Here is a 144,179-nt window from a genome sequence, read left to right on the forward strand (position 1 = left end):
CCTGCAGGCTTCAATCAGCACCTTTCTCTTGGTATTCCGCATTCCTACCTCCTTTTACAATAGAGTAGAAAGCTCCAACCAGGGTCAAAAGGTGCTTCCCCTCAGACTGGCAAAGACATCTCTGATCTCTCAGAGAAGAACACTGCTTTTCCCCCAGCCTTTCCTACTACCTGCAACAATATTTTTAATCAAGTTTTGTAGTGCCAGGCCCAGGCTTGGAGCTGTATAAATAATCTCTGACAATAAACAGTATTCTCTCCATAGCCCTGCCACTAGCCATAATGCAGGTCATTCTGATCTTTGGGTAGTAATTAATCCATGCTACAAACAGATGCTGTACTAGGATTACTAAATACCCATAGAAGCCCAAAGTATATAATTGCTGTTTCATAGGCCATACCAGCCTAGGGATAAACAAAGAAAGAAAAAAAAAAAGAAAAGTCCTAATGGTAGTATATTATTTCTCCATTTTGGCTTCCTTTCATGACTGTGGAATTTCCAGGCTTCCTTCCCCTAGGTGCTTATAAACAGACACCTCAGCTCTTCATGTTGCATCTGTCAGTCCCTCCTTTCCTGCCCTGGCCCTGATATCCACAGGGGCCCAGATGACTCATGTCTGTAAGACCCCCTCTGGGCCCGTCCCCTCTGGTAGGGAAGGCAGTGCCATTTCACACTGATACCTGCTGGTGTCCAAGGTGCTTTAGGTGCTCTGATAGGCCAGAAAGGGCCTCTCTTCCTTATGGCACCATCACACCATGGGAGTGTGAGGCAGTGTGCTCCTTTGTGGTCAGAATATCACCTCTCAGAAGTTTTGCTAAAACTTTTCTAGAAGTGCTTTGGTTTTGTTTTTCTCAAGGCATCCTTAGCAATTTTGGTTTTTTCAGATCAAGCATTTCATTTAAGTGAAGTACCAAACCGTGTTCACTCCTTTTCTGACACTAGGGCTTGGCTAATGGAACAACTGTCCTTAGGAAGAGTTCATTTCCAGAAGGCTATTAAGTTTCCATGCAAGTATATTCTCACCGCAAACCCCTTTTCAGTATCATAGGTATACCCTAGATTTTTTAAACTCTTAGGGTAAACAGAGCTTTGCCTTAGGCTCAAATGCCCCACCCCTTTCCCAACTAAGCCTTTAGTGACTTCTGTGAAGTACTCAAAATCCAACAGTTCAAAGTGCAGACTTGAGTAGTTTACTGTTTGTTTTTTTAATAAGAATGTAAGGTGCTCAAGGCTGACATATTAGTTATCTATTGCTGTGTAATAAATTACCCCCAAAACTAGTGCCTGAAAACAACAACATGTATTATCTCAGGGTTTCTGTGAATCAGGAATCTGGGAGTGGTTAGGCTGTGAGTCCTGAGGCTGCAATGAAGGTGTTGCCAGGGCTGCATTTATCTCAGGGGCCAGCTGGGGGAGGATCCGCTTCCAAGCTCACTCACAAGGCTGTTGGCGGGCCTTGCTAACTCTTAACTGAAGGAATTAATTCCTCACCAAGTGGGTCTCTCCACGACGTTTCTCACAGTATTGTAGCTCGCCTTCCTCAGAGTGAAGTCTCCAGGAAACAGAGAGACAGATAAAGAAAGAGAAAGAGAGAGAGCAGTGCTCAGAATTCCTATTCCTGGTTACATGGGTTTTGTGTGTATGTAACTTCTCCATTGTAAATTGACAGTATTTCAGGATGGAGTCATTTTACAGTGTTTATTAGGAAATTCTAATGAGTGCCAGACTAAAGTAGAAGTCTTAAGAAATGGCACATGACAACTGTGTGAATATTGAATTAATTTATTGCCATAGCACTGAATAGCAAAATACCAAATATATCCAAAGTAATTGGCTATTTAAAGTCACATTTGTAAAACAGTCTGTGATTAAACTGTAAACTGTTTATTGGTTTAGCAATAGCAAAATAGGATAGTTTTATACTGGAAAATTTTACAAAATATTTCTACCAAAAAAAGGAGTTTTCCTGAAATGATTTGTGAAAGACTTTGAATAAAGCCCTACCACAAACAAGGGCATCAACTTCATGCTTCAGCATTTATGCTTTCTTGTGGTAGACCAAATAATGCCCACCACCAGAGATGTCACTTCCTAATCCCCAAAACCTGTGGTTGTTATTTTACATGGCAAAAGGGACTTTGCACATATGACCAAATTAAGGATCTTAAAGTGGGATTATTCTAGATTATCTGAATGGGCCCAGTGTAATTATAAGGGTTCTCATAGGAGGGAACCTGGGAGTTGTCAGAGTAAGACAGATAGTTATGTCATGACAAAAACAAGAAATAGAAAGAGATTTGAAGATGCTACAATCGCTGGCTTTGAAGATAGAGAAAAGTGGCCACAAGCCAAAGAATACAGTCAGTTTCTAGAAGCTTGAGAAGTCAAGTAAATGGATCCTCCCATGGAACGTCTAGAAGGAAGCAATCCAGCCAATACCTTGATTTTAATCTAGTGAAATTGATTTTGAACTTCTGGCCGGCAAAATTGTAAGATAATAAATTTGTATTGTTTGTCTTCAAGTGATTTATAGTAATTCATGACAGCTGTGATAGGAAACAAATACACTTCAAAAAGAAATAGTGAGAGGTCTCTCAGGATTTTTATAAGTGTTTCATGATGGATTGAACATCTTGAAGGTTTTTAAATAAACATGTATCCCAGTTCTCCAAATATAGAGAAAGACGACGCTTCTAAATGGTTAAAGATTTAGACCAGAAGAAGCTTCATCCTAAGGCAACTTGTCCCTCTTTCAGGTGGAGGTGGACCCTGTGGAGAGCCCAAACATCAGCCATGGCATAGATCCTTCATCAAGGGTCAAAATGTGAAAAACCCATGCAGCAACCCATTCTGAGATCCCCAGTGGGGAAGAGCCTGGGGAGCATAGTCACTACTGTATATGTAGCAACCCAGGGATTTTGGCAGATTATACAGGGGCTCTATCCCTAAAGATAATTAGGGTTATTCACCCATGCCCATCTCTACAGATAGGTATAAACTATGGAGTACAAAACATATCCATGTCTTCAATGGCCCAAGTTATTCACTCCAATGCCTCCCTAAGCTATTCATTATATACTGAATTGACCATGAAATGAAATTTCTTTATATATATATATATATATATATATATATATATATATATATGTGTGTGTATATATATATATATATATTTTATTTATTTATTTGAGACAGAGAGAATAAGAGACAGAGAGCATGAGAGGGAGGAGGGTCAGAGGGAGAAGCAGACTCCCTGCTGAGCAGGGAGCCTGATGCAGGACTCGATCCCGGGACTCCAGGATCATGACCTGAGCCGAAGGCAGTCGCTTAACCAACTGAACCACCCAGGCGCCCCATGAAATGAAATTTCAAACAAGGTTCTTGGAACTGATGTTAAAGAGAGTAACTTGAAATATGAAAGTATTTATTTTATGAAATATTTATACCTTCCCCAAAAGCACTTCATACAATCTCAGAGAATTAAAACTAATTTATGAGATGAAATTTAAACATATCCCTAGCCACTGTGGGCTGAATTATTTTATTTAGGGACAAAGACATTTTAGTATTTCATCTAGAGTTCCACTTGCTCATGGAAAGATGAATGGTGGATAGATACCTTTCTTGCAAAAAAAAAAAAAAAAAGAGAGAGGGAGAGAGAGGTCTCCAAGGGCACCTCATAAAATCCCTAGAATAAAAGTATGTGGCAGCCCTGGGGAGGGGGTCAGTGAAGCTATTAGGGAATGAGGTTAGCAGTCAGAGGGCATTTTCAGTTCATAACTGGGTTTTTTGTTTGTTTTTATTATTATGTTCAGTTAGCCACCATATAGTATATCATTAATTTTTGATGTAGTGTTCAACAATTCATTAGCTGCGTATAACACCCAGTGCTCATCACAACACATGCCCTCCTTAGTACCCATCACCTGGCTACCCAACCCCTCTAACCCCCTCCCATCTGAAACCCTCAGTTTGGTTCCCAGAGTCCAGAGTCTCTCATGGTTTGTCTCCCTCTCTGATTTCTTCCCCTTCAGTTTTCCCTCCCTTCCCCTGTGGTCCTCCACTCTATTCCCTATGTTCCACATATGACTGAAATCATATGATAATTGACTTTCTCTGCTTAACTTATTTCACTTAGCATAATCCCCTCCAGTTCCATCCATGTCGATGTGAATGGTGGGTATTCATCCTTTCTGATGGCTGAATAATATTCCATGGTATATATGAACCACATCGTCTTTATCCATTCATCTGTTGAAGGACATCTCAGCTCCTTCCACAGTTTGGCTATTGTGGACATTGCTGCTATGAATACTGGGGTGCAGGTGCCCCCTATTTTCACTACATCTGTATCTTTGGGGTAAATACCTAGTAGTGCAGTTGCTGGGTCGTAGGGCAGTTCTATTTTTAACTTTTTGAGGAACATCCCTACTGTTTACCAGAGTGGCTGTACCAGCTTGCAGTGGCTTGGTTATGGTAGTCCTAACTTAGGAAAAGACTGAGCGTTCATTGCATGAAAGAGTCTAGAAGCCCAACATGGAGATTCGTGCACTATCTCCTTTGTCACTCAGATTCTCTAAAAAGGAAAGAGATTTATTAGATATTTACCCCTAAACAAAACATTCTAGCATTTGGCATCCCTGTCTACTTCATCTTATTTGTAGTCTACTCTAATCCAACCCAGGACATCAACAATAAAACTAATTGCCCCAACATCAGAGTGGAAGCCATCCTACCTTCACTCTGGTAGAAGTACACCCTGGGCCTGCATCTTCAGTATCTTGGTCCAAGTCATGGACATCTGCCTCATGAGGAAGTAGAGGACTTTTTGGTCATTAGAGACATGACCAGAAGGTCAGATGATATTATATGATACACAGTCTTATCACTGCTGCCTTTACTGTTGAGGCAAAGGCAGACACGCTGAGTCTTTGCTGGGTAAGATGGGAATATTTTTTAAATGCTTCAGCTCTTAAATAATTTATGGGTCAGGCTGCATAACCACCTACCAAAGGATTAGTTTTGCAAGAGGCAGAACAAACAGTCATAGAGATTGCCCTACATTCCCCATCTTCTCAATATAATATTCACTAAATACTGTGGCTGCCTGCCAACCTGGTCAAGGACTGATGTGAAGGCAAAAGGGCCAATAAAACTTCTTGTTGTTACCACTTGTTCCAGGACATTACCATAACCAACTTTGGCAGGGATTTCCCCCTCCTCCATGACTTGCTGTCATCTGGGTGGTGGTGGACCACTTACCAACATGCTGCCTTCATCCTGCACCTTATATTCTGTTCTAGTCACCACTACACTGCTTCCCAAGGAAATTTCCTTCTTCCATGTGCCATACAGACTCCTGAGCTATCACGATGGCTTAGTTTAAGACTTATTCTGAAAAACATTGTTCAGATTCTTTGGCTTTTATAGTCTCCTGTCTGCCAACCTTTAGATACAAACCTATAGACAGATGGTGTATATTAACCCAACCATGTGATAGAAAGAGCACCCATTCAAACTGACCCCACAGTCAGGGAAAAAAAATGTGAAACATGTGACCAGAAAAGCAACTGTGAGCAGGACTAGCTATATTATTTGCAAGGTCCAATGCAAATTAAAAATGTGGGGCCACTTGTGAATAAAATATTAGGAATTTCAGGACAGGGACAGCACAACAAAATACGGGACCCTTCTAAGCATGGGATCCTGTGCATCTGTGCAGGTTGCACACACATGAAGCCAGCTCTGACTATCATTTTCCACTTCCCAAATTACCACTTTTCACTAAGGATTCACCAGAATATGCAGGGCTTTCTACTGAGCAATCTGTGAGAAGCCTTTGCTTAACTCAACTGGAAAAGAGACCCTAGAGATTATGGGGCAGGAATCTGAGCCTGACCCAGCAGTGCTACACCTGGGCTGTTAGATATATATATCTATATAAAAGATCCTGATCTGCAAGGAAGTTCCAGACACCTCCCATCTATTCTCAACTTGCTTATGCTTGTTCTAGTCTTTGTAGTTCCTGCCTTTCTGGCTCCATGACCCAGCTTTGATATCTGATTCTGGCATCCTCTCTTTGGTGACCATCCAGATGCACCCTTCCGACTTCTTAGACTCTAGTTTCTGGCACTGGATTCAGCTCTGCTGGCTCCTCAGGTTTTAATATCCCACATTTCACATGAGAAATTGTCTGTTCCCTCCCCTAGTTCTATGTAATCTCACTGGCCAGACCAGCCCTTTTTCCTCTACTAGCTAGGAGGAAAAAAACATAAGCAGAAGGTGTCATATGTAGCCTTGACCTCGTAGTTAATTTCATTCAAGAGTTGATAAGAAACCATTAACATATTCTTTCTTTACTTGTCTGTTTTCCTCCTTGAAAAATTTTTTTTTACCTTCTCTGACATTATGCTCTCCTTGTCTTCCTCCTATCTCTCTGAAATGTCTTCTTTTCTTTTCAGTTAGTCCTTCTCCTACTACTCTGCCTCTGCCATCTCTAGCAGCACAACTACCATCTTCTTACCTTACTTTGCCATAAATGTTAGGATGGTCCAGCGTTCACCCCTGAGCTCTTTTCTATGACCTTTCATCACATACCTTTATCAGTTAATGACCTCCAAATATTTATCTCCATCTCTGACTTCATCCCAAATTCCAGATTTGTATATTTCACTGCCTTTTTCATGTATCCATATGTTTTACCTATCACTAGGCACATACGGGTGTATTCCCTGACTCTAAAAAAGACTGTTCGGGGTACCTGGGGTGACCATTTGGTTGAACATCCCACTCTTGGTTTCGACTTAGGTCATGATCTCACGGATCTTGGGCTGGAGCCCCAAGTCGGGTTCCACGCTCAGCAAGGGGTCTGCTTGAAGTTTCTCTCCCTCAGCCCCTCCCCTCTCTCAAATAAATAAATAAATCTTAAGAAAAGAGAAAAAAAACTTATTCCTTCAGTCTCCCTAGTCTCAATAAAGGGCACCTTCAAATTTCTCAAACCAGAAATTTGTTGTCCTTTATTCTTCTCTCCTTTATCCAGTCTATCTGCAAGGCCTACTGGCTGCACTTCCCCATATATCTTTTATCAATGCACTTTTTTACCAAAACCTCTGCCACTATCTGCCTTACCTGGACCCCATTAATTCTTTCCTGAATTATAGCAAAAGCCTTCTAAATACTACCGTCCGATACTTTTTCCCACTAAAATCTTCTCTCCAAATAGGACCAAGGTAATCTTTTTAAAAATAAATTAGACAATGTAATTGCTCCACTTAGAACTCTCTAGTGTCCTCTGACTGCATTTAGAATGAAATCCAAATGCTTTACAATTCTTATACTTTCCTCTCCTACCTCAAGTCTTAACACTCTCCCCTTTAATCAATTTGTTCAATAATACTACATTGCTCTCTTTTCTCAGTCACACCACAGGGACTTTGAACTTGCTTTGCCTCATTACTGAAGTATTTTCCCTTGATCTTCACATAGTTGAAACCTCATTATTACCTCTGCAAAGTATTTTCTGGCAACCCTAGCCAATGTTGCCTGTCCTACCATCTGATTTCTCTTTATCATTTTCCCCACCTCTTATTTTCTTTTTTTCTTCCTTCCTTATTCTTTCCTTCCTTCTCTTCTTCTTTCTTTTTTTCTTTGTTTCTTTGTGTGTGTATGTCTATGTTTTGTTTATTTGTTTATTAAGGCAGAGGTCTTTATTTGCTTTGTCCAGCAATGTGAGCATTTAGAAGAGTTAGTGTGTAATATGTACTCAATAAATGTTTTCTGAACAAACAAGTCTACAAAGTTATGAGGATGATCCAATAATATGTGGGTCAGTTTACACAAACTCATAGGCCAAATCTGGCCACTGCCTATTTTGATAGGTAAAATGTTATTGAAACAACCATATTCATTGTTTACAAATTGTCTATGGTGACTTTTGAACTACAGCTGCAGAGCTGAGCACACGCAATGAAGACCAAAAGAGCTTGCAAAGCTGAAAATATTTACAATCTGGCTCTTTAATGAAAGTTTGCTGGTCTTTGCAGGGTATTAAATCACACATCCTGAGAAAGTACCACCAAGCAAATGAATTTTTGCTTGCTCTATCTTGTATTCTGGCCCCCTTAATCGAACAACCATAAAGCCTAATCCCAGGGATTCTTTGCATGTCCTGTAGAGCTCCGTGACTCTGTCAAATATACAAGTTAATTCTTGTCTCCTTCTTGGTATACACTCTCTATCCTCCCTCATGAAGCCCTGCATTCCCTAGCTAGGAGAGGAGATGGGATAGCTCTTGATGGGTAAGTATTACATTGCTGGGGAGGCCTTTGCTGTGTCTTTCTGCAGAATTCTTCAGGGAGAGCTAAGCCACCTCTGAGAATTCTAGGAATTTAGAAAAGTCTGCACAACCCATCCAGTTATCTACAACATGTTTCATGTTCCCACATGTGATACTGTGATTTATACTAAGAAATAAATATTTGGTCTTCATCTTGTTTCTGCACAGAGCTCCTAAAAACCAAAAGGTGTCTTTTGTTATGTTGATGGGATGACTTTCTGAAAGCACCTAAGTTTAGGAGCTGGTTGCTAGGAGAACCAACCATGTAATTAGATGGTTGAAACTTTCAGTCCAACCCCAGACACACAGACATGGACTCTCCTGTGAGGGGAGAGGGGCTGGAGGTTGAGTTCAATCACCAATGGTCCATGAGTTAATCAATCAGTCCTATGTAATGAAGCCTCTATGAAAACCCAAAAGGATGTGGTTCAGAGACACTCTGGGTTGGTGAACATGTGGAGATTTGGGGAGGGTGGCATACCTGGAGAGGGCATAGAAACTCCATGACTTTTCTCTTTATATCTCTTCCTTCTGGCTATTCCTGAGTTATATCCTTTTTATAATTAACCGGTAAGCTAGTAAGAAAAATGTTTCTGTAAGTTCTTTGAGGCACTGTACCAAATTAATTGAACCCAAGGAACGGGGTGGGTGGTCATTGAAACATCCAATCTGTAGCTGATTGATTGGAAGCAAAGGTGACAGCCTAGGCTTCTGAGGGGTGGATAAGGGAGGCAGTCTTGGGGAATTGAGCCCTTAACCTATGAATCTAATGCTATCTTTGGGTACAGAGTGTCAGAATTGAAGTGAATTATATAACACCCAGCTGGTATTAGACAATTGCTTAGATGTGTGGGGCAAACCCTCTGTGTACTGAAATTGGTGACCAGAGTCCTTACCAAATTTTTCTAAACAAGGTCTTGACCTTGTCATAACAGACCTGCTTTGACTAAGCATTGAGCATCTCTGGAGTTTTCTGACTCTATCAAATCCCATGTCAGCTTTTCACCAATTATGGACTGAATTGTGTCCTCCCAAAATTCACATGAAGTCCTGTTTCTCAGTGTGACAGTATTTGGCAATAAGGCCTTGAAGGAGGTAATTAAGGTTAAATGAGGTCATAGGGGTGGGGTCCAAATCAGAAAAGACTGGTCCTTAAAAGTCATTATAGGAAGAAGAAGAGATACCAAAGATCTCTCTCACGCTGTGCACTCAGCACAAGCACTGAGGAGAGGACACGTAAGGATGCGGTAAGAAGGGGGCTGTCTGCAAGCCAGCAAAAATGTTCTTACCGACACCAACCCTGCTGATATTTTGATTTTGGACTTCTAATCTTCAGAACTATGAGAAAACAAATTTTTATTGTTTAAGCCGCTCTGTCTTTCAAATCCTGTGATTGTAGCCTGAATACATCACCCCTGTCTGCTCTTCCTCTGAAGGAGAAAAGGGGCTTTTTGTAAGATTCCAAAGTATTTAACCATCTGTTAACCACCCTCAGTTTCCTGTTTTCTCTTTGTAAGGTGTCAATACAACCTAGTAGTAACCAGACAACTCCACTGTCCTTGAAGGAGTTGCTTTCCACGTATCCATCAAATGCCAGAATCATTGCACCAGCAGGGTGTTTTTCTATACCAGGACATTTTTTCAGAGCACCGCTGCTAAAATCTTTAGCATTTAGGCTGCCGTCTTGTGCCAAGGAGGATCTATGCTCTACATTCCACTTAGGACAAAGTCCTCTTTGTCAGCCAGTTAAGGAATGAGCCATTCTCAAAACTCGTCTTGCACCTAAATTCTTGGAAAAGTACTATTTGCAACAGTTCCAGTCCTTCCATAAGCAAGCATCAAGACAGGATTAGACATTCAAGAGGTTCACTATGGTATCTCTGAAGGATAAAAGTGAAAGTAGAAGTAGACATGAAGAGGCTTCATACCGCTATATAGGTTTGACACTTGTGAAAAGAGAAAAAGAAGAGAAGATTGGTTAGGACCAGCCTCTGAATGCAGTGTAGTTCTAAGAAAGTCCTGGCCAGGCCAATGCGCAGACTTTAAGCACAAAGTTGTTCCTGAAAGAAACTAACATTGAGTGTAAATAGTCTGGTTCTTCTGTCCCCACCAAGCTCAGTCATTGATTCAAAGCAGTTTTGGGAAAGTATTATATATAATTGTTGACTCAAAGATATAACAGCTGGGATTGTCAATCAATTATGCTCCCTTCATCAGATCCTTTTGGAGATCAGGGTAGCCTACTTCCACAACTGCCATAGGGTGCATATTAATCCTTTGACTTAAGAGTGAGGATAGATACTGATATTTTCCTGTCAAACCCCTTTCCTTTACCCCCTTCTCCCTGGCACTACATTATCCTGCCTCATTCAAGTTTTTGGGCTACGTGACTCAGTTCTGGTGATAAAATGTGTACTTTTTCTATGCCTGAGCCCTTACATTTCTAAGCAGTTCTCCACTCTCTTTCAAATTCTGAGGCAAACTTGAAGATTTTGTGTTGAAGAAGCACCACAAGAAGGAGGGAGCAGCTAGGCTTCTGAATAACCACTTTGAGGAAAGAGGCCAAATTGCAATAGACTATATGATGTGGGCAAGCAGCAAATCTCAACTAAATTAAGATTTGGACACTTGAGAGTTTCCTATTTCAGTAATTAGCCTGCCTTTTTTGTTCCAGCAGTCAATTTACTTTCTTGATAGAAATATTTTAAAATAAGCAATTTTTTAAAGTTCTGTTTTAGATTACTTAGCTAGAATCATCATGCGGAAGCGTGTGTTGAAATGATTGCATGAAGAGGCGATGGAACACAGAAACTAAATGACTCCTTATTCCTACCCTCTTTTAAGTAATATTCTTCTAAATAATATTCTGTAAAGCATAGCTGAACTCTACTAAGTAAACAAGTAGAGTTCTCAATAACTAATATAATACACACTTCTAAATTTCTTAAGCAAATTCTTTGAGATTAACTTGCCAAAATATTGCTTACTAGTATTCTCTAGAAAGGTTTTCCCAAACGATGACTACAATTTCTAAATGACATCCAAGTCATTCTTGTTCAAATTATCTCTGAACCAAAATAGCATTTTTTTCTCCAAAATAGCATTTCTTGTTTTCTCCAATGATGTATTAGTGAAATAAATCTTTACTTGATTCCTCCACAATGACTGGTGAAAATTGTGTGCAATGTTGCCAGACTGTGAGAATAGTTCTAGGAAACCTTTCTAAGCTCAGTGAAACAGATGCAATCAACTTTATTGCCATACTGTTCTAGTTTTTAATATGCAGTGGTTGAATTATTTTATATGATTTTGTATCTAAGAAGCAAGTGCCAAATCACATGTGAGGACATGAAATGACTTGCAATCAACCAAAATCTATTGTACTTTACCTACTCATGAAACTAGGATCTTAACACTTTGCAGGTTGTCAGAATGGTATGTATTCAGCTTATTGTAAAAGGCACAAAATCTGTTATTGTATTCCATGTTTTAAAAAGCCGAGGTCCCTCTTACCTATCATCCTAAAGACACAAAATGTCTATTAATGCTAGTAATGTTTCATTGGTTCTACTTTTAGCAATTTTCTCCAGTAATTACAGCTAGATTGACTAACCAATTACTCTGTTTTAAGTTCTCCTTATTTCTTTAATGTATTGTTTATATTTATTAGGTGCTTAATAAATACCAAGTGCTTTGCAAACACTGAAGAATCCTAAAGTAAAAAAGATTGGCAGAAGTTTGTATTTTAGTGACTAATAACACCAATCATTAAAAAAAAGGAAGGAAGGAAAGAGGAAACAAACACAAAAATATCAGATAACTGCTTTGCAAAGAATTAAGACTGGGAGGTGAAATGGATAGTGACCGTGGGCAGTAAGGTAATTTTATTCTATTTTTTTTTCATTTTTCATTTTTTAATTTTTTAAATTTTTTTAAAGATTTCATTTATTTGAGAGAAAGAGAGTTAGTACACAAGCAGGGGGAGGGGCTAAGGGAGAGGGAGAAGCAGATGCCCTGCTGAGCATGGAGCCCAATGCAGGACTCCATCCCAGGATGCCGAGATCATGACCTGAGTCAAAGTCAGATGCCCAACTGAGCGCCCACTGAGCCACCAGGTGCCCTGGGAGAGAGAGAAGCTTAAGCAGGCTCCATGCTCAACGTGGAGCCCAAGGTAGGCTTGATCTCACAACCCTGAGATCATGACCTGAGTCAAAATCAAGAGTCAGACACCCAACCAACTGAGCTACCCAGGTGCCCCCAGTGGGGCAACTTAAAATATGTGGTCCAGGATAGACTCTCTGAAGGAGGCATTTAAATTATAGACTGAGGCAGCCACATGAAATCAAGGAGGGCTGCATGCCTTGGAGTATATGGAGAGAGCAGCTGGTGCAAGGGCTCTAGAACAGAAACAAACTTGGACAATTTGAGGACAAGAGGGAATGCTAGCATGATGGAGCATATATACAAAAAAAAAATTTAAAAAAAGGCTGTTGAGGTAGAAAAAGGACTTTTACATAGAATTTATATTTTTAGATAGGTTTGGGCTTTTATATAGAGTTTGGATTTTATTCTAGGTAACCCAAGAAGCCACTGAAGAGTTTTTAAGCAGAAGAATGGTATAAAACAATGTAAAGGAATATTTTTGTGGGGATTCTTAAACATGGGATGATTTGTGGATACTCACTGGCACTACAAAAAACAATACTAACAAAATCTTTAGAAGATAAAGGATAACTTCTGACCTGACACTGTACTTATTCATTCATACATGACTAGTATAAGTTATGATAGTCTATAAATTTTGACAAATAGCTAAACTATAGTTAAGGTATACTGAGCTCCCATTTTCCACGTAAGAGATTTAGACTACTTTGGATAAAAGAACTTCCTCAAGATCGCAGAGGAGTAAAACCCATGTGTTTTTCACCCCTCTTCTCAGTCTAACCACAATTGTGAACTCCACTGTGCTTCATAAAAATTAAGGATGTCAATTGTTAAAAGATGGAGGAGGAGGAAAAGAAAAGAAAATTTTCATTAATTGACTCAAGATGGAAGTTAAAACTACATTAGTCTTTGTCTTAATTCAAACCACTTTAAACCATTACCAAAGATTTATCTAGCTGTCTTCATTTCTTTATGTTCCATTGTGTCTCCATTTATCTTTTTCCAAATTTGATATGAGATATATTTTAAATATCATTTTTTATTTATTTACTTGAGAGAGAGCACAGAGGAAGAGGGAGAAGCAGACTCCCTGCCGAGCAGAGAGCCCAATACAGGGCTCCATCCCAGGACCCTGAGATCATGATCTGGGCCGAAGGCAGAGGTTTAACTGACGGAGCTACCCAGGTACCCCTGATATGAGATATTTTTAACAGAAACATTATATAATATTACAGGAGAAAATAAATAAGAAGGAAAAAAGGGGAATGTGCAAATAAGGATAGAAATATAAACCAAAGATAAGAAAATGGAGCAAACTGTAAAAAGTTAGTGGCCTGGTTTTATCTTATTTGCTGGCTAATTATTTTGAGGAATATTTGGGATTATGCAAACAAAACATGTACAGATGAATGGAAGATGTTCCTCTAACCATCTTAGAAATAGAACCAAGAGGTTGATGTAATTACCATAGTGTAAAGCATCACAATGCCAGTGACATAAGGATACATCAAGTTTGACATGGCAGATTGACTACAGACATTTATCTTCACCACCCTCCTGCCAACAACTTTAAAGTAACAGTAAATAATTTTTTTTTAAGTGGATAAAACAATATAAAACATATTGGACAAGAAATTGCAACAGATTTGTGGAGGCCAGGGGAAGGTCAGGAAACTGACAGAAAATTGAGAAAGCTACAGAAATACCATTGAGAATAAGCTAGTTTTACCAAGGAATGCTCAGGACTTGGAAGTATCAAATACACTGAGAATGGATAAGAGTTAGGTCTGAAAACAGTTATTAAAAACCTGAATAAAAAAATGTTTGGACTTCTATTTTTTTTCCTCCACTCCTAGAGGACTATTTATGCTCAGCACCATCTTCCTCCCCAAAGTGTAGAGTTCCAGCAAAGGGTGGGAGGGAGGAATGAGATTTAAAGCAGAAGAGGAGGGAACGATTAAGTAAGGTGTAACTGAGCAGTGGGACCCTCACCTTCTTACCTGTGCGCCCCAGAACCAGAGCCCTCAGAGCTAGACACTACCCTGATGCAAGAGCCCAGGGGCATTACTCACTAGAAAAACTGAGCAGGTCCAGATTAAAAACAAAAATGAAAACCATAGATATATTTATTTGGGGGATATCTCAGTAAATAAAAGCTGATTTTAATTACAGAGATGCCTACTTTTGATAAGTACCATCCACACATTCAAAGCTTACTATATGTTTCCTCACATTTAAGTATGAATAGGGAGATTTGAAATTACCAGAGATGTGACCAGAACCTCCACATATAAGACAGAATAAGAAAAGACACAAAAAGAAAACCAAGAAGAGACCAAGAGAATATAAGAAACAAAAGAAAATTTCAGAACTTTATAATTAATACCCTGAGATAATATGAGATATTAAAAAAGAACACATTATTAAAAATAAGAAAAATTCAGAGAACAAGAAAGAACTTTTGAAAATTTTTATAGTGTACCAAAAATTTAAAAATTGATTTCTAAAAATCAAGAATATTTTCAAGAAAGCCAGGCAAGAACTCCAATAGATGGAAATATGGAAAGAAAGGGTAAGCAAATAAGCAGATCATTTTAGGATGTTCAATATCGAACCAATGGGAGTTCCTGAAAAAGAAAACAAACGAACAAAAAAAATGGAGGGGAGGATTTTTTTTCCTAAAATAATATAAACACACATAAGAAAATTTTCTATAACATAAAGACGTTAGACTCCCAATTGAAAGGGCTCACTAAGTGTTACCACCATGAATTAAGAAAGCCCCTAATTAAAAGATATTACTGTGAAATTTTGAGACCAAAATTGGGAAAAGAATTTAAGAGCATACACACCCACGGCAGTCTCATACAAAGGATTTAGGAAATCAGAATGGCACTAAATTTGAACTACAAAGCTTGAGGTTAAAAGATAATGGAGTAATGTATTTGAAAATTAGAAGGAAAATTATTTTCAGGTTAGAATTTAACCAAAAGATCAATCAAATGAGAGTATAGAATGAGGATATTTTCTGACATGTAAAATATTCATGCTTTTAACGATTAAAAATCCTTTCTTAGGAAGTACACAGTAAAAAGGATAGAAACCAAAACAAAAGAGATGCAATTCCAAAAAATAATATGCAACACACGAACAGGAGGAAAAGAAGTTCCTTCCTTCCTGGGGAGGAAGATGGTGGTGCTGAGCATAATATTACTGGGTAATAGCAGTGCAAAAATGTTGAAAGCAACAGCTTTGGATTTAAACAGAAGGAGAGAGAGCTCTGTAAGAGGGGGCTTTAGGCTAGGAGGCAATGATTAATCCTGAACAAAAAAATCATTGTTCAAAAAGGAAAATGTAGGGGGAAATGCCATAAAAGATAGTATAGGATCACTTGACAAAATTGGAATATGAACTGTATTTACCTTAAAGAAATAGAAAATTTATGTTCACACCAAAAAACCTGTATAAAAATATTCATAGATGTTTTATTTGTAATAGCCCCAAATGGAAAATAACCAAAATGTACTTTATAAGTACATTTAAATAGATAAACTGTAGTATATCCATACAATAGAATGTTATTCAGCAATAAAAAGAACAAAGTATTGATAGACACAGCAACTGGGATGGATCTCAAGGGCATTATGCTGAGGGAAAAAGCCAATCCCAAAAGATTTTACTATGTATGATTCCATTTATAAAACACTTTTTTGCACTTCTCAAATTAACCTTGATGGAGGTTACATTCATAAAGTATTGGAAGAAGGGGTGCTTGGGTGCCTCAGTTGTTAAGCATTTGCCTTCTGCTTGGGTCATGATCTCAGCTTCCTGGGATCGAGCCCTATGGTGGGCTCTCTGCTCAGCGAGGAGTCTTCTTCTCCCTCTCCCTCTGCCCCTCCCTGCCCCCATTCCTGTTCTTTCTCTATCTCTCAAATAAATAAATAAAATCTTTAAAAATAAAATATTGGAAGAAGAACTAGTAATCCATGTTGTTTTATATGTTTTTAAAAGTTTTTAATTCCAGTTAACACAGTGTTGTATTAGTTTCAGGTATACAAAATAGTGATACAGTTCTATACATCACCCAGTGCTCATCACAACAAGTGCCCTTCTTAATCCCCATCACCTGTTTAAACCATCATCCCATATTCCTGCCCTCTGGTAACCATCAGTGTGTTCTCTATAATTTAGTCTGTTTCTTGATTTCTCTCTCTCTCATTTTTTCCCCTTTGCGTGTTTGTTTTGTTTGTTACAGTCCACATATGAGTGAAATCATATGGAATTTGTCTTTATCTGACTAACGTATTTTGCTTAGCGTTATACTCTCTAGCTCCACCCACGTTGTTGTAAATGTCAAGATTTCATTCTTTTGTATGGCTAAGTAATATTCCAGTGTGTGTGTGTGTGTGTGTGTGTGTGTGTGTTGTGTGTCTAAGCTTTTTATTATGGTATAGTCCCAGGAGTTTATTTTTGGTTTTGTTTCCCTTGCCTGAGGAGATATATCTAGAAAAATGCTGCTATGACCAATGTCAGAGAAACTGTTGCCTGGGCTCTCTTCTCAGAGTCTTATGGTTTCAGGTCTCACATTTAGGTCTTTAATCCATTTTAAATTTATTTTTGTGTATGGTATAAGAAAGTGGTCCAATTTCATCCTTTTGCATGTGGCTGTCCAGTTTTCCTAACACCATTTGTTGAAGAGACTGTCTTTTTGGATATTCTTTCCTGCTTTGTCAAAGATTAAGTGACCATATAATTGTGGGTTTATTTCTGGATTTTCTATTCTGTTCCATTGATCTATGTCTATTTTTCTGACAGTACCATACTGTTTTGATTACTACAGCTTTGTAATATAACTTGAAGTCTAGAATTGTGATGGGTCTAGCTTTGCTTTTCTTTTTCAAGATTGCTTGGCTATTTGGGGTCTTTTGTGGTTCAATACAACATTTAGGATTATTCCAGTTCTGTGAAAAATACTGTTGGTATTTTGATAGGGAATGCATTAAATGTGTAGATTGCTTTGGTTATTATAGACATTTTAACAATATTTGTTCTTCCATTCCATGAGCATGGAATCTTTCCATTTCTTTGTGCTGTCTTCAATTTGTTCATCAGTGTTTTATAGTTTTCAGAGCACATAGGTCTTTCACCTCTTCGGTTAGATTTATTTCTAGGTATCTTATTATTTTGGGTGCAATTATAAATGGGATTATTTTCTCAATTTCTCCTTCTACTTCATTACCGGTGTATAAAAATACAACAGATTTCTGTACATTGATTTTGTGTCCTGTGACTTTGCTGAATTATAATATTTTCCTGAAATGACAAAACTATAAAAATAGAGAACAGATTAGTGGTCACCAAGGATTAGGACTGGGGCTAGAGTGTGAGTATAAGGGCTAACATGAGAGAGTTTTGGAGGGTTGATGGAACAGTTCTGTGTTTTGATGTGGTGGTACTTAAACAAATCTATAAAAGGTGATAACATTTCATGAAATAATACACAAGCAATGCATGTCAAAGCTGCTGAAATCCCACTTAAGGTCTATAGTTAATAGTTTTATACCATTGTTAATTTCCTGGTTTTAATTATTATTTAGATGTTAGAGGTAAGATGTTATCATTGCGTGAAGCTGAAGACTAGAACACAGATACTCTCTATACAATTTTTGGAATTCGTATGTGAGTCTAAAGCGATTTCAAAACAAAATATTTCCCTAAAAATATTCCTCTCAAAGACTATTCCCAGAGATTCTGATCCAGTAGGACTGAAGAGAGGAACAGGAATTTGTATTTTAACAAGCTCACCAACTGGTTTTCATGAGCTGTCACATTTGAAATCCCCTCATAAAATGCATGATGCCTCAAAAGGTCCCTTGGCAATGAAGACAACAGCAATTTCTACACAACAGTTCCTATAATGCTTATTGCAAACTGAAGTTATCATGCCAAAGGACAAATAACAAATCCATGAGGGGCTAAAACAGTGTATATCACATCCCTGTGGCATGGCTTGATTCCCACATAGCAACTAGATGAAGATTAGACAGCTTCAGATCTTTCAAGCAGTACTCGATAAGCATTATTTCTTACCTTTAAATGTCTCATAAGATGTTTCATGATGACAGTTAAGGGCAGATGAACCTGCTTTGATATTACACCAAACGGAGAGGAAGGGTGACATTCTTTTAAGGGTATTACAGAAGATCCCTACTTGAAGAGTAGTCCTCCCACCTTCAAACATGTAAAAAGGACCAAGATTTTAATAAAATCTACATAGAATTAAATGAGTAATTGAGGCCTGAGGCATTATCTTTTAATTATGAGTCTAAAATGTGATTTATGTTAATGAATATCAGCTGAATTCAACAGGAAAGGTCTATAATGTGGTAAAGGCTCAACACTTCTCTACTGCTTGGTTAACATCAACTTTTATCATTTTACAAACATGAAAATTTTATTCTCATGAAGAGGATGACTAAGTCTAAATATTTTCTCAGTTATTTTGTTAATATAAAATTAGATGGCTAATATTAGTAATAACCTCTTAGAACTTTCTCTAAGCATATATATTGTAAGGAAAGAAGACTATTCATTCAAAAGACCAATTTTTTAGCATCTCCACTATATATCAGTTACTATATTAGATACTGAGATTCAAAAATGAATAGTATATTGTTTCTTTCCTTAAGAAGCTGGCATCTATTGGAGTGAAAAAATATTAAACCAACAACTACAGTATATTAATTGATTGTAGTATAGGTAGTTTTTGATCTGAATCTTGAAAGCTGAGTAGAATCTAGCTACATGAAGAAAAGATAGAACATTACAGGGAGAAAGAAGAGTTTATGCAAATGCATAGAAGAATTTGTGATGATGATGTGTTCAGGTTAACAGTGACTGTCTGAGGTAAATGATGCATTTGGGTGTAGGTTTGTGAGCAGATCATGGTGAGGATCTTTTTCATGACAATCTGGCATGCAAGGCCCTTGAAAGCACTCAAGCATTTTGAAAAGAGCTCCCAAGTTGTAGTGTTGACGTTGGAGTATAGTATGATGAAATAAAAGGCAAGGAGAAAAATGAAATTATTGAACCCAGAAAATGGTTTGGGGTGCAGAAGAATTATCCATTGTGATTATTTCCATTGTCATCACAACTTATACTGGTTTTCGCACAATGGAAAACCACTTTTTTTTTTTTTAAGATTTTTATTTATTTGACAGAGAGAGACACAAAGAGCGAGTGAACACAAGCAGGGGGAGAGGGAGAGGGAGAAGCAGGCTTCCCGCCCAGGAGGGAGCCTGATGCAGGGCTCGATCCCAGGACCCTGGGACCATGACCTGAGCCAAAGGCAGACGCTTAACGACTGAGCCACCCAGGCGCCCCAGAAAACCACTCATTTTTAAAGTGGCTGAAATTAATTAGTCAAAAATCCCAAAAATTGATCACATTTCACCTATACTCAAACCATCTGTATACAATAATTTGAAGAAAATTTTTACAATTTCATGTGTAGCCAAGTCTCTGTTAAAAGAAAAACAAGTGTCCTTTGGATTGGAAACACCATCTGGATCACTTCAAACCTACCAGGCACTAAATGCAGCACTAAAAAACCTAAAGTCTGAAATATATAAACAACAACAGCAACAACAAAACCTTAAAAGAAATTTAAGATCTTTAAAAAATTTCCTCCAGTAAGGCAGGTTGTCATTTTCTACATTGTACCTGTGTACATTAAAATGTCATGTGACTTTCTAGAAGGGATATCATGAAGGTTAACAAGATTGTGTTTTAAAGATTTTTGAGTTCCTCAAAGATTGAAGCTCTGTGAGTTCAGGTGTAACATTCATTTTTCACTGCAGAGTCATTTGAATCCCAGTGATATCAGAGTGAAGTAGACCCAACTTCCTTTCAAAGATATTACTACCTACATGAAATAGATAAATAAAATTCAGTAAGGAATTAGAACTATTAATGTTTGGATTATTGAACAAGAACTGTGCTAAATAATTGCATCCACATTACTTATAAGTGTCTTGAAAGGCCTTTAATCGTACAGAAAAAGATTTTTACCCACGTCAGGATAATGGAGGGATTTCCTCGTTGATTATTTAGGTTGAGGGAAGGAAGCAGTAGTATTGCAGGTAAGAAGAAATGTAGATTAAAAAATTAACTTTTTAAAGTATGAGCAAATCAAATTTATTTATTTTAATCAATTCAAGCAGTCAGTAATATGTATCCAATAGTCCTTGATGCTGAGTATTCTGAGAAATTATAAAAAAAGCAGTCAGTTCAACAAAATAATCAGAGTCATTTGGTTTTTTGAAGAGTCTTAAATTTTACTGGTGAAGATATTCTAAAGACATAGGTACATTCATAAATAATGGAAATATTACCTGGTGTTTGATAATAATACTGTCCATAAGGTCTGTGCCAAAGGCTGCTAAAAGTGAAGATCTGACCTTTTTCCACTTCCGTTAATTCATTCAAACAACATTTATTGATTATTACCTGACATAAATCCTTTTGTAAATGGGCTAATATGGCCTGCAATGTAATTCCTTTGTTCATTCAAATATATATTAATATCCAGACACAAGGGCAAATACAAAATAAAGTAAGCTGTGATCAATGTCCTTAAGGTCCTTTTGCAGTAGTGGTAGAGTCAGATATATAAATATAAATTCATCTTATATATAAGGTAGAATAGTAATTAAGGTGTATAAATAATATAATGAAGGCTAAATGCTAAGTCAAGAGTTCTCAAACCTAGGGATATTTTAGAATCACTATTTTTTTTTCTTTATTTTTTTTAAAGGTTTTATTTATTTATTTGACAGAGAGAGAGAGCGAGAGCAGGAATACAAGCAGGGGGAGTGGGAGAGGGAGAAACAGGTTTCCCGCCGAGCAGGGAGCCCGATGTGGGACTCGATCCCAGGACCCTGGGATCATGACCTGAGCCAAAGGCAGATGCTTAACAACTGAGCCACCTAGGCGCCCCCTTTTTTTTTTCTTTAAATACAATGCACAGCCCCTCCTTCTGCCAATTCTAGTTTAATTGGGCTAAAATTGAAAACTAGAGGGTTTTTTTTTCCCAAAGTTCTGCTGATTCTAATGTGTATCCAGAGTTGAGGCAAACCTAATTGTTTGCTTAAAAGATTAACAAGAGTAAAGTAAAAGACAGTGTCGAAATTGATGTAGCTCCTGAGAAATCCTATGGGAGACAAGGGAAATACCTAAGGATAACTATCACCTAAAATGAATGAAATATGGTAAATCTATTCTAATGATTCAGAGGAAGATAGAAGATCCATTAATAATAGCCATATAATATCCTCTCAGTCCATGATCCCAAAGCCAGGGCCAGGTAAAACCAAAACCTATGTGAGTATATGCTCTTGGGGTCTCAATCTCTAAATTCTTCTAATTATTCAAGCTCATAACTAATCAAAGCCTCTAAGGAAAAGTTCTGCCATATGTTATATTTGAAATAAGAGTGACCATGTGAAATGTTACATTCAAGGGGCTGCGTTTAAAAGCAAACTGAAATTCCAGGCATCACCAAGAACAGTGGAGATTCTCATGCACCATCAGACCTTCCTAGCCATTGATATACCAGAAGGCAATAGTCTACACTGACAGCATATTCCATCAGGAACTCTAGTTATACAATTTGGAGTTCTCACTCAGTTTTCCTTAGTAATAAACAGAAACAAATAAAATAAAAACACAAGGGTGTCTCGATTTCAGCGTTTTTCAAGAAGTTCAACTTCCAGGTATTTGTGAGTGTTAGAATTACCATGTCGACAGCAATGATGAGCATACAAATCAGGTAAAGGGTGATCTTTTATTGAGCCAAGCAAAGAGAGGCTTAACGTAAATAAATAAAACCTCAGGACCAAAATGTACTATACTGAAATTCTCAATCATGAATTATCCACAAAAGTCTGAGACCAAAGTTTTACAGCCTTATAAAAATATTTTCTCAGTATCTCAATATATTACACCTCCATGTAATATTTTAAAGTATGCCTAGTAGGTTGGATTCACCACAGTTGGAAAAAAAGAATCGTATAAATGAATAGGTGAGTTTCTTCATCATTGGATTTTAAATATACCTAGTTATTCACCCCCTTCACTACTCTTTTTGAAGCTTCTTGCCTTGGATTCAAACATGACTCTGTTTAAGACTCTAAATGATAAACATAAATACATCTTTAGAATATACAAAAAAATGTATACCCTAGAATTGTCATCAAACACCCATAATGTCATTTTTCAAATTCAAATTGGCTGTGTACTGATAGCTTATTAACAAGGTATTTTCTTGCTGTTTAGGCTGTTAGAGCAAAATATGGGATTATGTAAACATGTGTAGATAGAATTTAAGGACTATTCTTTATAGCTAACATACATGAGTAGTCAAAACAAAGTCTTTTAATTATAAGTTTTATTCATAGAAGAGCTAATAAAGATGTGCACTTTTTTTCCTTTTCAAGGTAGATCATTGTATAAGTATGTTTGTTTTGGGGTCATATCATTGTTTGTCGTTGGCCCCCATGAGGTGTTTAGTTTTTATTACTCATCTATTGCTATAAACCTCTCTTTTTTTTTTTTTTTTTTTTTTGCATTGGTCATACAACCCATTCTTAATAGTACAGCAGCATCATTACCACAGGAGATATTGGGAGGCTGGAAGTCCATTCCCCAAGCAGTTATGATCACAGAAATCTCCAGGTAACTCAAAGCTGCTGTATAAAGAGTCCCATTCAGTGACCTGAAGCAGTCTCTTGTATTTAACAGAAGTGTCAATTCCTTGAAAACACTCAGGAATAAGAGTAATAAGACACAGTGCAATTAGGTATGTGAGGGATCTTTTTTACTAGGCTAGATATCAGCTATAGACAGTATGTGGCAGCAACAACAACATCAAAAAAAGACAAAATGTGGCAAGGACACTTGGTCCCACTTTAGAGCTTTTAATGTCATTATTATCCAAAGATAGAGATTGCCATCAAGGGTGGCATCTTCTGAAACAAAGGACAGAAATCGATATCTTCCTGAGCAGGAGGCAATGTCAATATGATATCTCAACCCCCCTTCTGAAGATGGCAAAAGTATTTTCTCAAGCAGCTGCTGAAATCCATTTTGCCTCATTTTCACAAACAAAAAATGATAGTTTCCCTTCCCTGACTACGCTCTTACATGTGGCTGGCTTTCTTCCCTCGTCCTCTGATCTGTGCCCAAGCAACAGTCCAACCTCTCTAATTCATCTTTGCATCCAATGGGCAATCCCACAAGGCAGGTGGACACAGGTGTTCTTTAGGTCATTATTGTCATACATTATATTAAAGATTGCAAAGCTAAGAAAGCTGTGTGTCTTAGTCTATTTGGGTGGCTATAACAAAATACCACAGACTGGGTGGCTTATAAACAACATACATTTATTTCTCACAGTTTTGGAGGCCAGAGGGTGGAGGGTGCTGGAATGGTAGTATGAGGACCCTTTTTCAGGTCCCAGACTTTTCATTGTATCTTCTCATGGTGGAAGAAGTGAAAGATCTCTCTCTGGTCTTTTCTATAAGAGAGAGTCCATACATGAGGGCCCCACCCTCATGACTTCCCAAGGGTCCCACCCACCCTCCTTGCGGGTTAGGGTTTCAACATATGAATTTTGGAGGAACACAAACCTTTAGACTGTAGCACTACGGCTTCTTAAAAATTTGGGCTTTCCTGGGCTTTAGTAATAGAAAATGTGTGTCTGATGAAATAGCAGATACAAGATATTTTATATATCCAGGTGTTTTTTTTTTTTTTAAGTGTTTCATTTTGTTTTGTTTTTGCAATGTTGGTGAACAACATTGCCTTGGGTAAGTATGTAGCATATGTATATAAAATAGAAATGGATTGGAAATCAAGTGCGTCCACTTCATGACAGAAGTCGTCTTTGGGAAGGGAGGGAAACTAATGGAATGACAGGGAGTTGTTACAGGAGACTGGCTACATTTGTAATGTCTTGTTTCTTTAAAAAATGGTGGGGCAAGGGGCGCCTGGGTGGCTCAGTCATTAAGTGTCTGCCTTTGGCTCAGGTCATGATCCCAGGACCCTGGGATCAAGCCCCGCATTGGGCTCCCTGCTCCATGGAAGCTTGGTCCTCCCTCTCCCACTCCCCCTGCTTGTGTTCCCTGTCTTGCTGTGTCTCTCTCTGTCAAATAAATAAATAAAATCTTTAAAAAAAAAATGGGGCAAATATAACTATGGTATGTTTCAATGTTGTTTGTTATGATGGGTGTTTTTTATGTTGTTCTTTCATTTTTTCTGTATCTTAAGACCTCAAAAAAATTAAGAAAACAAGACTATTAGCTAATCACATGTCCATTGTGCTGTCTCTTTTTGAAGGAGATGTTTGCAATTAAAATACCCATCCTTGCATCCAATTAGCAGTTGCATCAGAGAAATTTTCATTGGGCATTAATCAATTCAAGATCACAATTTTAACGTCACTAGTCATCCTGCTTTTAAATAAATACATTAATATTCAAATTCGTGTGTAAGTGCCCCATATAGCTGATTAACTGGAAGTTAGACAAGACTTAATATATGCAGAACACCATTCATGTGCTCTAAAAAGCAAATGAAGGGGCTGGAATAAATATATAATGAGTTATATGTGTCTGTCTCTTATGGAAATGAAGAAAAATTCCCTCAGGAAGAACCCAGATATTTGGCTGTTTTCATATTTTACAGGGTATAGTGCTAAGCACTGTACCTGGCAAAGCATCAGTAAGGATAAGAATGAGTACATTCATTTATGGGCGCCTGGGTGGCTCAGTTGGTTAAGCGACTGCTTTCGGCTCAGGTCATGATCCTGGAGTCCCTGGATCGAGTCCTGCATGGGGCTCCCTGCTTGGCAGGGAGCCTGCTTCTCCCTCTGACCCTCCCCCCTCTCATGTGTTCTCTCTCTTTCATTCTCTCTGTCTCATAAATAAATAAAATTTAAAAAAAAAAAAGAATGAGTACATTCATTTATAATAGTAAGTTATGAACAACATTTATATTATATATATGCATCACACATAGCAACTACATGTGTATAGAATTATCTTTGAGTACTGTGTTGTTCATAAGAACTTTCCAAATAGGATCCCAAAATTATTGATGACTGTTTACTTTCGGCCCATGAATCATTTCCTGAAGATATTTTACAATTGTGATTCATTCAGCTGGGCTTTTAGCGGACTTATTTATTTTTGTTTGTTTGTTTCCTTTTTTAAAAATCACCACTTCTGTTTTCAGATTATTCACAGGTTTGGCCCATCTCACCAGACACATCTGTTGATTTCTCCCCAAATGACGATAGCAACAAGAGTGCACTTACAAAATAAAGGCCAGAGAGAGAGAGAGAGAGAGAGAGACTTTTCAAAGCACAACAGGGAAAATCACCCAAAATGAGAGAAATGAGATAACCAGCAGATGCTCTAGAATATGGAAGTCATCTGTAAGCATTTAGCGGGATGGAGAATGCTCAAACAGTTCTCCATTTGCCAGACACCCAAAATAGAGACAGATGAGCTATTTCTCTGAACTTCGATAACAGCGCCAGCTGAAAAAGCAGACCCTTTCTGCCAAGGGTCACTTGTTGAAACTGTTGACTGTAAATCAGAGTTCTCTTTTTGGCCTTATGGTACCCAGAAAATACAGCCAAAATGTCCATAAGTGCATCTTACCTGGGGCAGAAAGATGATCATCCTTGGTCGCTGAAGGTCTGCGGGGGTGGGGACAAATTGTTTACGTGTTTTGAACAAAGATACCTTTTAGGAAACCCCCATGTCGTACGCACTGTTTCTTACCTTTCCTTGACGAGTAAGAAGTGTTCCCAAACGAAATAACCCACATTTCAACTGCATTGGTAAATAGCAGTAAGGATATTTAGGTCTGGAAATAGTCATGAAAAGGCCCTTTATGTATTTTTTTTTTCCTCCCTAAAATAATTGCTGCTGCATTACACTGTGTCTCTTAACCTGTTTTAGAAGAAAAGAATGTCTTTGTGTGAAGTGTATTCTCTGGAATCCTTCTCCTCATATTGTTCAGATCATGAGTCTGTTTTTTCGCACTTGCTCCCAGGGTGTCTGAAACATTTAAAAAGAACAGTGGGTAGTCAGAACGGCTCGTGCTGGCAGGCTGGCAGCCGTGCCTTATGGTTTGCCATCATATAAATGTCAATTTGGTTTTCATTTATGGAGCTAAGCAGAGATAAATCCCTTCTGGGGGTTTACTGGGCACTGAAAGAGGTCTCTAGATTTCATAGTTTGCTTCATTTCTGTGTGTGGCCTGACCAGTCAACCCCAAGCCTCTCTGTTCCTCTCCATCCTGTCTAAACTCCATTACTCTTTTCCTTTAATTTTTCCAGCTCTCTCAAGAAGCTAGGGGGATCTCTTGTGGGGATAGAATATATTCTAGGCCAGTGATTCTTATGCTGTGGTCCCAAGACTAGCATGGGAACAGGCTTGGGAACTGTTAGAAATAGAGATTCTTTATATCTCACCTATTGAAACAGAAACTCTGGAGTTGAGGTCCAGTGATATGTGTTGTAATTTTGGTGTTCTGACGCACACCAAAAAAATTTTGAGAAACACTGGTCTACACCACAATGCCGAATTTCCCCTAGGAACTCTGTAAACCATCACCTTTGGAACACTCCACCAGTTTTCCCCACGGAATTCCCCGTGTGAGAGCCTGAACATTTTCAGATGCCCTTTTTGTATCTAAACTATGGTGATCTCAAGGTATAAAAGGAATCCCATTTCAACTAAACCTGGTGTCACTTTTTGCAGTAGACAGTGGTAGATTAACTTGCATTAAGAATTTATGCCAGATCAGCAAAATAGATCAGTTAAGCTATAGCCCCAATGCCTTCTAAAAATGACACTTCTTTGATTTTCCTCTCCAGTAATGTATACCAAAAGGGAGATTTTAAGACCTTGCAGAATAGCAGGGCCAGCTGTGCAGAAGACAGGCACTCCAGTTGGTTGATGAAGGGATTATACCTGCCAGCAAAGTGTCCTTATTGGTGGATTAAAACAACTGATTCATTATCTTCCTTAATGAGCTTTGATTGTACTACTCAACTGAATGAGTTTTTGCAGGATTTTTTAGGTTATATTCCAAAAGAATGGGTAGTCAGAGTATGCAACTGAGGAATTGCAAAGTCAGGGTTTTATGACATTTAATCTAAAAAATGATAACATTACAAGCACAAAGAAAGTATCAAAAGTGATTTTGTGAAGTGGCAAAGTTTATGAATCACCTCAGAATAAAAGTACTGAATTTACCTTAAGAAAACAGATGACTGTCTACTTTGTTGTTGTACCTCTGAAAGGTATTATTGTTATGATCTATTGAGAATATTTCCTCAATGTCACACATAAGCTTCACAAAACCCACTGTAGATTCCCATGTAGAAATTACATTCTTTTTTTTTCTCCTCCACTCAGCCTGTAGCCCAGGTAAGTGCCCTCCCCACACCACATCTGTAACCTCTGGAACCCAGGTCAGAAAGAGGGGAAAGACTAGAGTGAAGACTGGCCTAAGGAAATGCTTACAGGTGGAGAAGGACTCAGTCGTCAAAATCAATCAGCAGTCCCTTTGCTTTCAAAATGGGAACAAGATTTACTATTTTTTTAAAAAGATTTTATTTATTTATTTAAGAGAGAGAACGAGTTGGGGGGCGGGGGGGTTGCAGAGGAAGAAAGAGAAACAGACTCCCTGCTGAGAAGGGAGCCTGACATGGGACTTGATCCCAGGACCCTGGGATCATGACCTGAGCCGAAGGCAGACACTTTACAGACTGAGCCACCCAGATGCCCAACAAGATTTACTTTTTATTCAAGAAACTTAACCATCAAGTATTGTGGCAATGTCTTTCAAAACGAAAATACCATTTCATTCTGTATTTCTCATTTTTTAAGGCTTGAGAAGACCAGATTTTTACTTGGCACTTCCCAAACACTAGCTGAGTTCTGGAGTTGGTGGTCCAAAGGTAAGTTCACCCCCGTCTCATGGCTCAGACCCGTAGGCTTAAGCTGTTTCCCCCAGAACCACATGCAGGTCACAGGCTCAAGAATCCCTGAAGGTTTCTTAGCAGGAGGCAGTCACCCAGCCAAAAGAATTTTTAGGCTTCCATGATGATTGGAATATAATATATGGTGTTTCAGCACTGAAACAATAGCCTTAATTATTGAGAATATACTTGAATGCCTGCTATTTGCAGAGATAACCTCAATGTACTGAAACAGTAAGAAATACATAAAATACATAAAAACATTCCTGTCCATTTCAGGAATAATTTGCCCCTCAACTGGGAAGAACAAACCAATAGGAATGAAATGGCATCAGGACGCTACAAAGGAATGCAGTCACTTCAAGTCAGGGTATTAAGCACCACTGCTTTGCACCCAATCCACTTTCTACACCCTTCAACTGTCTGAAAGAAGAGAGTATGCTATGGAGACTCTGTTATCTGTAGGTCTTGGAGACATTAATGAAACATGAACAAATACACAGGCATTAAAAAAGAATAGGGACTGCATTATGCTTCAGTTACTTCTGACAAAATAGTCTGTGCCACACTCTAAGCTCAGAAATGCAGTCCTTGTTACAAATACAGAGATATTCCTTCCTAATGATTAATCTGAATAGTCAAAGAAAGGGGAAAATTCACAGGGAATAATTTATATCCCTCTCTTCTGTGCTAAAGGTAAATCAAGTATCACAGAAATTCTGCCTCTAAATAAAAAGTGAAAGTATTCAGTATTCTAGTTTTTGGTGGTTTTTAAAAATGGTATTTTTTCTCTTCACCTCTTTAGTCAATCCAAAATTCAGAGCATTTATACACACACACACTATGTATATAGTATGTGTGTATGTTTATAGTACACACACATAGTATTTGTTTGCTTATTAGCAACTAAAATCCCTTTTGTGAAATGAACGTTTCTCAGTATGACGCTACATGCCCTAACAATACACCACGGTGTTTCCAGAACATAACATTATGTTCTGAACTTAGAGCTATGTGAACAAATTCACACCCAAAGGAAAACCAGCAAAGTGCATGGCTCGCTTCCAGTTTCACTTTCCTCACTGTTCTGCAGGAATGAGAGCAATTTTGTGCTTGAAAATGAAAATGTCTTTTCCCAACTGTGATCAGCTCTTCTGACCTGGCAGAAATGACTTCAAGCCTGTGTCTTTCAGGCTTTGAAGTCCTCTGCCCCAAAACAATTTCTGCTCAAGAGGACATTCTCTGGAAGTTTTAATGCATCTCAAGTCCTGGTCTACATTTTCTGCTTGATCTTACCTTGCTTTCTTGCATATGCAACTTCTTACTAGAGTATCATAAGTTCTCTTTTATCCCAAGGCTTCCCAAGAGGAAACGTACTATCTGAGGATGTGAGTTTGGGCCATTTCAGGATGCACAGGTAAGAGTTAAGATTAATCAGGTCTTTAAGTAAAAATACCTATGGGGCTAGACTCAGCACAATGTGGTCCTCATATAGCATATAATTTAGACAGTTCAATTCAGATCAAAATAAAAAATCCTAATTGGTGCCAAAGCTGTGCTTTTGTCTCTTTTACATGTTTTATTTTATTGTCACAGAATAGAGGACTATATAGGGGAAAGCCACTCTTGGATTACAGTACAATTTTTTAACAAATTATGTAATCACTTTGATTTCACATTAAATATTTACAAAGCAAGGTAGTTACGTAAACACAAATGGAACTAAACTTTAGAGAATTAGCTACTAGAATCTTATTGGTGATTAACTGAACTGATTGACATTGGTATCATGTAAGCAACCTCAAAAAGAAAAAAATTAACCATAGATAAAAGTTACTGGATGGAAGTTTTTTTTTTTTTTTAACATGTAGAAATGGAAGAGTGAATTAGTTAAGAGTTCCATGAAAAATGATATAAATATGAATTTAAATTAGTGATAATTACTTAATCTATGGTGTTCTAAAATGTTAACATTATTTCAGTTTTAGCAATTACAGATGGAGTTAAGTATATATTTTAAATTCAATTCCATTTAACAGAATTCAGATTTGAAAGTTTCCCAGATCTCTAATGTTTGAAATCATTCAAAATGTGATACTATATTTTGAAAACTAGACAAAATCAATCAAAATCTATAGATTATTAAGATTTTGGAATGAAAAAGCTAACAACAAATTTGTCCCTCCCACCATCTCTCTTTTCTTTATATGCCTCTCTCTGCTGGTTCACCCCTTTCGGTGCTTAAATGTTTTTATCAAAGTACAAGATTCATAGTGGGTTTTCATTTCTATTTTCATAGGCTTCTTTGGTATCTTAAAAATCCCTTAAAAGGGATATCTGACCATTTTCTGAGGCCAAACACTTTATATTGCCTCCCCAGTCCCCAAAATTAATTAATATCATTCAGTACCTTGAAAAATGAAGAGGTAAATAAATGGTGTTATTATAAATCCAAACAAATTATAAAAATTCATTTGATTCTCCTTCTATTAAAAAGGATACAACTACTAGTTAAATAACTTAAGGAACTGAGATTGAGTTGTTTTAAAATATACTGAAAATTGTAATAGAATCTATTGGCTTTTTGAAAGAAGGAAGAGCTTGCTTGGGCCTCTTGACTCTCACCTCTATTAGCATATATATCACTGCTGGGCAATGTATGCAACCTACAGAACTTAGCAAGATTTTCCCCTGTAGAATAAAGTAGAAGCTGAAAAGAGAAGTAATACCTATGAATTTTCTTGCTTTTTATATTATGGAAAGCTCAGCCATAATAGGAACCTCTGCAGTAGGAACAGCCACAAGCATAAGATGGAAAGAAACATTGTATGTCAATCATCTCTCTCCTTGCCTTTCCTAAAATGTCAGAAAATTCTAGAAATGTGAAGCCAGAAGGGATCTTCAAGATCACCTAATTAGACTGCATTGTTTAAAAAATTATGGGAATGAGATCTACATAAATTAATTGACTTATCCAAGGTCATACAACTATGCTGTGAGAAGCAGAAACCTAGCTTCTCAACTGCTTCACCTTATAGAAGCAGATTAAGACACTTCCCAGCAAAGAGCCAAAGACAGAGATAGTCTAGATGTACTATTTCAATGGGAAATGGTGCTGTCAGATGCTTCATGTCTCCTTCATGACTACCTGGCTCTTCTAGTTGGCAGAAATAGCAAGACAAGAAGGAACACAAATCTATTTCTTTGGTCAAAGTTTTTAAAAATGATGGTTTTCCCCCTAGCTTAAAAGTTAAAATTTAACAATTTTGTTGTTAATGTAAAAGTAATGGAAAATATTACTTTGCTTCTTACAATATCTAAACTCCATACACAAGACTTCAAGCCTCAGGGATAAATTACCAGTGGCTCGATATGTTAATAGTCCATAAAGCCAAATAGCTTCACATCAGGATATTGGGTAGGCAAAACCCAAAGAATGTAGCTTTCTTCATTTATTGCATACCATGCATCACCTCACCAACAAAGATATTCACCCTGAAGTCAAAGGATAAAATAATAATAATAATAGTAGTAATAATAATAAAAATAACTACTACATGCTCAATTTCTATGTTGGGCAGATGATGGGATGAGTAGGGAACAGACCTTCCCCTCAGAGAGTTTACTTTTGAGCGGGTGAGACATGCTGGCATGCACACAAATGACCACAGTTCAAAATACGTCACTTCCGTTAACAAGACTCTAAAGGGACTTGAAAGATAGAGCTTCCCAGGGAACATGAAAAGCATTATGAAATAAGTGGCCTATGAGATAAAACTTGGAAGCTCCCATAGGCCTGGGACTGGCAGGGAAGACTGAAATGGTCTAGGGCTGATGTGGCCTAAAAGCTGCCTCAGACCCTCTCCAGTGTTCTTTGTCATTTCCCACCTCTGTGCCTTGGCTCAGGATGTTTCTTCTTCAGAGTTACCTGCCCCCCACCTCTCCACCCCCTCACCTCCTCCATTGTTTGTGGTGCAGATGGGTGGATGGGTATTGAGGCTGAACAGCTTTAGAAATGCAAATAACTACTTGCCAAAGGTTCTACCCCCTCTCAGCCTTTAGTGCGCCCCCCACCAACAAGGCCTAGCCAAGTGCTGCACACAGAGCAGCTGAACAATATTCAGTTACTCGTTCATTCATATATGTTTACTGAGCACCTATTAAGCATGACACATTATGTTCGAGGTAAAGGATATCGAAAAAATTAATGCGGTCCTCACTTCCGTGGAGCTTATAGATATTTAAATAAGCAGCTGCAACAATATGGTAGATGTGGTAACAGTAGACGCACAGGACAGTACGGTGCACAAGACAAGGACACCTCCCCAGATTAGGAGGGTCAAGAGAGTTTCTCAGAGAGAGTCATCAAGGATGATTAGGAGTTGTTGGTGCCCTTGTGCAGGAGAGACAGGGAATTGCCACGACTCAGGAAGCAGGAAGCGAGTGTTTTTGCAGTGAGGCACCTATGGGGGCAATGCCGAGTGGGAACGTCAGGCAGCCTACCACTTGCAAGAAATCTCACAAATACAGTGGGATTGAGAGTTTACTGACCAAAGAAAGGTTCAAGGAAGGGGAGAGGGAGCTGAAGCTTTCCTAGGGTCTTTGAAAGGAAGGACTGCCAAGGAGATTGGGGGCGGGGCATTTATTAACTAAAGGGATAGTTAGAGATAAAGGATGGGGGATTGCAGCCTTTTGAAGCTCTCTCCTTGCTAATTATGACCTGAGGTCAATCCATCAGAAATCAGAACAGATAAAGCTTCAAATGGACAGGACTTGTTTTCATGCAAATGTCTCTTGAAATGCAAACTAAAGGGGCAAAAAAGAGTGAGAAAACACAGCTTGAAAGGCAGCAGAGTTCAGCAGCAATTTCTTTATGCTCAAAAAAAAAAAAAAAAAAAAAAAGCAACCCTGCAAAAGTGGTGGGAAAAACAACTCTTTCCAGCAGATTGCAAAGTCTGTTCCCTGTAGGTTATGTTCATCTACATGTTCTTTAAATTCCATCTTTTGAAACATTACTTTAAATTCTGTCTTTTAAAACATCCCAAATAGAATAGACCTTATGAACATCTTCACTTTATAATTTTAACAGAACAGGGACTTAGAGCCCGCCAATGCAAAGGAAATATTCTTTAAATAACGGGATGACGGCTGTGTGAAAAAACGGTATGAGGCGTCCCGGTTAGGGGCTTAGAAAAGAAAAAAAAAAAAGTAGATTTGAAGATAGGGTACTTGACTCCAAAAATGGTGCTGTGAGACTGAATATTGTGGGCCGAGGAAATGTGTTTTGCTCTGTTCTGTTTAATTCTGAGGTTAAAAGCAGTAGTCAAACCATGACAGCGAGGAGCTTTCTGCTTTGTTATATTACAGCTCACTTATTTCCCTCCAAATATTAAACAATGCCAAAAAAACTTTTAGTTATTTGGGATGCGATCCATTTTCATTTCACTCTTGTCCTTTTTTGGTTGTGAGATGACAGTTTAATATTCCAGGCTCCAAACTAGAGCTTGGCAAATGGATTTAAAAAAAAAAAAAAAAAAAGCTAAATGCTGTAGGGAAGAAAAAAGGTATGCAATTAATTTTCCACAAGAAATTGTGAAACTGGTGCTGAAGATGACTATGTTTATTATCTATTTACCTCATACAACTCTTGAAATCTTTCAGAACACCAGAGCATGTAAGCAATTTTACTAAGGTTAGTTAACTCTTGGTTTTATAGTATAAAAATTCCCATTTATTATCTTCCACTTCAGCATCTTTTTAAAAGTTGATATGTAATTATCTGACATTAAGTGCAGTGTAGTGCAGTGATTAAAAACCCAAGTTCGAGGGCCACCTGGGTGGCTCAGTCGGTTAAGTGGCTGCCTTCGGCTCAGGTCATGTCCTAGGGTCCTGGGATCGAGTCCTGCACCAGGCTCCTTGCTCAGCAGAGACCCTGCTTCTCCCCCACCCTCTCCCTCTGCTGGTCCCCTTGCTTGTGCTCTCTCTCTCTCTCTCTCTGTCAAATAAATAAAAATAAATAAAATCTTAAAAAAAAACCAAGTTCGAGAACAGAGTTGAGTTTCAATCTCACTCGTGACTCATAAGTTGTGTCACTTTGGGAATATTAATTAACCTCTCTCAGCTTTAGTTGTATCATCTTTAAAACTGATGATACTAATAATTCTAAATTCATTGTGCTTCTCTGAGGATTAAGTAATATAAAACAGAGTTGATGCATATGAAAGAGTGGCTACATAATGAGCTTTCAGTAAATAGGAGCTCTTGTTATTATTGTTGTTAGATGAATGTTCTTGTCCAGAAGATTTGGAAGTTTCCTTGGCCAAGCTCACCTTTTGGTTCACACCAATAGTTTTCCAGGTATTTCTGTATTTTATTCCATTGCAAATCAATGTGAATCCAAATATGTGGACATCATAACTAGCTCCAAGAATGAAACACAACATTTGACTCAAATGATGGCTTTTTGAATATACCTAACCTGTTAAAGAGCTGGAAGTTGGTCCTCAGTCCACATTCAAAAATTGCCCCCTCACAATCCTGTCTGCACATTTCCAAAAATCAAACAGAAAAAAACTCATTTGCCAGTTGCCTTGCTTAACACCTAACATGGTAGGGACCGATTGCCCCCACTTCATTTTTCCCTTCCTGCTATCTTCTTCTTCTTCTTCTTTTTTTTTTTTTTTTTTTTAACATATAATGTATTATTTGTTTCAGAGGTACAGGTCTGCGATTCAACAGTATCACACAATTCACAGCGCTCACCATAGCACATACCCTTCCCAGTGTCTGTCACCCAGAAATTGCAGTCTTTTTAAGCAAATGTGGCTTTAGGCTGACTTCCCTGTAGCACCTTCACTCTCCTACCAGTTGTCATTTTAAATCCTTTCTGTGTAATCAAACACAACCATGCTGTTGAGACTCTACTGTGAAATAAGAAAAATAATTATTATAACCCAGAGCCTCAGTCCCCAAAAACTTTTGGTTATAATTTTACTTGCAGAGATTAGTTAAATCCCAAACATGAACTCAAATCCTCAGCACCAGGGGAAATGGAGAACTCTTGACTAGCTAAATACTCACCATCTCTAACAATAGAGTTTTGAAGAAAATGTGTCCAATCATATTCAATATTAACTTAGTGCTAGCTCTTTGGAAGTTGTGACACCCTTTGTTTGATCCAAGTTAGTTTCTTAGCTTCTGGTTATCTATAACTATCTAAGTCCATCCTTGACAATTAATTTTTAAAAAGTGCTTATGAGGGACGCCTGGGTGGCTCAGTCAGTTGAGCATCTGCCTTTGGTTCAGGGTCCTGGAATCAAGCCCCACGGGCTCCTTGCTCAGTGGGGATCCTGTTTCTCTCTCTCCCTGCTGCTTCCCCTGCTTGTGCTCTCTCTCTCTTATTCTCTCTCTCTCTGACAAATAAATAAATAAATAAATCTTTAAAAAAAAAATAAAGGGGGTGGAGGTGCCTGGCTGGCTCAGTCAGTAGAGATGCAACTCTTGATCTTGGGGTCATGAGTTCGAACCCCATTTGTGGCATAGAGTTTACTTAAAAAACAAAAAAGAAGAAGATAGAGGAAAATAAATCTTAATTATGCTGCCGATCTTTTCCCTGAAGTACTCTATAAATATGTCAAGAAGCTATTCACACAAGAGGAGACTTACTAATGATATTCTTATGATTCTTTCATTAAAACTAAAGAACAGTTCAACCCCTTGGCCCCTTCGTTCCTGTTAACTTTCTGATCCCAGTCAGAAGGGATCTTGGCTTATTGACTAGTTGCCCTTTATCTGTTATAACAGGAAGAGAAATTATGCACATTTATGTAATTTGGTATCTTTGACAGATATTTTTATCTCAATTTAGGACATCTAGCCAATGACAAGGGTTGAAATAAAGGTGCAATGATTATGAAATTGTTGCATATCTAAATATATGTATATTCCCAGATTATAATCTCCTTAAACAACCTTAAATCTTCTCTGGAACAAGGTAATAGTAAAGTTACAAGAAAAATTTACACAGATGATCACACACACGTGCACACACACACACACAAGCACACACACACATCCTTGGTGAAGGGCCTAAACTGAGTATAAGAAAAGTAGAAAAAATTAAGGAAGCAGTTACTCTTTATCAAGCCTCAGTTAAGAAGCCCTCTTAAAGTCCATTATGTGAGGGACAAAATAGGCAGTGCAATGATTTAAAAATTAACAGGAGTAAGTCTTGAAAATACTCATTAGTGGAATAGGGCAGTGGAAGCCAAAAGAACTTAATTTTATTTTCAGAAAGGTCTATTTAAAAATGAAAGCTTGAAAAACCCTATCTAGGGCCATACCACCCTGAACAGGCCTGATCCCTAAAAATGAAAGCTTATTTGACATCAACATATTTTTCCACTTTTGTGCAATATTTAGAAGAGGAAAATAAACTATTTCATTTAATAGAGTTACAAAAGTACCCTTAAAATACCCACATGGTTTAAAGGCAGTGTTTGTTTAGATCAAGTCGGAATAAGAGAGTATAAGTGGGACATGTTGGGACACAGGTGAGTCCAAATGATTTGAAAACCACTGCATTAGAGCAATACCAGAGGCAACACAATGCCAGAGATGCTTATGTATTGTTCCAACCTCAAGACACCCTTGGGTTACAAGGTTACACACAAATGAGATTAATCCAATGTGCCATTTAAATTTCAGCCATACTCTAAAAAGCACAAGTCCTCAAGAATTTACCTAGTTTTACCAAAAGGAGTATCAATTAAGGACTTAGGATAAAATATTGGTTGCTCCTGTGTTGGGTTGAAAAAAGAGAGAATTGAGTACCCCGGATGAGATTTAAATTATTTTTTCATCAACAAATGCTCATTTCCTATTAATTTCTCAACATTTTACTTGATGCTAGGGCTACAGCTATGATGCTGTGATGCTGTGATGCCCAAATATGTTTCTGCCTTCATGGAACCAAAATTCTCATTTAAGTCTTTAGTAGCACTATACACACTATATATACATACACTACACACACATACACACACATACATATGTGTGTATATTCTTTCCTCCTGGATGTGTGTGTGTGTGAACCTTAATCAATGCCTTGACTATGCAACTATATCTTTTTGGGTGAGTTGGGGTTAGAAAATTGGCACTCATTTTTTTTTTTTTTTAATTAGAAAGTCAGTTCAACTTTCTGAAGCCAAATACAATGTACGTGACACTGTGCTAAATTGTAAAGGAATGTTCACCCAAATTCAATAAACAAACAAAAAGATTGTTTGATTGGTTACTCATTAATATAAATAGGAACCTCATTTGCTTGCACAAAAAGTAGCTTTTAAAATATTGAACATTGATATATATCAGGAAGAAGATGGCTCCTGGCATAGAGGGAGTCAAAATCCAGTGAGAGAGACCAGTAGCAGAATATGGAAGGAGGGATAAATTTTGCCCAGATGTTCAGGGAAATCCTTCCAAAGATGCAAAATTTTGGCTGAGATTTAAAAGATGAATTCAGAACCCCATGCATAAAAAATAAAACAGAGTTCTAGACAGGGCATGGAGGACAAACATAACAAAGAGATCTGAAAACATTTGTGTGGCATGACTGGGAAAAGACTGATTAAAGAGAGAGAAAATAAATGTTTTAGAAATGGTTTCAAGGTTAGATTTAAAATAGCTAGAATGATAAGCTGAAGAATATGGGTTAGACTCTATGAAAAAGGAGGAATTATTTAAAGTTTTTGAACATAACTATTCCATGATCATAGCTGTGTTTTAGGTAAGATGAATGATAAGTTGGAGTGGGAAGAGAAGAAAAGGAGAATCAACTAGGATGAGAGAGTTTTCCAGGTTAGGGACAATGAGTGCCTCACGTTGGGTCTGAGACTTGTGCAAATAACTTGTCATGAGTGAAAAAAAAATAATGTAATTAAGTGACAGTGGAGATAGATTTAAGAGTCATTACCTAAATAAAACTTACGTGATTTGGGAAGCATATGACGCAGGAGGTGAACGAGCAATAGGAAAAAGCAATGATTCCAGGGTTCCAAGATGAGCTAAGAGGGTAGGTTGTGTTGCCATTAACTGACTGTTGAACTAGGATGAGAAGGTGGTTATAGTGATGGTGAGAGGGTGAGACACTGACAACGTCTGACAGCATATTGAGTTTGGGCTGATACCTTTATAAAGATGTCCTGCACTAGGTATGAGATCAGTATCTGAAGGTTAGAAAAGAACTCATAGCAAGAGAAAGAGTTGGATATCATCTGAGGTTAGTCGAGGTACAGAGAGCTTGAGATTATATCAGAAAGCAGCATAGCATGAGAAAAAGAAGATGACTGTCACAGGTTGGGTGCCCAAGGAAGCAAGCTCTGAGAGGGACATTAGCCAGAATGATGTTTATTAGGGAGAATGGTTGGAGTCAACACTTGGGGGTCAAGGTGGAATACAGTTTCAACAGAAACTTCAGCTAATCCTCCAGGGTTTTCTGAAGGTGGTATGACCCTTTTCAGTTGCCCCAAGATGGAGCAGAGGCGGGGCCTTATACCTCTATACCAATCAGTCAATGGAAATGACTGCCCTGGAAATGAGGCACGATCCTTGGCTAGGTGACTCTCTTCAACTGAGGTAACTCCTAAGAGGTGCTAATAGTGGAGGTCTGTCTTCTGTTAGTGCACCTAGAAGCAAGAGTTAAAATTACTTCTTATCCGAAAGATGTTCTTGGTGGCACATCACATATCTGCCAGGATGGGTAAGCACAAAATACTGTAGGAAAGCCTATATTGAAAGAAGTAGATAGTGAAGGATGAAATAGAGCAAGGGTTTTGGAGGTGTAAGAACACTGGGATACAGGTGCACTTTGGAAGCCAAAATTCAAGAAGGAAGAGAAACACAACAGATGTAATATCTGCAGAAAGTTTAAAGAACAAGAAAAGGACATTGGAATTTGGCACAAAAATGCTTATTTGTTTTTTAAATGTTACTATGTACAAGGGGAGAAAATAGAAGAAAATCGAGAACTGTGTTTGGCCCAAAGTGATCATTGTTGAAATCAGAGAAACAAAGGGGAAGTCAACATGCTAAGGAAGAAAATAACAGGCAGCAAAAGAATGTGTTCTCTTTCTATTCAGAAATTCACCTGCCATTACTAATCTCCTACTCTGACCTGATTTCATCCAACACAAGAAGTAAAAATGCTAAAACCTAGAAAAGCAGATTAATTAAATTGGCTCAGCAATAGGTTCATTTCATATGAGAAAACCTATCTAATGAAAAGAGTTTTCTTTATTCCTGTGAATTTGCTGGTAACGGTCCCGTTGAAAGGTTCCAAGTTATGTTTCACTCAGGATGTTCAAGAAATGCTTTCCTAGATATCCATTTAGAGTCCTAAAATTCTCTAAGCAACTTTATGGTCTGATAAACCTCAAGCTATTTTCCAGGTTAAGCCTTGGATAGAGTGAATGCCTTTGTCTGTTAGAAGCCCGGTTCTATGGAAATGCATAAATAAATACCCTTATTTAAAGTCACATAGAGCTTGACAGCATTCTTGACAGCATATTGCTAAAAACAGCCCAAATATCTTCAAGAAAGATAAAAGACAAAGAAACATTTATTGACCAACTATTAAAGTCAAGACACTTTTTCAGATGTTTGCATACACTATGCCATTTGTCTTCACTCCAATTCTGTGAGCTATTCCCTGTCTTATAAATAACTTTTCTGTGTTTCAGTTTTCCAAATAACATGCCCAGTGTTACATAGTCTATAAGGAATAGAACTAGGATTTATTAAATGTCTGAAAGACTGATTATTTCATTCATTCAACAAGTATTATTGAACATCTGTTTTTTGCATTATCAGAACTCAAATCTGTTTGATAGCAAAGCTCATATCCTAAATTTTTATCTGCATGATTATTTTCATTTTTTTATGTACTTATTTTTATACATCATAATGTTTTAGAAACACATTTAAAAAAATCCAGCATAGCTGTCTGCAGCAGTAACTCAAGTCACATGAATGAAATGACTCAGGTGGTCAGCATCACTCCGCAAGGATGCAGTTGCTCCATAATGCACATTGGGGGACACCAAGAATAGTGCCTGAAAGTGGTGAAGACTAATACATATTGTTTTTCAAGTGACTTATATAGCATAAAATAGTCACTCTTTACTGAGCAAGATTGGTAAGGTTTTGTTTCTCTTTTTTTAAAAACTTTTTTTTTCAATTAAAACAATTAGAAAGAGTGAATAAATCATAGTATGTTAGAAAAAGATAAACCAGCAAAGAGTAAACAGAGATATCTCTCTCATTTTCCTATCTATTGGCCATAGAACTTCTGTGACAAAGAAAAAGGTGTTTTGGGACCAAGTATATACAGTCAACTCATTTAAATTATTGGAGCATTCACATAGGGTCTGTTAAATTAATTAAGTAAGGTGGCCAGTAGACTAAGAATGGTTATAATATATGCTAGTAGCCTATGTAAACAAACCAAAGCCTAAGCCTATAAGTGCCTCAAGTTTAAAAAAATCAAAACCTAAGGACAACCAATCACAAACAGCTAACTAAGCTTTTTCAAATAATGTCACCTCTTAAGCCATATCAAATAAGCCAATCAAATAATGTCCTTATTTTGCTTCCACCTCTTTGGTAGACAAGTCTTACCCCTAGGTCCTGGAGATGGAGGGCTCCTGACCACTTACAGTTTGGTGATGTCTCATTCCAGTCAATTTTTGCTCAAATAAGCTCTTAAAAATTTTATATGCCTCAATTTATCTTTTATCAGCTGAATGGTCTCTAATTCCATTCTCTTTTATATTTACATGTTGAGTAACAGAAATCTGTTCCTATTTTAACATCTATGTAGTAAAATTATATAACTATTCACATCATGATGCTTTTTAAATCATATTATTTAGAACTAAATCTGAAGAATGAATTGCTGAGGGAAAATATGTTGTATTTTCAAAGTAGGATTTTGGTATCAGTTGTTGCAGGTGGAAATGAGTTAGCAAAGTCTATTCTTAATAAGCTTTATGCAGAAATGTTTGACCTCTGGGTATTTCTATAGTACAAATAAATTGATAAGTTAATACAATATCTATTTTTGGACAATATGTGGTACATTGTACCCTATTGTTCACCAGTGATCTTTTCAGTACACCTGAACACACAGAAGTTAATTCCAATAATTGAAAATATTCTAGGGCGCCTGGGTGGCTCAGTTGGTTAAACGACTGCCTTCGGCTCAGGTCACGAGCCCGGAGTCCTGGGATCGAGTCCCGCATCAGGCTCCCTGCTCAGCGAGGAGCCTGCTTCTCCCTCTGACCCTCCCCCCTCTCATGTACTCTCTCTCTCTCTCTCATTCTCACTCTCTCAAATAAATAAATCTTTAAAAAAAAAAAAAGAAAATATTCTAAAAAAGAAAAAAGAATATATTCTTATGTAAAGAAAGTTAAATGTATAATTCTACATAATCCTGAATTCTCACAAACATTTATATGTATGTCTACTTTGGATAATATATAAGAATTGGCTAGTGTTGTTCAGTGATTTAACAAATTATGTTAACACATTAATCCTGATTATCTGTTCTCTTCACAAATGCTTAAAGTAGTTTTTAAAAATGTTTTAGTGCTTCATAAAGGTAAACCAGGAGTCCTTGAGTGGGAAATAGATTAAGGGTCCATCCTATAGATGAACAGCTGTATTTATGATCAAATCTATAACTCAGTATTTTTCTCCAGGGAATGAAACATATTTGTAGAAGTTAGGAAAAAAAAATTCTTGGATCTGTCCAATTTGACATAGACAATCTGTCACCAGTACTTAGTCTAGGAAAATAAGCATATCTGATTGGTGAAGCTCTTTCATTGTTTTATATGTAGGCTGACAAGTAGAGGAGGTTACATCATACAGCTAAAATTAAAAAAAGGGATATTCTTTTACGAGGACTGGTGGTGAGTAGTCAATGCATAATTACTTATAGAACTAATGCTAAATGGGGGTTCAAAAGGAGACATTCTAATATATAATACTATAATACTCTATGTTTTACAATGTAGGTATAGGACAATTTTATATTTTATATATATGTATATACTTTATACACACACACATATTTGTTTCTTTTTGAGAGAGAGAGAGCACAAGTGGGGGTGGGCAGAGAGAGAGAGGGAGGGAGAGAATCCTAAGCAGTCTCTAAGCCCACCACAGAGCCCAACACAGGGCTTGATATCAGGACCCTGAGATCATGACCTGAGCCCATATCAAGAGTTGCTTAACCAACTCAGCCACCTAGGTGTCCCATAGGAAAATTATATTTTAAAAGGATAAACAGAATAGGGAGAACAAATGAAAAAAACAATGATTGCTTTTATAAATAATGTTGGTGGTAACAGTATTATCATCTGAAGGCAATGTGTATGTGATATGGAATAAAAGAAATGAGAAATTATGGGATACTCTAATTCTAAGATTCCCTGTGTCCTTGAGAACTAGTGTTTCTAAGGACAATGTGAAAGGAGAAACGGATGGAATGTAAAACAGAGTAAGTAAAAACTGTATTCTAAAATTTGTATAGCAAATGTTAGTATGAGCTCATGAGATATTTTATCTTTAATATGCATTTACATAATATATAAATTATATACATATACATACATGTATATAATATATATATAATGTATTAGCTCTGTCCACTAAAAAGATTACATTAACTCTGCCCACTGAAACGCTCTAGAAACAATGATCTATCCAATTGCAATGAGCAAACTAAATATCGCCTGCCTCCCAATGAAAAAATAGAATACCTGTTTGTAGTCTTGCCAAAGGATCAAACGGGTAGATTTGGGATAAACGTTATGAGTTCAGCTTTGACATGCTGTGTGGAAGAGCATGGTAACCATCTGAAAATATACTGAAGGCTTTATAAAACTGGAATAAATATTTGAGGGTTGTTTTTATGGTGTGGTAGTTGGAACAATAAAAATCAGTGAGTTGTATATTAAGAGAAATAGCAGAGGTCTAAGGTGTGAACTATTAGAAATCATCAAGAATCAAAACATAGAGATGGTTGGGGGAGATATGTGAAATAGATAAAGGGGATTAAGAACACAGTTATTGTAATGAGCACTGAGTAATATATACAAATGTGGAATCATTATATTGTACACCTGAAACTAATAAAACACTATGTTAATTATACTTCAATAAAAATAAATAAAGAAGCAAATCAAAAACTAATGATGTAATGTATGGTGATTAACATAACATAATAATAAAAAATAAAAATAAAAAGAATGTTAAAAAGAAGAATCAAAACATAGATAAATAATAATAAGGAAGATCCACTGCACATTTCAAAGAAAGAGTAAGAGAAGTAATAAAATCATAGGGGTCATATAAGGAGAAAGTTTAAAGAAGCAAACTTTGTGAGGTATCAGTTTTCAGCCAAAGACCTAAACATTCAAGATGTAGTCATCAGTTCCATGGCCTTATTGCAGTGAAATGTTAATAATAATTGTATCTTAAAATTGCTGAAACCAAACAAAAAAATGTCAGAAACTTCATCTGCACTTTAAGTAACTATAAAAATAAAACCTTTGCAAATGTACATTGTGCAGCTATTAACATTCTCATTTTCCAAAGGAGAAAGCTGACACACAGAGATATCAAGTGACTTTGGCAATCTAAGTTAACTGAGAATGAACCCAGTTTTTTGTTGTTTTTTTTTTTAATTATTAGCATGAGGGTCTTTTTAGACCACCCTATCTGTATGATTTCACGTTTGGATTAAAATGTTAAAGAGTCCTCCTACGTGTATTTATCAGTTATCAGTGTCCACTTAAGAAGAGATTGCAAATTCATAACCTGATTCTCTGCTTTGAGGAAACATAGATGAAGCATCATAGCAAGATGGACAACAGAGGGTGCCCTCCACTTTGTGCATAAGATACATTGACTAATCATTTCCTGAATCATTACTAAGTGATGCTTCATAAAATTCTTGGCCACTGCATGTTTTAAACTGCAACAGATGTGAGATGGTGAGTAATATACTTCCGTATTTTTCTCCTTAAAGGCAGTTGAAATTCAAATCATCAAAGTCAAAGCAAAGGCAAACTGACTATATTTAATTAAATATTGATGCCAGTGGAAAGCCTTATACAATATCTGGAGATGTTAACAAAGAAAACCGTGCAAAATGAAATCAGCAGTTACTTGGTGTTAACTGATTTCCAAGTCAAGAGAGAGGGGCATAAGTAGTAGGCAAACTTCCACGCTGATAGTTAACGACTGACTTCCAGGGAAATGTCATTCTTAAACAGTGCCTTTGCTAATTGCTTATTTTAGATTTTTCTGCTGAACAGAATTACAGATTCCTCCCACAATTTCCTAGGAAAACATTTACTTAAACCTTCCTCGACTTTTCAGTGCAATAACAATAAAAGGCATCACCTTCTGGTACTTAAATTGAACAAAATGCTTTCGGCAAAGTCATCCTATATTTGCAACAAACTAATTTCTCACAAAGGATCAAAGTCCTCACGTATGGAAAAAATAACCAGCCATTTTGAATATGCTTTGTAACAGAGGCTTTCACAAGCAAAATGAAGCATAGAATCCACAGGTTTCCAATGAAGAACTTAACTGAAAATAATGTGAACAGCTGCCAAACTTTCTGATTTCCCCAAGAGGCACATGCTGAGAAGGCCATCGCAGTGTTTCTCCCTCCCTCCAAACCTTCCTACCACCGCCACTGAGTCCTAACACACGCATGCCAACCAAGCACTGGAATCTAAAAATCACTGGATTCTGTCACCAAGACCCGATGTTCTGGGAGCTTACTCAGAACTCCTGTTAACAGTTTTCCTGTCTAAGTATGTAAATTTTATATTATTGATTATTTCCAAAGCAAGACCATTCATACCTCCAGTCCTTTTACTTTACATTCAGAAGCAAACCATGAATTTCTATTTTGTTATTTTCAGATTCTCCCAGACATATAGCTCTATCCACCAGTGATATAAGGAACTCTCCAGAGGTTCTCAACCTTTTCATGCATAGAAGTTTCTTTTTAATATCAAAAATATCATCTGCTTATGATAATAGTTGTATTTTTATTATCAGGTGATTAAGGACTTACAATGATGGCAAAACATTACAAGGATCCAGTATCATTTTTTTAATTATTTATATTTTATTTCTAATATCAACATCTCTATGCACTTGAAAAAATAACACATTTATTTCATAATAATGAGATTTTTACCCATATATTTGCAAGTATTATAAAATATAACTCTACCCTCTAATTTTACTTTTCCCATTCTATTCTCAAGAGCACCAATATGATTTTCCAGAGGATGCATTTTTGTCTTAAGATCTTTCGTGTCTCAGAAGAAGATTCAATAGAGACATAAGCATTATGGTCAGAAGTAAGGCCGTTTTCTTGCTCAAGTTCAGTGGCTCCACCCCACATATTACAGACCTAGGCTGAAAAGGCCAGATGATCCTTTAAGATTCTTCAAACATGCTACTTCTCCTATCTCACCAATTGCAAGTAATGATATGCATCATTCATATCCTGGATGCATCCAAGGTCACTCGACTCGCTCAATCCATCCCCAAGTTACACCTACTACTACTTTCCAGTTGAGCCCCTATTTTCTCTGCTGAACAATTATGGAGTTGTCTTCCTCTTCCTCAGCAGAGGCAGCATGCAGTCACAGATCTCAGTTCATATGAGTAAGTCCGTCCCCCTTACCTTTCTTACCTCCTGCAGCAAATCTTAGCTACCTTGTTGATCACTGAAGACTCAGAGCAAATGTAACTTCCACTGTGAGGTTGCCTCAGTATCTCTAAAAGTATTTGCACTCATGGAATCTACACTTCAAGTCACCTATACAAATTATTTCAAAACAATGTAATCTCTCTGATTGCAGTTTGCAAGCAACACAGGCAGGAACTGTGTAGTAATTACTACAGTCTATTCAATGAACATCCTTCAGTGGTGGCCAGCAAATGTCTCCTAGCTTTTAATAGTTCTCACAGATTGTATGAAATCAAGTTCAAGGAACGTAGGTTTATCAAAACCTTTAATAAGTGGCTCCAATCTATTTTTCATTCACATCTCTCTACTATTGGCCTTATACCTGCCTACACTTTGCCAGGAATTACCAGACATTTTAGCCACATGACTTTATTTTCTGTCTTTCAAATGTTTCTTTCTTTTTTTTGTTTTTTGATTTTTGCTTTCACAGAATGTTATTATTTGGCTGATATATTTCCTCTTATGATATCCTTACTGATCCTTATTCAACTTCATCCCCTGATCTTTCTATGGAAGTATTCCTCATCTTTTATACACAATTAAAATATTACTTCTTCTGTGGAAACATCTTTAATTTGCCAGTCAGAATTGTTGGGGTTTTTTTCTCCCGTGTCTCAGAATACTTCACATATACTTCATTTAAAGCAGAAAATACAGGGTAGTCTGTGCCTTGCTGGTAACAAATAAAGTCTGACATCTCAGCAGTTAGCCCACAAAGTTGAATTCTTGCTTTAGAAAACCTAATGTAAGTCTAGTAACTTCCCAGGGTTAGCTGTTCTCCATCAAATGACTTCATTGGTCACCAGGCTGCTTCCAAATTGTGTGTCTGCTGTGGCAACATGAGGCTTCCTCAATCGTTTCAAGAGGGAAGAAGAAACTAGAAGGCTGTGCAGGAACTTTTGATGCCTCAACCCAAAAGTGACATGCTTGGAATCCAGGGGAAAAATTAGGTACACGATCCAACTTAATGCAAATAGGCCTGCGAGAGAGAGGATGACTGGATATTAGTGAGCATTTATATTAAGTACCAGAGAGACTTTCTTGCTTTATAGGTATTGATGTATTTACTTGTCTTCCTTTGCTAGACTGTGAGTTTCTTGAGGGAAAAGTCATTATCTTCTTCATTTCTATACCCCAAAACTTCATGCTTTGAGAATGACATCAGAGTTATTGTTAGAGCTGAATTAAATCACAAGGGAAAGAAGGTTGTGTTTATCTCTGAGGAGAAGAAACAAATTCTGTTCTTCCTCAAATACATGATAGATTCTCCCTCTCATATTCAGAGGGGGGTCAACAATTAACATTCCCTTCAATTCCATTGTGAGCATTAAACATTATTTTTTTAAAGCATAGCAGAAGTTGCCACATGAAATATGATAATGGTTTTGTTACTTTCTGAATATTTAGATTCTGCAGGTATTTATAGTGCATGAGAGGTCCAAGACATGAACTGTTTAACTCCTATAGAGAGAAGGCTTCAGAGAAGTCACCCAAAATCTACGACATGGCCAGCTTACCCTTATTTTTTAAAATAGTAATTATATAAACTTGTCACAAATATAATGTGTCTACATAAGGAGTCCAACTTACCCAAATTCAATGCAGAGGTGTTTTAACGTCTATCCATTGAATCTACCTCTGTATCACATATTAAAATATAAAAATGATGATGATTAAGAAGTGATAAAATAGTGTTTCAAGTTTGCTAAAAAGATAATGACAATATAGTATAGGAGAAAGTGCCCCGAACTCAAAATTAGGTGACTTGATTGTTTAATTAAAATCCATCACAGTAGCTTGTTTATAAAATAGGTAAATAGGTGGTGTTTAAGGTCACTTCTTAACCACCAATCTGTAACAACAGTATTTATTTATTGAACCTTTATTATACTACTACTACTACTAACATTTAATTTTTAATATAGGAATTTGTATAGGTACCAGGCAGTTTCATAGTGCTTTCCAGATTTCATTTGTTTCTTACACAAACCCTTTGAGGTCAGTACTACTATTATCTCTATTTTATAAATGAGGAAACTGAGGCACAGTGTTTCAACAGTTTGTTGTGCAAGGTTACATGGCTACCACTAGATTAAAGCACCACCTGACTATGAAGTCTATACTCCTGACCACTATGCTCCACTTTCTTGCTAAGTGCCTCACCCATATTACCTCACTTAATATAAAACGTGGTGGTGGTTTCAACCTCAAGTACTAACTAGAGTAACCAACTAAAACTGACTTAAACAAACTGCATATGTATTATCTCACATAAAAGAACTTCTCCAGGGAGGTAATGTTATCAAAGCTTCACACTGTCCATCCTTCTGCTCTGCTATCCTCAGTGGGTCAGTGATCCCTCCCCTCATGGTCAGACAAACGGAAGTGATTGCAGACATCACACTTGGGAATGATCATACCAAGCAAAGAAGACCAGCATGTTTGTCCATGAATATATTTTGGAGGGGAGATGACCTTTCCCAGAAGATATTCTGGTATTTCCCTCAGTCCTGTGACCAGGACTAGTTTGACTAAAGGAGGGCTGAGAATATGAGGATCAGATATTTGGAGACTGTAGAGGGAGAGACAGACTCTGATAGAAAATGCATGTTTGTAAAAGAGAAAGGGAGCACGGGCACGGTGGAGGGAGGGAAGCCAGAGAGGATGGTGAGATGGCTATGGGTAAGTGATCAGCAGCAAGTAGTTCGTAAGTAAATATTACTACCCTTATTTTATAGCTGAGAAAGCAGACTTCAAGAAGTAAAAAACTTGGGCGCCTGGGTGGCTCAGTTGGTTGAGCGACTGCCTTCTGCTCAGGTCATGATCCTGGAGTCCCGGGATCGAGTCCCGCATCGGGCTCCCTGCTCGGCGGGGAGTCTGCTTCTCCCTCTGACCCTCCTCCCTCTCATGCTCTCTCGGTCTCTCATTCTCTCTCTCTCGCAAATAAATAAAATCTTAAAAAAAAAAAAAAAGAAGTAAAAAACTTGCACAAAGTTACTGAATTGTTAAAAGACATAGTTAGATTTAAATCCATAGTATGGCAAGACAGTGTGAACTCCAACCACTACCCTACACTGATGCCTTATTAACCTGCAGTCTTTGCCACGATGTCTGCATTTATCTAATTCACTGGTGATTGATGCTTTGGTTTGTAACTTGGTGTCTTCATGTTATATTCAGCTTCCTCTTCTCATAAAAGCCATCTTAGCTCTGATTGTTACATGCAACTTAGACTACATTTTGTCAATATATCATTCAATGTTATGGCTCTTGGTATTTTTTAGTTCCTAAAAATCATATCCTGCAGTAACTTAGAGAATTGAGCATTTCCTTTGTAACCATGACTGATTCATCCTTTTAATTTTAAAAAGAACACTGCATGAACATGAAACAGCATAGATAGTTAAAATAAGGTTTTTTATTTGTTTTTCTAAAATGTAATCACATTAAAAAGTCATGTCATAAGCTTATCATCCTAACTTAGAATTTAAGGGCTTTTCCTTCCAATCATTTTTTTCAAAAATATCATTACATAATTAGAGTCATAGTTTATATTAACATTTGGTATCCTTATTTTTTACTTAACGTTACAAGAAAAATACTGTTATGCTTGCCATATGCACTTCAAAATCATCATCTAAATATGCAATATTTCATCAATTAGATGCATTGTACTTAATTACTCCCTAGTGTTGGACATTCGGTGTTTTCGATTGTTTTTGCTATTATAAGCAATGTGTGACATGCATCTCTGGGCATATTTTGAATTATTTTCTTAGATCAGATTCCCAGAAGTAGAATGACTAAGACCGAGGACATCAAGGTTAGTTTTTTGGTTTTTGTGTTTGTTTGTTTTTGTTTTGGGGTCTTCATGGATTCTGCCAAGTTACTTTTGGAAAGGATGGGTCATTTTATAATGTGATTAGTAATGTATGGGAGCACTAATGTTCCTGTGCTCTCATCCTCAGTGGAAAATATATTTCTAAGTCGATACATTAAAATGAGTCTTCATTTTGTGATGCGAGAAAGAAACATACCACTCTACTAGAAGCTCATAGTTTAGAGGAGACAAAATAAACACAAATATCAATAAAGCACTTGTGGATAGAGGCACAATGTAATGAAGGAAACATGTCCTGATTATTGTGGAAGCTCAGAAAGGGAAACAACACTTGAAATACCTCTTTAAAGAGTGAGGAGAAGAAAGATGGGTGAAGAAGGCATGGAAATTCTGGGCATGATCAAGAGCACAGAGGGTTGAAATGGTGAGATGTGTAGCTTGAGGTAACAGTAGAAGCAAGTGGGAGTCAGAGAATGGGAGAGAGAATCCTGGTGAAGTAGAAAGCATAAGATTTTGGACAACAAAGTTTGGGAACCACTGCCTTAAACTGACATTCTGGCAGCTGGGTAGGAGGTAGCTTTGATGGGGTAAAGTTGAATGCAGGAAGGCCAATCAGGAGGCTGCCATGAAGGTCAAGTGGAAAAATGATGTGTCCTGAACTTGATCTTTGAGAGTGAAACTAATCAGGTTTAAATGAGTGTATGTAAGAAAAAGTAGACAGATTGAGAAGTTTGGGCTGAGGACAGAGCCCTCAGATATACAAATTCTAAAGGGGCAGGCTGAAGAAAAAGCATTAAGTAAAAGAAAAGATATAGTCAGGGAGGTACAAAAAGGAAGAGGAGGGTAAGAGCCATGAAACCAAAGAAGTAGAGAGCTTCAGGAGAGTCAGATGGAGAATAGTAGCCCCAAAATGTAAAGACTCAAAAGCATGTACTGGGTTTTGCAATTAAGGCACCATTTTTATCCATAGAGAAAGCAGGATAGTATAGTCCTAAAGATGGAATCAGACTGAAGGAAGAGAAAGAAGAAATGAGATTTGAAAGAATTCAAGAAATTGTGGTAGGGTACTATGTTGGAGAATGCTGAATGTAAAAAAAAAATAATAATAGGGCGCCTGGGTGGCTCAGTTGGTTAAGTGACTGCCTTCGGCTCAGGTCATGATTCTGGAGTCCCTGGATCGAGTCCTGCATCGGGCTCCCTGCTCAGCAGGGAGTCTGCTTCTCCCTCTCCCGGGAGCTCTCTCTCTCTGACTCTCTCTCTCAAATAAATAAATAAAATCTTAAAAATAATAATAATAATAATAATAATAAATAGGAGTTAGATCCTGAGGTTGGTAAACATTTTCTGAAAAGACCAAATAGTAATATTTTCGGCCCCTGGGCACATGATCTCTATGGCAAAGATGCAATGGTACCATTGTAGGGCAAAAAGCATCTATAGACAATACATAAATGAATGTGCATGGCTCTTCCCAACAAAACTTTATAAAAACAGGGAGTCTGTTGGTGAAGCATAATTTGCCAATTCCTGCTGTGGTTCCCTGCAGGGTGTGCCACAGGGCAGAGAGAGTGATAACATCTGTCATAAAAAGGCAAAGGTTAGACGATTGCTGTCAGAATGAAGGAAAGTTTTATTTTTCTTTTATTTGTTTGCTTGTGTTGTTTTTAAGATGGGACCATAATGCACATAATTACAGGCTAGAAGGAAAGAGTATGTAGAAATGAAGATACTGGAGGATACACTTTTTTATTTAACAATATTAACTGAACTCCTACTATGTTCCAAGCATTATTCTAGACACTGAGAATAAACAAGAGACAAGGTCATTGTTCTCAAGGAAGTAAAAAAAGGAGTGAACCAATAGCACATAAATAAGGCATACTAGATGATAATAATTGCCATGAAAAACAACAAAACAGGTGATGTGATGGAGAGAGCCAGCTGGATTATTCTAAGTTTACAATAGGAAAGTCTTCTCTGAGGCAACTGTATTTAAGCCTTCACATGAATAACTAGAAAATGGAGTAGAGAGAGGTAGTAACTAGCAAGACAAATACCCAACAAGGCAGAAGAAGAGGGGCCAAAGAGATAAATTGAGTTTGAATGGAGAAGACCTACTCATCCTTTCAGACAAAGAGTAGGTGGAAAGGCTGAGCATTTAAGGTCAGAGATGAGGACGGTGAGAGGTTGAAAATTCATCCTGGAGTCAAATAAAGGGTTTGATTTCACTAGTGAATAATTAGGTGGTAAGAAAAGGAAATTCACCAGAGTCAAATAAAGAATGGGTTGTGGCAGTGAAGGTCCATCCATATTGGATACATCTATGCAAAATGTCTGCCTGTAGGAATGCTGCCAACACTTTCAAGAAGAGAGATTTGTGGCATGTTCTGTAGAGCCCTACCCAAAGAACTACATCCATGTTATATTGAAAGATTCAATAGTATAAGGTGCAGATTTCCCAGGGATATATAGGCTCACTCAAGAGAGTATGTTTCAAGAAACGCAATCAAACACTAGGAATTATGGAAGTAATTTACATCACCTAGCTTGGTTATTCATAATTATTAAAAGACAGTGCAATTGAGGCCCTATATAATATTTAAAAAAATACTGGAAGCTGCTGTGATTCACTGCAGCACATGCCACAGGGCAAAGAGAGTGATAACATCTGTTGTAAAAGGGACATAGTAGAAAACTCACAAAATCTAAGAAAGGGGAAAATCAGAATAAGTCCGGAGTCTGGCAAATAGGATAAAGCGGAAAAGCAGGCCTTAGCCAATGGGAATGAATGCAGAATTTCATACTCTAAACTCCAGGGGCTATTTGGATAGAAAAAAGACATAGAAACCCTGATACCTGGAACTGAATTTTTTACTAAATGGACCTTGAGAGTTGACCCTGAGTTGTAGCATCCTAAAGTTCCAAGAAAATTGGGAATGAGATTCTATTTTTCCAAGTGTTAGCTTGGAAAGAGTTGAAAAGAAAATCCTAGAGATGAATTCTGAGGAAATGTTGAAACAAAACTTTGGGCATACCAGCAAAATAAGCGAATAACCTCATCAGTTAAAGGAGATGAAAATTCAAAAACTGAGCCAAAGAGAAATAAGACACAAAGAAAAAGATTTTGAGGGGAAGGTGGTAGAATATAAAAGGTACTTTCTGTTCCAGTGAGAGTAGAGCAACTGTGGATTTTTCTAACCAGGAAAACAGCCCTGACTGTGCATGAGTGAAGAATCCGGGATTCATCCCAGCCTCTCAAACATGCTGGAGTCACTGCTCAAGGAATATTTCCATTCCTAGTCATAGAGAAGCCAGAATTTATTTTTAAACCCAGCTGGCACATTGAACAAGAGCTACCTCTCCACTGTTTTCATGGTTCCTCCAGTGTCTAGATTAGGGCTGATGGTCCTGCTACAAAAAATGGAAATGAGACCAGGACAAGGCAGTGAATGGCAATCAATCACAATGATTGCATATTAAGGCAGAATTAATGATTTTAGGTAAAATTTCTATTTCTCCTAGGATTTTCTATTACTCTATTGAGATTTCCTGCCTAATCTAGACTATAAATGATATATCGAATTTCATTTATGTGTCAAAAGGACACAATTAAAAACCTCACATAGTGCTATTGATGTGCTAGATTACTGTATCTAAAATGTGTTCAGTGGAGTATTGGAACCATGAGATGTTACTGGATATAATGAACAAAAAGGATTCTGTGATCAAAATCCATGGGAACCACTAGGTTCAATAAAATTGAACACTGCCTGTATTGCAGGATTTTTCAGAGCCATTGATATGCTAATTTTACCATGGCTTTCCAAAGGAGGTACATAGAAAAGAGTACTTATCACTATTATTTGACCATGGGACACATTTTGAAAGTGTAGTTCATGAAACTAGTTTTCCATAGAACATACTTGATAAAATCTTTTACATTGAAGGGGGAAAAAAGATACTTAAAATGTGTTCTAATATCACCTTCTTTTGTATAGCATCAGTGTATTGCTCATTCAAGATGAAAAATCCTAGAGAAAACTTGGTACATCAACAGAAAGCTGTCTGTAAAAGCCTTATTCATAACTACCCTACCTAAAAGTCCATCAACAGAAGAATGGACAAATATGTTCTGATATATTCACACACAGAAAAACTATACAACAATGAATAACACTTCACACAGCAACACAGGTGAATCTTAGAAACACAACATTTAGTCAGAAAAGTCATGTTTCAGAAAACTACGTACAGTATAAAACCATTTTTATATCAGCAAAATTAAATATTCTAGGTTAGGTTACCTAATTACATGATAAAACTATTTTTAAGAAACAACGGGATGGTAGGGTCGCCTGGGTGGCTCAGTTGGTTAAGCGACTGCCTTCGGCTCAGGTCATGATCCTGGAGTCCCGGGATCGAGTTCCGCATCGGGCTCCCTGTTCGGCAGGGAGTCTGCTTCTCCCTCTTCTACTCCCCGTTTGTGTTCCCTCTCTCGCTGTGTCTTTCTCTGTCAAATAAATAAATAAAATCTTAAAAAAAAAAAAAAGAAGGGGATGGTAAACACAAAATTTAGAGTGGCTAGGGGAGGCAAGGACATTGAATAAAAAAGGAACACACAGATACAACAATAATGATAAGTCCTAGTTATTATTGGGGAATTGTTCATGGGTATTTATTTGATTTTTATGTTTCATAATATACATATGTGTTGTGGTTTTCTTTTGCATTATCAAATATATACCACAACTGTAATTTTAAAAAGTGCATATTTAGCACTCAATAAATATTTATCTAATGAACAAAGTTATTAAGCCAACTGGGATACCAAAGCAACAGAGCAGCCTACTAGACATTTAGGTGGTTATGAATGACCCAATGTCCAGAGCGATGTTAAGATCACAGAAGCCCTTGCATGGCATAGAGGATAGCAGAACCAAAAAATGACAGACTAAATTTTCTGCCATCCCCTCTCCCCCAAAATGGAGGACTCAGACAGAGACCTGGAATATTTACATAAAATTAAGAAAAGTGATATTTCACACACACCTGGATTCATTGGCCAATATTCATACTTGATACATGTTTTGCTTTTTAAAATAGTCAACTACTATAGAGCAAATCCAATACCCAGTGATATAAGCTATTGAATTTGACAATAGAATCCCAACCTTGGAGTGCTTTCTGGATGTCAACTTTTGCATCATCGTGGTACATTATGATAAGATAAATCACTGAACCTCTTCTCCTTTTTGTAAGATGGAGATATGTTCAGCCACAAAAAGCTGGATGATGCTGGGACTCTAGCTATTTACTCAAAGAACCAGAAATCACAACAGAACTAAATCATAAACAAAGTAAGGAAGACTTTTTTGCCATTACAAGCACCAAAACTTCAAAAAATGTCTTTTTTAAAATTAAGATATAATTGACATATAAAATTATATTAGCTTCAGGTATAGAACATAGTATTTCAATATACATGTATATGTGCAATAATCACCACAGTAAGTCTAGTTAATATCCCTCACCACACATATTTACAAAATTTTTTCCTTGTGAAAAGAACATTTAAGATCTACTCTCTTAGCAAATTTCAACATGACTAGATCTTGAGGGCATTATGCTAAGTGAAATAAGTCAGTCAGAAAAAGATAAATATCATGATGATCTTACTTATTGTGGAATCTTTTTTAAAAAGTGTTTGTTATTCATTAAGTAGAGATCCTCAGTTTCCAGGCTCCCTACCATAGTGGTTCTTTTATTTTTTCTTTTCTTTTATTTATTTATTTGAGACAGAGAGAGAGTGTGTGTGCATGAGTGGTGGGGAGGGGCAGGGGGAGAGGGACAAGCAGACTACCTGTGGAACAGGGCACCCAGAAAGAAGGACATGGGGCTCAATCCCAGGACCCTGGGATCATGACCTGAGCCGAAGGCAGTCACTTAACCCCTTAACCAACTGAGTCACCCAGATGGCCCATGCAATTGTTCTTAAAATGTGCTTTCCTAGGTCAGTAACATCAGTGTCACCTAGGAAATTGTTAGAAATGTAAATTCTTAGGCTTCACTCCAGACCTACTGAATCAGAAAATTTGAAGGTGGAGCCAATTTTTCTATTACCCTAGAATAATTGAGAAATCCTCACATAAAGAATAACACTTTATTGGTTAGATTATTATTTTAAGTAGGGCACCTCAGTGGTTCATATGTTTTTATCCTTCTTAAGAGTTTGTCCAGAATGGCTTGCATCCCAACAATGACTCAAAGTTTTATCTATCCCTTACCTATTTTGCTAATCAAACATAATGGTGTGACATGTGAACTTCCCAGGAACCACTGAGGAGTATTCTGCAGACAAGGGTAAAGTAGAATTTTGAAACAAATGTAATAATAAATCAAGTGCTTGCATGAATTTTTCCAAAAGCTCAGATCTGGGTGGAAGGGAAAAGATCTCATTGTTGCGTTTCCTCCAAAAGACTAATGTGAGTGTAGGATTTTCTTTTAATTGTTAATATTCAGGGTAGGCTATCCACAAGAGGACTGGAGTAGTCTGGGAATGAAGACAAGACCCAGCACAACGTGGGGCATCCTCCTCTCAAAAACATTAAAGATTGTCCAAAGCAAATACAGACATTTGGGTTTTTTCCATGTGTAAAAGAGATCTCCCTTTTCCTCAGGAGCCCTGGCTTTGCAGAATAATTTATATAGAAAATTAGGAATTCCATGGGGAAAGGATACAAATAATTTACAATAGAGGGAGAATATAGATAACAATTCTTGCCAAGAAAAGTTGACTTCTATAAACTAGGGCTCTTAGAGCACTTGAAAAACTATTTTAAGTTTTAAGAAGTTCTCAGAATTTCCAAAGAACTCAGAAGTTCTAAAGCAAAGATATGAGAAAGCAGCATGGGATTTGTAAGTATCTGTGAGATAGCAAGAAGAAAATATAGAATAGTGGGCGATCTGACAATTAATTATGTATTACTTTAAGACATCTTCCTACTTTAAATCTGTTGTTCTTGACTATATTATCATTCAGCATCAGTGTGAGCTTGTGCTTTGTGTTCCCACTAAACTAATAGGCAAAGACCACATTGCCATGGATATGGTCTTTGCTTGCCATCACAAGACACTCAGAGAAAAGCTGTAGTCAAGGGAATCTTTGCAAATCAAATTATAGTGTTCCATAGCTCCCATGCTATAACTGAGCAATAAGTTCCTGTACAGTCTCAACATCAGATGCATCATAGGCTTTAAGGCCAAAGATATGATTATCAGTCTCACTGATTATTATCAGAACTGCCGTTTTCTGCAACTTGAGGATGTCATTCTTATTGCAGTCTGTTTGAATAAATCCCCTGGAGCTAAACAACCCTCGGCTCCCAGATTATTTAGAATGCCATAAAATTGTAGGACATTAGAACTAGAAGCTTAAAATCCATCTTATGTCATGCATCCATTGTGTTGATGAAGAAACTGAGACTGCCGAAGTCACACGGTTACCTGACAAAGCTAGAATCGAAGAACAGATTTTGTGACTCACGTCCAGTAAAAACAAAGCCTCTCCCTCTCTCCTCCACCATGGCTTTTACTACTCTCCCCTTTTCTTACTATGTTCTGGCCACAGTATAATGGCTAGATGCCAAGGGCAGGTGTCCCTTAAGAGCCAGCAGAAGCTCATTAGCCCTTCATGACCTAACTTCTGAAGTCACAAAGCACCATTTCCACCATAATCATCAAAATTCAAGAGAAGAGAAAACAGAACCAACCTCCTGAAAGAAATGTCATAGTCACATTGAAAGAAGAGCATAAGGGATTAGAAATATTGTTGTGATCATCTTTGGAAAACAGAATCTGCTGCAGATTGAACACAAACATCTAATTTTGTTCCCTCTGGAAATTTCACTCAAACAATAATAAATTGAGTCCCCATCCGAGGCATAAACCCACCGGCACAGGGAAAATGAAAAAAAAGAAGCAAAAACAACAAAATTTTAGCTAGAAAGCAGATGTTCAACTGGCAAAAGACTTCAGAGAACCCATAAAATGGAGTCTTAAACTAGCAACAGGAAAAGTTTCGAAGATTTCTAACACAGAATTCCCCAAGGGCTAAAGATATGGTAGCATCAGATACCATTATAAGTGAGTTGAAGGGAAGCACTAGAATAAAGAGGATTTTAAGTAGCAGTCAAACCTCTAGATTCCCCTCTCCGGATCTGGGCAGCCAAATGCCTGCACCTCCTAAATGCTTGCCCAACAGCAAAGGCATGTTCTCTTAAAGGAATGAAACAGGGACGGCTTAAGACACCTTTCAGGGTTGAAGACAGAGGTAACATGATTTAAAAAGGGGGGTCAAGTATACACACTGATGACTGTGACCTCCTTCCTAGTTGGTTTCCTGATAACTAGCAGCTAGGCCCTTACCCTCTAGATAGAGGACTAGAAACACTTTCTCTGGGAATCTGATCCCTTCAGGATAAGATGTCTAAAGGTCATGAAACTAAAAACTCAGCTGCATCATCCTACTGTGATGTTCACAGATGACAAGATCCATTCATGTCTCAGAACTTCCAATGAAGTTTTTTGGTCCCCTAGAATTACCAGTTATCTGAAGGAAGCAGGCCACGTGAAATGTAGGAAAAAATAGAAAAAGCAGCTTGGAAGAAACAGACGGTATAAAAAGAGAGCTTTAAAGTAAATGTATTATTAATATCCAGTGAGATGTAAGAGGAGATATTGTAACTGTAGAAAAAAAGAACAGGATGTTATAAGAAATATCCTGAGAACCAGAAGAGCTCTAGCATATTAAAAATATGATAGAAGATAGGTTTAAACAATCTTTAAGGCCAAAAAAAAAAAAAAAAAAAAACCAGAACAAAGTGGATGGTAGATGGTAATCCAGGTCATTTGACTTGAAAGGAGTTAATGCATTTGAGCTGGTAACCTGAAAAACATAGAGATAATAAAATTGTATCAGATCAAAACCTAACAATTAATTGTCTCTAGACACCAATTATCAAAGGCAAAAATATAAAGAGAACATTGACTTCATTTGGCATAACAGAAACAAGAGTAGAAAGAAATAATTTTAAACAGAGAAAACAAAAATAACAAGAAAATGGGAAGATCAATCCAGAAGGTATAATAAACAAACAAACAAATAAAAAATGTGTTCCAGAAATGAAAAGCTGGAAAAAAAGAAGAAGAAAGGTAAAAGAATAAAAAAAAAAAAAATTCTAAGGCTTCAGGTCAAAAGACCCATTACATGCCTAATGTAATGGATCAAAGAGACCTGTATTAGAGAGTATCATTGCCATACTTCATAATACTGAGGACAAAAAGAAAATGCAACAAGCTTCTAGAGAGGTGGGGGAGGGTAGGAAGAGGGTATAGAGAGAGACTGGAGTTCATCTAAAGAGGATTAGGAATTAAAATGGCTTCAGATTTTGGGGGGGCACCTGGGTGACTCAATCGGTTGAGCCTCCGGCTCTTGATTTTGGCTCAGCTCATGATCTCAGGGTTGTGAGATCCAGCCCTGCATGGGGTGCCACACTGAGCATGGAGTCTGCTTAAGATTCTCTCTTTCCCTCTCCCCCTCCCTCTCCCCGCATCCCATCCCCACTCATGCACTCTATCTAGCAATAATGATAATAATAATAATAATAATGGATTCAGATTTTTGTCAGCAGCAAATTTGGAAAATGGGAGCAGTGAAAGTCAAAAGAGAAGTACCTTCAGATTTCTGATGGAAAATTGGTAGAGAATTCTATAACAAGATGAACTATCAATAAGACAGAATAAAAGTAAAGGCACTTCCACACAGCACAAAGCCTCAGAAGGTTCCCCTCCATGCATCCTTTCTTGGAGTTCCTAGGTGGCTATGCTCTACCAAAAATAAAAGACAGAAGGAAAGGAGGGAGGGTGGAAGGGAAAGAGGGAGGGAAAGATAGGCATAACAAACAGGACAGAGCATAGGGAAGAAAAGGTGAGTCTCTCAGATGGTGGTGACATAAGATCCCACAGCAGCTGGGTCACCGGGCATAGCAGGGAAAGCAGCCCAGATTGCAGCAGGTCAGAAGGCTCAAGGAAATATTTCTGGCATACTAAATTAATGGAATACTTGATGCACAAGAGTTTGTGGTTAAAAAGATGATAAAGAAAACCAAGCAAAACTAGACAAGTTTTCATTTCATAGAAAAATTTAAACTTGTGTCCCAAAGGAAAAGTAATATAGTTTACTAGATGGAGCAGCTGTGGTAAGTATTTACACAGACATAATAATATAAGCAATGAGTATAGATTTGTTCAAAATTACCATATACCTTTAACAGGCTGATGGAAAGATAGGAAGGGTAACCCTATTTTCTAGAGGTGTAGGGAGCAGTGAGGTGAACAACGACATTTTAGTAGTGGGAAGTCGATAGGTTATAACCTGACACTGAAAAATCAAGACATAGCATTCCAAGTATATTACTAGCAACAGGGCAAGAAGTGCCAAAAAGTCAGCTACAAGTGGTTTTGTCTGGGGAGGGTGGTGAGGCCATTTTTCTTAACAGCCCTTAAAATCTTTTTGACTCTTCAGTCTATGTACATGCGTAACTTTGATAAAAATAAAGAAGAATATGGGCCTAACATGAGAGAGCAGCATTCGGCCGGGAATGAACACATCAGCTGATCCCAAAATGTAAGAGTTGAAGCTTATTTCCAAAGTGGTTTAACCATGCCGGCAAAGAACCACGAACTATCAGAACTTAGCTTCCTGAGTTCTCTATTATCTGGATCTGTGTTATTCTGGCAAGAATCTTCTCTTTAAAAATCAAAGGCACTATTTATGTTTTCAGCTGTTTCCAAGTCCGTTTCATCATGGTATCTTATTAATTCTTTCTCATATTATATCAAATAATCATTCATTGGCAAGCTGCATCCAAGGCAACCATGAACTTAAAAGCAGCCATATCCAATTGATTATGCAAGTATAAGTCTTACAACAAGGATGGATTTTCTTATCTAATCATGTAGTTTTTCATAAAGTTTCTAAATTATCCGATAAGGATAATAGTAACGCACTTGAAGAGAACACTTCTCGGCCATTTCTTTGAGGAATTACATGTTTCCTTGAGTCTCTCCCTCCCTTTAAGACTATTGCATATGCGGGCGCCTGGGTGGCTCAGTTGGTTAAGTGACTGCCTTCGGCTCAGGTCATGATCCTGGAGTCCTGGGATCGAGACCACATCGGGCTCCCTGCTCAGCGGGGAGTCTGCTTCTCCTTCTGACCCTCCCCACTCTCATGCTCTCTCTATCTCATTCTCTCTCTCAAATAAATAAATAAAATCTTAAAAAAAAAAAAAAGACTATTGCATATGCAATTCTCTGAAAGGTCCCTAAAATTCTGCTTCAACATACTTGGAATAATCTAGTTTTTGAACATGCTAAGGCAAGCAGTATATTCAATGCCCATCAAATTTTAGAAATACTTATTTTCCCAAATAACAATAAGCTAAATGTTAAATTGTGGAGTTGCGTATTTTGCGTTTATGTTTGACCCAGAGTAAGAGTCCTCTTACTGAACTTTCTATGTCATTTCCATCTTAGCATTCTGGTTAGGTTCAGCCCACTATTTTCCATTTCTCTTGAAAACCCTGTCCGTAACTGTTCATTTCATGCCTATGAGCATAACCTTCTGACTGCCTACAGCCTGGTTGATTCATTCATTTTGACCATCTTATCAAAGGTGCAGAAATGATAATAAATGCAACCCAAATGAAAAAGCTGTTTTTCCCCATCTGATTTACCTGCAGAGATTAAGCACCCTCTGTGGCAAATGAATGTCATCCTCATTTTCCAAAAGCAATTTTAATATGTTTACCATCGTGGATATTCTGTATTTCTGAACAACAGAGAATCTGGAAACCTGCTTTAGGTTGATATATCATAAAAATGGGCATCATTTCATTCCCTCCTAAATCCAATCCACTATTGTTGCTGAGATTTTCAACTTTCTTTGCTTTTCACATGACAGATTTAAGTGAAAGATAATGCAAAGCCACATAAAATATTTCACCACATTAAACTTAACTCCCTAAGCATACCAGGAACTCTTGCATTTCCTAGAACTAGAAACCATTACATTACACTTCTTGTGATTTATTTTGAGATTATATTTTGTGCACTCCTCAAAGAAAGCATTCAGCTGCTTCTGAAGGCCAATTGGGGTTTGAGAGATTAATGAATACTGAATCTTCAGTCTTAAAAAAGGAACAGTCAGACAGATGTTAAAAACATTTTGGGCATGAAAACTATGCCAAAAGTCTCAGTGATATCATATAAATGGATGCTAAATCGTGAAACACTATGTCCCAGCATCCCCTCTTCTGAAGGATTTGATTATAATCCAGCATGTATCCTTCAACCTGTAAATTATTAACTATAGCTAAAAGGAGACTTAGGGAATTTCATAGTGACTCATAGTCACTCCTGATATTTGATATTTGCATAAATAAACCCTTGGAGATTTAAATGTCATCTTGCCCATATGAAACAAGAGGTTGAATTTTGATCTAAATCACCCTATTCCAAGATGTCAAGCAAAATCTGTACTGGGCCAAAATCTGGTTAATGAGAGGGAAGTGAGAGAAAACAGTAACTGCATGAGTAAACATGCTTAGAAGGAGACTTTGGCAAGTTAGATCTAAAGATGGATGAGAGAGAAATAGGAACAGGAAATGAGAGCAAAATAGAAAGAACATTGCAAGTTATGGTATAACTCAGAAGATCTAGAAATACTCATCTCCTATCTCTGTCCACTTCTTTCTCAGTGACATGTCTCTGTTTAAAGATAGCTGATGTTGTGTTGACTGTTGTATATAGATTACACTATAAAGTAAAAAAAAAGTATGTTTGAAAAACATTCCAAATCATTGTTAATTGGTCATGTAAATCAATAATGTGTGTGTGTGTGTATGAGTGTGAGAGCACTAGCGTATGCATATATGCATGTACACGTGTGTACAGATCCACTGTCCCAAACAAAGTACGAAATGGCTCGTGTACTAGGACATTTGCAACCCCCAAATACAAATTGCTAGCCCCACAGTGAGATTCTCAGCCGTGAACAGATGCTAGCGAGAAGTTACCATGCTCAGAAGACTCCAATATCTATAGTCACAAGCTGCCTGTCGTAAATCCATAAACCAAAAGAAAAGAAAATCTTTAGAAATAGTTTAACTGTGAAAAAAAAAAAGAAATAGTTTAACTATGTGAATGACAGTTTCCAGCTTTATACTGCAGGCATGCAAAAGAAGTAAAACACTATCTTTTGTTTTCTTTTTTATTTTCTTTTTCATGATCTTTTGAAGCTTTCTCTTTTCAATTTCTGGCAAGATCTAGTTTAGGTTTACTCTGACAGTGAAATATTTAGAAATAATTATAATTTAAATGTTTTCATTTTATATTGAAGCCTAATTATTTAATAAATATGTTTCATTTTTATTATAGTATCAGGAATGAATCCTAATCATATTTCAGAACAAAACATATATGAGAAAGGCCTATGATTTTTCAGATTTCTGAAACTTCCCCTCAAGTTAAATTTTGTAAAAAAGATTTCTTCTCGCTAATTTTATTCAGTTTTTTAAATCAGGCGTGGCCTTAACATTGCAATTTCATAAATATTTTTGAAAGTGTATTGACAGATTTGTGTTAAAGTTTAGAGATAACAGTGTTACACTTAAAAAATACCGAGATTGGTATTATATATGTGCACACAGATAAGAACTCAAGATTTCAGTTTGTTCATCAGTGCATTAGTTCCTTATGCCCCAAAATTTAACTCTTTAAATGAAATAACTTCCAAGTCACTAGAAAACATTATCATCCAGAATATTCTATTGCCTACCAATGCTAGTCTTTCCACTCATTTAAATAATAGCAATGAGAATAGCTAATAACCTGTGGTAGACAGAATTTTGGTTCCTATAATCTTTACCACCTCATGTTGTGCCTGTAAATATATTGTGTTTCATGGCAAAGGAGACTTCACAGATGTAAGTAAAGTTACCAATCACCTTGATTAGAGACCTTGAAATAGAGATTATCCAGGAGCCTCTGGGTATGCACATGTATTCACATGAGCCCTTAAAGGCAGAGCAGAAGGCAAACTAGAGAACTCTGGTAGAAGAAGATTCAAAAGCACAAGAGACTCAAAGGATGATACAGAATCAATGTGCCATCACAGGCTTGAAGTGGAGTGACCCGAATGTCAACGAAATAGTGACCACTGTCCTGCAATAATAAAGAACTGATTTTGCCGCTCATCTGAAAAAAACCAGGAAGCAGATTCTCTTTCAGAGTCTCAGATAAGAGCCTAGGCCAGCCAATACCTTTATTTCAGCCTTGTAGTCCCCCAGCAGAGAACCCAGTAGAATTTACCCAGACTCTGATCTACAGAACTGAGAGATAATAAATGGCTGTTTGTTTAGATCACCAAGTATGTGGTGATTTGTTACAGCCACGAGAGGAAACTGATACCCAACCACAGAGAACTTGCCATGTGCCAGACTCTAAGCACTTATGTATATAAGCTTATTAAGTCTTTACAAAAAAAGCCTTATAAGATGAACACCATTTTTTAAGTAGAGAGTAAGATGCAGAAATTGTAAGTAAACAGGGACACAAGTAGTAAATGGCAAGGCCTGATTTGAACCCCAACAGTCTGACTCCAAAAACTGTAGTATTAAAAGTTCCGTCGTGCTGTGTGGAAGTGAGGTTGGGTTCAAGCAGGTGTGTGAGATTAGCTTAAAAATCGAGGGAAAGAGAATGAGAAGGATTACATGGGGAGAAGAGAGGAAAGGAAGACGACTATGAAAGGCAAAACAGGTGGCTGTCAGAAAACTGGAAGAAAAAATCAGAATTCCAACTACTTTTGTCTAGCTTCTTGCCACCAAAACTAAATGATTCAGTAACATCGTACTTATGATATTTTGGATGACTCCCCATGAGTTTGACTATTTTTATTATGGCTTCTGAGTTAACACATATATTTCCCTGAAATAAATGTATCACAGCACTGGATTCCATGGTCACGTCCTATCCGTTCATGTGTATGGATCCCCCAGTGGACTCAAAGCTCCTTGAGGGAAGCGACTGACTTTCATGTTCCTATCCTTAACGTTCTCCATACTTCAATAATGAGTTTGTAGGATAAATGGAAAAAAATGGAACAAATGTTAGAACTGTAAAGCATTAGTTGTTGTTGTTTTTTTTAAAGTGAGGCTTATTATCCTGTTCTTCCAACGTCATTATTCCAAATTACTTTAACTCATAAAGCTAGGAAGCCAATTACCAAACATATTTCCTCCAAAGATTTCTGACACGTGCAGCTGATCCAATTAGAAAGAGCTCTCAATACGTATTTTTGATGCCTGTGTGAAACTTCCTCCATAGCTCATGCTAATTTAGTCCTGAGCTCTATAAATAAAAAATTCAGCCCACTAGTATATCGGCATCATCAAGGCAAAGGGTAGGACAGCCCTGAATCTTTCCGTGAGTTTCTTAGGTGGCTCTTCACATTTATATGAGACCTGAATAGCCATCATAACTTTCCCTACAACAGGCAGCTAAAAAAGTTAACTAAAAAAATTTTTTTATTTTAGTTATGAGACTTGAGTTCTACCTAGATACCACTGACATACAGGAGATAAAAATGGACATATCTGTGGTACCTAATTTCTATATTTAAGATGATTTATTGGTTTGTGATTGCCATTTCTTACTGGCTTACACACTGCCCCCTTCTGGGTTTGTTCCTGCTTAGACATCCTTTTTTTTTTTTTTTAAGTTCTCAAAAAATATATTTTTTTTTTTCCATAGGGGAAGGGAGGTAAAAATAAAATAAGACAAAATCAGAGAGAGAGACAAACCATTAAGAGACTCTTAACTCTAGGAAACAAACTGAGGGTTCCTGGAGGGGAAGGGAGTAGGGCGATGGGTAACTGGGTGGTGGACATTAAGGAGGGCACATGATATAATGAGGTGTTATATACAAGTGATGAATCACTGACCTCTACCTCTGAAACTAGACATCCTTTCTTGACACCATTCCTCCATCTTCTCCAAAATTCTTCCCTCATCCTCAGGCTGATATAATACTCCACCAGTCCATCTCCTATTAAATGAGTCTTTTGGATTTACAACTTGACCTAATTTTTCTGCTTACCTAAATCCTTTTTTTATTGTTTTTGGAACCTCAGTCGCACTGTTTTGGTCTGTTGGTCTATAATATATTCTTACACATATTTATTATAAAAAGTGATGTTTCTATACAAAGAGAGTCCAATCCTATTTCATTGTTTTTATATAAAAGTTTCATTTTTTTTTACCTTCCCATAAAACATTACAAATTCTGTGCACATATACTCAGAGATGTTCCTAAGCTCAAGGTAAATGCAGTGATATTTCCTCCAACTATACTTAGGATCTTTCCTTGCCTAAAATGTCTTGCACTCATTAGGGTATTGGCAGTAACTATGACAAATAAACTCTGAAATTTCAGTTATCTAATACAATAGAACTTAATTTCTCCCTAGGTCTAGCCCAGTTACTCCTGATGAACAAACAGCTTTTCTTTATGTGGAAGTTAGAGACCTGTGTTCCATCCTTGTTGGGAACATGCATCTCTGAGGGCTTGATCATGATTTCTATGCAGCCAGCAGAAAGGAGGGTGGCATATATCATTTCTGCTCTGTTCCATTATCAAGAATCAAACACAAAGCCTCATCTAGATGCTGGGGTAGCTGGGAAGTACAATCTCTCACTAAGAAGCTGCTTTCAGTGATAATTCTACCCTGGAATAAATGCAGGGATTGGTGGGCATCTGAACGGTTGAATGAATTAGAAAACCTGAAACTAATGTGGCCTAGGGATCAAAAAGCAGGCACCAGAACCAGTTTCCTCCCTAAGAAGAAAAGGAGGGCTAGGGAGGAGGACTTTTCAAAAATACATAAATACAGTCCAGAGAGAGAACAGGACAGGCATAATTTGTGGCTTAGATACAAACAGAAATTACACAGCCAAGTAAAACTTATCAAATTTCTTAGCATTGAAGAGAGACTTACATAAATTACCTACATATAGATTGTATTGCTAGCACATACACAATCTGGAATAAGTTGAGAAACTGCCTCATGAGGCTGGTAGCAGTGTTACACACAAAAGATTACATAGAAAGAGCACAGTTGTGGGGCACTTGGGTGGCTCAGATGGTTGAGCGTCCGACTCTTGGCTTTGGTTCAGGTCGTGATCTCAGGGTCATGAGATCAAGCCCTGTTATCGGGCTCCACATTCAGCATGGAGTCTACTTAAGATTCTCTCTCCCCCTCTCTCTGTCCCTGATCACCCCTGTTCTCCTCCCTCCTCTAAAATAAAAAAGTAAATCTTTAAAAAAAATTATAAAAAAAAAAAGAGTGAGATGTTTAACCTTGTAGTAATAGCCTGGACTTAAGTGACTACCTTTTTCCATGTTCATCTAGAATATCAGCAGAGTCACCAAAGGCAGTTGATCTACCCCACAGATAACCTGGCACTGTCACCTTTTTATCTGTGGTACAGTTAGGTGAGTCTGAGGTAGCAAGACAGCATTCACTTGCAAAATTTGCTTCTTAAGCGATGACCCTGCATACAGGAAATTCCACCCTTAAAAGATGCCGTGTGCTTGATAGGCTCTTCAGACCTTGTGGGTCCTCATTTAGTCTCTTCAGGACAAGGATGCAAGGCTGATACAGAGAATGAGTCCCCTGTTGCTCTGTAAAGAGATTCTGCTCAGAGATTTCAAAAGCATCTAAAGTGAATCAATAGATAAATCCCTAGAGATACTTAGGCATGAAACTGAAGAAATGTTTGTCAAAACTTGCATATATCCATTATAAATGGGAAGTCCCCGTTACAGTAACTCTACTGGTAAGGACACTATGAAAAGATGATTTAAGTCAGAACAGTGGGTAGAGGGCGCCTGGGTGGCTCAGTCGTTAAGCGTCTGCCTTCGGCTCAGGTCATGATCCCAGGGTCCTGGGATTGAGTCCCACACTGGGCTCCCTGCTCGGCAGGAGGCCTGCTTCTCCCTCTCCCATTCCCCCTGCTTGTGTTCCTGCTCTCGCTATTTCTCTCTCTGTCAAATAAATAATAAAATCTTTAAAAAAAAAAAAAAAAAAGAACAGTGGGTAGAAAAGTGGCTAGATAAATTTTAATATGAGAAAAAGCAAGGTAATGCATTTAGCCATAAATAATGCAAACTCTAAGCACAAAACAAAGAGTTCTGAGCTAATAGTTATGATCAAGAAAAAAGAATGTGCGGAAATTGTTTGCATTAGGTTGCCATGGTTTTGAAAATAAACCAAACGTGAGGTGTCGTTGGGCGATTTTAGTTGATAAGGGGAAAAAAAAATCAAGTAATTATTATTTTCCCCCTATGAATTCTGGAGTGTCCACCTGAAATTGCACCGTGGCAGCCTTGGAGCGTGCTGCCAAAACTCCTTTCAAAAGAGAGTCTGCTGTGAGGGGTGTGTTCTTTGGACGGCCTGTGGTGTTGTACCATATAATCCACCACAGCATCCTTGCTGAGGCCATGCTATTCCTAGACTGCTTATGGCCAGGGACAGAGCACAGAGGTGGTCGTAGAACTGCGCCATTCTTGCCCCAAGTGGGACTCTTCTAACAGGCCATCTTTTCTCCGGGGCAACCTTTCAGCCGGCCCAATGCCTTCTCAGAGCTGCGTCACATTGTGAGGCTCTTTCCATCCCATCCTGCTCTTTCCTTATATCCATTCAGGGGTGTCAGACATGCAACACACTCCTGCATAATCCTGCTCATGGTTCTCCAGCCTGGTCTGGTCCCTCTCCCCTTTATCTCCTGTGGACCATTCTCCAAATAAAACCCCCGCACACATAATTCCATCCTGGCATCCTCTTCCCAAGCTGACACAGTTGAAACCAGAAATGATCCGATACAACATAGTGAGCTAAGGTCTGTGGATTAGGTCCCTTACTGCCCAGCTAGAAGGAGGCACACACAGGCTCTGGGACAAAGGGAGAACCCAACTGCTGGCAATGTCACCGGTGGTCATCTGGGAAAACAGCCCAGTAGAAGGGAACACTTTTTTGCCGGTGCAGTGATTCGGGCATTTGAAATGTATGGTGAAAAAAAAAATGCAAGTAAAGACAGTGAAATTGGTTGGTTATACTAAGTTGTATTAATACCCTGCAGAAGGACAAGGAGAAACTTAAGTCAGTTAACAAATAATCAAATGCTGATTATGGGAGCCAGAGGGCATCTCGGGTCACTTTTGAAGTGGCCTTCCTCTTGTGTGTGTGTGTGGACCGTGCGAAGGCAGACACAGCTGCCAGCTGGCGCGGAACCTAAGAGTTAGGGTTGTCGAGCCCCAGAATCATTTAAAAGACAAGCCATAGCAGGTCTGTATGCTAAGGTCAGGGCCAGGTTCAGAAGACTGAGGGCACTGAGATAAAAGATGGGAAGAGCCGGGGAGATGCCCCTAAAGATGGGGGCTCAGCAGACTCTGCTGAAACTATGGAGTCGCCGAGGTGACACCCCTCCCAATAAGAAATGGCACTCCTCCCACGCAGGAGATGCTGCAGAAGCCTCTCGCCTCCACGGCAACAAGCGCCCCCCAGAAGCTGCTCTCCCTGCCTCTCCTTGCACAGATGTCAGACCCACATGGGGTCTGAGGCGCTCTGACTACTTCTGCTCCTTCTCCCCTTTTATCTTTCACAGGCATTTCCCCTGATCAGTCTCTTGCAAAGCTACTTTTTTTTTTTTTACTTTTGATATGGCAAAGCCTTCTTTTTTTTAAATTTAACTTTATTTCATTTACATTCAATAAATTAACATATAGTGTATTATTAGCTTCAGAGGTAGAGTTCAGTGATTCATCAGTCTTGTTTAATCCCCAGTGCTCATTACATCCCGTGCCCTCCTTAATGTCCATCACCCTGTTACCCCATCCCTCCACTCCCCTCCCCACCAGCAACCCTCAGTTTGTTTCCTATGATTAAGAGTCTCTTATGGTTTGTCTCCCTGATTTTGTCTTGTTTTATTTTTCCCTCCCTTCCTCCATGTTCCTTTGTTTTGTTTCTTAAATTTCACATATAAGTGAAATCATATGATAATTGTCTTTCTCTGATTGACTTTTATCATTTAGCATAATACTCTCTAGTTCCATCCACATCGTTGCAAATGGCAAGACTTCATTTTTTGATGGCTGCATAATATTCCATTGTATATATATACCACATCTTCTTTATCCATTCATCTGTCAATGGACATCTGGACTCTTTCCATAGTTAAGGCTATTGTGGACATTGCTGCTACGAACACTGGGGTGCAGGTGCCCCTTCGGATCACTACATTTGTATGTCTGGAGTAAATCCCTAGTAGGGCAATTGCTGGGTTGTAGGGCAAATCTACTTTTATCTGAGCTTCAGCTTTCCAGGGGACCTCAACTACACTCTAGCATTCCATGTCAATAATTGTACAGAGAGATAACTTGAGAAGATATACATTTGAGAAGGACAACTAGAAAGAGCAAGAGTCAGGGAGACTACTAAATTAGTGAAGTGTGAAGAAATACTAAGACCATGAAGCCTGAGCATTGATGTGATAAATTCTCTAATATAAGCTGCCTTGGCTATAAGCTTATCGGAATCTCAGCAGTGAGTCAGAAAGACAGAATGAAGGGGCGCCTGGGTGGCTCAGTCCGTTAAGTGTCTGCCTTCTGCTCAGGTCATGATCCCAAAGTCCTGGGATCGAGCCCTGTGTCGGGCTCCCTGCTCAGTGGGGAATCTGCCTCACCCTTTAGCCTCACCCCACTCTTATGCTCTCTCTCTCAAATAAGTAAGTAAAATCTTAAAAAAAAAAAAAAAAGAATGAAGAACAGGACAGAAGGGTGGTGGTAGGAGTAACACTAGAACAGATCTCATAGACCAGTCCCTCACGGCAAGGCATCACCCCCATCTTGATATCCTGTAAGTCAAAAAAGGTGGTAGGAATGGAAGGTGTTACGCTTTTGTAAATTAAACAATTGCAGTTAATAATGTCAAAGTATAATAATCCCAAAAGGTTTTGGCAAGTTAATGAATGGCAATAAACGATTAGTAAAGCCTTGCTAATTCTCCCATTGCATGATCTTTGAAGTGTTGTTAGGTAGTATGGTCCAAAGCAGACTGTGCATCTGGCTCGGTTTAGCAATTTTCATTTGCTATATGCTCAACACAAACTCTGTAATCCTTTGTCAGTCTCTATTTTAAAGTCAATTCATAATAAGAAAATATTTTTTGTTTCCTATTAAAAAGATGCACATACATAAGAAGATCATACTCTCCCTCAATTTGTAAATTTTTTGAGGCCTCAGTTTAAAGCATCAGCAATTGTATTGGACATGTTTGCATTGGGAATGAACTTAAATCATGAGTTTGTTTTATATAGGCCGCAGAAGAGCCTTCAGGTAATAATCGTTGTTTGCTCCTGAAATTCACATCTATGATTTAAGGTGACACCGTGAAATGTTTGGAAATAGATTTAAAGAATATCAATCCTAACCAAGGGCTCCATTTATTTTTTCCTTTTCCATAAGCTAAACTTAATTTTGTAGTAGTTGTAGGTATTAGGGAAACATGAATCATTTACCTAAATCAGCTTCAATTTCATTACCTTTCCATAATCTGACAACATAATTGTTTCAGTTTATTTTTAACTTATAAGGAAACTCACAAGGACACTTCTTCACTTGTTCTGAGTTGTTTATATGGTCAGATTCAGTTATGAAGGCTCAGATCCAATTTCTGTTCTTAGCTCTGGCCTGGGGCTTGCTTGTATGCTTCTGCTTAGGTCTATGGGGTCATGAAGAGAGGCATTATGTTCATATGATATGATGCAAAACCACTGAGCTCATCAAAGGTGTCAAACTTGGAAGCTGATCCTTGCTTCTTCCTTCCCAATGTGTAAAAATAAACATCCCAATCTCTGGCTTCTCTGATTGCACCAGTCACGAGTTGTCAGATGATTCCTTTGTTCCTAAACATTTTTAATGACTGGAAATAACAATTTTAGCCTCATCTTTAAAAAGCCCCCTATTTCATCCAAACTGTCTCACAATTCCAAATCTGAACATATAATTTTAAGTTTCTGAGTGGCAGGAAGGAAGTTAACTGATTTTTTTTTTTTTTTTTTTTTTTAATAAAAGTTGTTAAAAGCAAAGGCCAGATCTTTCTTTGTCAGACTTCAGCCTTGAGGAGCATTTCTTAATGGGAATTCCAGGGTAAATATTGCAAATGTAACACTATTTTATTCTTTATCAATCCATTAGCCAGGACATTTTTCTTGATCATCTCTCATATGTTAGATACTGAAATTTACAAAGTAAGTAGTGCTCAATTCCTATTCAAGACTTTAAGGTGTCATGAGAGAGATAACATTAATATGCATGAAATATATACTGAACTGAATGAATAAGGGTTAACAGCGTGGTGCCGAGTTTAAGAGTAACAGGTGTTTGGAACAAAAGAGAGATTCATGAAGATCAACATAATAAAAGAAAGCTTTATGGAGGAAGCAGTGTTTGAACTGAGGCTTGAAGGGTGAACTCCAGGGGCTAGCAGTAAGCGAGGTGGTTAGGAGTCATGTTTCTGTTAGGAGGCAGACCTTAGCAGCGCTGTGGCTGGGGAGGTCTGGGGCTCAGAGAAGAAAGATAGCTTACCTTTCCAAGCCTTATTCACCTCATCTGTATTGTGGGGTTCAAAATAATAGCACCTGTCTTATAGCTTTATTTTGTTTAAGATAATGGCAAGATATGTGTAAAGCTCTTAGCCATAAAAGTTATCTATTAGTATTAGGCAGAGAGATGGGGACATATTGAGGAAAGCAATACAGCAAGTCAAAGAACAAAGACGGGATGGATGCAGATCTGTTTGGCCAGAGCACAGGGGGGTGTGGAGGAGTCTAATGGGAATAAAACCAAAGAGATAAGGCAAGCATTGTGTTAAAAGCTTAGGATACACATTAATACATTCAGTCAAAAGATAATTAGCATCACTATGTATGAGACATCATGTTAAATCCTGGAGATTTTGTGATGAATAGACTAATATCCTTCCTGCCCTCATGGAGTGTCAGCTCCTCAGGGAATACAAACATTAAAAAAACACAAGGGGGAAAGGGAAATATAAAAGTTTTAAAATGTTTTGTGTTAATCTGAATTTTATAAAAGTTGATGATACTGAAAAAGAAAGCTTTTTAACCATAAAAATAATTACTACCAACCTGTAGGAGTTAAAGCAAATGATTAGATGTGATACACTATCACTCTACCTACATAACACTAATTAATCAGTCTGATAGAAAAAAAAAGCAGGCCAGTAAAATCAATATGGAACTTGATCAAATGTTTGATATGGTGTAGGTACAGCTTCAGTTCTTTGCAGTCCTTTGCAGTCTGCACGACTACCTTTACCCTCAGACCTTGATCTGGCTCCAAATCATTGTATTCACACTTTTCTGGGCTGACCCTACTCCCATTATGACTATGTGTGTGTACCTCCTGCAGCCTATGACGCCCTTCTTTATCTCATCCTGATTTTGTCTCCCCACCCCCACATTCCTTTTTCTGTGTTATAAGATGGTGTGGGGGCAAAAACCTCCTTCCTTGCACACTTGCTTTCTCGTGTAACCTGACTGATTTCAAAAAGTAGCTTCTGAGTACCTGCTGTGTCCCTATCACTGAAAGAGCCACTGACATGGGTTTTACTCTTTCCTGGGATATTATCTTGCCGTAAGTATGGAAGTTGCATACAAATCATCTTTTTTTTTTTTAACTTCTTTTTTTTTTTTAAGATTTTATTTATTTATTTGACAGAGAGAGACATAGCGAGAGAGGGAACACAAGCAGAGGGAATGAGAGAAGGAGAAGCAGGCTTCCCGCCGAGCAGGGAGCCTGATGCGGGGCTCGATCCCAGGACCCTGGGATCATGACCTGAGCTGAAGGCAGACGCTTAATGACTGAGCCACCCAGGCACCCCATTATAGTCTTAATAAAGGTAGAGTTACAGTTGGTTAAATTTAACAAACATATATTTTATATATCACAGCTATTTCTAATCTCAGGTGGCCGATTCCCATAAATAGTGCCTTTTAAAACAAACCTTATATATTAGTCAGGACAGGCGAGGTTATGTTCAGTAACAGAAAAACACCAGCCTTTCTGTGACTCTACACAGCAAATGTCTATCTCTCATGCACAGTACATAACCCATGTGGTCAAGCTTGGTTTATGACAGTCACTCAGAGACCCAGGTAGACGAAGTTTCGGCCTTTCTGTCAGCTGCTATTTCACAAGAGCCTTCAGGTTATAGCAGGGTAGAGAAGAGAAGAGAATCATGCATAAGCTCTTCTGTGAGGTGACCCTCATCACTTCACTCCTGTTTTCTTGTTTAGAGCATGTTACATTTTTGTCCAACCTTAATGGGCAAAGACGTACAATCCTCCCATGCTTCCAGAAGGATTGAAGGACCGGCAATATTAGTGAGTAATACCCATCATATCCTATGAGACAAATCGACTTGCCCATTTGAGAGCCATGTGCCACAGAATGCAATGTGTTTGCAGCAGACATCTGAAGTGAACTGAGCTGCAACAGTTAACGATTCTTGGATCGTTTGTCACATAGCAATTTTCTATCAACGTCAGTACCTCAGACATTGCCATTTCATAAACAACACTAAGATAAATTCTCAAATAGCTACCAAATATGGAGAACATAGTTCTCCAGCAACTTTAAAGAGGAATGACAGCTTCGTGACACGGACCAGATTTCCCCACAATAGCCAGGGAACATCTCCTCTTCTGCTAATTTACTTCGAGAGGCTTCAACAGTTTTGGGGCAAATCCAGTGTCTGATTGTATTCCAGGAGAAATTCCATGATGTCGAATTATTTGGGCTCTCTTGAATTTTGCGCTGGTAGTGTTCCCATAAACCTGGAATATCAAAAGTACTGATTATCATTTCTAAGGAGATTGTTTTTCTGAAAGTTGGCATGCAGCTTACTTAGAGTTATAAGTAATTTTAAATGCATTATGCATATCAGGACTGATCTATTGTTTCAGCTCAAAGAGGGAAAGCCAGTAAATGGACCTAAAATGAAATGCTCCAACTCACCAACAGTAACTTAAAACTGAAGTGTAATCATGTTCGTTAAGAATCACAAATTTGGGGTGCCTGGTGCCTCAGTCAGTTGAGTGTCCAACGCTTGGTTTCAGCTCAGTTCATGATCTCAGGGTCATGGGACTGATCTCTGCCTCAGGCTCCTTGCTCAGCGGTGAATCTACTTGAGGATTCTCTCTCTCCCCCTCTCCCTCTGCCCCTCCCCCTGCTCTCTCTCTGTCTCTCTAAAATAAATAAATAAATAAATCTTAAAAAAAAAAAAAAGACCCGTCATGCATGCTGGTGCAGAATGCAAAGATGATAAAGCCACTGTGCAAAATATTGACAGGGCTTTTTAAAACCAAATCATTGTGGGGCACCTGGGTAGCTCATTTCACTTAAGCATCTGACCCATGATTTCGGCTCAGGCCATGATCTCAGGGTTTTGAGACTGAGCCCTGAGTTGGCTCCACGCTCAGCAGGGAGTCTGCTTGAGATTCTCTCTCCCTTTCCCTCTCTCTCTGCCCCACCCCCGGCTTGCGCGGACTCTCTCTCTATCCCTCAAATAAATAAATCTTTAAGAAAAAAAAGAATTGCAAAATTTGGGGATACAAAAGTATGTAGACCACTTTTCCAAAAGGATCCTTCCATTTTTATTGTCCTCTTCACTCAGAGCAGGTGTATTTGCTCTGTCTCTAACTTCTGTCATTTGCATCAGTTTGGGTTATATACTTGTCAGTTTCACACACCATGATGTAAACACCTTTGCTAGTGATAATCACTGTGGTCTTTTTATAATGATTATAAAATGATAAGAATGATACTTTGCACCATGTACTTTTCTTCTAATCAGCCCAAAGCTTATGACACAATCAATATGAAAGCTTTTACGTTGCTGTCGCAAGCTTTCATTGACGTTCTAACACAAGCAGCGGTCATAAACCAGCCAAAGAAGAATGAGGCCATTATGTGGGTCTTATTGATTTAAACTAAGTGAAAGTGGCCCATATGTCTCTAAGTCCTTTTAGCACAACTTCAGTTATAACTTAAAACTGTTTATTGGGAAGAAAGATATGAATGTTAATTTCTCCTTTCATGTGTTTACAACATAACATTCCTGCTCTTATTATAGAAAAATGCAACCACTGAACCCCTCTCAGAATGATGAGTTCTCTGAGAGGGTTTTTTCCTAGGACTTGTAATGCTCTGAATTAAGTCTTCTTATGAGAGGCTAGCTACCCTGCACATAGCTATGACGGTAACTGGTCTGACTGGAGGTTCCATTGATTGTCTCAATCTCACAGCCTCACTTACTAAGTGAAAAACCCAGATTTCCTAATCTACCCATTTCCCTTTACTCAGTTTATTTAACTGGCTTGAGAATATTAATTCACCTGGGTATTGAGATGGTATGTCTTGAATGACTTCTCTCCATGCAAAGCTTAGACAAAGACTTGGAAGCAGGCTATTTACTTAGGGATAACCTTGAAAACAGGAGTGAGGGAGCAAGGTGATTAAAACAGGGAAGGAAGGAAAAGAAGCAACATAATAATATATTCAGTGCAATTTAGCCAGATGTCTGAGAAGAATGCAGAATGTGTTTCACCATGATTCCATTAGAAGGAAGGAAGGCTGAGGACACTCACTAACTCACCTGGGGTATTAATATCCAGTAAGTTCCTGGACTGAGCAGAAACTGTGGCTTTGGAGAGGGTCTCTGTAGAAAGTGGGGAGACACAGGGGAAGGCTTTGATGCAGGATGTTGTCAGCGTGAAGCTAAGATTGCATAACAGTAGGCCTTGCCGCTGTGGCTAAAAGCAGAGACAGGCTGAAGGATGGGACATGAGGCAACAGAAGTATATGCTCTGCTACAAATTTGGTAATAATATTAAATAATTAGAATTAATTTCTCATATCTTCTTTTGAAGCATATAGCATACTGGCATCCCAAGCTGAAAGTTTTCTGAAAAATGTACAGTTCGGGGCGCCTGGGTGGCTCAGTCAGTTAAACGTCTGCCTTCGGCTCAGGTCATGATCGCGGGGTCCTGGGATCGAGGCCTGCATCGGGCTCCTTGCTCACTGAGGAGCCTCCTTCTCCCTCTCCCTCTGCTGTTCTCCCTTCTTGAACTTGCTTGCTCTCTCTTTCTCTCTCTCTGACAAATAAATACAATCTTAAAAAAAAGAAAAAGAAATATGTACAATCCAAAGAAACTTTGTGACATGTTAGCCAGGAATTACGATTTAGGTCTTAGACACTTTAGATACAGTATGTTATTATAATTAAGGAACCTGTGTAAACCCTTTCTTTCCATCATGCCTTCCCTTTAAAAATGGATTTTGATACCCTTCGGGCATAATCAAGGACAAAGATCTTTGCTGGTCTCAAGGACAACTGCACCTGTGTCCAGCCCGTGAGGCGTTCAGTGCACACACCGTGGGTGGGGAATTCCCCCCCGGCAATATCCACCAGGATGCCGGAAGTGCCACAGACACACACCTGGCAGAGATTAGTTAACGCACTTTATCGTGGCACTATATATCTTCAAAACTTTACTTTTTTACTCTGGAAAATTCATTAGAAATTATCTCGATATTTGTAGTTCACTTTTCTATTTGTACAAACATACACAATATATAGCATTACAAATATTTGCATTTATGGGCTGTTGTGTCTGGTTCATGAATATCTTTGGAGGTCCCCAGGGCAGGGACTATATTTTGTTTACTTTTATATATATATCCCAGCCCCCAGCCAGTAGAAGCTGAATAAATACTTGAGGAACACAAAATTGTTATCCATCAAGTGTCATGGAGGAGAGAAAAAGACAAAAAGTGTGATTGATGACTCACTGTGCTGGGAGAGATACTAAGTACTTCATACAGATTATCTCATGTAATTCTAACAATAACCCTGAGGTAAGTACTAGTATTAACCCTGTCTCACCAATGGGAAAACTGTGAGTAAGAAAAATGTAATAGGTGGACCAGTCATAAAGCCAGTTAGTTATGGACTGGGGGGTTAAATTGAGGCTTCCAGACCACTGGCTTCTTATTTTCCTGCTTTGGAGAAGGCTCGAGTGGAGGCAATGGTATTTAGAAATGGTGAGGGGCGCCTGGGTGGCTCAGTTGGTTAAGCAACTGCCTTCGGCTCAGGTCATGATCCTGGAGTCCCAGGATCGAGTCCCGCATTGGGCTCCCTGCTTGGCAGGGAGTCTGCTTCTCCCTCTGATCCTCCCCCTCTCATGCTCTCTGTCTCCCATTTTCTCTCTCAGATAAATAAATAAATAATCTTTAAAAAAAAAAAAAAAAAAGAAATGGTGAAACCGTTCTCTGAGGCCGCAGAGTGTCCTTCCTGAATCCGTACACTTCTGGCCTTTCGTGCTCTCTCTTCTACCTGTACCTTCGCCACTTTCTCATAAAACTGCACCTCACACTCAGTGTTTGTCGTTCCCTGAGCCACCAGCCTCTCACTTGGCCAGTAGATCGATGCAGGCCCAGGGCCAAAACACTTTGAGGTTTTTGCACTAACTTTATAGTCCACTCAAATTCTCGGTGTTCTTTTGTCCATTTTTGGATAAATTTCTTTCCTTTGTCAGGTTAGCACCATTATCTCTTCTTATCCTCAGAAGGGAGCACTGCTTAGAATTACCTAACAACAGCAAAAGGCTGACACAGCAGGGCAAACACACTCTGATCGCTATTGTGGTGACCGGGGTTTCCCTTCTGAAGCCGCTTAAATCGGTGGTTATGAGCCTGGACTCAGTCAGGAAGCCTGAATTCAATTCCTGGCTCTGTTCTGTGACCTTGGGCAAGGTAATGAAACTTTTCTGGGCCTCAATTAACTCATCTGTATAATGGGGATCGTAACAGTATCTACCTGATAGGGCTCTCTGAGGGCTGAATTAGTAATGACATGCCAAACTTAGAACACAGTGCCTAGTAGATAATGTGTTCTATATAAGGATCTGATCAAGAAGTACAGTTCCATCCAGGAATATAAATGCTGGATCTTGCATGGATCCAAGTGATAATATCATGCATAGATTTTTCAACGAAGAGAAACTAGAACATTTGGCAATAGGTAAAAAATGCTAGTTATTAAAAAAAAAAAAAAATTCCCAAGTCCCCTACTCAGAAAGTGGCTCCTGAAAGATAAATTGTCTTCAGCATTGCTCTGAAATGTCTCTCTTGACTCTATTTCCTCCCTCTCTCCCTCCCTCCCTCCTTCCTTCCCTCTCTTTGTAGCTGTAGACTTACTTCAAACCTTTACTACTACTTCACTTGCATAAACATCATGTCCAGAATTAATTCTTCGACAGGGTTTCCTGGGAAGTGTCCTAAGACATTAATGTCTAGGGGACAAGGCCGGAGCAGTCCATTTCAGGCAGTGTCTTGCTCCCTTGGAAACACCTTGCCGGGCAGCCCTTGTCCTCTATTCTTATCTTTTTTCCTTTAACATTGACTGCCCTCGCTGCTTGCAAAAAGAACACCTTGAAAAGATTAATTATTAATTTCAAAAAAAGTTACTTCAAACACTTCAAAAGTCAGCATGGGAGAGGAAAAGCCCCGATCACTGGTCGTATAGCCATACTTGACATTGGCTTCATCATTTTGTTTATTCTTTTTCTCTGTCTTGAAAAACAAAAGGTCAATTCTGTTTTATGGCATCTGAGACATAAATGCATGTGAGGTGAGGGTGTGCTGGTGTTAAAATATTTACTGGTTAAGTCTGACACTTATATTTATAGTCTTTATCTCCAAAGACCTGGGAAGTGTATTTTATTAAATGGAATCTATATTGAGAATTTTTGCTCTCAGAATATATAATATGCCTGTTTAGCTTCTTTGCACATAGCTGTTTTAAGCTGAAGAATTTCAATGGCTTTTGGATATTCAGCTATTTTTTTAAAATGTCTGTGGAATTGAGTATGCAATAAATCACTCTGATTGACAGTGTTGGCATCTCCTAGAGGTGATTCTCTAATACTAACTATGGGACTGAAGAGTTTCACCACAAGGTACCAAACCTGTCAGAAATTATGTTTTCCATTTTTTCAAACAAAATATCAGATTACTTTGGCCCACATGCTCCTTCAAGTAGCTGTAAAAATGACTTGAAGATTTTCAGTTATCAAATATTTATAGTTTGGGTATTTGGGATCTTTTCAAGCTCCAAAGAATTTAGTACATTTGACAAATATTTTCAGTGCCTAAAATGTGCAAGATCCTGACCTAGTCTCTGTGAAGATAAAGCAAGTGACTGACAGTAGCTAACATTTACTGGGTGCTCACCCTCACCAGTACACTGTTCTAAGTGCATTCCGGGCATTAATTCATTTAATTTTCCCCACAACCCCATGAGAAGGTGGCATTGTATTTCCCAGAGGGAAATAATTTGCTAAAGGTCACACATCTAGTAAGAGGTAAAACCAGGATTTGAGCTTTATTCATATTTTACTTTGGCCCTTGAGGACTTGTCAGTAAAATGGAAGAAAGGGAGGGAATAGAATAAAATATATAAATAATCATAGAACAAGCTATAAGATATGGAAGTAAAAGTGTTATGGAGTTGAAAAAAAGAGGAATTACACCCATTTTCATCAAAACTGAAAAGTCTTATTCAAGAAAGTGGCATATTGATTGACATATGAGGGATAATTTGTACTAAAATAAGTGGAGCTGGTTCAAGGCATTCTCAGTAGAAAGAAAAGAGAGGCACAAGTGGAAGGATATGAGACACATTGTGGGACGAGCAAGTAGCTCAGTTTGGTAAGGTATGGGATAAAGAAAAAGTAGTAGTGGTAGGTGACACCAGAGAGGTCAATGAGGTTTAAAAATGTTGAAGATGACCAGGTGATGTATGGAAGTGTCGAATCACTATACTGTATACCCAAAACTAATATAACACTGTATGTTAACTCATTGGAGTTAAAACAAATGTTGAAGAATATTAAATGCTAGGTCAAGAGTTTTAAGCAATGTAGAAATTTTAGAATTTTTGAATGTGTAAAATGATTAAAGCACTGGGAAATATTACCCAGCAGTGGAATTTTATATTTTCCAGTGATTCCACTTCTAGCTTCAAACTATGTAAGATGAAATATCTATATTAAGAAGAGGAAATAAGGAAAGGAAAAGTGGAGGTGAGATGTACTTTTGGTAAGACCCAGGAGGAGCCGGTCACTTTAAGTGAGATCTAAGTGAGTGGTTCTTAAATATATAATCTAAGTGAGTGGTTCTCAGGATGGACTGGACAGAGGAGAGCTCATGGCCATTGGCCACTGGTTCCACTCCCTGCCACACTTGAGAATCAGCCGGGGCACTTCCCATATCCCACCACGCAGGGCACATCCCTGATAAATTACATCAGGGTCTCTGAGATTCCAATTCACATGTCAGTATTTTTAACCTTCCCAGAGGGATTTTATTGTGCCACCAAGACTGAGAAGTACTGCTCTAGTAAGTCAAGGAAGGAGGATTTGACCTTCAGGGCTGACAGTGAAAATGGAAAAGAGGAAAGGAATCTGAAAAATAGTTTGAAAGGAAAACCAATATTTCTTTTGAAAACACTGGGAAAATTGTTCTCCTAGTGCCATTTGTTAAATTAAAACAAACAAACAGACAAACAAATGAACCTTCCACATGTGATAAACACATTGGAAAATTTGACAAGCTTAATCAAAACATAGAGCCCCACTGATACCAAGGCAAAAAGTTGCCCAGGGTGGGTTACTTATTAATAACCTTAGCGTGATTAGCACTTCCCCTCTCTCCTTAATGGGGAATTGGGAGCACCAAATGCAGTAATACAGAACAGAGAACTCAAATGAAAAGCCAGCACTATATTCATGTAAGCCATTACTTTAAGCAGAATCAAACACCTTAAACTTATCATTCCCACTCCCCTGGGATAATAAACTAATTTTGTGATTCCATTGTGTAATCCTTAAGAAACACCTCTGGAAGTTGTTTCTGGAACTTCAATAAGTCGAGCCCCAAATTCTAAGTCCACTCGCTTTCTTTTCTTTTTTTTAATTTAATTAATTTATTTTTTTTCATTTGAGTATAGTTGACCCACGATGTTACCTTAGTTTCAGGCGTACAGCGTAGTGATTCAACATCTCTACTTATAAAAGCTATGCTCACCACAGGTGTTGCTACCTTTTTCTACCTCGCTTTAAATAAGAGCAGCCACGAAAGCTTCATATTTTGATAATCGCTTATGGAATCAACTATCGGTTACCTTTGATTGAATGAGTAACTGGATGCCAGCAGCCAAAGGGTTTGTCTCTACTGTCTTTGTGAACCTTTCCTGTGTTTTACAGGGTAACATTCAAACTGATTACAGCAACAAGGCAAGTACAGTTACTCTACCCTTTGACTACTGACCGTTATTACTCTTAGAAGTATTTTCAAATAAATTCCAATATGCTACCAAACTTTAATTAATCAAGTTTCTGTTATATTTTTACCAGCATATAAGGAAAAGAGATTAGAAAAGGAACAAAATGAGCTTGAGCCACTCCCTTTGAAAATGCAATGCAAAGGCAACTTGCCTCACACCGTTACCCTTTGAAATCCTCCCCAGTCTCAAAATTATGAATATCAATTATTTTATCCAGTAGTTGATGCCCCCAAAATGGTTTACAACCACATTTAGTTAATCCTCATAAAATCTCATTGAGGCATGCTAGAGTTAATATTCTTATTTCACAGCTAGAGAAATCACGGTTCAGAAACACTAAAGAACTTCTAAGTGTTTGACAAACCAGTTGCAAAGTGAGATTGAAGGAATACGTAGCCACTTTCCCTTCTGCAGCTCACTGCCCTCCCTAAAAAATGTTCATGTTAAAGTATTCCACAGGACAAGTTTTCTTTCCTATAAATCCAGGGCCTTATTGGGCCAAACATCTTTATATTTGGTAATAGGTCCACTAAGTAATCAAAGACAGAATTTTTGAAAGGTTACTTAAGTTCTCTGCAATTCAAGCATCTTTGTAAAAAAGTACTGATCCAGAAAACTGAGAAACTAGGTCTAAGATAATTCCTGAATCACACACTGCTTCACATTGTTGAAGTGGTGAGAAGCAGAACACCAGATGACAGGTCCAGGCCAAGGAAAAATTTATAGATGTGTGTAATGAAGTCAGTTTTTCCTGTTTTGCCCTATTTTCCTGCTTCTTTCCTCCCAGCTCTATCAGTGTTTCACCAGCACAATTTGTTTATTCAACATACTGTTACTGGGAGCCTATTATGGGTCAGGCACTTCATAAAATACCGGAAATATACAAAGATGAATAATAAATACACGATTCCCGCCCTGTGGTTCACAGCTTAGTAGGCGAGATAGATACAGAAACAAATAGCTCAGGCTACAATGTGTTACACTGCAGCTGAGTTGAAAGTAAAGCGGGGTGAGAACACAAAAGAAGCACCAATTAACTGCCTAGAAGAAGGAGGCACAGCCTGCAGGAGAAGCCCCCTCTCAGCAAGGTCTTCCGTGAGTGTGTAGGAGTTTGCCAAGGAGAGGAAACGACACATTAAGGGGGGGGGGGGAGGGAGAGTCTTTCCAAGGATACTTAATTACATTCTAACAAGGTTCTAAATCACAACTAGAAAGACCAAGTAGTGTTTTCCTGAGCTGAGGTCTTCTCTGCCACCCGCTCCAAATCAAAATCCATCTTCAGCAGCTCGTTATACATTCGCAAATTTGCACAGCTAAGTCCAAGTGTCAAGGGACTACAGAGACATCATATGATACAAAGATGGATGGTTTTGAAGTGAGAAACCTCAAATTCAAGGTCACAAGTTGGGGGAATAAAAAGGGAGAGAAGAGAAGAGAGAAATTGAGAGAGGGCATAGAAGGAAGAAAAGAGAAACAAGGAGGAATTGGCATTCATATTTACAAAATTGTTCTCTTGAAAACGATCAAATTTGGACTGGGCCTTATGAGGTTATTGTATCAAATGGATTAATGATGATGAAAATGCTTTGTAAAATGCAGAAGCTATACAGATAAGTGCCATTATCCCTGGGAGTGGGCTTCAGCCTGTAATGGAGATGGGGCGCATTCTCGGGTCCAAATGCAACTGTGTTCCAAGAGCTGCCATCTCTGAAGAGAAGACAGATGAGAAGAGTTCTGGGAAGATCTGAAAGAGCATCTGCGTGCATGGGTGGGGGGGGAGGGGGTAACCTCCCTGGGTTCTGTTGCACAGCAAAGGGAATTTCCTGTGCCAGCTCAGCCCTGGCCTGCCTTGCCTACACGATATCAAGCTCGAAGTTTACAGTTCCTATCAGCGAGTCTCTTTGTTTGAACAAAGCCTCATTTGTTAGGAAGTGTCACAGATCAGCGTGTATCAGATGCAAGATTGAATGTCCCTCAAGCACAAAGACATGCAAAGCTATGCCAGGATACCAGCAATGGGGCTTTTCACCATGAGAAAACAGATGGTCAGAGTGAAAAAGGCAAGCCTTTATGGAAAAGAAATTCTTCCAACCCACCCCTACCCGTTCCCCACTTCCCCTCCCCCCCCTTCTTTCACTCCATTGCCCTGACAGGGAAACATTCGATATGCTGCAACATCATCTGATGTTTGTGTCCTTTTAATTAAACCAAGAGATCTGGAATAGGGATGCCCTTGTCTTTGCAGAGAAATGATTTCAAAAAGAAGATAATAGAACCTCTTTTTCTTTAGGCTTGCAAGAGCCTTGTGTGTAATTTGTCCTTTGCAAGAGCAATCAAAGATAACCGGTGCTCAATTGATTACGGGCTTTGTGTCCTTTTAATTACTTGTTTCTACACACTGGTTTAGTTACATGCTGAAAGCAGATCTGTCTGAGTTCTCTCTAAACTGCAGTGCTTTCTTTTGCTTACATGGTTGAATAATAAAGCTATTAGTAAACCACTGCCACATAGAACAATCCTATCAGACTGAGATAGATCTTGAATCTTGCCTTTCTTTATTCTTCCAATAGGCTATTAGATGGTTTTATGGAAAACAAGGTTAAAGAATACTACATCATTGCGTAGCTACACAAAAATAGTTTACGATTTCAGGAGAGAAAAGTCTCCTTATTCCCAAAGTAGAGTTTATAAGGACAGAAGGGTTAGAATTTACATAGCAAGTTTTTAGTTTTGGTTTTTTTTTTTTTTAATTGACAAAGATAGAAATACATTTTTTCCCCTTTCTTTTTACTGAACACTAATCTATTGACTGGTATTATAACTGAATTACTTTGAAAAACCGTAGGAAAAAACCTAACAAGTTAGCACAATACATAGATCAGAGCTTTTATTCTTGTAACCCATGTACTGAAAATGCTGTCAAATCGGTAAATGCTAGATGACAATATAGGAACAATTTTGTTCTTATTTTAAGCTCTACTTAAAAGCAGAGACAGTAAGAGAGGAGCTTGCTAATGATAGAACACTAACTAAATCTCTATGCCGCTATTTACTTACCTGCTACTGACTTATGCCCTAGAGAGAAAGAGCAGCTAATGGTTGTAACCACGTAAAAGAAACTGATCTAATTTCAATATGTAGACTCTGAGACTACAGCTGCTGAAATAGGAAATGAATGGAAAGCTTAGCCAAGTGTGCAATCCCCAGTAAGCACACTAGATCTAGGGGCCCAGCCTCCTGCTTTATCAAATCTTCCATTGAGGTGAGCTCCTGCAAATGGTGAAACTACCCCGAAGTCTGGGAAAACCTCTGAGTCTAGATCCCCACCCACCTGCCATGCTCAGGTCCTTTATGCATCACTTCTGCCATGACATTAGATTCCTCCGCCTTCCCAGAAATGCTCGCTACCCTGCAAGCATGTCTCTGCCTAAGAATTGTCTGGTCTGTCCCTGGCAACATGGGAAATATAGACATTCACTTTCTTTGAATTATGGTTCCTTCTGACAAAGAGCATGTAGTCTAGGCAAGGAAATGAGCCTTGAACAAGTGAAATAGTCAATGAAAAATGAACATTTTGGGTTCCAATTTAGAGAAGAAGGGAATCAATATACAAAGAGCAGACAGATGAGACCTCATGGAGCATGTGGGATGTAAGCTGTGCTGCACCCCAGAAGTGTGTATCAAGCAGACTGGGGAAGGCAAAGAAAAGAAGAGGAGGCATTCTAGCATGGCTTCAGGAGGCAGTGATGAGTATGGCAGGAGGGTGAAGAGAGAGAAGTGGGAAAATAAGAACTGTGGATAAGATCAGGCTGATTACAAAGAATCTTATGTCTCAGACAGACTTATTTATTTATTTTTTTTTTACAAATATTTATCCACCTCTGTGTGATGAATGCTTAACTAAGCACTGGAGTTTGTCAAAGGAATAAGATACAGTCTCTCCTCCCATGAAACCCATCATCAGATGGAAGAGAAAAACAGAGCATATCAACCATCAAAATTTACCATGTGTCTATATGCCATTCTAGCAGATCTGCATAGTTACCTTAACAAAAGAGTCCTGTTCATTAGATGTGTTTATCTTATACCGAATATAATGTGTTATCTCGCTGATAGCTATAACATCTGTTCCTATGTAATGTTCCTCCCTGTTTTTAGTTGATGATTATTTCATGAATCCTATTCTGTTTCTGTCTTCTTACCTTTCTGTTTTCTTTCTTCAGCATTTTGTCTTCGTTATCAGAGAATTTCACTGAGCTTTTATTGGATCTCTCCTCTGATGTTTCACATTATCAGGGTTCTTCCACAAGGTTCAGTTATTTCTTGAAACAATTAAAGATTTCTGAAAACAATTAAAGATATATGTATGTAATTAAAAATATATTATGTGTGTGTGTGTGTACGTATTCTTAGAATGCTGGAGTGTTGATATGAAAACTATAGTAAACTGATCATTGGGAAAACATACCTAAGCATTATAAACACACAATTTAATCAAATATTTGTCTAAGCACTGTATTGATATGGTTCCATAATAAAGTTATGAGCAAAGTATTATGGGGGTACAGAAGGAGGGGCAGTTAGCAAGTATATGGAGGTGAATTTGATAGGGATCTACCCCTTGGAGTAGCAAAATGAGTATTCTATGTAGTGTAACCTAAAAACAGATATCAGGGATTCCCTATCTTCTCTCCCTCTCTTCCTTTGGTGAATCCTCTTCTAAATTATTTAGAAATGAAGTATTTCTCGTTTCCTTCTCTTACAAATGCCCACCCAACAGAATGTGCATTGTTGGTGGGCTCTGATGCAAATCGCTTCTCAGCAGAAGCCACTCTGCCATTATACTCTAATTTGCAGCCAAGCTGGCTTTCAGCTGGTGCCTTGTCCTTGGGCTATCATTCACTGTCAGGGCCTCTCCAGGGCACACCAGCTGTTAGCTTAACAACGGAGAAGAAGGAAGCAGTCATATGTCACTGATTCCCAAGAAAAGCCTGCCTTGGCTGCCATGATTCCTCCTTGGTTCCAGGACCAGTAATTGTGTGGCTAGGATCAGGGCTGCCCCTGGGCAAACTTGTGATGTACATAATATTTTTCTTAATTAATATCCATTTTTCTTTGGTCCTTACCTTCCCCAGGCCTCAGGCCAGACTCTGCCATTCCAGAACTTCTTCATGATGCCCTCTCTGGATAAGAATTCAATCTCCATAGCAGGGCTTTTCAGTTGACATGCTAATATTTATCTCCAAAATAAGCTTTACATGTGTGCATACACACACACACACACACAAATGCAAACTTTTGCATACAATTGCAGGTAATTGATAAAATTCTCTCTGAGGCCAGCCTAGGATAAGAACCCCTGCCTCAACCTTTTCTTTCTCTTTTCTGTCTCCATCCTTTTTCCCATTCTTTCAGACCTCATTCTTTGATAAGAGATAAAGTTCTAATCTAATTCATAATTAAGTGTTCAAAATTATTTTTAATACATTTTTTTTAAAGATTTTATTTATTTATTTGACAGAGAGAGACATAGCGAGAGAGGGAACACAAGCAGGGGGAGTGGGAGAGGGAGAAGCAGGCTTCCCGCTGAGCAGGGAGCCTGATGCGGGGCTCGATCCTAGGACCCTGGGACCATGATCTGAGCCGAAGGCAGATGCTTAACAACTGAGCCACCGAGGCACCCCCTTAATACATATTTTTTAATTTATTTACTTTTTTAGAAAAGGGTCAATAAGACAACTGGTTATGGAGCTGGTTAAAACCAAACTCCAACTAAAAGGAACCATGAATGTACTTTTCCTGCACCCTCTGCCCACACAGCTACTGTTGAGACAACTGCAATAAACATATTTGGTGGAACTTTGGGTGTGACTCCTAAGGAATTCTGAAGAGAAGTTCCTTTTCTTCTGAGGGTAATTAAATATCAAGTGGGAGAAACTAATGGTTAAAATCCCCTTCCCTTTGAATTCTGAGCGATGGGGATCCAGTTTTAACAGCTGCCCACTGCCTCCCAACGCCTATGTTTTCGAGAAGCACCATCTGTTTTATCGCACAGCTGCATCTAGTGCTTGGGTGTCCGTGGGCGGGATTCTCAAACAGCTTACTTGGTATTGTCACTCTTCCTGGTGGCTTTCAAAATGGCGCTGGCCTTCTCCAGGAAAGGAAGAAATAATAACTAGAAAGGTTAGTGAGAGTACACCACTAGCTAGGTAAATACATGTGCAAAAGGAGTGAGAGCTAAAGGAAGACTTTTAAAAAATGTAATTCTACTTTGCCATCTGCTTCCAGCATACCAAAAAGTAAGAGGTATCTCATCTGAGTATTTCATAAAATGAGTTAGCTCTGACATCCTGATTAATTCTACCTACTAAAATATTTTCAATGATCTTATCACTTCTATACTAAAAAAAGAATTGGAAAAAAAAGGAGCAATTGCATTGAGTGACACCTTAGCCAAACTTGGCTCTTGGAAAAACATCCAGCTAGAAAAACCTTTTGAGGCATTAGAGGCAAAAAGTTTCAGTCTATGAAGGGGGATCAGGCCATGCTGGTCCTGTATGCTACAACAGAAATGACGAGAACATGACGTCTGCTGCTACATCCCCCTCGGTGCCTGTTTTAAACACTGCTAATTGGTTATGGCATATCTTTCTACTTAGCTGAGACACGACCTCAGAATTCTTCTGAACGCAATTGTACAAGCGTTCTCTGCCAAGGCTTTAAAGTGACAGAGGAGAGAAAGCTCACTTGCCATTTCTGTGCTGGGTCAGCGATGGAGTCACTGGACCCCTGCAAATGCCGTAGAGCTTCTTGTGTTCTCCTGGGCTGAGGGCGGGAGTCCAGTGTAACTGCTTCTCCACGTCATGGGACGGCGGCTGCCGCAGGGACCCTACACAGCAGCCCCCGGGACCAAAGCTGACTTGCCAACTGATTTTGTAAACAAGGGCTTACAAAGCCCTTGTTTTGTAAGCCGTTATAGCCACACCCAATTGTTTGTATATTGTGTATGACTGCTTTACCTACTTTGAATCACATAAACCAATAATTCAACAAGCTAGTTTCATTTTTTTCACTTCCATCCAAGAATGACACAGTCCAGAACTGTGGATTCCGGCTTGGACTCCATGAAGAGCTTTATCTTCTACAAAGAGATGATACAAGAGATGATACAAGAACTTTCTATAATAGGAGAAAAAAAACAGAACCTCTGATTGGCTTACAGATCCCAGTGGCATTTGTGTTGAAAGTCATGAAAGCACTAGAAACAGATATGAAATATGATGCAAAACCAGGGTTTTTTTCCCTTCCTGTTTCCCTTGCCTTCCCATCACCTCTTTCCCCAGCATAGGAATTCAGGTTTGGCTTTTACATAATCCATGAGGCTTTTTCTAAAACAGAGAAAACTAATCCCTGGTGAGTTCCATGGTCAGATGTCATGTAAAACCTTAGCGGTAGTCTAGCCCTGAGGGTCACTAATGCTCTGATAAAGAGGTATGCCTGTTAACAGGGCACCACACTTGCAATTATAAATTTTTATTTGTAAGCTACTATATACATATATATTCATGTTTATGTCAACTCTGATAAACTCTACGTAATTCTTTTCTTAGCATTCTGTTCTCAATTTACTGGTTTTAAAGGATCAAAACAAAATAATTCCCTCAGGAGTTTTAAGACCCAGAAAAGGGAAAAGGGAAGTAGGAAATTAACCTTTCTTGAACACCTCCTCTGTGCTAAATACTGAGCTTAATGCTTCCCCATGCACAACTTCATTTATTCTTCATATCATCCTGTGACGAAGAAAGGATTCTTTTAACAGCTGTTAAAAGGACTCTATTGAAAGTTTCCTGACACGGGTGAACTCAACGTACAACTCTGATGACTGGATAATGAAAACTCACTCTCATTCTTAAAGAACGTTTTCCACTGAGATTGATTCCTGTGTTGCTGTGCAGTGCCTTAGATTTTCTTCTTTCCTGTTGTTCCAAAATTCTGATATCAGAAAAGAAGGAAATGGGAGTGGGGATGGAAAAGGAAAAGGGAAACGGTCAAGAAAATGCTGGGAAAGGAGGAAACATAAAAATCTGGGAAAGAAAAAAAGACAAGACAAGGCTGGTGCTACTTCTCATCCTTGAAACTACTGTTAAAGCGTATTCCTGAAAGATATTCCTGTCCCTAGCGAAGGAACCAGACAAAACGACACGTGTGCCAGATATGAGCAGATGTGTTTGCCGCAATCTGTGCTGGGAGATAATAAAATCTTTTGACGGAACTTCAAGGAATACAGTGTCAGCCTGGCATTATTTAATCTCGCCATACCTGGCAAGCACGGGACAGATTTCTGAGAGGTTTTGCTGTGGCAAGAATAAAAGGATTCCAAACAGGAAATTCCTGTGGCGGCTCTGTAGCTGGGTCTATTGTAAAGACTGCAAAATCAGTTTAGGCAACGCAGCGTTGAAGAATGGCTAACTGCTCACTTAATATGCCTGATCCCTTGCCACAGGTCCAAAGCCACGATGAACTGGCCGCAGAGGGCAATACTGCTGGGAGTGGAAGAACAGCTCGAGTTGTGCGCTTGGACAGCAGTCCCCTGGAAGGGCCAAGAGGTCAGCCAGGCTCTGCCTCTTTAAGAGGCATTTTCCAAGTGACTGGCAAACGCTCAGCAGTTTCATCCCTGTTTAGCAAGGAGGGGAGATGAACTGCAACCATATTCTGCTGAGTTTTAACAGCAGACAGACTTGGTGGATATCTTTCAGGTCTATTCAGCTTTATTCAGCACATTCTTCTGCCAGATGAGTTTTAAAGCAACACTGTTTGACAAAACCAGCACAGATCTCATGCAAATAATTTGCCCATTTCTGCTTCTTCCCACCCCCACATCTTCTAGCATAGGGCAGATTGGACCATATGATGGTATAATGCAGAGCTTTTCTTTTCTTTTCTTTTCTTTTCTTTTTTTAATGCCAATCCAGATTTGGCCAGTCCTGATTAGTAATTAAACTGCTTTTTCTTTGGGATGTTTCCAAGTCCTCTTTATTTAGCAGAATTCACTAACCCCTAGCAACTAGTACTTCTCCCTGCTGCATTTTCCAGCAGTTATAAGGGAGTGGTGAAGAGTGTCAAGGCTATAAAGTCTGAGGCTAGACTACTTGAACTCACATTCTGGCTCTGCCACTGGGTAATCTTGGATGAGATAACTAACCTATATAAGCCTCAGTTTACTCATCTATAAAATAGGAGGAGTCCTGCCTTGCAGGGTTTTTATGTAGTTCAGTGTGTTGATGCAGTCAAAACACTTAGCAGAATGCCTTGAATAGTATAAGAAAAGCTCTAAACTGTATCTTTATCTCTCTATGTATATGCTGCCGTTGTCATCATTTGTTCTAATTGTTAGAAAGTTTTATCATGGTCTTTTTAAGAAACCTTATGGAAACTTCTTCCCCCCACCCCCATATTAAAACAGTAGGCAGCTTTTTCTTTAGAGCTAAACAACATACCCCCAGTTCCCTTCCCTCTACCCATGAGCTATGACTTCTGACCCATCTCTAATGGACTGTTTCTTGGCTCCCTGTGACTCCAGCAACAGACTGTTATTCTTTTCTTCTATCTTGTAATGCAACATTCTTTCCTCTAGATCTAGCAGGAAAAAGAATATAAGAGGGGAAACTACAGGGAAAGAAAAAAAGAAAAAGAAAGAAAGGAAGGAAGGAAGGAAGAAAGAAAGAAAGAAAGAAAGAAGAAAGAAAGAAAGAAAGAAAAGAAGGAAGGGAGGAAGAGAAAGAAAGAAAGAGGAAAGAGAAAGAAAGAAAGAAAGAAAGAAAGAGAAAGGAAGGAAGGAAGAAAGAAAGAAAGGAAAGAAAGAAAGAAAGGAAGGAAGGAAGAAAGAAAGAAAGAGAAAGAAAGGAAGAAAGAAAGAAAAGAAGGAAGGAAGAGAAAGAAAGAAAGAAAGAAAGAAAGAAAGAAAGAAAGAAAGAAAGAAAGAAAGAAAAGGAAAAGAAGGAAGGAAGGAAGAGAAAGAAAGAAAGAAAGAAAGAAAGAAAGAAAGAAAGAAAGAAAGAAAGAAAAGAAGGAAGGAAGAGAAAGAAAGAAGAAAGAAAGAAAGAAAGAAAGAAAGAAAGAAAGAAAGAAAGAAAGAAAGAAAAGGAAAAGAAGGAAGGAAGGAAGAGAAAGAAAGAAAGAGAGAGAAAGGAAGGAAGGAAGAAAGAAAGGAAGAAAGAAAGAAAGGAAGGAAGGAAGGAAGGAAGGAAGAAAAGAAGGAAGGAAGGAAGGAAGAAAAAGAAAGAAAGAAGAAAGAAAGAAAGAGAAAGGAAGGAAGGAAGAAAAGAAAGAAAGAAAGAAAGAAAAAGAAAGAAAGAGAAAGGAAGGAAGAAAGAAAGAAAGGAAGGAAGAAAGAAAAGAAGGAAGGAAGAGAAAGAAAGAAAGAAAGAAAGAAAGAAAGAAAGAAAGAAAGAAAGAAAGAAAGAAAGAAAGAAAGAGAAAGAAAGAAAAAGAAAGAAAGGAAGGAAGGGCGCCTGGGTGGCTCAGATGGTTAAGTGTCTGCCTTCGGCTCAGGTCATGATCCCAGGGTCCTGGGATCGAGTCCCACATCAGGCTCCCTGCTCAGCAGGGAGCCTGCTTCTCCCTCTGACCCTCTCCCCTCTCATGCTGTTTCTCTCTCGCTCGCTCTCTAAAAAATAAATAAAAATCTTTAAAAAAAAGAAAGAAAGGAAGGAAGGAAGGAAGGAAGAAAGGAAGAAAGAGAGAGAGAGAAAGAAAGCAAGCAAGCTAGATGTATCTCACACTTGCCTAGCTGAAAGGCTATATGAACTTTTCCTGGTATCTCATTTTGGTAGATGAGATTAACCATCTATCTGATATGTAGGTCACTTGCATAGGGAAAAAAAAAGAAAAAATGTGTAATTCTTTTGTCTTCAGATCCTATTTTAGTGTAGCTATGCGTACTTTTACACTCAGTAATTGATAAACCTTAAATTGTTAGGTGGCTTTAATAGAAAACTGGATCCATTAAAAATAAATGAATAAAAAGCCTACCCCTGCCAATAGCACTACCACATTCTTGAGTCTTTCTGAATAAAGTGACTTATACTCACACAGCAATGCCTTTAGCTAGATGAGTTATTTACTTATGGGTATTCAATATCCCTGCAATTCTTGTTCATGAAAAAGAAAATGACTGCAAATCAAGTAGGAAAGAAAAAAGAAAAGAACAAAAAAGAAAGGAAAATGACTGATGTGCCGAAGATGTCAGTGTGAAATCCTCATCTTCCTTTCAATTCACTCCAAACCAAGCGGGTGGTACGTGACGTGCGGAAGTTGGGTCAGTAGCACGAGCTGTACAGATGTGCCCATCTGGTGTGCAGGTGTTTGTACCAATACTCCCCAGCCAAACTTCCAGGGGGTAGCATTTTTGTGGAGTTAGCTCCACGCTAGTATAGGGGAAGAAAGAAAGAGGGACTGCCCACTGATAATAAATGGTGCCACTTCTAGGTGGACCACATACCCTCAAAGAGGGCTTCTTAAATTTCATATGCATCCAGATCACTTGAGCAGTTTTATTATTTTTTTAAAGATGTATTTTATTTATTTATTTATTTTTAAATATTTATTTATTTGAGAGAGTGAGAATGAGAGAGAGAGAGTACATGAGAGGGGGGAGGGTCAGAGGGAGAAGCAGGCTCCTCGCTGAGCAGGGAGCCTGACACGGGACTCGATCCCAGGACTCCGGGATCATGACCTGAGCCGAAGGCAGTCGCTTAACCAACTGAGCCACCCAGGCGCCCAAAGATGTATTTATTTTAGAGAGAGAGAGAGACCACACCCGTGTGAGTCGGGGGAGGGGCAGAGGGAGAGGGAGAGAGAATCTCAAGCCAACTCCCCGATGAGGGCAGAGCCTGACCCAGGGCTCCATCTCACGACCGTGAGATCATGACCTGAGTAAATCAAGAGTTGGACGCTTAACTGACTGAGCTACCCAGGTGGCTGACACTTAACTGACTGAGCCTCTGAGCAGCTTCATAATAAGGCAGAACCTTGTGCCCTTCCCCAAGAGATTTACATTCAGCACGTACCTATGGTATGTTCCAGAAATCTTTTTTCAACAGTCTGGGTTATTCTAATGTAAGTGTTCCTTAGTCTGCAGTTTGAGAAACATTACTCTAAACATAGAATAAAATGGGTAAAAGAACATCTAGAAATAAAAAAACACTTTTAGAAAGTGCTCATTATGTGAATATTGCCTGCAACATTCACAAACATAATAGAATATTTAACCAGAAAAACCAGGAAAAAAAGTGTTTGATAAAGCAAACTCTGGATATTAACAAACCATTTAAAATTATTTTGTGCCTATCTATTAGGTCCTATACCTACAAAGGGCAACTAAGCACAACTCAAGATTGAAATGCCAATGATACAGAGGTACCAAGGATGGTAGCCTTGAACCCAATCACGGGTTCTTGGCCAATTTTCACATGATTCTTTGGCAACTGGTAACATATCCTATGCCCTGATGTTCAGTGTCTCCGCGACCACTATAAAATATGAACAGTGCCCCCTAATAATTCTTCTCAGAACCGAAAGTCCCCTAATGATTCTTCTCAGCAACCAAAAGCCACTTTCCTACTCACTTATCCCAAGATTGGAAGATAGAAAGAAAAGATAGAACTAAGGAAATATTTAAGATCCAGATCATGGAAGTAATTTTGAATCATGTTGAGTTTAGACTTTATTCAGTAGGTGGCAGGGATCATTGAAGCATTTTGATTAGAGGAATGTAATGATCACAATTATTTTAGAGATTCCACATAGGTTATAAACTCTGAGGATTTTGTAATAATGTATATGAAAAGATTCTGCTGAAAACAAAAATGATATATTTACTAACATATCGATGTGATAAAATTACAAGTCATTAATATAATTATTCTCATCGATATACTCCTCCTCTAAAGTAAAGAAAAAAACAAAAAAACAAAAAACAGAATCTAGGCCTTCTCATTAGCCTTAAGGATAAATTTCTAAGAATAATGTCCATTCAATAAATATTTATTTTCATGCCCATGTTATGTTAGGCACTCTTCTAGGTGTCAGGGAGCAAAACAGGGAGGGTCTCCACTCTCGAGGTGTTTATAGTCTGCTGAGACAGACATTGAACAAATAATCAAATAAGCTGGGGACTTTGCAAAGGCTCTTTGCTATTCCTGCTATTCCTAGCAATGCCATGCTTTGATTTCTTTTCACGGGTAAGTCCTTCCCTATTCCACCTTTCTTTAAGGGCTCCTAAGCAATCATCAGAGGTCTCAAACTCGCTGCCTCCAGACCTATTTTATTTGGCCCACACAATGCTGAGGTCTACTTTCTTAAAAAATTTGAATCCCTTGCCAACATAAAATAGGGACTTCTAGTTTCTCTTGAATATTTGGTCAGATTGAACCTCGGTTTCTACAAGGCTGCAAGTGTCCAGAGTTGCCTAGCAGCTGTCATCTTCAGAAGTAATGTGTTCCATCGCCTTAGTCACGTTTCAGCCCAGGCCCAATCAGCTCCTGAAGCGCAGGCCAGGGATGTATTGACCTCGAGCATCTCCCTTCAGTTGCTATTTTTCCCACACCGGGCTCAGTTCACTCATCTACCTTACTTGCTAGCCTCTCTTTATCAGTTGAGCTTGCAACTGCCACTCTACACAGAAAAACTCAGCAATCTTTTTACAAAGTCCTCTTCAGCAAATTCTCTCCTCTGGTTGTACAGCTGGTCAAGTTTTTAGACTAAGTAAATAATCGAATACTGTTCATCAGTCAATTTATTTATTCAAATGTTTCTTCAGCTTCTCTCTCCAAATGTGCCTTTCCTTAGAGCCATTTGTCTCAAGCAAGCCAGATTACTCATTGCTCAGCCCCAATAATAACTTGTTATTTTCTGTTTCATTGTCTTCAATCCTACTAGAATTTCTGTACCTAGAGATCATACCACCTCTCCAAACTCTGTCCAATTCTGTCTATCCTCAGGTCCAGTTCAAATCCTCCACCTCTTCCATGAAGCCTCCCTGACTTCCAGCTGGATGTGGTACAGCCTCTCTATGAACCCGCATACCACCCACCTTACCAGAACCTCTGTAAAGCCCTTCAAGCTTCCTACCTCACACCATAGCTTTCTACTTTTGAGCTCCCTGAAGGCAGGAATCCCATTTAATTTATCCTCCTTTTCTCACTAGCACAGTGCTTACCAGAGAACAGTGATCATTTGCACAATAAATAAAGAGAGATTTTACTTAAAACTCTTTGTGAAGGGAAGAAGTAGGTGCTGAATGTATCAACTTCCTATAGGATACAGCTAGCTGTTTTCAGTGCTCAAGCCACATAGAGGGGCACTTGTTTGGGGGGAGTTTTATAATTGACCTATTACTCCCTACTTTTGCCATTCCCATACATGTGTCCAGTAGAAACATGGTCATTCATTCCATGTATTTGTCAGTTCCTTACTTAGTAATCCAATCCAAGACATTTTCCCTTTCCTCTCATTAAAATGTTGCATAAAATAACTTTCAGTCTTGGTTCTGGACTCTAGAGCCATAACGACGTTTGGGATTTATCTTGTTTTTCCTTGACTGCAAGCCCTTGAGGGCACGAACTCTTAGCCATCATATCTTACAGGACTAAATAAACGTTTTTGTTACATGTGCCTTTCATTTATATTTAGCATCTATTTAAGACATTGAATTCTAGAGCTAGAATGTATTCTTGTGATTTTGGTATGGATGTCAGTTTCTATCCTTGGAAAGGCTATATGCTTTCCTATAAAATGAGAAAAACAAAATTTTTGAGCCGAGAAGTTAAATTTCTTACACAATTTCACACAGTTAGTTACTGGAATCATCTGGACTATTTCAGCTGTGAGTGGAATGAGCAGAAAATGTAAGTTTTATCATTTTGAAAAATGATCTTGTCTACCCACCCACTGCTCTAAGCAAGAGTGTCCCGAGGTCACCAGTTACCAGTTCAGCTGTTCAATTAGCACCTTTTGAGAGCCAAGAGCTGTTGCTCAAGTACCTGAGACACACACACAAAATTTCCCTGTTCACTACTTATCAGTTTCACTTCCAAGGTCAAAGGAGATTAATTTTTTTTTTTCTTTTTATAAGGCAGCCTTTCAATCACAATCTTGGATTCCAACAATCTTGCTCCCACACTTCTGGTCTGTACTTTATTCTATGTCAGCAAGCCATTTTAAAATAAAAATAAATAAATAAATAAAAATAAAATAAAAACACTTCTCTTCTGGAGGGTGAACGGTTTCAGAGCCCAATGCACCCAGAGGCAGATCACTTAGAACTACCCGGCCTAGTCATAGAGTCCATCCAACTTGGCAAATTACGAAGTGAGAGCCTGTTTTTTAGTTCCAACCTGTTTCATACTCAGGCCAGCCCAACCATTTCCCTTATTTCCAATTCCTTGGGGATGCCAGATCCTTTCTGGCTGAATCCCAGCCACACGCCCTAAACTCAAGGCACAGCTTCACTTCTCTGCCTCAACCTGAAGCCTGTAAGCTGATGGCTTCTCCTCTTGTTGTTTTTGTCACGAGACCCTCCTGAACGTGTCTTAGCACCCAGTCCAGGTCTTTCTCCACCAATTCCTGTCCCTGTCTGCTCTTAATTCAAATCTCATTTCCTCTCTCTTTGCTGTTTCTAAGCAGACTCACTAGTTCTCTTTCTCTCCCAAACCTGGCCAGTCACACTGTGTCCTGGTCTCATTTCCTGATGTCAGTCAGCCCCAACTCGTCTTAAGCTCCTGTCGATAAATGGCAGGCTCTTTTTAAGATTGTTGGCCAAACCCTTGTGTTTCTAATATAGGGAATAAAGAGGTGAAAAAAACTTAAAAGTCCTTCCATCAATGTTAGCAGAGAATGGGGAGGGAAACAAAGTCACTAAGCTTCGAATACTTGAAATAGAAATAAAAAGCAGATAATAAGGTAATGTTTCTCAAAGTGTGGTTCAACAGACTACCTGTCTCGGAATGATTTGTGGGAAGAGGAGGGGGGCAGGTTGTTGCTTGATAAAATCCTGGGCTCTGCCCCAGATAGACAGAACCAAAATCTCTGAGGACTTACTAAGAATCTGAGTTTTTGACAAACTCCCAGTTCTTCTAACGCACATTCAAACTTAAGAACAACACACAAGTGTCTCTACTGTCCTTTAAAAGCAGTTATTCTTTATGCCGTGTTTGTTCCATGCCAGTCTTTAGGTTTCTTCTGTCCTCAATATGGTATTTAATATATGCTTTTATAGAGACAGGAGATATACTAGAGAATGATCGAACTAGTTCCTTCCTCATGAATCTTACATTCTGGTCAGAAAAACAGAGATCCATGGTCATCATAGCAAGAAAATAAAATGAAAATTGATGAAGGAGTCTCGGCCACTTCTTGAGGAACAAAGATTATGTACAAATACACACAAATGCATTTGTGTATATATATGTCTTTTATATGTAAATATATGTGTATTTTATATGTATTTCTATAGTCACATAAAATAAGAAAACATAAAATGACAAATTTGCAATAGCTAGAACATTCGGGCCTTGTTCTTTTAATTCCAAGGAATTGCTTTAGATTCTTCTAGAATGTTTTCATAGTATTACTTTAGAGACTTTTGTATAGGCTATAAAAAATGTATCCATTTTTACTGAGATTAAAAATTTTAGGGAGTGACTGGCTGGCTCAGTCAGTAGAGCATGTGACTCTTGATTTGCGGGTCTTGAGTTTGAGCCCCACATTGGGCATAGAGATTACTTTAAAAAAATTAAATACCAAGCAGTAGGAGAGAAATTCTTAGTGAAGAACATAGATCTCAATGTACCTATCAGAAATGCAGCACCAAGAGAAAACATGTGATTTGGCAAACAGGCAACAGAGCATGTATCCAGAGCTGGATGTGTGCACATGCCTACTCCCCAGCCTTTGAGACAAACAATTACTACAAACCCACACACAGACTCAGTTGAAATTGCTGGGTCCACTAGAGAGAAAGAGAGTCATGATGTAGAAATGAAGGGAGGGAAAGGATGAAAAGCATAAAAGCATCTCTGAGCCAAGGTACCAGCTTACCTCAAACTCTTTGCTCTTGCACAAAGATATATTTCATTTGGCAGTGTGAATATATGTGTGACCAACACGAATGCTGAGGATTTAAAAGTCAGCCAGCAATCCTTGGGCCATTTCAGCTGTGTTTCTAATTCACAGGGCCTCTTGGGGACTGCTGGGAGCAGGTGTGAAGTTCCAGTTTATTAACAAGTTAAAGTCAATGTGGCTGTGCATTTTGAGAGGCCTAATAGACTGGCCAATCTCAATGAATATAGAGTAGCACTGCACTGGAAAGACACAAAAAAATTAAAATACTATCACTGTTACTATTACAAAATGTACCTGTTAGATGTGTACTATATTTCAGGCATTGTGCTAAGTGATTTAGGAGCATTGTCAAGTTTATTAAATTGTTTAGATAAATTAGTAAAGATTTTTTTCTGGATAAAGAACATTGAAATTATAGTTGACTGTGAGGATCCAGCCTGTATCAAAGAGAATCTCTAGTTTGTCTTCTCTACATATTGGTCTACTTAATTTCTTGCTTTGCTTTGCCAACGGAGCTTAAAATTTGGGCCATGCCTATCTGCTGAGTGCAGTGTAAACTATGAGGCTTGATTATCCGTGAAAATGTTTCAGAAGACTATAATCTCCACCATGGCAGATAGAATGTTAACATTTATTTTACTGTATTTGAGAGGGCACCAGAAGGGAGAAAGTAGAACATAAAATATTAGCATTAGACACAACTTTAAGAACTACTTAATCCAGCCCCCTCATTTTTAATTAAAAAAGAATGAGGACCAAAGACAGTCTGATTTTGTACGGTCTTCCATATTCCCTTATGTGTTCAGGCTTTTGCTCCAACTGTCTGGCTTTCAACACAGTTCTCAGCCAAATAGAAGTCATCTGCTGTTTTCGTCCTTTCTAGAAACTTTTGCCTATGTAGCCAGCTCACAGGACTAAGAGGCTAGAAAAGCCACCAGTTTCTTCATAACTGACAGCCATTCTAGCATACTCAGAACCATAAGTAATTATAATTGTGGCTGGCTGGAATGGATTTTATAACTTGGAAGAGTTAAAGTTTAGTTGGGCTAAAACTGATGCACTATGGCACTAGCCACATTAAAAATAATCAAAAAGTAACAGGTGGAATTAATTTTAACAATATATTTTAGTTAACCCAATATATTAAAAAAATTATCATTTGAGCATATAATCAATATAAAAACTATCGATGAGGTATCTTACATTCTTTTTTCATACTAAGTTTTCAATATCTGTGTGTATGTATTTTACACAGACAGATTTTATACTTACAACATTTAATCTCAGTTAAGACCAGCCACATTTCAGGTGCTCAATAGCCACATGCGGCTAGTGGCTACTGTATTGGGCAGTGCAATTCTAGAAGCTTCCAGCTTTAATAACTTGATGCCTCTGATGTATGGGCTCTGAATATAGTGGGGATAGAATTACGGATAAAAGAAGATACATGTAAATAATGACTCCCATTATCCTGACTTATATTTGTGTCAAGTGCATCCATAATAAAACCTCTCCATTCACAATTGTTATTGGAGGGTGGAGGATGGGAAATGTGGTCTGCTACCACGTGGATTTCTGATCATTTAGCTCACTATTGAAAGCTGTGTAAAGTTTCTTCGAATGCTTTCCCATTCCTTTTATAAACCAGGAGAGTAGTTCAAGCCTATGTGTATCAAGGAGAGTCATAGAAACCAGCCAGCCCGGACGAAGAGGGAATTCATTCTGAGAAGCCCCGGAGGAAACATGTGAGTTATCTCCAACTATCTGAAGGCCCTTCATGCAGGGAAACCAAGACTTGTTCTTTTGTTCCTAGGGGACAGCAATGCTACAAGTTCCAGTTATTCTTGAGTTCCTGCCGGTATCAAGCACGGTGTGCGGGCTTTTAATCCATTATCTCTAGTTCTTGTCTCTACCTCAAAGTAGATAAGGTTATCCCGTGTTATAAGTGAAAACAAGGGGGAGGGCACAGAGTGGTTAAGCTGTGCTCCCAAAGTCACAGTCTGAGTAACTGACAGACAGGGACTCCAATCCAGGTCTCTTGCCACATAAATAAGCCACAATTTCACCCTTCCAGTTGCTCAGGCCAAAAAACTTGAAGCTACTTTGACTCCTCTTTTTCTCTCACACCCTGTATCGAAGCCTGCAGCAGACTACAGTTGCTCTACTTTCAAAATATATTCGGGGTTTGAGTAGTTCTCGCCACCCCGGCTATTGTCAGCCTGCTCTAAACCCCCAGCACATCCCATCCATATTCTTAGTTTCCTCCTAACTGTCCTCCCAGCTTCTGCTATGGCCCCTGCTGGTCTACATGTGACACAATTACTAGAGTCATCCTAGGAAAGAAAAGTTCAAGTGTATCACTCCTCTGTTCAAAGATACGACATCCTAGCTCAATGTGGATAAAAGCCAAGGTTTTACTGCAGTTGACTATAGAAGACCCTACCCAACGCTACTGCTGTTATGTCCCACCTCCTTGTCAGTCCTCAGTGACCCGGGCTTGGGGCCTTTGAACTTGCTGCCTCATCTAGCTGAGATGCTCTTCTCTGAAATATCTGATGAGATTTCCTCACCTCTACCTCCTTCAGGTTATTATTCAAAGTCACCATCTCAGTGAGGCTTTCCTGACCACTCAATTTTAAATTGCAACCTGCCTCCTGATCTTTATTTTTTTTCTACAGTGCCTAACAGACCGTACTTTTTAAGTTCTTCCTTTCATCCGTCTTCTCTTCTCCTAGAACAATATGAGTTCTGTGAGAGCAGAGTTTTTTTTTTTTTTTTTTTCCTGTTACTTCTGTCTGTCTAGCACCTAAAACAGTGTCTGGCATCTACTAGGCATTCCATAAATGTCTGTTGAATAAATTACTCTGTCCCACAACCATGGGGTCCCACTGAACAAATCTTGCTTGAAGACAGGTATCATTAAGCTAAGGCCCACAGCATTATGGGAACACGGACTATCAAAGCTGAAAGAATTATCTGATTTTCCAAGTAGGACCCATAGGGAGACACTAAAGGGAAATGCAGAGATTCTGTGAGCCATGGCTTTAAAAACGTAGTGGAGCTAAATGAAGTCAAAATTGACTGCACAACCACACGTGGGAAATCGATGTAGGGGAGGGGAGGGATAAATTCTTAAACTTAAAAGACCTTCCAAAGCCTGGAATTCTGTGATTCTCAGGTTTGTTTCACTAGGATGGGCTCATGTTCTGAGGCCATAATGTCTTCTCCAGCTGGATGTCTGGGCTGTATACTCCAGCAGATATAGGGTACAGTGCCATCTGTTTATAAGGGACACTGAACATCTTCCCCTGGCATCAGACTAAAGGCTAGAGAATGAAGGAATAAATATCCTCTCCCACTGTGCCTCAGGTCCTAGGGAATGGGGAAAGTCAGAAGCCAGAGTGAGTCTTTAGGGAGCGTCATAAGCAAGGCGTCCAGGACAGTGAGATTGCTATTTGTGGTACATATCACTGCATTTCATTATTTGTGCAGTAGAGTGTGCAGGCCTTCCCAAGAGACACCTAAAGAGCCTATGGAATCTCTGAAAGTATCTGGAAGATTTCCTGACTGATAATTCCTCTCCATATCTAGTACCTTGCAAGTGATCTCAAATTTTCTGAACAGATATAATAAAATAAGGCAAAATTATGCTTTCACTTATAATACAGTAGACACTTGAACAACATAGGGGTTAGGAGCATCAACTACCCACACAGTTGAAAATCTGTGTATAATTCATGACTCCCCCAAAACTTAACTACCAATAGCATACTGTTGATGGGAAGCCTTACCAGTAAACAGTTGATTAACATATATGTTGTCCTTAAATGTTATATATACTGTATTCTTACAATAGAGTAAACTAGAGGGAAAAAAATGTTAAGAAAATCACTAGGAAGAGAAAATACATTTACAGTTCTGTACTGTATTTATTAAAAAAAAACAACAAAAACTGTGTATAAGTGGGCCCACACAGTTCAAACCCTTCTTGTTCAACTGTATATTGTTTTTTACCCAAGGTTTAGAAAATGTTGAAGCTTTCCCCCTTTTTAATTCAGGAAGATCATAACTTTTGTGCAAGAAACCCTATACAATTCCGACTCTCATTTAAACTTTCTTATTTTTAAGTCATGGCTATCTAAATCCAAAGATTTTGCTAATGCAGAGAATATTAAGTATGATTGCCTCTGGTTCTGAACTGAAACAGAATTAAAATTCTCAAAATGATATTTTATCCCACACCACAGAAGTTTCCTTTTGAAGTCGATATAACTCACACATCAAAACCTCCAACGAACATGTTCATTGGCTGTAAGATACAACTAATTGATTTCAAAATCCTTACCAGGGATGGCACTTTTATTTCTTATTTTTATAGACCTGGGAAAAATTGTTCTTAAAACAACTACAGGGTCCTTGGAGTTATCAATTTAATTACAATGTTTATTGTATTCAAAGAATTCTTTGCACAAAGGTACAAAGTGTCTCCTATTTACTTTTTCTCTTGTCTTTTTAAACCAAAGGTAATAGTCTCAAAGGCAAATTTGAACCTTGCATGAAAGATAAAGTATACACAAGGAAGTGAAGTTAGCAAGGAGCTACATGAAACACTGGATTGTTGTTATCAAATTATGTGATATCATAAGCTCTTTGCTATAAATAAAGAAGATAAGAATGTGAATGATACAAACATTCAAAAGGCCCATATAACTGGCAATAAGCTGAGACTTAGAATCATTTTAGATCTTACTCTTTAAATGTGATAAAAGTTAAATGGAAGACCCTACCTACAAGAGCAAAAACATTTTTCTATCTTAATAGACTTAATTGCTTTGAATAGTCATGATCTGTGACTAGGACAGTTGGTAGAGAACAGGTGACATATTTGACTGTTTCAGAGCTATTCCTTCATGCTACATAGTAAGTCTTCAGTAAATGATTCTGGAATAAGAAATAATGTTACCTTTACTATTCTTCTGCAAGATACCATTTTCTGTCCATTCTCCACACTGACAAATCTTGTGTGTTCAGAAAGTTCAATCTGGAAAATTCTCAGGATATTACTTTCGCCCATATTTCTGGAAAACTGGTAACTCATTCTAAAACTAGAGAACAGACATGAGAGTATTAGAAGAAATGAAAGGTATCAGCATGGCTTGGGTTTAAGGTCAATATTAGCAGAAGGAGTTCAAGGCCAAAGGTCTAAGAATGCATAGGGTCCAAGCTAATGGTGTTTGCTATTGAAAGCTCATCCAGACCAGAGTTCTGCATTACTTTCTGGGGAATGCCTGGCTCTCCAGCAAAGGGGGGAAGGGAGAGGGAGGACCCTATTTACATCAAATCCCATGGTCACTTTCTTCAGACAATCAGGGCACAAAAATCAAAAAGATGTAAGACTTGTCCAAAAGGAAGCAGTGACAAGATCCAAGAGAGATGATTCTAAAACATCTGCTAGATGTTCAACTCCTTGGACCTACATTGTTAAAACCTGTGACTATGACTATCACCTGCCGCCTTACCAAAATAACTTGGCACTTCTTTTTGCCTTAACATGAGGTAACAGGAGATGGTTTCTAATTCTGCAATCCTGGGTTTTTGGGGTTTTGGATTGTTTTGTTTTGTTTTGTTTTTTAGAAATTCTAGGAGATAGAAAAAAAGCTGAAGACCTCCATATAAATCATTCTCCTTGTGTTTACATTTGAGTGCCTTGCTATATTCATCTAATGACTTTAGTCTGTTTTCCTTTTGCAAACTCAGCATGGTTATAAATACAATAAAGAACAGTATTTCTTCCACCATCACCATGCCCAGAATAGGCTCAAGCAGTGCAAAGATTACATCCTCTTTAAAGCTTTCTTATTACCCTGACATTTTTTTCCTACTATTTCTACTAGTAAGAATTGGTGGCCACTCTTCCCTAATCTGGATTGGCTTTATTAAGCCATGTAGAAATGAATGCCTCTCAAAGCAAATGGTATGTATTTTCCTGCTTGTCAGTGCTTTACTGGTTGGGTGCATCTTCTTTGAATGGTTTACCCAGAAATGGCTAACAAGAAAATCTGAGGCCTTGAGTTTTCTTGGCAGAGTAGTCACTTGTTTCCTGTCATAATAAATTGTCCTTTTGGTCTTCAGCTCACTGCTTCTTGACAGCTTACTCCTGTCATAGGAATACATTTTCAGAATAATGGTAGACAACTGAGCCACAATTCATCTATGAAAATCAACGTGTTTTTAATGATGCTTTCTAGAGAAGGCTTGACTATCTGACTTCTCAACATTTGAGACATTCAATTAAACCAGTGACTTACTTTGAAAATTGATGAATTATGGCAAGATTAAGCTTTCTAGTGGAGAATACATCTTAAGTGATCAAATAGCCTTGGCTGTAAGCAAAAGCTCTAATCTGAAAAGAATGCCAGCTAATATATGTAGTAGGAGTGATAGAATTAATAAATTACCACTTTGTAAACTTTAATGAAATTATTGATTTTGGCAAGAATTACCACATGGTATTAAAACTGTAAGGAAAAATGTAGAGGGATCAGATGTCCGTATAGTACTAAAGTAACAGCATACAGATTACTTTCTGGCAATGAGGAGAAAATACAATATTATAGTGGATGATTAGGAAGTCATTAACATACGCAGTCAAAGCAATGCAAATGGTGGGAAACCCAAATCTGTGTTCCCTGATGTAATGCAGTATGGAGTACATGACTTAAGCTTGTATCTACTCCTACCAAAATATTTACTGTGATTTAACTAAGCCTTTCCACACAGATGCAAGACAAATACAGAAAAATGAGATGTTCTATAGGATAAATGATCCTCTCTTCTTGGCAAGTCAGTGTCATGAAATAAAGAACTCTTCTAAACTAAAACAACTGTATTTTATTTATTTATCTATATTTGATGAATTTTTTTTTCCTTTTAGAGAGGGAGAGAGGGAGAGAGAGGGCAGGGGAGGTGCAGAGGAAGATGGAGAGAGAGATTCTCAAGCAGTCTTCACGCCCAACATGGAGCCCAACACAGGGCTCCATCTCATGGCCCTGAGATCATGACCTGAGCCAAAATCAAGAGTTGGATGCTTAACCAACTGAGCCACCCAGGTGCTCCCATTTTTTTTTAACCAAAAAAATTTTAAATGACACAACCCCCAAATAAAATATTTATCTTGGATTAGATACTAGTATGAACAAATCAGCTGAAAAGCACATTTTAGGGATAATATTAAAAAATTTGAATATGGAATAAGTATTAGATGATACTAAGTAATTGTCAATTTTCTCAAGTGTAATAATTTTGGTTATATAGGCAATTGTTGTTATACTCTTATACATACATGATGTACTTTAGTATTTAGGAGGTAGAATGTGATAATGTCTGTAATTTTCCTTAAAATACATCAGTATAGGAAAAATAAGTGGAAAAGAAGGAAAAAAGTGAAACATTTTCTTCTGAATAAGTAAATACAAGCACTAGAGGATATCTTCAAATGAAATAGTTCTAGACTATGACTTCCCATCAAAACTTCTAAGGTCTCCTCTGCATCATTAATATTGCTTTAAAAGAAGGAACTTTTTATAAATGGTACATTTGGTCCTTCCTCTTTATTCCATTTTTTTTTTTTTTTTCCAGAAAGAAGGCAGGAGAACATTCCAACATGAAAAGCATTTTTCCCTCATTTAAGCCCTTCCTGTGTTTAAAGGCAGTAGTTCTACTCTAAGGGTAGTCCCCAGAAAAGCAACACCACCTTCTCTGGGGAAGTTGGTAGAATTGCAGACTGTGGGCTTTGACCCTGGGCCGTGGGAGCAGAAACTCTGGTGATGGAGCATAGAGAGCTATGTGCATGAAGCTGTCGAAGTGGCACTGATGCCCACCGAAGTGTGACCACCCTTCTTCTAGAGCTCCCATTTCTCTCCATGCAATTCACTTTGTCACTGCCAAGTTAGCCTACACACTGGGGATAAAATAAAGGAAGACGTGGAGTTATAGAAATGATGTGTAGTTTCTATTCTTCTCTACTGAAGCCTCTAGCCACGAAATGAGAAAGTGAGAAAACAATACTTGATTTTGTTTATTTTATTTTATTTTATTTTATTTTATTTTATTTTATTTGAGAGAGAGAGAGTGAAAGGGAGAGAGATCATGAGCAGGGGGGAAGGGCAGAGGGAGAAACAAGCTCCCCACCAAGCAGGGAGCCCAATGCAGGACTCAATCCCAAGGGCCCTAGGATCATGACATTAGCTGAAGGCAGACGTTTCACCAACTGAGCTACCCAGGAGCTTGAGAAAATGATACTTGTGATATTGGCTGTTCCATTATGTTCACAACACAACATTTTGGAGCATTACTGAAAACAACAAACATGTTCTATGTCATCATTGTATACTTTCCAGACTCCAGGAGAGCCCTCTACTACAAGGTAAAAGAGGCTCCATTTTATGGAATAAATTTTGTGACAATAGTGTAAATCATCCCTGCCCTCAAGCATTTCACAAGATTAAAATGAACAGGAACTTCTCGCATACCTATTTACAGTGTTCTGACTCTCTAGTGGTCTGCTTGTCTCCCCACTACACAGTATATTTGGAAGACTAGTGACCATGTCTAAATGCTGTGAAACCTATTGCATCCCATATATGACTTCTGGGTACCCAGCAAATGTGGGATGCCATGATGCTAATGCTTTTCTATTGTTAGTGGGAAGTCAAAACCCTAAGCAATTCCACAACACCATCATTTGAGCACTGAGCAGGAAACCTAAACCAATGTGCCTGATTTCCCATCTTTGGCCCCTGGTCATACCTCCAACTGAAGAGAATGTATAATATAGAATTATAGTCCCATCCTCATGTCAGCAGTTAGGGACACATTTAGCTATTTGATGTTCATATAAGAGGCGTCTGAGACTAATGAAAATCAGGCACTACTCATAGTACCAAATGGTGTTAGACAAGGTTTGTGGTAAAGCATGACCATCCTGGTTCCCTATTCTATTCTTTCAGGAATGAGGGTCTCTTAGTGCTCAGTGCCTGGGAATTTTGTGATATTCTGCACAGACCCTCCTACGAGACCACCTATAAAACAGTGTTCACTTCCCTGAACACATCCTTCTGTTTTATCACCATCCACTGATGGATAGACACAGCAGTTAATGAGGACACTCAACACTGAAGGCAGATGCCAAGAGGGAAAAAAGAAGAACTCAGGTATGAATCAGTGAAAAAGAATATAATACACTCAACAGGAAAGAAGCAGCTGAAACTGTGAGAGAAAGCCTCAGGGAAAGGATAGCAAAGAGAGTGATGAACTGCTACACATGACAGAATCCACCGTGAAGGTATCCTCCCTTTACTCTGTAATCCTCCAGCCCCCAAACACACTTAGGTGACAAGTTGCATTATGAGCATCTATCCCATCCCCTCGCAGAAAGCTGTCCTCACCTCCTAAATATCTTCTCCCTATCTGAAATTACAAACTGCCTACGGGGGCAATTGCTAGGTGTATTTGTATATACATAAATATGTATACATATATTACACACACCAACACACACGCATTCACACACACACACTCGCCATAAGGGTTAAAGCTCAACAATAGCTTAGGTAGAGATGAGTTTGAATCCCAGCTCTGCAATTTACACACTGTTTGATAGATAATAGGCAGTTAATCCATATAAACCTCAGATCCTCCCTCTATAAATGCGATAACAATACCTCTATCAGTATTGATCTAAGGGTTAAATTAGATAATGTATGTTTAAAACTTTTCCCAATTTCCAGCAGAAGGTCAGTTCTCAATAAATGGTAGCTATTCTAGTTAATATTAATATTAATATTTTATAACCTTCTTTGTCCATCAAAATTTCTCCACTTGCTTTTCTTGTTTCCCACTTCAAATATTAAATCTTTACTAGTGCCAAACTTTTGTTTACCATAAGAGTATAGAAACCAAATTCTTGATTTATGGCACATCTTTTTTTTCAAACCATCACTAAATATTAAACTATAAAAAATGCATCATTATAAATCCCATGTTTGACCTTCTTGTCATATCTCTGTTATATGTGGTCATTTGACAGTATTCTTCAGACAATAACATTCCTACAAATGAAAGATCAGAACTGGTTGAGAGATCATTTGCCTGTGATCAACATTGCAAAATAAGTTGGGTACATTAGCTTCAAATGTAAACCAGAAGAGAACTGGGTTTACGTGTGTGTCCGTGTGTCTCTGTGTCTCTATATGTAAGGCTATGTGTCTGTGTGTCTGTGAGAGAAAGTGGAAAGAGAGAGAGACAGAGAAATAAATGAGAGGGAAGGGGAGACAGACAATGAGAGACTAAGAAAAAGGATCAGTGTCATAAAAAGCTTATACTTGGGTAGATTAGTAGAGTGGGTAAATATAAATTGCACTTCCTCATTTCTGCAATGATGCTTGAAATAATTTTGCCTTATATGTGCCTCCAAAGTGTTTCAAGTGTAACAGCACAAAAAAGGAAAAGGAAAGGAAACAAAGAATTAGTATTTGAATGTTCCTGACCTTTCTTCCCTCCCCTTCTCCAAGAAGGTCCTCATTTTGCCGGCACAGTTTCTCACCTCCTTCTGTACCGTGGGGACTGGATATAACAGAGATTCCCGAGTGTGATGCATAGTTTAGAGGTTGGGGGTTGAGAAAAGAATAGTGGCTGCAGAAAAGAGGGAGGAGGAGATTTGAAGGGCCAGGGAGAAGGTTGGCAGGGGAATTTTTATCCAGAGCAAGGAAGTCCTGTTGTTGTGAAGGAGAGAGAAGCAACGGAAACATCTAGAAGATGTTACTAGTGGAGATAAGAAGAAATGATTCTTCAAGAAGTATCACTAAGGATCAAATGTCTTCCTCACTGTATTTTGATAAACTCAAGTTTTTTTTTAAAAGATCGTTTTATTTTCCAATCTGCCTGCTTTTGCAGTGTGTTTATTTGACTGAAACATCTCTCTAAAACTAGGTTTCGATGTGTTTCAACGTGTTTGCACAGTTTCATTTACTTCCTTTATTTTTTCATTTGACTGATAGGCAACTCCCCTAGCTATCTCTGTTCGCTGAATTCTCCCAAATGTTTTTTTTTGTATTCATCATCACTTCACCATCCAACATGTGAACGTATAATTCTCTTTCACTGTTTTCTTGAAATCTGCATCATCAGATAATTTGTAAGCAGCATCTTCCTAAGTTGAACAATAAGTTTAACACATACATGCGTATGCACATTTACATTCATGCGTGTGAATGTGAACCCATGGATGAAAAGGTAAATTGGCATATAGCCAAAAGAAGCCCCAGTCAAATGTCAAAAACCATTAGGGATTGTTCATAATCAAGAGAAGTCTTAGCACTTGCCAAGTAACACAGTTGCAAATGTGATTACTTGATAAAGACAACAAGCAAAAGCAAAAGCCTGGGAAAAAGGTGGGTTGCAGGATCTTAGGATTTCCTAAATCTTGCCTTGACGAAAGGAGGAAAAAGGCAGCAGAATTTGTGAACACTATAACCTATTAAGTGGAATTCATTATGTAGATTTAGTTAGGTCACAAGTAGAACATGCCCAGCAAAAAGCCCCTCACATCCTGAGAGAAAATGCGTGTGTGTGTATGTGTGTGTGCGCGTGTGCGTGTGATCAACATGCTACAGGATAACATGCTGATTAAAAGCTTGAGTCCTGTCTCTATTAGCTAGGCAAATTACATAACATTATCAAATATATTAATAAAATTAACTTCAGATGATTGTTCTGAGGATTAAATTTGGTAATATGTATAAAAACCTTGACATATTAACTGCACATAGACAGCAAACAAAGAAATATCAACAACAAACACATAGCATCAACTGTGTATTGCACACAGGTCTATGAGCATGCGTATACATTCCCATGTTAAATCCTGTGAGATAGTTACTTATGAAGTGGGTACCATTTTTACCTTCATTTAACAGGTGGGAACAGAGCCATACAGAGGTTAAGCAACTCCTCCGAAGCTATGCGGTTAAAATGTGTTAGAGCTGGATTTAAAACCCAGATCCATAAAAAACAAAACAAAACCCAGATCCATTGGTTGCAGAATCTGTGTACTAGATTATCTTCTTAACAACAACAGCTGTTCCTTAATGATTATTAATCTTTGTCGTTAATGTATGAAAGAAAAAGCACATTAACATAGGAGCTGATTTCATAAACCAAGCAGCTGTATACATACACATATACTGAAGAAAGGGATCTTGCACCAGATTGCCTATCAGCAGGCTTGTCTATTTGTCTTTATGATGGCCCCATAAACCACCAGTGTGGGGTGCCGAAAAAAATGTAGATTTGAAGCAGTGAAGTGCAAGACAAACAAAATGAAAGACCTTACCAAAGTTTTAAAGTTTCTCTTGAGACACATAAATAACTGCAGCTTTTGTGTGTCTCAAAAGCAAACTAAATCGGTCTTACCACACACACATATGAAACCTCATTTTGAATCTGTAGTTAATAATATTTGAGCCATTGACACCCAACCTATCTTTTGTTAAAAACAGCATCACAGAGTAGGGTTGACAGATTTCACAGATAAAAATATAATCTTCGGGAATACAGATACTAAAAAATATTTATTATTTATCTGAAATTCAAATTTAACTGGATGCTCTGTATTTTATCTAACAACTCTAGAGTCAGAATACATGTAATTTAAACTTTAGAGATTGATATATATGCTGTTTATGAATTCTACCAGTTATTAGAAGCTTGAGAAAAAAGGCTACAAGTCTGTTCTAAGAAAAAACAGAAACAAACAAAACCTTATATCATATGTATTTCAATAAACGACATTCTCTCCATATTTTTAAAATAGAAATCAGAGGGCGCCTGGGTGGCTCAGATGGTTAAGCGTCTGCCTTCGGCTCAGGTCATGATCCCGGAGTCCCGGGATCGAGTCCCGCATCGGGCTCCCTGCTCGGCAGGGAGTCTGCTTCTCCCTCTGACCCTCCCCCCTCTCATGTGCTCTCTCTCAAATAAACAAATAAAATCTTAAAAAAAAAAAAAAATTATTTCTAGGGCGCCTGGGTGGTTCAGTTGGTTAAGCGACTGTCTTCGGCTCAGGTCATGATCCTGGAGTCCCGGGATCGAGTCCCGCATCGGGCTCCCTGCTCGGCAGGGAGTCTGCTTCTCCCTCTGACCCTCCTCCCTCTCATGCTCTCTGTCTCTCATTCTCTCTCTCTCTCAAATAAATAAATAAAATCTTAAAAAAAAATTGATAAAATAGAAATCAGAAATTATGAACAGAATTATTCTTATACTCCTTTAATGCTTCTTCAAAAATGAGCTCAATGTGCTAGATTAAAAGATAGATTTTGAAACTCCTATCCATGAAGTTGTCTCAACTTGACTAGACCTTTCTGGACATTAAATTAAATCTTCTCAGTTCCATGAGAGTCAATTTATCATCTGGAGACAGTGAAAAAAAAAAAAACTTTGCATATATAAAAATATCTCTGTAAAACAGTCCTGGAGACCATGGAGCAATATAAATCACTGAGAAATTGTGTTTAAATTTATCCTTGGGAGGAAAAAGGGAGGAGAAAGAGGATAGCAGGATGGAAAATCTCAGTTTGGTCAATAAAAACAGAACGGCCTTGAGTGTCCTGTTTTCCACAGAAACAAATAAAAACTAAACAGAATGTCAACCTCTGCTTCTCAAACACAGTTTTCGGAGTTTGTGAGACAGAACAGGTTGTGTATGTCCGCTTTTCACCAGTGAAGATCTGTCGCTCGGCCAGAGCAATTACAAGCCAAAACTCCCATTATTGTGTGCCTGTCCATTCAGTGCAGACATCATCTTTTTCAAAACACAAGGGAGGCGCACAGTTTGGGCTGCTTGTCGGGCAGCTGTTCTGTGAAGAGAGGCTCTCCCTCTGATCGACAACACAAAGCCTTTGCTGTGCCTTTGCAGGTGCTTATGTGCCGGCAAGAAGAACTTTCTTATTTTTAGTGTGTGCAGTAATGGGCTTCATGTTAATCCCGTGCCACGCCACAAAGTTTCACATGTTGACCATAAAAGGAAAGAACTGTGTCTTCACAACTCAGTTTGTTTTGCATTCTTACCACTATTAATGACATTAATAATATATAGTCTATTCTGAAATTGTTTCCAGGCTTCTTCCTTCTTAGAATCTTAGTGGAACATGTCTGGCAGCATAACTCATCATAAATTATGATAACCATTTTGAGCAATGATTGGCTTTGCATTATGAGTAGTCAGATATTTAGAGTGCTGTATTGGAAAAACTGATTTATTCAAGTTTGTCCAAATAAATGACAAATGAAGTTTTCTTCCACAAAGGCAGACGTAATGAAAGAAGCATTTGAAATTCAGGTTTTTACTTATTTTCGCATGGTTAATGACACCAAAAGCAAAGGCAACAAAAGCAAAAATAAACAAGTGGGATTCATCAAACCAAGAAGTTCCTGCAAAGCAAAGGAAACTATCAATAAATAAAAAGGCAAACTACAGAATGGGAGAAAACATTTGCAAATCATGTATCTGGTAAGAGGTTAATACCCAGTGTATATAAAGAACCCAATACAGCTCAATAGCAACAAAACCAAACAATTCAATTAAAAAGTGGACAGAGGAACTCAATAAACATTTTTCCAAAGAAGACATACAGGTGTCCATAGAGACATGAAAGGGTGTTCAACGTCACTACTCATCAGTGAAATGCAAACTGAAACCAAATCACCTCACAGCTGTTAGAATGGCTAACATCTAAGAGTCAAGAGAGAATACACACTGACAAGGATGTGGAAAAAGGGAACCCTTCTGCGCTGTTGGTGGGAATGCAAATTGATGTGGCCACTATGGAAAACAGTATAGAGTTTCTAAAAAAAATGAAGAATAGAACTACCATATGTCCAGTGATCCCACTTGTGATTATACATCCAAAAAACATGAAAACAGGGTCTCAAAGAGTTATCTGTACCACCACACTCATTGCGGCATTCACGAGAGCCTAGCTAGCTATGGAAACAACCTGGGTCCATCAGTGGATGAACCAGTAAAGAAGATATGGCATATATATTATTCAAACATGAGAAAGAAGGGCCTCCTACCATCTGCATCAACATGGATGAACCCTGAGGGCATTACACTAAGGGAAATTAGCCAAACTGAAAAAGACAGATACTGTGTGGTATCACTTGTAAGTGGAATCTAAAAAGCCAAACTCACAGCAATACAGTAGAGTGGTGGTTATCAGGGGCTGGTGGGGGGGGGAACAGGTGGGAGAAATGTGGAAGATGTTGGCCAAAGGGCACAAACTTCCAGGTATAAGATAAATATCTTCTGGGAATCTATTGTACAACATGGTGATTACAGCTAAAATACTGTATTATATACTTGCAAGTTGCCAAGTGAGTAAATGTTAAATGTTTTCACCACAAAAAGGAAAAGGCAATTATGTGACATGATAGAAGTGTTAGGTAAGGCTATGGTGGCAATTCATTTTGCAATATTTAAGTCTCTCAAATCAACACATTGTACACCTTAAACTTACATGATGTGACATATCAATTGTACCTAGATAAAGCTGAAAATTCTATAATAGGCAATATTACAGCATTGCAGTGTTACAACAAATCATATTACACTCTTGTAAAACCATAGTATATATTCTTTATGGGATGTATAGACATAGAGCAAAATCATAAAAATTTGCAATAGAACAATCCATATAAAACACATGCTGGTGGTTGACTCTGGGGAGGGAGAGAGAAGGATGGGTTTGGAAAGGAATATACTGGAGCTTCAAATGTATCTGCAATTTTGAACCCTATAAATAAAGATATAAAATATAATAGTAATAACTAAATAAAAAAAACAATAAACAGCTTAATAATTTAAAATGGTTGCCCAAGGACAGCAGGAATGATGGAGGGGGACAGGAGAAAGTAGGTAGGGGAATTTTTCTTATAAAAAGCTGTACAGAACTATTTACCTTGAAACTGTGCTTATATAAAACTATGATAAAATAAAAATACAGTTTTTAAAAAGCAATTAACCACTTAAAAGCTGCTTACTAGCCAATGGCCCATGTCCACTATTTACTAGGAGTCTCTCCAGAAATCCTATTACTCTTTTCATAGTAAAGGACTTCATAGTTTTGATTATGAACTCACAAATCATATTTGACAGCAGAGAGCCCAATACTTCTCACCTACAAGAGAGGACACAGTGCTGAGGGTTTGAGTATAACATCTGTTCCATAAACAAAATTTCCTATTTCTCAATGTATATTATAAATTTCTTGTGTCTCTGTCAGGCTGGATTATAACTTTTTATGAGAATTAGTGCTGTGTCTTTCCTATTCTTTATTATATCTCCAGCACCAAACACGGCAAGGCACATAATAGGTGTCAGAATGGATAAATGAATGAATGAATGAATGAACTTGTATTTGTTTAACACAGTATAGAGAATAACGAGTAAAATAGTCATCTTTAGTAGAGAAAGAATGATAACTTGATCCCATATATATTAGTGACCCAGGTCACTACTTGGTATCTCCAAATCACGTGGGCATGATTATTCAGCCTAAGCAGCCCTGCTTAAAAACATAGTGTTAGTCTCAAGTAAGAGTTGATTCTTAAATTTTGGTAGAAGTATAACTACATAATCTACTTTATGGTCAGTTTTACGTAATCAGTAATTCTTATTTTAGATATGATAACACTTTCTCCCATCAATTGTTTAGACCTCCCCCTAGTGTAAGGGGAAACATTTTTAAATATTTGTATGAGAAGGAAAAAGAGTTCTCAACCTTTGTGTCTCAGTTAAAATCATGGTAGTCCAATATGTATACTTGCATCTGTTCTCACATTTGACAATGCAGGACTATTTTAGAGATTATCTGTATAAAATATAGGTAGTTACTAAGGCAGAATAACTGTTTTCAGGAGGAGACTTACAGTTATATGTCTCTATTTAGGCAAAGAATTGAAAAATTACCTTTTACATTCAAGGCCTCAACTTCTGCTGGCTGTGGCATTTTTTAAAAAAGCTCCTTTACTTCACACTTAACCCAAAGCATTGATGACTCTTAAATAAAAGGATGACCTCAATGAGACTACATTCACCTTGAAGTTGAATGTGCTTTAAAAAAAAAAAAAAGCTTTTAATTGAAGTAAAATATGCATTTTAAAAGTACATAAATTCTAAATGTATAACTTGAATTTTCACAAAGTGAATACATCCAGTGCCTAAATCAAAAAATAGAACATGGCCTGCCTTCTAGCAGCCTCCCTAGTAATGACTCCAATACCTTACTCCCCTACCCCAGGAGAGAGTCATTCTGAATTCTAACATCAGTGATGAGTTTAGCCTGTTTATGAACTTTTATCTTTATGTAAATGAAATCACGCAGTGTTCTTTTGTGTGTGTCTCGCTTCTTTTGCTCAACATAATGCTTGTGAGAATCATTTGTGTTCTTTCATGAAATTATCATTTGTTATGAAACGTTGCATCTTCATTATCATTTACTTTGAAATATTTCCTATTTTTCATCATTACTTTTTTTACTTGTGCTTTATTTATAAGTATATGGCTTAAATTTCAAGCACTTAGTGATTTTCTAGTTTATTTTTTGTTACTGATATCGAGGTTAATTCCACTGAGGTAAAAATACATACTCCTAATTATTTCAGTCTTTAAAAATCTGCTTTATGACTCATCACATGGTCAAATTTGTAAATACTATATTTTCACTAAAGGTATTTTTATTCTGGTCTTATTAGGTATAGTCTTCCATGTATGTCAAAAAGATCCACTGTGTTCATTGGCTTTTCAGATCTAAATCTTTATGGATTTTATTTTGGTGTATTTTATTACATATTTAGAGAGTTTCTTCAGTCCCCAAGGCTGATTGTGGATTTTTCTATTTCTCTCTTTAGATCTATAAATGTGTGTTTTATGTATGTTGAAGCTATAATACTGAGTATGTAAAGATTTAAGGCCTTATACCTTTCTGTATTTTTTACCCTTGTGCCATTTATAAATGTCCCACTTTATCTCTACGAATGCATTTTTATTAATGCTTACTTTGTCTTATGTTAGTATAGGTACACTGTTTTTTTGTTACTGATTACAAAGTACATCTCTTTCCTTTGTTCTATTTTTAAACAATTCTGTCCTTATACTTATGGTTTATTATAAAAAGCATATAGTTAAATTCCACTGTTTCTTTAACTAGTCTGATAATCTTCTACTTGGAGCCCTGAGTCCATTTACATGTAATGACATTACCACATGGTGATGTTTAGATCTACCATCTTATTCTTTGTCCATTTAATCCAACTCTTTTACATACCTCCTTCCTCTCTTTTCTTGCCCCTTTTCGGATTAATCAAATATTTAAATTTTTACATTTTCTCTATATTAAGTCAGTGATGCTCTATTAAATTCTTTGAGTGATTACAGGCCAAAGTATGTCATACTTCATTGACTGATTTGAAGTTATTACAAATTTTTTTCACTTTCCTGATAATCCTAATATCTTAACCGCTTTACTTACTCCTCCCATCTTTTGTGTTATAACTCTCATGCATTTTAATTGTACGTATTTTTCAAATACCAAAGACATATTATGATCATTTTGAGCAATCAATATTCAATTCTATTTATCCATCTATTCATTCTTTCCTGTGCTCCTTCCATTTCCATGTTTCTGTCCAAAATCATTTTCTTTCTGCATAAAGGACGTCTGTTAATATTTCTTTTAAGACACACCTGCTAATGACTAATTTTCTCAAGCTTATTTTCTAAAAAAGTATTTTTAAAGATATTTTCTCTGGGATAGAATTCTAGGTTAGAGATTTTGTTTGTTTGGTGGTGTTTTTCTCTAAGCATTTTAAAGCTATTGCTCCTGCAGCTCCTGTTTATCCTGTTACTGTTGCTCTTTTGAAGATCTGATGTCTTTTTCTTAGGCTGCTTTTTTCTTCTCCTTGGTTTTCAGCACTTTTATCACTGTGTGTCTAGTTTCTTTTCACTCTTTTATTTGTTTTATTTTTTTTATCCTGTTTGGACTTCACGAACCTTGAATCTATGGATTTTTCTTTTCATCAACTTTGGAAAAATTATTTGCCATCATTTCTTTTAATATTGCTGCTATCTCTTTCCTCCTTCTCCTTGTGGTACTCCAGATATATGTCTTCTAGAACTTTCCTCTGTGGTCCAGGTGGATCTATTGCTCATTTTTAATGTACTTTAGTCCTTTTATCTGTTAGATTTGGTTTATCTATTTTCTAATAACCTGTCTTCTATTTCCCTAAACTTGTCTTCTACTCTTCAAATCTGCTAACAAATCCATCTATTAAGTTCCTTTTTTTAAATTTTAATTCCACTATAGTTAATATACAGTGTTATATTAGTTTCAGATGTACAATAGAGTGATTCCACAATTCAATATATTACTCGGTGCTCATCATGGTAAGTGTACTCTTAATCCCCTTGACCTATTTCACCCATCCCCCCATTCATCTCCCCTCTGATAACCACTGCTTGTTCTCTGTAGTTAACAGCCTGTTTTTTTTGTTTGTCTCTTTTTTTCTTTGTTCATCTGTTTTGTTTCTTAAATTCTACATATGAGTGAAATCATATGGTATTTGTCTTTCTCTGACTGACTTATTACACTTAGCATTATACTCTCTAGATCCATCCATGTTGTTGCAAATGGCAAAATTTCATTCTTTCTTTTTTGTTTTTTAACGGCCAAGTAATATCCCATTGTATATATATATACCACTCTTCTTATCCATTCATCTATTGATAGGCACTTGGGCTGCTTCCACAATTTGGCTATTATAAATAATATTGCTATAAACATAGGGGTGCATGTATCTCTTTAAATTAGTGCTTTCATATTCTTTGGGTGAATAGTAGTGTGATTCCTGGATCATAGAGTAGTTCTATTTTTAATTTTTGAGAAGCCTCCATACTGTTTTCCAGAGTGACTGCACCAGTTTGCATTCCCACCAACAGTGCATGAGAGTTCCATTTGTTGCCAACACCTATTGTTTTTTGTGTTTTTGATTTTAGCCATTCTGACAGGTGTGAGGTAATATTTCATTGTAGTTTTAATTTGCATTTCCCTGTTGATGAGTGATGTTGAACATCTTTTCATGTGTCCATTGGCTATCTGGATGTCTTCTTTGGAGAAATGTCTGTTGATGTCTTCTGCCTCTTTTTTAATTGGATTATTTGTTTTGTGGGTGTTGAGTTTTATAAGTTCCTTATGTATTTTGGATATTAACCCTTTATCAGATATGTCATTTGCAAATATCTTCTCCCATTCCATAGGTTGCCTGTTAGTTTTATTGATTATTTATTTTAAATTAGCTTTTTATTTTGATGTAGTCCCAATAGTTTGCTTTGTTTCCCTTACCTCAAGAAACATATCTAGAAAAAAGTTGCTACAGCCAATGTCAAAGAAGTTACTTCCTATATTCTCTTCTATGATTTTTATGGTTTCAGGTCTCACATTTAGATCCTTCATCCATTTTGAGCTCATTTTTGTGTATGGTATAAGAAAGTGGTCAAGTTTCTTTCTTTTGCATATCGCTGTTCAGTTTTCCCAACACCATTTGTTGAAGAGACTGTCTTTTTCCCATTAGATATTCTTGGTTTGTTGAAAATTAATTAACTATACAAACATGGGTTTATTTCTGGGCTCTGTATCTATTCCATTGATCTATGTGTCTATTTTTGTGCCAGTGCCATACTGTTTTGCTCACTACAGCTTTGTAGTATAGCTTGAAATTTGGGATTGTGATACCTTCAGTTATGTTCTTCTTTTTCAGGATTGCTTTGGCTATTTGGGGTCTTTTGTGGTTCCATACAAATTATAGGATTATTTGCTCTAGTTCTGTGAAAAATGCTGTTGGTGTTTTGATAGGGATTGCATTAACTCTGTAGACAGCTTTAGGTAGTATGGGCATTTTAACAATATTTGTTCTTCCAATCCATGAGCATGGAATTTCTTTCCATTTGTTTGTAATCTTCCTTTTCTTTCATCAGTGTTTTATAGTTTTCAGAGTAGAGGTCTTTCACCTTCTTGGTTAAAGTTATTCCTAGGTTTTTTGTTTTTTTGGGTTTTTTTTTTTTTTTTTTGGTGTAATTGTAGCCAGGATTATTTTCTTAATTTTTCTTTCTGCTACTTTATTATTAGTGTATAGAAATACAACAGATTTCTGTATATTGATTTTGTATCTGTGACCTTACTGAATCCATTTATCAGTGCTAGTGGTTTTTTGGAGGAATCTTTAGGGTTTTCTATATGTCATATCATAACACCTGCAAATAGTGAAAGTTTTATTTCTTCCCCACCAATTTGGATACTTTTTATTTATTTTTTTAAGGTTTATTTATTTATTTTAAAAGTGGGAGCACAGCAGGGAGAGGCAAAGAGAGAGGGATAGAGAGAATCTCCAGCAGACCACCCCCTGAGCGTAGAGCTCAATTCAAGTCTTGATCTCACCACCCTGGGATCATGACCTGAGCTGAAATCAAGAGTGGGACACTTAACCAACTGAGCCACCCAGGCATCCTGGGTGCCTTTTTTTAATTTTTCTTTTCTGCTTGCTGTGGCGAGGACTTCCAGTACTATGTGGAATAAAAGCGATGACAGTGGACACCCTTGTCTTGTTCCTAATCTTAGAAAAAAATGTCTTAGTTTTTCCCTATTGAGTATGATATTTGCTGTGGGTTTTTCATTTAAGGCCTTTATTATATTGAGGTATAGTCCTGCTAAACCTACTTTGTTGAGGTTTTTATCATGAATGGATGTTGTACTTTGTCAAATATTTGTTCTGCACTGTTGAAATGATCATATGGTTTTTACCCTTTCTCTTATTGATGTGATGTGTTACATTGGTTTATTTGCAAATATAGAACCACACTTGCATCCTGGGAATAAGTCCAGGATTTATTTCCTAATATTTTATTGAGGATTTTTGCATCTATGTTCATCAGAGATGTTGCCCTGTAGTTCCCTTTTTGTGGCATCTTTATCTGGTTTTGGTAATAGGGTAGTGCTGGCCCCATAAAATGAATTTGGAAGTTTTCCTTCCTCTTCTATTTTTTGGAATAGTTTGAGAGGAATAAGTATTAACTCTTCTCTAAATGTTTGGTAGAATTTATCCATAAAGCTATCTGGTCCTGGACTTTTGTTTTTTTGGGAGCTTTTTGATTACTGATTCAATTTCACTGCTGGTAATTGGTCTATTCAAATTTTCTATTTCTTCCTGATTCAGTTTTGAGAAGTTATGCATTTCTTGGAATTTATCCATTTCTTCTAGGTTGTCCAATTTGTTGGGCATATATTTTTTTCATAATATTTTCTTATAATCCTTTGTATTTCTGTGGTGTCAGTTGTTATTTCTCTGCTTTCATTTCTGATTTTGTTTACTCTCTCTCTCTCTATGAGTCTGGCTAGAGGTTTATCAATTTTTTTTTTAATCTTTTCAAAGAACCAGTTCCTGGTTTCACTGATCTGTTCTACTGTTTTTTGTTTTTGTTTTTGTTTTTTTTAAGTTTCTGTTTCATTTATTTCTGTTCTAGTATTATTATTTCCTTCTTTCTACTGGTTTTGGGTTTTGTTTTTTCTTCTTTTTCTTGCCCCTTTAGGTATAAGGTTAGATCGTTTGAGATTTTTCTTGCTTCTTGACATAGGCCTGTATTGCTATAAACTCCCTCTTAGAACCACTTTTGCTGCATCCCAAAGATTTTGGACCTTTGTGTTTTCATTTTCATTTGTCTCCATGTGTTTTTTGATTTCTTCTTTGATTTCTTGGTTGACCCATTCATTTATTTAGTAGCATGTTATTTAACCTCTGTGTATTTATGCTCTCTCCAGATTTTTTCTTGTGGTTCTTTCTAATTTCATAGCATGTGGTCAGAAAAGATGCATGGTATGACTTCGATCTTTTTGAATTTGTTGAGACTTGTTTTGTGGCCTAGTATGTGATCTATTCTGGAAAATGTTCCATATGCATTTGAAAAAAAAAGTGTATTCTGCTGTTTTAGGATAGAATGCTCTTATCTCTGTTAGATCCATCTGGTCCAATGTGCCACTCAAAGCCACTATTTTCTTGTTGATTTTCTGTTTGGATGATCTATCCATTGATGTAAGTGGGGTATCAAAGTCCCCTACTACTATTGTATCACTAACAATTACTTCCTTTATGTTTGTTATTAGCTGCTTTATGTATTGGGGTGCTCCCATGTTGAGTTCATAAATATTTATAATTATTATATCTATATCAAAAGTTGGATTGTACCCTTTATGATTATGAAGTGTCCTTCTTCTCTCTTATTATAGTCTTTGTTTTAAAATGTATTTTGTCCAATCTAAGTATTACTACCCCAGCTTTCTTTTCACTTCCATTTGCATGATAAATGATTTCCATCCCTCACTTTTCAATCTGTATGTGTCTTTATGTCTGAAGGAGTCTCTTGTAGGCAACATATAGATGGCTCTTGCTTTTTTTATCCATTCTGTCATCCTACATCTTTAGATTGGAGCATTTAGTCCATTTATATTGGAAGTAATTGTTGATAGGTATGTACTTATTGCCACTTTGTTACTTGTTTTATGGTTGTTTTTGTGGTTCTCTGTTCCTTTCTTCTCTTGCTCCCTTCTCTCATGGTTTGCCAGGTTTCTTTAGTGATATTCTTAGATTCCTTTCTCTTTATTTTTTGTCTATCTATTACTGGTTTTTGATTTGTGGTTATCATTAGGTTTGTATATAACATCTAATACATAGAGCAGTCTATATTAAAGTTGATGTTTGCTTACTTTTGAACCTTCCTTACTCCTCTTCCTACTCCCCCATGTTTTACGTATATGGTGTCATACTTTGTAGCCTTTTATTTTGCGAATCCCTTGACTGATTTTAATAGATATACTTAAATGTACTGCTTTTGCACTTCCTACTTTTCTTACTCCTGTTTATGGTCTTTCCTTTCCTGTCAGAGAGTCCCGTTTAAATTTCTGTAGGGCTGGTTTACTGTATGACCACTAAATTCATGAGAATTCCTTTAACTTTTGTTTTTCCAGGAAACTCTTCATCTCTCTTCTATTCTGAATGATAGTCTTGCTGGATAGAGTATTCTTGGCTTCAGGTTTTTCTTTCAGCACTTTGAATACATCATGCCACTCCCTTTAGGCCTCCAAAGTCAGCTGATAGCTTTATGGAGTTTTCCTTGTGTGTAACTGTTTTCTTTTCTTTTGCTACTTTTAATATTCTCTCTTTATCACTACTCTTTGCCATTTTAATTACTATGTGTCTTGGTGTAGACCTCCTTGGGTTGATTTTGTTGGGGGCTCTGTGTGCCTCTTGTATCTGGATTTCTGTTTCCTTCCCCATATTCAGGAAGTTTTCAGCTATTATTTCTTTAAGTCAATTTTCTGCCCCCTTTTCTCTCTCTTCTGTTTCTGGGATCTCTATAATGTGAATTTATATAATGTGAATGTCAGTATGCTTGATGGTGTCACTAAGTTCCCTAAGTCTGTTTTCACTTTGTATTTTTCTTTTTCTCTCTGCTGCTCAGCTTGATTGCTTTCTATTACTCTGTCCTCCAGGTCAATCATCTGTTCTTCTGCTTCCTCTAGTCTACTATTTATTTCATCTAGTATTATTTTTTTTTAAGATCATATTTATTTATTTGACAGAGAGAGACACAGTGAGAGAGGGAACACAAGCAGGGAGAGTGAGAGAGGGAGAAGGGAGAAGAGGGAGAGGGAGAGGGAGAAGCAGGCTTCCTCTGGAGCAGGGAGCCTGACGCAGGGCTCGATCCCAGGACCCTGGGACCACGACCGGAGCCAAAAGCAGATGCTCAATGACTGAGCCACCCAGGCGCCCCTCTAGTATTATTTTTAATTTCAGTTATTGAGTTCTTCATCTCTGTTTGGTTGTGTTTCGCTTTCTGTCTCTTTCTTGAGGGTTTCATTGAGGTCCTTCACTCTTTTCTCAAGTTCAGTGAGTATCTTTATGAGCATTACTTTCAATTCTCTCAGACATCACTTATCTCCATTTCATTTAGTTCTCTTGCTTTGATTTTGTCCTGTTCTGTCATTTGGGACTAATTTCTTTTCCTCCTCATTTTGTCTAACTCTCTGTTTCTATGTGTTAGGAAAGTCAGCTACATCTCCTGCTCTTAAAAGTAGTGACCTTATGAAGAAAAGGTCCTGCTGTGCCCTGTAGCACATTGTCCCCTGTTCACCAGAAACTGGTGCTTCAGGGGTGTCTCCTACTGTTGTGGTTGAGTCACTTTTGCCTTCAGTCCAGTTGTCTGCAGAGGCTCTCTCTGCCTGCTGTGGGCAGGGTTTGCTGCCTGTGTTGTTAGTGGGCCTGTCTGGAGCCTCCTTGGACTTAATTCAAATTGAGTCAGACCAGGTGTTTGCCAGAAATGCAGTAGCATGGAACTGAAGGGCAGTTTCCCTGGATTGTCCCCTGAGAAGTTTTATTGATGGGTGGGGCCTGCAGTCAGACCAGATGTCTGCCCCAGCCCACTGCTGGGGCTATAGTGGGACTGTGTGTGTGGTTATCTTCCCCTCTCCCCAGAAGGACTCACTTTGGAGTGGTGCTGCTGCCTGTTTGGGCTGCTTTGCCCCATGCCAGGCTTATGGCACTGCTTTGGATGGGCTCTGGCCAAAGGCACATTGGAGGGAGCAGGTCCACAAGAGAACGTGGGGGTGAGGCATGCTGTTATCAAGTTAGGTGGAGAGTGTTGGCACAGTGCTGGTTCTCACAGGTGTCTTCGTGTCTAGGTTGGGGGGAGGGGAATGCAATGGTGCCTGCCAGCTCTCTTATTCTTGGAGAAGTTTCCCAATGATCCCTGCCCCTCCAGCACATACTCTGAAAATATTATACAAATCTTTCTCCTATATACCCTAGGCATTTTTCAAACTGCTCTTTCTTTGCTAGATCTCTGTGGAGCTGCTGTTTCTTTAAGGGCAGAGACTTAGTTTCCTCTTGCCCTCAGGGCTCTCTCAGAGCCAAGCCTGCTGATTTTTAAGCCCTGTGGATTGTAAGAACTTGTGAAATTCAGCTCCTCTGGTTTTCAAAGTCAAATGTTGTGGGGATTCGTCTTCCTTGGGTGGGTTCCCCCACACCTGGGGTGCCTGGTGTGAGGATCTGGTCCTCTCCCCTCATCACACTCACAGCATCCCTTCTTCTTGGGGACAGTCCCCTGGGTCCATTTAGCTCCCAGCCACGTCTGGCCCTTCTACCCTCTTAAATGTGGTCTCTTCTCTACATTTAGCTGTGGAGAATCTGTTCTTCCAGTCTTCAGGTCATTTTCTGGGTTATTTATACTGATGTGGATGTTACCTAGTTGTATTCATGGGACAAGGCGAGCTTAGGGTCCTCCTTCTCCACCATCTTTCTCAGAAGTCCAGTCCATCTACTGAGTTCTTGTTTGCCCATATGTGCTTCTCAGTTTGACAATTACCAGTTGATTCTTTTTGTAGATTTTCATTCTCTAATGAAGTTTGTTTTTTTTTTTTAACCTTTCCTTCTATTATATCTTCTATTTCTTAAGCCTATGAGTCATAGTTACTATAAAGTTCTTGTCTACTACTTACAATATCTGGGTCATTTTAAGTCTGTTTCTATTTTCCATTTTTTCTCTTGATTTTAGTTCATAACATTCAAGTTTTCACTGACTGAACAGAGAGAGTTGAGGCTGGGTTTCAGCTTTGGAAAGGCTTAGTATAACCCTGTTCTTAGGACACAGTCCTGCAGGGCTTTCACCTGAGAGCATGGTGCATTTGCTGTGACCTTTGTCCCTGGAAAGTCTAAAATTCTAATCATTGTCTCCTTGACAGTAGAGACCAACATAAATTTTGTTCTACTTTTCAGAGTTCTTTCCTTGCGTTTTTAGCCTCTATCACTGTATAGTTTCGAGTTTTTTAAATAACTTGAGATTGAAGCAGCTCTGTGTTCGAAGCACCTTTAATCTCTAATTTTATCACTCTATATGTCAGTCTACCAGAAGCTCTGCTTCTGCTTTTTCTGACATCAGTTTTCTGTTTGGTACATAACCAGTGTATCTCATCTTCTTGCCAATACTAAGAATTATCATATGCACCCAGCCACAGAATACAGAATATCAGACTATCTCTTTGTGTTCCCCCCACTTTTTTTTTTTTTTTGGAGTATTAACTCTCCCAGTTCTTGTTCCTTCAATAGTTCTCGATGCTTTTCATAGATTAATTTTATATTTGATTTGTTCATTCTAGTTTTTATTTTATATTTTGTCCATTCACCCTGGCTTTGGTTGGCCACAGCCATTCCATTCTACCTACTAGCTTTTAATTTTATGTTTGGTTATTTAAACAGTTATTGGTTTCCACTTTCAGTGAGAGAAAATTGCCTAACGTTCTTGGGAAAAAAAGTATATCTTCTGTTTATTTGTAGGCACAAGTGGATCAAAACAATGTTTCTATTTAAAATGTTTTCCTTCTCATTGACATATTTTCTTAACAGGTTCCATTTTTAATTGTGAACACATCAAAAGAATTATAAATATTTGAGAATATTGACTTTACTGTCAAAATCTTACTTGTTTTACATAGGAACCTTTTCTTTTAATGTAGCTAAAGATTGACTTGGGAGATACATTTTTGAGAGTATTATGTTTAAAAGTCTAGTGAATGAGACCATAACAAGATATAATTAATTCATAATGAAGCATGCAGATCAAAAAAATTCAGGAAAAACATTAATAAATTTATTATCACTCAAGATAGAATTGAGACCAAATGGCAAACTGCTAATAATTCTTATTTCTGAATCAGCAGTATGAGCTATTCCTCTCAGAACAAGCAAAAGAAGTAGAATGATTCTAGACCACCTCCGAATTTTCTAGGTTAATGGATCACTGCTGCATGCATGTTTCTTCTGTCAAGAGAAAGTTAAAATCTTAGGTTACCCTTGGGCCTCATGGCTTATCGGAAATAATCATGCCTCATTCCAAAAAAGATTCAGGACAACTTACATTAATAGAACCTAGAAGTTCATTTTAAAAGAGTAGAAGCTATCAAGGCAAAGAAAAAAAGAAGATAATTAGATGAAGCTAGGGGGAGGTGATGCATGCAGTTAAGGATCGTACTTCATTCAGACAAAAAGCACACAGATTTTCTTCATTCTTCTTTTCATCCTTTAAGGTGTTACTGGGTTAATCAATGGAAGCAGATCTATTGCTTATGGCTCATTTCTTACAGTTTGAAAAAGAAATTCTTAAATAGATTGGCAGGTGGTCTTTATGATTACTTCCAACATTACGATTCTGTGAGGCAGGCCAACTCTGAAGGCAAGTGCAATTAACACCTATCTATGAAATGTGCTGTGAAGAAGGACTTTCTGGTCCAAATAGCTTTCCTCTACTCCAAAATTTCCTTCTCCCCAACTTGGCCACATTGTGGAAGCCATCTAATATTTAGTAATTCACAAAGCCTAAATTGAGAAGTAGGAGATTAAGAGAATTCTCTGCTAAATGCATACCTTTGATTTAGAAAGATAATGCTCATTACCAATTTAGCACTGTTCTTTATTAACTTTAACTCAAGTCACACACCATCAGAGTGCTCAGTGAGATGCTTCCTGACTCTGCCCTACCAATTTCAGTTGCTCCAGTGAGCTACTGACAAGCTCGGTGCAATGGGTCATAGAAGTATCCACTCATCACTTCCAACCAGTTGAGACATATTAATAGTGTGATTAAATATTTTGATATGAACCAATATTTTGATGAAGCTATTAAAAATGTTTAGCATGTATCCCTGTATGAATCTCCACTGAAGTTAGTTATAGACTCAATATGTTCTAATTCTTCAGATCCATGTAGTATATTATATTTGATTTGATGTGTTAAATTTTAAGGAGATCGGGCGCCTGGGTGGCTCAGTCAGTTAAGCGGCTGCCTTTGGCTCAGGTCATGATCCTGGGGTCCTGGGATCAAGCCCCACGTCTGGCTCCCTGCTCAGCGGAGAGCCTGCTTCTCCCTCTCCCTCTGCCTACTTGTGCTTTCTATCTCTCTGTCAAATAAATAAATAAAATCTTTTAAAAAAAAGATTTTAAGGAGATCATAACAAACTAAAGTATAAACTGAGGAAAGTGGTGAGGAGAATAAGTAAAAATGTGTCTAAAAATATTGAAAAAATTGGGGATGGCAAAAATGAAACATTTGTGAATATAATCACTATTAGCAATCGTTAAAGATAATGTTTTGGGAGAGGAAACTTATTTCTTCTCTGCTCTTCTACAGACAAATGAAAGAATAAAGATGAGTAAGTGAAAATGAAAGAAATATCCATTTTTATCAATTTTAAAGCATTTTTTCACCGTATAGAACCTCCTAACAATGGAAAGGGTTGCTTTATGAAGCTATGACCTTCTTGTCAGTTAAGTGTTCAAGCAGAGTCTGAATTATCATCCATTCCATGATTCATTCACTTAATAAATATTTATGGAGGGCTTATTATGTTCAAGGCACTGTGCTGAGACTACGGGAAAGGCAAAGATGAATCAGACTGAATTCTTCCCCAGTAGTAGAGCTACGACTTGAACTGAATAATTAGAATACAAGGTAAGAAAGGAAAAGTGCCCTAGGAGACATTCAGATAATTTTGTATAGGAGTGCAAAAGAAGGAGGCATGATTTTCAGTTCATGGATAATGGAGGAGTGTTCTCTTCTCTACAATCCATTCTCTACAGAGCAGCAGGAAATCAGTTCATATTACACTCCTGATCAAAACACCTTAACAGTTTTTCATTGCACATATTATAAACCCAGAGCCATCACGTTGACTTCTAAGGTCAGATGTGGTCTGGTTTCTGCCTATGTTCCCACCCTCATGTGCACCAGCCACAGCAGTGTTTCCGTTTCTGGAACACACCAAGCTCATTCATCCTCAAGGGGTTTTTTTTGTCAGTTCATCTGCTGAATGTGCCGCTCCCAGACTTTGGTTTGGTTGAGTGTCTTATTTTCCAGTTCCAGCTACCATGTCATTTCCTCCATGAGGCCATCCTTGGGCACTCCATCTAAATTAGCTGAAGGGGGCTTCTTTATCCTCCATCTCTCCATACCCATCATCATTTTATTTTCTTCCTAGTACTATCAAAATCTGAAACTGTCCTTTCTCTTGCCCATTTATTTATAAATTGCCTATTACCTGTCTTTCTCAATTAGAATGTAGCAAGAGTGAGGATTTGTCCATCTTATTTGCTGTTGTATCTCCAGCACACAGATTAGAACAATACCTAACATGCCATAGGCATACAATAAATACTTCTTGAAGGCTTACTGAATAAAGAGTTTTTTGCACAGAGTGAGAGTTTAAACAAGAATCTTTAACTCCTTCCAACTCTGATATCTTATAATATCAATGTTCTATGCTAATTCCTCTCGGCTTCATTAGCAATTTCATCACACCTAGGATTTGGGTCATTGTTTTTCTTTTGCTCTACAGACACTCTTTCCAACTTTCCAACTCAAATGAATGCACGTGTTTTGGTGATTCTTTTCTAACTCTGAATCATGATTAAATTTTTAAAAATAAATTCCTAAAATCTCTACTAACCAGTCATACTCTTTACATGTTATTTCCATATTATTTTGTAATTGCTTGTTTCATAGATGTTGGATTGCCTATGCCAATTGAAATAAAATGCACACTACGTATGTCACTTCTCAGTAGCCCCATTAAAAAACGGTAAAAAGATGGGGCACCTGGGTGGCTCACTCATTAAGCGTCTGCCTTCGGCTCAGGTCATGATCCCAGGATCCTGGGATCGAGCCCCGCATCGGGCTCCCTGCTCTGCTGGGAGCCTGCTTCTCCCTCTCCCACTCCCCCTGCTTGTGTTCCCTCTCTCTCTGTGTCTCTCTCTGTCGAATAAATAAATAAAATCTTTAAAAAAAAATAAATAATAAAAAAACGGTAAAAAGAAATAAGTGAATTTAATTTTAATAATATAATTTAATCTAATATGTCTAAAATATTCTTTCAACATGTAGCAATATAAAAATTATTCATGAGGGGTACCTGGGTGGCTCAGTCAGTTAAATATCCGGCTCTTGATTTTGGCTCAGGTTGTGATCTCAGGGTCATGAGATCGAGCCCCACCTTAGCCTCTGCACTCAGCGTGGAGTCTGGTTGTTCCTCTCCCTCTGCCCCTCCTCCCTGCTCTCTCTATCTCTCTCTCTAAAATAATAAATATATAAAATCTTTAAAAAAATTCTTCATGAGATATTGTACATACAATAAAGTTGTGTTTAATGGCAAATTATTTTATACTGCTTAAGTATTAAAATTAAATAAAGTTCAAAATTCAGTTCCTCTGTCACAGTAGCCACATTTCAAAGGATCGATTAACTACATATTTCTAGTGGCTACATATAGGTCAGCATACAACTACACAGCTAAATAGTAAATGCCCTGGTACCGGAACTGTCTCTTCAACAATGTACTTCATTTGTTGGATGCATAAATTAATGAATAAGAGATTATTTAGTTTTTAATAAACACATGAGAAAACATAAAACCATAAATGAATCATTTGTAATGTTTCTCCAAATAAGTCTTTAATTACTGGTTTTGCCAGGAAATGGCATTAATAATAGCATAAACAGCACTGGAAAATAAAAATACTAGTGCAATTAATGAATGTCATGAGACTGTGCTGTTGTGGTCAAAATAAGTGTTCTGTATGCCTTAAGCAAATTTAATCATAGGGAGAGTTAACTCAGGGCTATCCTGAGCTTCTCAAGACTTTGCTTCCTCACACATGCTAAGAGCTCTGTTAAATATAGTCAGAGGAGCACTTGGAGAAAAGCCTGCGTCTAACCCTTTATAATAAGAGCAAGCTATTACTACTCATGCAGCCTTGCATTTCATGTGAGCCTCTATTATAAAAACCAAATCATAAAATAAATCAGTAAATTCATATATACATACATGTATACATCAGTAGAAGAGGAAATGAAGAAAAAGAAAATGAAAGTAGAATAATAAATGGAAAATGAAATTTAAAGGAAATTAATGAAATATTTTAAAACCGAATTAAATAACCATAATAATTTAAACACAAAAAAAGCTTCAATATGTTGATTTCTTTTAAGTCACGAAGAACTTGGATCATCAATATAAAAACGTTAAAATTTTCTAAAAACTTGAGAGTAATATAGAATAAAACCTAAGATTATGGAAAAAGCTAAAAAAAAACTAACAATGAAAATAGAATTATTTCTATCATCATAACAGTAGTTACTATTTATCAAGCACAGACCATGTGACTGACACTTTGCTGGATGTATTAGGCTTTTAGCTTCTCCTTTCACAGCAAACTCTGGATAATGTCCTCATTTCTTTTAAAGATTTTATTTATTTATTTCAGAGACAGAGAGAGAGCACAAGTTGGGGGGGGGGGGCGGGTTGTGTGCAGAGGGAGAGGCAGACTCCCCGCTTAGCAGGGAGCCTAAGACGTGGGGCAAGTCCAGGACCATGAGATTATGACCTGAGCCAAAGGCAGACACATAACTGACTGAGCCACCCAGGCACCCCAAATAATGTCCTCATTTTAGAGATTTAGAAATTACTGCAATTCACACTGCTAATAAGTGGAAGAGCTAAAATTGGAAGGTGAGAATATTCAGAGTGATTTCTATTTTAAATGTTTTGTTAAAGGGTGGCTAGACTCTGAAAGAAGTAGAAATAAGAACTTCTTTGATAAGAAAAGAAATCCCACCTCATAGCCCCTTCCACATGCAGGAACTCTGCTGAGCTCATAGCATCCATGGTGAAGAGGTAAGCCCTGGTCACAAAGAGATTCTTACTCTCCTCTGAGGCTCCCCTGGAACATAAAGATGTGTGAGTGCAGAATTCATGTGAGATTATTCATGGAGGAAAGAGGAGGTGGAGAGTGATCTGCTGAATGCCACCACACTCAGGAACCCCAATCCGATTGAGTGGCAATACCATGTTCCTGCCAGTGTCATTGGGACAGAATTTACTCAGTACCAATATGCAACCAAACTGAACTCTTTTTGATGGATTTTTTTTTTTTTGCTATTTCAAATTAAAATTTTTTTAAAAATGAAGAGGAAGGCAGATTAATCAAGATATATAACCTTGGGATTTCTCACACTTGCCTGATCATAACAATTACATTGGCTTCTTTGGGGCTTCTGCTTTGGTGGCTCTTGGCTGAGACGTAGAGTTCTGTATTTTTGAAAACACTCCTGAAAAATACTTAGGATCTGACTAGTTTGAGCAACCCTGCTTTACAGTACAAGAACCAGTAACTTTCTAATGTTCATTTGGTTCCTGAGACTCTTTATATTACTAAAAAGAATAGACTGAGCTGTCACGAGGATTCTGATCTGTTTAAAAAATCATATTTCTTGGGACGTCTGGGTGGCTCAGTGGTTAAGCATCTGCCCTTCAGCTCAGGTCATGATCCCAGGGTCCTGGGATCAAGCCCCACATCAGGCTCCCTGGTCGGCGGGTGGGAAGCCTGCTTCTCCCTCTCCCTCTGTCTGCCCTCTCCCTCTACTTGGGCTCGCTCTCTCTGTCAAATAAATGAATAAGATCTTAAAAAAAAAAAAAAAGAAAGAAAGAAAATCATATTTCTCAATGGAAAAAAAATCTTGGTAAATCCTTTTTAGCTTTGTATAAATGAGCACCACCATCCACCCACTTATCCCTGACCCCCACAGCTCATTTCCCCCTTTGTAAAATGAGAAAGCTGGTTCCCTCAGACTACACTGCATCACACTAGAAGTGATTCGGCCATGATAATCACTTTGAAGGCTTGACCTGAAATCATCTACTGACTTCTACCTCTGATTTTAAACAGCTCAAAATTTTGATATAAAAAGTAAACAGCAATTTATGAGTACTTGGGTATAAATACATCTTCTTTGTGCATAGTCTCCATGGACAAGAAGAGAAAAAAGGGGGCAGGCGGTATGAGAGGTCTCCCTGGGGTTCCTTCTCATCCCGCTGCCCCATCTTCAAACACAGCAAGACAGTTTTACCCTCTTCAGCGCCATCCCTTACCCTGCCATGTAGTTTTCCACTAAAGAGTCTGTGGTTATTCTTCAACTTCCTATTCTCTCTAAGCTTCCTCCACCTACTTACAAGGCCCTTTTCCAGGGCCATGTGACCTCCAAACATATTGTCCTTCAACAATGTTGTTCTGTTCCTCCCTGACACAGGCCCTTACTCTAGATCCTGCCATATAAAGTGACTTCTAAGCAGTAGATAAGCGCTAAATATTATCAGAGGGAGTATTATCATACTTTGTGTTTGAAATCGTAAAATCCTATCTTTGTTTTCTCACAAGAGTACCACTATCTCCATTTTCACAAGGGGAAACAGACCCAGAAAGATCGAGTGACTGCCTCCTTCAAGTCAGTAGCCAGCTTGGGACTGGTGCTTCCACGCTTCGACTTCATTATGGTCTCCAGTTAAGGCCATGTGCTGGTCATTAAAATATCCGTTCATTCAAGAATTATTTACTCTTTCTTCCAGATCGTTAATAAAGACATTAAACAAAACCAGACCTTCCGCTGACCCTATAGTCAACACGTTGCCCTGAGTCATTAGGACTTGTCTTCTAGCCAGTTCTCAGTTCATGTGACAGAGCACACAGCAAAGCCAATGCTAATGAGGTTGGCAAATAAGATTTATTGAGAAACTCTATCAGTGCATTACAAAAATATAAATATAGTGTGTTAAGGTACATTCATTGTGCTCACGGTTTTTAATTCTATTGAGAATGCCATTGGGATTGTCTGGCACTATTTGGGTAAAATCTATTCTTTTATAGCAGAGCTCTTTTAGCTCTTTTGATTCCATTATCCTCTCTGTGTTTCAAGCTTAACAGTGGTGCTGTTATTTTTTTTAAAGGATTGATTTCACAATGGGAATGCCAGTACAGATTCCTTATTCCAAGATGATTATTAGGAAAATTCGTAATAATTAATCCCAGGGAAGAACACTGGGCCAAAGAGAACTGTGGACATCTTAGTAAGTGCCTCTGGCCCCAGAGGAGGATTTCTGATTTCCAGAAAGCATTAAAACAATGTAGTTTCAGGGCCAGAATGGTGACACCTGAGAAAGAACTCAAAAGAACTGTACTTGTAAGTGTGTCCTCCAAGTGGAGCACCTCCTATTCATACATCTGATTTTTACACTGGATTTTCTATGGCTCGACTCCATTACATTCCTTTTCTTGTCCTACAATTCCTTGTACTTAACTGCTGCATATGGACCTTGGCTGATATACTACAAAACTTTCCCTACATATTTTCTACCTGTTTAAGCAACTTGTTTCATAGAATTCTTCTGTCTCCTAGTGAAAATTGAAATGTCATGAAAGGCAAGGAAATTCCCTTTAAACCAAAGTAGTCTCCCAATGACTACCCCAAAGCATATTTTATAGGAATAGAAATTGGGTCAGCTAGGAATTAAATTAACAACCACCATATTTCCCCAACCACAATGGCATAACCTTATGTCCGGGATGTTCACAGCGAGGACTTTGCCAGTGACTCGCCAGAAAACACTATGCCCACACAGTTTTTGGCCTGCCTTAAAAAAGGACCCTTCTGGGCCAGCTTTCTGTTTCCACTATTGGCTTGAGCCATTTCACCGGGACCATACACCATACATACGTTCCAAGTAACGCGAGTTTTAAAATTACAATATCCATGTACCAAATGGTTATATTGGAAAGTAATAGCTAATTTAAAAATGTAGATATCACATATAAAGCTCTCTGCTAATTGATGGCACTACTCGTTGGAGTGAGAGCAAGGATGTTTCTAGTATTTTAATTATTTTATTACAAGTGTATGATATTTAAAAGGGTTTGAGATTTGCATGGGAGGGAAATGAATTACACTTTAGCACACCGGGTAAAGAGATTTCCCAACTTCTACTATATTTTTGGAAATATATACAGAAGGGCCATTTTATATGTAAAGTACTATGAATTCATTTCTGTATGATAATTGCAAGAATTGCTACAATTATAAGTGCTGTTTAGTAATATCAATTAATGTGAAATGATATTTACACACAAGAAAAATGCATGATTCAGATTGGAAGAGTTGCTTGTGGGGTCCTGTTCCATCTGTTGAGCTTGCTTTTTTATGCCTGAGGGACATTCTGCACAGACAAGTTTACAGTTGTCCTGGACTGAAAGACCAGGGTGGTTTATTATTAGCAACAAACGTATGCATGTTTTCCTTTACGGATATCAGCTGCTACAAGAACAAACTTGCAAAGCTTTTTCTGAGTTTATTCCTATGTGGCAGTGCAATAACTTTCTCCAAACGGATTCTTTTGAGTGATATTATGTCATCATTTTTATCAACTGTTGAAATACAGAAAACGAATATTCATATAACTATTCTAAATTCAAACGTGAAAGTAATTTCATAGAAATTGATAATATCAAGACCCGATTCAGGATGTAATTTACATTCTTAAGTAACGTGGTCTCACTATTGATTAATATTTGTTTACAAGTTTCATAAGAATATGGTTTGGAAAGAAAAGTGGCTCACATTTCACGTGTTGTGAGTAGAACTATCTTATGAAAGAATAGATGCTAATATTTTTTAGCATTTCCTAGGTTTTGCTCTGTGCTAAGTACATTACGTACATGCCTTGTACCTTTTCATCGCCAACAAAAAAATCTCTGAGGCAAAATCTATATTATCTCCATTTCATAGATGAGGGGTATGAGGCACAGAGGGTAGAAGTAATTTCTCCAGAGTAGTGCTATGCAGAGCTCTTGCTTTTGAACTCCTGCCACCAGAAAGTAAGGTAGGTTAGTGGTTCTCAGACTTGGGTAGAAGTCAGAGTCCTGTGGAGGGCTCATTAAAACACAGACTGTTGGGCCTCACCACCAGAGTTTCTGGGAGAGTAGGTCTGGTCTGAAGCCCGAGAATTTGCATTTCTATCAAGCTCCTAGGTGATGGGATGCTGCTGGCTTGACCACACTTTGAAAACCACGAAGTGGTTGACTCAAAGTCAGAACGCTGAGATGTGCTGTGGAGATTTCAGTAGCTAGAGACGCTCCCATGTGACCAGAGAGAGAAAAGGGAGCAATCGGACCCTAAGGTAGAGAGCGAAGCAGGATGTTCAGGAAGATGGAGCCTGAGGAAGAGGAGGGCAGGAGCTAAGGGGCTGTGTCCGTGTGCGAGTCTGTGGGCAGGAAGAGAGGGCAGGTGAAAAATCCCGCCATGAAAATAGATGTCAAATCCAAGGAGGGAACTTTAAAAAGAAACACTGAAAGTGCCACAGTAATTTTTACTTCAAAAATTCAACCTTGGGAAAATATTTGACTTTTCTAAAGCAGAAGGATATAGCAAATAGCAGACAGTAGTGACAAAAGCATCAACCTGGGAGACAGAAAATGACACTCAGCCTTAACCTTCTGGTCATCCTGTGGCAGCCACTTTGCCTCTCTGGGCCTCAGTCCTCTAGATCTTCATCTTACTTAATCCGGTTCATCTCTAGGGTCCTTTCTTGTTTTAATGGCCTGAGTTTCAATTGATGGGGATATCAGGTCATGACTTTCTAGTATATTTGCTTTACAAATCTGCTTCTTTCCTTCATCTATGTTGCTTATAAATTGATCATGCTCTTACCCAGCCTGAGTTAGAATGGAGAAGTATGAACTTATTAATGACTGTTTATTAAAAGGGGTGACATTTACATTTGTCTCTGGCTTTGGTTTGAGGCTTTCGATAGCACTGCAGTTAAGCTGATTTATTTTTAGCAGCCTGAAAAGAGAGGATTGCCTAATGTTTGTTGCCTTTTGGGCCTGCCTTCTATGTAGAAGTCTGGGAAAGCCATCGATTAGAGTCAGCAAGAGAAGTGAGGTGCTCCCAGTGTGTTTTCTTGGTTATAATTAATGGAGGCCACTCAGGGACATGTAACATTTACTCTCAAATTAAGATGACATGCAATGTCTCCTGCCCACCCAATTCTTTCTACTAAAGAGACAAGGCACTTTTTAAAAGCAGTAGGCAAGGTATATGGGTTTATTTCCATGTCCAGGTCTCAGAAGGATTTAAGAGGGAGATGTTCCAGGCCAGGAGAAGAGTCAAGAACACCAGCGTGCTTGTGTTCCTCTTACCATCACCCTGTAGATGTCCTCTTCTCACCCAGGGTGAGAAGGGCCGGTAATCTTTCAGTCTCTATTCCTCTACTATTTTAACCAGAACCCAAAAAGTGTGTGACAAGATGGCTTGAGCCTGCCTTTGCGCTTCTCAACCAGAGCCTCCTTTTTTCCAGCTGTATAGTCACCTTCTAATGTGTAGTAGGGCTCATTCAAGAGAATCAGGATGGCAATGTGGGGGCACTTTTTGTGGCACAAGGAATTTACAGTACTTTTCATATGCTCATTTTTCAAGTATAAAACTGTGATCCACAAGACAGAAAGTGGCTTCTCTGGATCACCCAGTGGGGGGTAACAGAAGCTGAACTAGAGTCTGCGTCAGTTTGCACAAAGAAATCCTGTGGCATAACACATGTCTCAGACACATGTTAATTTCCCACTTGAACACACACACACTCACACACGCTTTCTCACTTTCACATGCTCATAGTCATTCACTAACGTCTTTGCTCTCACACTCAAACACACTCATAGTCAACACATACACTCCTGCCTGCATACTCCCTCACTGTCACACCCCCATACCCTGAGACTCCTGTAACTTCAGGATCACCTGAACTCCTGCGTCCCCATGTGGCCTGCTGTTGGATTTCCAACTTGTTCTCATAGATTCTTTTTGTTGGATCAAAGTAATCCATGCAGGGTTGGAGACCTCCTGTGAACACCCAGCCATAGGCTCAAGCCAGGACTTGGCTTGCATGGGAGATCCCCATGGAGGCTCGGACTCCTGTTTTTTTTGTTTTTTGGGGGGGTTTTTTTAGTGCCAGATTAGGTGGTAGTCAGTGAGAAATGGAGCTTTGGAAAGAAAGCAGGCAAAAGAGGATCAAGTGACAGGATTCTAAGATGACATGGTCAGAAAGGAATTGATACCAGGGGATCAATGACTTCAAGAGTGAATTTTCAAGATGAGAATCCAGTGATTGAACAGGACCAGATTCCAGAAACAAAATCCAGGACCTAAAAGTGAGGTGACTAAGAAGAACTAGATGGTATTGAGGTTTCTGTGGCATCAGAGGATAACTGGGGTGAGGGGTGGCTGTCCCAAAGCTCTGCACTAACCATGAGGAAAGGTGGTTTGCTTGCAGCTGGGTTTTACTGGCCTCTATCTGGTGAGCCTCTTTGCTCTCTTCTGTGGCAACTTCTGACACTTAGGGTCTTCCCTTCTTCCTTGGACCAAGGAGGCAAAGGGGACTATAACTAAGTCACACAGTGGCCAAGTTAAAGGAAGACTTCAATTTTATAATTTTGGGTCAGTAACTGTAGATTTATCCCCCTCTCTTCTGCCCTAGTTGGCAGTCTGACAAGTGTCACCCAGGTGAGATAGGCCTTCCCAAAGGTGCTTTGAATTCTGCTGGGCCAACAATAAATTTTCTCAGGAAAGCACCTGACATCTGGTGTGAGAACAATCTAGAACATGTTCTCACAACCTCCCAGAAGCTGAATATCAAGTTTATCCAGACTTGAATCTCAGTGATCCTTGTACACAGCTTTTAACTAATCAAAAATTAGTCAACAATATGCAGATAAGATAATTACTTGGTACATTTATTATCACCCTCTGTCCTTCTGTGGCCTGTTTTATGTCTAGGCAAAGTGGGTGGCCACAGGCCCGGTGGGATTTAAGCAGTACAAGGTATGAAAGGTACTGCCTGAACTAGGAATTTTGTCTCTTATTGGGGCGTAGGCATAATCTGCTTGATTCAAGGGTCTAACTATTTCTTTACCCATAATGAAGCCAGAAGTTTTTCACTCTACAAAAAATGTATTTGCAATTTATCTTCTCATATGCTTTCCTAAAAAAAATGTTCTTACTAAGAGGCCACATAAAGACAACAACAGAACTACTAAGTTTCCATTCAGTTCCATATGCCACAGCTAGTTTGCAAGTATGGAGACCTCACATTTTGAAAAGAGAAGGTAGAGATGACCTCTTAGAAGTAAAAAAAAAAGGGGGTGCCTGGGTGGCTCAGTTGTTAAGCTTCTGCCTTCGGCTCAAGTCATGATCCCAGGGTCCTGGGATCGAGTCCTGCATCAGGCTCCCTGCTCGGCGGGAAGCCTGCTTCTCCCTCTCCCACTCCCCCTGCTTGTGTTCCCTTTCTCGCTGTCTCTCTCTCTATCAAATAAATAAATAAAATCTTAAAAAAAAGAAGAAGAAGAAGTAAAAAACAAGTATTGTTTCCTAATGGAATTTGGCTTTTATTCTACGATGGCATCTGGACTAATCGGAGAATGAAGGCTTTATATTATAAACCTTGAAAGGGAGAAATAATCTAAATAAATTTTATTTTAGGATTGACCTGCTCTCCTAATTTTTATCTCCAGACAAACCTTCACTTAGGGTTAAATTATGATATGGCTCTTTGATCTTTCTACATCAGTTGAATCGTGAGTCAGTTCTGTGTTTACTTTATGGTATCATGATCATGAAAATATTGTAGCAGTTTTGTTTTACTATTCGGACTTTCTCAAAGAAGTGATCCTAATGTCAAATGAGTAATCGGAAACACCAAAGTGTTTTATCAGTTGTTAACATACCAATCACAAGAAAATCTGTCTGTAGGAAAATCACCTCTTAAAACAACAATCAACTGTGAAATGATTTTTTTTTTTTTAGTTAGCATGTTAAATCTGCATAACAAAAATATAAATATCATGTTTTTATATAATAGTCACTGGATATAATTCTTTCCTATAGTCCCTGATAAGTTATTGTTACAACTCATGTTCACTGTTTTTATTTTTTTTATTGCCAAAACATATGCTACTGACCATATAAGGCAAAATTGCCCTGTGTATAGAAAACCACATGGTGAATGCTTGCATTTCAATTAAAACCAGATCTCTTGACATCTTGATGCATCTGAGCCCTAGCCATATGAGGCTAGCTCTGTCAGCCTCCCCCACTCTTGATCAATGTAAGCACATCTATTCTTAGACTATGAAAGATGTGCCTTAGGCGCCGAGGGAAGGATTGCTGGCTTGTCATAGCTGCAGCCTGGTGGGGAGTACTTTGTGTGGTCTGTGAGCACAAGTTTTCTGCCTTCCTTCCCGGCTGTGCACCTCTGAGTGGGAGAAGATGCACTCCAGGCGCATCTTCCTCCTTGTGTTCTCACGCCAAACTGGGAGGTTTAGGAAGAGCATAGAAAAGAGGCCACACACTTGTTTGTTATAGGTTGCCTGCAAGAAGACAGAGGCTGCTAAATGAATGAATCATTCTTTGGGAGTGGCTGTACCAAGCTGATCACTCTATTTGAGTCAAAACTAAATAACTTTAGGGGGGAAAGAATCTGAAAAATGTTCAATAGAAGATAGCAGGGGAAAAAACAAAATAGCATTTTATTTTTATCGACTGGTGATTAACTTAGAAAAGAGTCATTTGATGGCCTCCAGGGTTGTTTAAGTGGTGAAGAGACATTGTTCCAGTATTTCCAAACTAACCAAAGATAGGGTTTTATATTTCTTTTTTTTTTTTTAAAGATTTTATTTATTTATTTGCGAGAGAGAGAATGAGAGACAGAGAGCATGAGAGGGAGGAGGGTCAGAGGGAGAAGCAGACGCCCCGCTGAGCAGGGAGCCAGATGCGGGACTTGATCCTGGGACTCCAGGATCATGACCTGAGCGGAAGGCAGTCACTTAACCGACTGAGCCACCCAGGCGCCCCGGGTTTTATATTTCTACACCAGATTGTGGTTTCTTATAAATAGTTCTAGCTAAAAAACAAAAACAAAAGCACCCTTTTTTTTTTTTATTATTAAAGTCCCTTGTTTCCAGAATCAGTCAGACCTAATAAAAGAGTAGATGTGAAATGAGGAATGAGAATTTTCACTCGGGTTAAAAATAGAAGAATAAGCTGAACTCTTAGTGGTGGAAACCACTACTAACATGTTCCGTACCATCTGAAGCCTAGAACTTACACTGCCACCTACCCTAACTTGGGCTTCTAGTACCTGTTAAAGATAATCATGAAAAGTCCCAGAATCTCCTGTTTCTTGTTCCTTCCAGGGTATGACCATTATTCATTTTGTTCATTAAATAGTCTAAAATTAAAGAGTCTAACATACAAAAAAATCAAAATCTGAAAAATAAAACAAGGTAAAAATGTCTTCCAATTTTTCTTAACTCTTTCCTATAGTTTATGCTTGGGTTAACATTTCAAAAAACTGCACAACCCAGTTTACCACCACCAGTACAGAGGAATCAAACTATAACACAGATTACTCTAATAATAATAAAAGTGTCCTTAGACTTAAATAGCAATCTTTGAGGAAAAATTATTCTAACTCAATTAGTTGATTAAGTTTGCCTTGGTAGCTGAAAGGTAAGTTTATTTTTTGTTGGAATACATATAACTTTTAGAAATAGGAAGTTTTATTTGCTTTTATCATTAGATGAAATAATATCCTTTAGGGCGCCTGGGTGGCTCAGTTGGTTAAGCGACTGCCTTCGGCTCAGGTCATGATCCTGGAGTCCTGGGATCGAGTCCCGCATCGGGCTCCCCGCTCAGCGGGGAGTCTGCTTCTCCCTCTCCCACTCCCTGCTCTTGTGCTCTTTCTCTCTCTCACTCTCTCTCTCAAATAAATAAATAAAATCTTTAAAAAAAAAATAACATCCTTTAGCTTCAAGCTGTTCATTTGAAGACCACTTTTGTCTTCCTTTCAGACTAAAATTTTTTCCAGCTACCCTGCACCTGTTTTCACAACCATGACATAGTCGGAAAATTTCCTTCTGCTTAATGTTAGTTGCTAAGCAGACTACATTTCAGTATGCCAGCCATCAAATTGTCAGTCAAGCAAACATTGCAAGTGTTTTGTAATCTGATAACACTTAACAGCCATCCTCGGACATCTAGCAATCAATGTGAGGTGATGTAGCTTGAGCAGTCATGCTTTTTATTGTGTGAAATCAGAAATGTGATGGAAAAAGTCTGAAATTTCAACATTTCCCAGTGTTTCCTTGGGGTTCTTGTTTGCCTCACATAAGAAGGTTCCTCTCCAGTATCAATAGGATAGAAATTGTTTTGTAATTCACTTCATTGTACAAAAGACTTAAATTTGTTTCATAACTTTGGTCATTTATTCTTGCCAAATCTGAGGTAAAATGCAGAAGAGGCATGCCATTTGTAAATCCTGGTTTTGAGGGCTGCTTAGTAAGGTGTGGGGAGTAGAGATTTGCCAGAGATTATGCATCACCATAGCCAGGATGGTGTTTGATAGAAAGCTTTTGTGTGTGAGTGTTCCTATGAGTATTTAATTTGAATGTGCGTTAAGCAATCGCTATGCAATAAAACAGAAAGTGAACCATAGGAAGCTGTTCCCTTTACCTTGAATCCAGAGATACCAATGTAGGGATTATACCCTGGAGCAGCACTTGTTAGAATGGAGCTTGGTGCTGTGTTTGTTATTGCCTCTCTGTTTTCCAATGGATTGCATGTGACTGTGATAAAGAAACAGTCTATGATAGCTAAACAAAGAGGTAGTCATTTACTTTTATGTTTGAACTTCCACTCTTCTGTACAAATCAAACAAAGTGGTATCCAGCTGCTTACTTACTCCAACTATAAAGCCCTGTTTTATCATATACCTCTATGCGTATCTATAAATATATTATATAAACCATTGTAATAGGAGAAAGTTGAGGTTTCACTTGCATCAGAATCAGGAAATACAGGGGTAGGATTGCCAAAGCAATTAAACTTGGACCCCCCCCTCCTCACTATCAGCAATATAATAGTGCCTTTCATTTCATGAACTAATAGTTTGTTAACGTTTATATTATGGTATGAGCATCTGGTTATGGGTGACCGACAAGACAAGATGGAAAACCTGGGGAGAACCGTTCCTCCCTAGGACCGTAGCACGTTCTAGTTTGTCATTTTACACTGACCATCCGCAGGTAGTGCAAGCTTGAGATAGCCTCAAGGGTCTTTCCATGGGATGCACCTATCC

General features: G+C 38.2%; 1 long non-coding RNA gene across 1 annotated transcript; it reads left to right on the top strand.

Annotated features, from left to right (window-relative positions):
- Positions 1-29,684: 29,684 nt before the first annotated feature.
- LOC118017039 lies at positions 29,685-109,786 on the top strand. The gene is made up of 3 exons (XR_004681034.1): positions 29,685-29,973; positions 101,615-101,711; positions 108,975-109,786. It is a non-coding gene; the product is annotated as an uncharacterized LOC118017039 (long non-coding RNA).
- Positions 109,787-144,179: the final 34,393 nt, after the last annotated feature.

This window comes from Mirounga leonina, unplaced genomic scaffold, assembly GCF_011800145.1.
Source record: "Mirounga leonina isolate KUSES-001 unplaced genomic scaffold, KU_Mleo_1.0 Mir_168, whole genome shotgun sequence".
NCBI classification, from domain to species: domain Eukaryota; kingdom Metazoa; phylum Chordata; class Mammalia; order Carnivora; family Phocidae; genus Mirounga; species Mirounga leonina.